This window comes from Equus caballus, chromosome 26, assembly GCF_041296265.1.
Source record: "Equus caballus isolate H_3958 breed thoroughbred chromosome 26, TB-T2T, whole genome shotgun sequence".
NCBI classification, from domain to species: domain Eukaryota; kingdom Metazoa; phylum Chordata; class Mammalia; order Perissodactyla; family Equidae; genus Equus; species Equus caballus.
Window position 1 is genome coordinate 44598031 of NC_091709.1, and position 115681 is coordinate 44713711.

The 115681-nt window shown below is 52.3% G+C and overlaps 1 protein-coding gene, 1 long non-coding RNA gene and 1 pseudogene across 2 annotated transcripts; 2 read left to right on the top strand and 1 right to left on the bottom strand.

The window, feature by feature from the left end:
- The first annotated feature begins 13482 nt into the window (after window positions 1-13482).
- On the top strand, window positions 13483-75908 carry UMODL1 (uromodulin like 1). The gene is made up of 22 exons (XM_023630219.2): window positions 13483-13558; window positions 17162-17404; window positions 24658-24819; window positions 25680-25801; window positions 28388-28574; window positions 30357-30497; window positions 40124-40378; window positions 42083-42195; window positions 43842-44061; window positions 49418-49555; window positions 50602-51171; window positions 52276-52533; window positions 54523-54635; window positions 57182-57395; window positions 58180-58317; window positions 59827-60146; window positions 64289-64434; window positions 64964-65200; window positions 65465-65624; window positions 67443-67527; window positions 73346-73544; window positions 74634-75908. Exons 1-21 carry the CDS (start codon window positions 13483-13485, stop codon window positions 73522-73524), a joined length of 4077 nt encoding a protein of 1358 aa, XP_023485987.2. The 3' UTR covers window positions 73525-73544; window positions 74634-75908.
- Window positions 62730-64235, bottom strand: LOC138920856 (ubiquitin carboxyl-terminal hydrolase 1 pseudogene; annotated as a pseudogene).
- A 12551-nt stretch (window positions 75909-88459) lies between the features above and the next one.
- On the top strand, window positions 88460-96678 carry LOC138920880 (uncharacterized). The gene is made up of 2 exons (XR_011432841.1): window positions 88460-88811; window positions 95539-96678. It is a non-coding gene; the product is annotated as an uncharacterized lncRNA (long non-coding RNA).
- The last annotated feature ends 19003 nt before the right edge of the window (window positions 96679-115681 follow it).

Genomic DNA, 115681 nt, shown 5'->3' on the forward strand with positions numbered 1-115681 from the left:
TTCTGCGGGCTGGTCTCCGGGATCCCTTAATATGCCTACTGGCTGACCCAAGGCCGTCTGGTCAACAAGCACTTATTGAGCACCCACTGTGTGGGCTGGGTACCAGGAGGAGGTAGTCTCAGATGTGATTTCTCCTGTTGCGTTACCCACTGTCTGTCAAGGCAGAGGGACCTTTACTCACACGGATGTAAGGGAGGAAGGGGCTGGAAACGCCAGAGGGCAGAGGGCAGGGGCAGGGCGGGCAGGAAGGCACGGGGAGGAATTAGTGCCAATTCGATCAATCTTTGTTTCCTTGCTGGTCCAGCCCTTACCTGATGGCCCTGGGGTCCTTCCCAAGCACCAACTCTCCAGGCTGGGCCCAACTGACCTTGTCCTCTGACCTGAGGCTGGCTTGGACCTTGGACCAGTTCCTGCCACTGAGCTCTGCCTCCGTTTATGGTCTGGTGTGGTGGTCGGCTCACCCTGGCCCTCGATGGCCCCTGGCATTTCTCTTCTAGGGTCAGGAGATTCTGGGCCCAGGGCCAGCCCTGCCACCCCTGGTGGACCTCTCTGAGGCCAGCCACCTGACCCCCTGCCCGGGCTCCCTGTCTGTGGTGTCCGTGTGCTTATGATCCATGCTGTCCTGGCCACCACATTGTCACCTGCTTGACTCAACCTGGACTGGCTACAGCTGGACCCCCTTGGAAGGCCTAACTTGGCCCAAGATGAGCATCCCGTCTACCACGAGTGGGGACAGCTGTCCCAGCACCAGCCAGCTTCCATGTGGGTCCAGTGTGGGTCCACCTCTAGCCCAGGCCCTCGCTGCCTGACTGTCTGTCCCCAGACGACCAGGGGCAAGGAGTCTTTTTGGCTAGCGGGTCCCAAGCATGGATGGTGACTGTAGTTGATAGCCCTTTCTAGCACACGAGGTCATCTTGTGGTCACTCTCGCATTTGATCTTCCTAAAGAGGAAGCGAGGACACCAACCTCGATGAAGCGGAGATCACGCGTAGGGTCTCTGAGCGAGCTGGCTCCCAGGGCCACTGTGCGGAGGGGCAGTGCTCCCTGTTTGCAGATGAGGACACAGCTCAGGGCCTTCCAAGGCTGCTCAGAAAGCCAGTGCCGATGTAGGGTGGGAGCCGCATCCACGAGGCCCGCAGGCTCATGGGAGGTTTTTCCTCCCCTTCTTCTGGTGGTTGGTGGATCCCTCTCACGCTATATCCTATTCCCCTCTTCACCCCTGTGCTGAAGCCACCCCCTCAGGAAGGGAGCCATGCTCCGAAGCTGTAATGTCAGACACAGAGGCTAGAGGTGTAGACATGGGGCTCCGTGGGTGTGGCCCTGGTGGGTGTGGGTGTGGTGTAGATGGGGGGTGGGTGGGGCAGCCCCCCCTCCTCTGGCGGGTTCACCCAGGGCCAGCTTTTCCTCGTCACAGCCCTCCAGATAAGGCGTTCCAGGGCTTAACAGCCCCCATTATCTGACCCAAATACCTCCTGCTGAAATTGAAGCCGACATCTTTAGACCTGGCTCTGAATGATACGGAGACCCTGTCACACACCCCCGAGGGGGTCAGCACCTTGTGCGCAGGTGCAGGAGGTGACCTGAGGCCCCCTTTCACTGGCGCTCTGCCTGGATGCCCACTTCAGGAGAGGTGCGGCCCTCGGATGCCACGCTGTCCTGGACTACGGCGGGAAGGATGGAGGGACACGACGGGGTGGCGCGGCATCTTGCTCTCTCTGAGCCTCAGGGTCTCTCCCCTCCACCAGTTCCCTGGAGGAACCAAGCTTCTGGCCCCAGAGCCTTTGCAGGCTGTGCCCTCTCCCTCGAGGTCCCGCTTTCACCCATGGACCCTGTTGTCATGATATAATTAGCCATGAAATTATATTTAATGTCAATCTTTTCCACTGCACTCTCTGTTAGATTTCGGGGCGGCCGTAACAAAGAACCACAAACCGGGGGCTTCAAACAACAGAAGTTTGTTCTCTCACAGTTCTGCAGGCCAGACGTCCAAAATCAAGGTGTCAGCAGGGCCGATCCTTTTGTGGTGGCCGCGATGCGTAGCATCCCCTGGCTGGCAGCTGTCATCACTCCAGTCTCTGCCTCCATCATCACATGGCTTTCTCCCTCTGTGTCTTTATCCAGATTTCCCTCTATGGGGACACCAGTCCTGTTGGATTAGGGTCCACCCTAAGCCAGCATAACCTCATCTTAACTAAATTACATCTGCAAAGATTTTATTCCACATGTACAGGGGGTAGGTCTTGAGCATACCTTTGTAGGGGGACACAACTTAACCCACAATAGACTCGAAGGCTTTCTGGGTCAGACCTGTCCACGGTTGGGTCCGCCCTGTCCACGGTTGGGTCCCCAGTGTGGCCTCAGAAGGCATGTGTGAATGTCTGTGGGATGAACAAATGGACAAGCAGAGAGCTGACCCAGCAAAGAGGTTGTAAATGAGAAGAGCTGGGTGTCCCAGGAAAGTCGGATTGGTGCCTACGATTTCTCTCTCCCTTCCTCTCCTTTCTGGTACATTTGGTTCTTCTCAAACGTGAGTTCTCTGTACCGCCATCTCCTCCCCTCCTCCACGCTTGCTTCCTGTTTCCTGCCTCTCCTCTGAGCTGTTTCAGAAGCTGAAACCGCCAGGGTTGGACATGCCCGCCAGAGAAAGCACACTGCTCCCCGAGCGAGAAGCAGCGACGTTGCCGTCTCCTGTGCTCTGACCCCACACACGACCCCAGCAGCTTCCTGTGTCACCCAGGGGCTGCTGGGGATGTGGGCCCTTGAAAACTGCTGGCAGGAGAGCTCATGGATGTCCTGCAGAGCCACCTTGCTCCCTCAGAGGTGTGGCAGCTTCGGCTCATGTCTTATTTCGTTTCTACTTGTCTACAGGGCAAAATCCTACACAGTGACACCTCAAGAGGCCGGCCCTGCCTCTGATCTTGGGGACTTTCTCCTCCGCCCAAGAGGCTCTGAGCTCATGTCTGACCCTGTCTCAGAAAACCAGCAAGATTGATAATGCCGTGTGGGTGCTGTCATCAAGGTCGTTGCTGGTCCTTGAATTACCCTGTCCCGGTCAGCGGGGGCTGACGTCACAAAATGTCACAGACTGTGGACTTAAACAACAGCCATTTCTTTTCTCATAGTTCTTGAGGCTGGAAGTCCAAATCCAGGTCCAGCAGGGTCGGTTTTTGCTGAAGACTCTTCTGAGCTTGCAGACGGCCCCTTCTCGCTGTGTCCTCACACGGCGGAGAAAGAGGGAGAGGGAGGGAGCTCTCATGCCCCTTAGAAGGACACTAATCTGATCAGATTAGGACCCCACCCCTGTGACCTCATTTAATCGTGATCACTTCCTTATTCCAAATACAGCCACGCTGGGGTGAGGCCTTCAACCTGTAAATTTTGAGAGGACCCGAACATTCAGTCCATAACATACATACTAGATTTTTCAGGATAAATCTTCTTTTCCCACGTGAAGCACAAAAAGAAATGCTTCTGTGTACAACCAGCTGTGGCCGTGACAGGCAGAGAGGCCGAGTGTGGGTTGGGGCCCTGGACACCCCGATGCTGGGTGCTGGATGTTCTGGCACTTCCCCCCTCGGCCCTGCTGAGGGTGCCGAGCTGAACCCCAGGACGATCCAGCCTGGATAAAGTCCTCAGGACAAAAACAGCGCTCTCTGATAACCACTCGCTGTGGATGGGACAAGAAACAGAGATTGTGGGAGAATTTCTAAGTGAAAGTGGGAAGCTTTGCAAAAAAGCGAGAGACGGCTGTGCAGGGCCAGTGAGCGTGACACCCTGTGAGCCGCCCCTGCAGGGGAACCACTCAGAGGTGGCTGAGGTCATACAGCCAAACCCCAAGCACCACTCCCTCCTACCAGAGGAGGCAAAGGTACTTTTTCGGTGGGATGAAGGCATTTTAGACCCATAAGATCAAAGGGAGGGACCTTCCTAGGGCTGCCGGCAGAGAAAGGATGTGGGCTGAGCTGTCAACAGAACTTCCAAGGGATCTGATTTATCGATCACCTTTGCAGAATTTCTCGAAGGCCTTCCTGGGGCTCTGCAAACTGCAGAAACCCCCAGCCTGGAAGGCATGGAAACCTGGCCGTGTTACTTTAGACTGATAGGTGCACGTCCTGAAAGGACCAATGTACGTGTCCACCCACAGATCCCACATGTACCAAGGACCTCTCATTGATGACCCCAAACAAACTCTGCCAGAACTTGGGGGGCTTGTGGGAGAAGAGGGGGGAGGGGCAGAGGACAAAGGGGGTCTTGGGAAGAGCGCCACTGGGGGTCCAATGAAAGGGAAGTGAGTCTCTGTCTCTGACCCACAGGATGTGTGAGTGTCCTGGGGCTACATAATAGCGCCCCACAGACGGCGTGGCTAACAACAAGTGAAGCACATTCTCTCACAGTTCTGGAGACCAGAAAGCAAGATGGCGGCAGGGTTGGTTCCTTCTGGAGGTGCAGAGGGAGAATCCTTCCTTGCCTCGTCCAATTTCCGGTGCTGCCGCCAGTCCTCAGTGCTCCTTGGCTGGTAGATGCATCACTCCAGTCTCTGCCTCTGTTTTCCCACGGCCTTTCCCTCTGTGTGTCTCCAATTTTCCTCTCTCACCTCTTACAAGGACACCCGTCACTGGAAGTAGGACCAGTCTAAATCTGGACGACCTCAACCCAAGATCCTTATGTTAATTACATCTGTCAAGACTATATCCAAGTAAGGTCGCATTCACGGGTACCAGGGGTTAGGGCATGGCCATATCTTTTTGGGGGGCACCACTGAACCCTTTACATGGATGACCTCAGTCAAGGGCACCTTATTTTCCATTTCCTCATTGGCGAACTGCCTGGGGTCTAGACTGAGTCAGGGGTTTCAACCTTATGGCCCCTTGAAATTCCCCCAGGTCCCTGAAAGAAAGGGGTTCCTGACCCTCCTCCAGAGGTCCTCAGGCCCTTTCCGGGGCTGGAGGTGGGCACTGGGATTTCTTAAAGTGCTTCCCAAAAGTTGACACACTCATCCTGGTTTTCGTGGGACTTTCCGAGTGCTGGTAGTGAAAGTCCCACATCTGGAGAAATGCCTCTGTCCTGGGAAAACTGGGTTGGTCCCTCTCTCCGTGGGGCAGGCAGCGGGCAAAGCCACGGACTCCACCCCCCTGGAGGGGCCCCTCTGCCTCTGAGGCTCCTGGGTAGGGGCACAGAGGGAGCCACCATGAACGTCACCCCAAGCTCCCACTTGCTTGCTCCTCCCCTCTGCCCCTCGTGGTGGCTTTGCCCAAAACAGAGAGTGTGTGCACAGCCCTCCTCTTGGCTCTATAACTGAAGCCAGACGTCCTTTCAGAGCAGCCTGGCGTGGAGCAGGACATACACCAGGCATAGGACACCAGGCAGCCTTTGCTCCTGCATTCCTCTTCTCCTCGAGTTTCTGGGCCCCTTCCTCTGTACCCCACATCCCTGATGGGGTCCAAGGGTGGCTCAGAATGTTCCACAGCATCTTGAGGGCACAGCCAAGGGCAGCCGCCAGCCACAGCCTGTCAGGCCGGGCTCAGCGATGAGCTCCATCACATTGGCTGAAGTCATGGTTTCTGGACCCCAATTCCTAGTGCCCGGGCCCCAGAGGAGGACAAGGAAAGGGAAGGGCAGACTATTGCACAAAAGGGGGACTGCAAACTGCAAGAACGAACCACCTAAGAGCCCTCTGGAGCGTTACCACAGGGGGCGTGAAGGCTGGCCCTTTTTGCAGATGGGGTCACTGTGTGTAACTGCTACGGAAATGGGGTCCAGGCCACCCTCCCAGGTGCCCCCTGCAGCACTGCAGGTGCATAGGGCAGCCTCATTCTCCAGGGCCTGGGACCTTCCCAAGGGCACTGTAAGGACCGTGTGACTCGATTCAGGGCCTGAAAAGAAAGCGCGTCCCCGGCAACGGGATTCGAGCTTTGGGGATCATTTGCTTCTCCCTGGAGACAGAGTGATGTGGGTCTTCGTTCCGTCTTCCTTCCTTCTATTTCGCAGGATGTAAGTGTGTGGGGGTGTCGGGTCTGGGGAGGGAGGCACCTCCTCCAGGCCAGCCCTCGCTTATTCGTCTCCCTCACAATTTCTTCCCTTATGATTCACTCTATTCCAAACTGACCATCATCCCTGCTCCGAGACAAACATCGCTCACAAAACTCGGCACACACAGAATCGGTGAAAAATCAGGCTCATGGCCACATCCATAAGAAAGAGAACACGGCACACCTCCATTCCCCAGCCTCTAATTTCAGAGCCTGGGTCAGCGATGATGTTGATTCTATGTGAGGACCAGATTTAAGGGATAGAACTGTGATTCCACGCTTTTGCCATCCCCATAAGCAGCTCCAGTGCAAGGCTGCCAGCCAAGGAGAAGAAGCCGGCGGGCGTGGGTGGGGCTGGGACCCCTGTCCCATTGGATGCAGCAGCCATGCAGGGGCAGACATTCTCCCGGGACATTCTAGACATCTATGCTCTATGGTCCTTCTGAGGGCATTTGTGCTCATCAATGACTCTTGAACAAGTCTTGGTTCGGAAAAGAACCATGAGCCGTACTCATGTTGGTTTTCATTTGGTTTAGTCTTCAGCATGTTTTCTGAAAGATCCTACTGACCCCTCAAAGCTAAAATTAGGAAATGCAAATGGGTGCAGGTGATGGTTAATGTCATGTTTACCTTGACTGGGCAATGGGGCACCCAGACATTTGGTCAAATGCTATTCTGGGTGCGTCTGTGAGGGTGTTTTCAGAGAAGACTAACATTTGAATTGGAGGACTGAGTAAAGCAGACTGCTCTCCCCAATGGGGGTGGGCCTTGACCAATCAGTTGAAGACTTGGGCAGAACAAAGGCTGGCCTTCCCTGAGTAAGAGAGAATTCCTCCTACCTGACTGCCTTTGGGCTGAGACACGAGCTTTTTCCTGCCTTTGGACTCAAACTGAAGCATCAGCTCTTCCTGGGTCTGGAGCCTGCAGGCCTTCAGACGGGAACTTCACCATCGACTCTCCTGCTGGAGCCACGCCATCGCTGTCCTCCGTCTCCAGCTTGCTGACGCCCCTCGAAGATCTTGGGACTCGTTGGCTCCCACAGTTGTGTGAACCAGTTCCTCATAATAAATCCTTCCTGTATATCTGTGTGTCTGTATATCTCCTGTTGCCTCTGTTTCTCTTGAGAACCCTGATGCATATAGTATATGTCTGAGAATTTAAAAATTACTTATTGTGTTTATTGGACTGACTGTTTCCTATTCTTAATTGCTAAAATCCTTGGTGGGGAGGGGCTGCATGTATTTTCTCTTTTCCTCTTAAAAATAAAAAGCCTGGGGGCCGGCTCCGTGGCCGAGTGGTTAAGTTCGCATGCTCCGCTGCAGCGGTCCAGGGTTCGGATCCTGGGCGCGGATATGGCACCGCTCATCAGGCTATGTTGAGGTGGCGTCCCACATCCTACAACTAGAAGGACCTGCAACTAAGATATACAACTGTGTATGGGGGGGCAGGGGTTTGGGGAGATAAAGCAGAAAAAAAAAAAAAGATTGGCATCAGTTGTTAGCCCAGGTGCCAATCTAAATAAATAAATAAATAAATAAAAGCCTGACTCAGGTTAGTAGTAAGTAACTTTAGTGGTTTGCTGTCGACTCCAACCCCAGACCTCGGTGGGAAGACGCCCTGCCCTGGGGTCACCGTGTCTTCCAGGAGCAATGGTGTTAATGCAGCTGACCAGAGGGGATGATGGGATGCGCCTGCAAGAACCTCGTCTGCCTTAGGCGTAACTGATTCAGAATGCTCCCGCAGAAAGGTTGCTAATGGGTCACACTGTAGACGTGTTTGTTGTTGTGCTTACTGTGATTTGGTTCAGATTATGTTGCTGTGGCTTCATTATTTCAAATCCACCCGATGACATCCATTATTGAAGAGTCCTGTGGCTCTGGAAGTGCTGTGTTTCAGCCTGGCCTGAGAGAGACCATCCAGTCATGAGATGTTGGTGCTGGTGGGGAACCAGGCTCGTCATCTTCCCACGGTGCGGAGTCCAGGGACTAAAGTCCAGAGGACTGAGGGTGGCCCAACTCACACACACGGGCAGAGTCCCGTCTAGAACCCGGGATGTCCCATCTCAGCCTAGCACCTGCTTGCTGGTCCACGCTGCCCTCCACTGCCGGGTTCTAAAGACCCTCACTTGGATGCATTTTTGTTTCTGCGCTTGTGTTAGCTTCTCTATGAGAACCACTAACTCTTTATCACAACGTTGTTTCTTAGGACCGACATCACGCTTGATCATCGTCTTCGTGCTCTGAGTAATAGATTGTACAGCTCCTCTGTAGTGCTCAGATGCCCGGAGCTGGAAGAGGCCTCGGAAGGCATCCGGTCCAATCTTATCCGGACAAGCCCCCCGCAGACTGCTGCACGCCATTTCTACCGCAAAGACAAATACACATTAGAAATAAGAGATATAATTCTCCCTGTGGAAAATCAGGGAAGAGACTCTCCTCTCCTCCTTTTTTTGAACACAAGCTTTAGAAAACTTGCAATTGTAACTGCTTTCTCCTCTCTTTGAAATGTATAGAAATCCTTTTGAAGACCAGATTGGCATTTCGTCTGCTTTATGACCCAAGAATGTCTTTCTCAAGGCCTGGGGGCATCTCTTTGCAATGCAGACACCAAAGGAGAGGGCCCCCCCTCCCAGTTTCTGTGGGAGGGTGGGAGTCTACCTTAGGGGGACACTTTGCTCTAATTTGCAAAACTATATTGTGTCATAAAGAAATGAGAAGTTTATTTTTCCTGTGGAAAAGCCCATAAACCGACCCATGTGGTCACCCGAATACAGGGTAGCGTACGATGAACTGTGTGTGACCAATGGTGCTAGCAGATCCTGTCACCTGGAGACTGGCTGTCTTTTGTCTCGAGAACCTGTACGGAGTGGGCGTGTCTGCTCGGTCATAGAAAAGGTACGATTTCTGTCTGTTTCTCTCTCTAATCTCTCTGAGGATTGCCTGTGGCGCACATCACGTTCTGGTGTGACGCTCACTCAAGAATAAAAGTGTTTTCTTTCTCTTCTACCTTTGTGGAGAGGCTTTTCTGGGGTGGGAGCAGATTTTGTGTTTCATTAAATTTTCCCAGTAAGGCCTTTTCTACATTTAATGACAATAGAAGAGGGATACCTTAGAAGCGCTCTATAGTTCCAGAAGGCTTTTCCACATGTTGTTTTATTTGGTTCTCACAAAACCAGGAGACATTAACACACTACTAAATTAGAAGGCACAATGATTCCCGTTCTGTAGATTGGGAAACTGAGGTTCAGAGAGGCGCAGTGCTGCCCATGGTAGCCCATCTGGTTGTTGGCAAAACGAGGAGGGACCCAGGCCATCTGGCTCCGAGACCAGGCTCTTCTCAGAAATCCATCGAGAGTGACTCAGGCTATAAGAAGGAGCTGGGATGTGCATGGTCATCTGCCTTCCCAGTCTTTGATGCACCTGTGACACAGCAGAGGTCTGGGCCTCTGCAGCCCCGCCCAGCAGCCCCCCCCCCCGCCACTCATGGATGCTGGTGCTCCTCTGGATGCCTGGGGCACCTGTGCAGGAAGGTCCCGCTTCTCCTCACTGTCCAGCCTGCTGTGGCTCGAATGCAAGGACGCAGAGTGTCCGGCACGCTCCTCGAGGCTTGGAGACGACGTCCTGAGAGTGCACTGTGCCCTCTCTTTCCATCCACCCTCGCTCAGAGGACAAGTTTCCACAGTGGAATGTGACAGAAGGGTGGAGAAAATCATCTATGCTGTGACTTTATAACATTGAGGATTTGCAGAGCTACACATAAAACGAAGAAAAGACAAGGATGAAAAGAGTGTGTGGTGGGGGAGGGATGGGTGTGGGGAGGGGTGATGAAGAACAACCACACCAAAGAAAAAGGAGCCCCTGAGGACCGTCCGCAGGAGCGTGGGGGCTGGCACGTGGAAGAGCGACGTGATTTTGTTGTCTAGTTCGAGGGAGGACCGGGACCCACGACGTGGTGTCTCCAGCCGGGAGATCGACTGGCATTCTCTGTCAGGAGGAATTTTCAGGCAGAGCTGTGCACCGCGGTGGGGGCTGCTTCACACGAGATCGCGTCCTGCGGTGTTCAGAAGGATGTCATCAGTGTCCTCAAGCTTCTGTGTGCATCCAAGCGACCCGAATCCCCGGGGGCCATCCTCTAGCAGCCTGAGAAGTTTGGGGTGAGGTCCCTGCATTTCCAAGAAGCCCCCTCCCCAAAGATTCCGATGTGGGTGGTCCTTGAGAAGCACTGGTTCGGGTAACTGCAGCTGTGGGAGAGCAGCCTGGATTGGCTCAGAAGCTGGACTGGGTTATTTAGGGTGTTCTCCAAATCTAACACTTTTATAGCATTATGAAGCTCCCTTCCAGCTCTTTGTCATGACCTTCATCACAGCCAGTGTTCCATGGGAATAACCCCGGCCCCGCTGGCCCCTTAGAGATAGACACTTCCCCATTCATCTCCAGCAGCATCCTCACCAGCTGGTGATGAACAGAGCAGTCATCAGACCCCACGCTGCCCTGTCCAGGGCCCCCCAGCCCCCACATGCCCCCACAGCCAGGACCATAGGTGGAGGTCTCACCATGGGTCCCCACTCCCCCAGGACAGCTCTCGGATGTGTGTTTCTGTCACCCATGCCTCTTCCTGTGCTATCCGCCCCCCCGACCTGAGGTCAGGTTAGGCAGGAGAGCGCACGGCCCCTCCCAGCCGGCTCCCCCTGACAGGTGGTCACTGGCGGGGCTGCGTGTTGAGCAGGATTCCAGGAAGGAGACTGTGAGCAATGAGCAAGGCCACATGTCATCGCTGCCCTAGACCTCTGTTGTGAGCCCTGCAACACTATCCCTTGGGACATGATCACCACGTCCCAGGACAGCACAGGGGACACATACGTTTTGGCCCATAGGGTAACGACAGATGCCATTTTGTAGTGGACTCTGTTGAACTCTGTTCACAGGACTCGGCACCTGAGCTGAGAAAGCCCCCTTAGCGGCCATCTAATTCAACCCCTCCTTGTGCAGATGGGGACAACGGGCAGAGCTCAGCTCGGACACGGGCACCGAAAGCAGAGATCACAGTTCACGTCCTCGGAGACACTGGTTCCACGGACAGGGACACATCCTCACCTGTGTGTTTGTGCATGTGTGTGAGTGTGCAGGAGTGTGTTCTGCATCTACATGTGCACATGCAGGAGTGGGGGTGTGCAAGTTTATGTGCATGTCAGCACATATAGGTGTGAATGAGTGTGCATATGTCAGCGTATGTGTGTGAGTGAGAACATATGTGTGTGAGTGTGGACATGTGTGAGTGTGTGAGAATGTGCCTGTATGTGTGTATCCCTATGTGAGTGTGTGCATGCATACGTGAGTGTGCATGTGAGAATGAGTGTGTGTCTGTGTACCCTTAAAGCGGGCACTGAACCCTGGTGGCTTCTCCTGTGTCCCCAGTTTGGACACCGTTTTGGGCAAGATGCTGGATTTTCTGCCGAGCCCTGTCCTCCTCCTAGGAGAGCAGACCCAGGGCTCATTGCTGGATGGACCTGTGGCTGGACACTCCCTGGAAGTGACGGACACATGGCTGGGGGGACGTCTCTCTCCCTGCTGGGGTACAGTGCATGGTTATTTTCCCCTCAAAGTGTTTGCATGGAGAAGTAAATGCGGAAAATCCCTATGGCCGTCACGCAGAAAAATATGCATAAATAACACCAGGCAGAAAAGACCTCAGTGGATTAAACTGAACAAACACACATGGTGGTTCTTCTTGTGCCTGCATGAAAGGGAGGGTCAGAGAGGACTGTCAACTTTGAGGGTTTTTAAAAATCATATGAGTTTTAATATTAAAAGAGAAAGCATGTTATAACAATCTTTTATGGGCGATTCCAATTTCAAGTTTTAAAATGTAGTACTATCCTTGATTTCACTTTCATATTCTATAGAAACATTCATACGTTGTGATAGCAAAAGTTCTAAGAGATGATACAATAGAAAATCATAATACAGATTCATCTTGCATTTTTAAATGTTCAGATTTACCTAAATTATAACACTTTTTGTATCCTGTTTGTGCTAATTAAATTTTGTTTTCTTGAATATCACATCATAGCTTTGAAACGTATTCTTTCCTATTGAAACTTTTTCCCCCTCGATTCCAGCACAGTTGATGACTCAATCCTGCACTATCGATTTTCTATAAAGGGCGCTGTCTTCCAGCAGGCTCGTGCCGAGCCCCTTAACGGTGCGATTATTTCCAGCTCCTTTTTCTGTATTCTTGTCCTGGCATCTGCCGTTTAGTCATTAGCCATGCGAATGCAGCAGTGAATCATTTTAGAGGTAATCTACCAAGAATAAAAGATGCCGCAACGTTGTTGGGGGCGTTAGGCTGGAAGGTCCCTTCTGGGAGAATTATCTGGTATTTTGAACACCAGGGAATTGTACTTCTGAACATACAGCCAGGGAGGAACTTTGTTACCCTATGTGAAAGTTTTCTCAGTCAAACCAATGAGAGCTTCATCTAATGTTAAAAATTGTCATGTTAAAAAAAGACAGATGCCTAAGAAGGCATCGTCAACTAGAAAGTGTTTGATACGAAATTTAAAAGTCCATTTTACAGGCAACATGACGGTGGCTGAAATAAACATAAACCAGCTCTCACTGTCACGTCCCACAGTCTCGTCTGCTATTCCTGTGGCCCTGTCTGGATCGGGCCCACTTTTATGTCGTTGAACACCGTCCTTGTCTTTATGGCGATGGAACTCCGTGAGGGAGGTTGTGACTTCGCATTGTGAAGTATTGTTTTCACGTTCCTAAAACTCTTCATGGCGAGCATGTCAACATCTGTGCGATGTTCCATCCAGATGCTCTGAATAATTTATTTCCCATTCTCCCGTGATGGCTCACTTCGATGCTTTTCCATTTTCAATCTTGACAGGTAATGAACACCTCTGAGACTGTGGCTTCCCGGCCCTCGGACCAATGATGCGAGGTGGGTGGGGGGGTCGCTGGTCAAGATGTCTGAACGTTTTTGCAGCTCTTGATCTGTATTGTCCAATAGTGTGCAGGATGCTTTTCTGAACCCGCCGTGCCTCTTTGACTTGCCGCTGTCCTCGCCCGACAGTTCGGGACGATAAGGTGAGAGAATACGCTGGACTTGACGGAAGGAGTCAGATTGCCGTCTGAAATGTGTTTCTTGCGTAACAACGAGATGGAAGCCGGCGATGTGGCCCGGCCGTTGGATGCTCACCTTTCCTGAAAGATGCCATCTGCTTGGAGCGAGAATGGGCTGTGACATGCAGCTGCCCCGAGGGATGCCACCATGGCAATGACGGGCGTTAACAAGCAGGCATAAGGGACCGCTCCCAGCCAGCGCTCCCTCTGAAGCCACTGCCACCATCGGCGGCACGGGGAACAGAAGGGCCCTTTCTCCGGGCCCAGGCTCCCTTGTGCTGCTGCTCAGGAGAGGCCCAGGGCTGCATCCGCACCACCCGACCATGCTCAGGACCCTTGGGCTGGCCCTGCTGGCTCTGGTCAGTGCCGTGGGCCCGAGCCAGGCCAGCGGCTTCACAGGTAAGGGGTCCGGGCTTGGCATGGGGGATGCTGGAGGAGCGGGGGGCTCCCTGGGAGCAGGTCTTGTGAGGAGAGCAGCCCTGCCGAGACCCCGGCAGACAAAGACACACCTGCTTTGAGAGGTGGCAACGTGTTCCTCCTTGGCCAAACTTTTCCATAAACCACAAAAGAGGTGGTGTGCCTCTGATCCCCTGGGGGTAGATGGGGTTCAAATGCAGATTCTGAGTCAGCGGGTCTGGCGTGGGGCCTGGAACTCTGCATTTCTGCTGCCAGTGTGGACGCTGCAGATCCACAGGCCACGCTGAGAGCAGAGCGCTGCCCGAACCTTGGCATATTAGAGTTTTCAACTTACAGATAAGGAGGTGGAGGCCCAGAGCAGTCAGGCACTCACCCAAGGCCACACAGCAGGCCAAGGGCAGAAATACCACCAGGGCGCTCCCTTTTGTTGGCCCTGATGGGGCGGCAGCTTCCCCTCACCCAGGGGCCCGGTTTCCTCTTTGGTAAATGAGGATGAAAGTGGCCGACAGAGGAGTGAGGAGCTGAGCAAGGACAACCTGTCAAAGCCTTCAAGAGGCACATGATTTCTGAAGAATTTCAGAGAATCGAAATGGCAAATCTTTTTAATCATTTCCCTCTTAAAATCTGCCTCATTCCATTGGGAATTTAAACAGATCCCTTCTGTTCCTCCAGTCAACCTCAGTTTTGTACTAGTTTCACGTTTTTTTGCCCATCAGCAGGATTTTGGTGTAACTGTGATTTCTTTTTACTTGGTTTTTCCTTTGGAACGGGTCATGCACAAACCACACAACTCAGTCCCAGAACGAACGGGAATATTGCGAGGCTGGAGGAGAGCACAGGAGGGATTTGACGAGCCTGCTCATGCATCGCACACACGAGGCCACGGGGAACAGAATCTCAGCCACGCGCCAGGGTTGCACACCTCCCTGTTCTCATGTGCCAGGGACGGTCCTGACAGGCACGATTTCACTGACTCCTCCACAAGCCCAGGGCACAGCTACCATTTTATAGATGACAGGACTGCAGCACTGAGGGGCGGGAAACGTGCTCAGAGTCACACAGCTGGCGTTTGTGAAGCTGGTGGGAACGGGTCTGTCTGACCCAGGACCCACGCTCCCTCCAGGGCCTTAAGTTTGCCCATCTCTGGGACTGGAGCTCAGGACCCCCGATGGCCATGCTGACGGCTCCTGAAAGCGTTTGTGGAATGGCAGGATCTGCTCAAAGCTTTCTCTCTGGGCTCTGCCAAGAAGCCAGGCTGGGAGATCAGCCAGCGGCCTCCAGGAGAACGTGGAAAACAAAACCGAACAAGCAAATCCCAAGAGCAGCTTCAGGGGAGATGCGAGCGTGTGTGGTGTGTGTGCAGGCGGGTTCTGCTAATGATCAGTGGGACTTGTCTCGATCAGATGGGGCCCGGGGCCTCTCCAGAGACAGGGAAGTCACGACCTTCATTAACATGGCTCGCATCTCATCTTAGGTTAAAGAGAGAAACGAAACCTGGACCCACTGCTCCAAATTCTCAGTGTGGGCGGTCCTTGGGCTGGTCTAGATCCCTCCACTAGGGACCACATTCACTGTGGCCATTTTCTCTGGCCTCTCATCCAAGTCACCTTTAAGGTCTGGGGCAGGTTACCCTGGCCTCAGAAACCTGCCCCGGCCCACATAACCAGGGGCCTCCCATTCCTTTCTGAGGCTTATGTAACCTACCACTTTGGTGAAGATGGGCCACAGGTTGTCCCCCACCCCCCAGAGGCCCTGCTGCCCCGCAATGGTGATGGGGAGGCGGCCAGGCATTCTTGTGGCTTACGAGCGGGCTCACTCTGGGGCGGTGGGATTCAGCACCGTGTCCCACCCAGAGTAAGGCCGCAGGATCTCCCGTCAGCCAGGGCTTGAGGGCTGGCTCTGCCCTGTTTCTTCCTGGGTGGCCGGAGGGTTCCCAGCCCCCTGAGTCTCACTTTCTGCACACTTGTGGGTTGCTGTGAGGCCAAAGGAGAGAATCTTCAGGGATGCTGTCCTGGTGTTGGGGATGAAGATTATTTCTGCTGCCATCTCTGAGGTCCTCCCCAGAAGTCCAGCTCCTCATTGTGGGGTATACACTGTAATATTGATCCTCTACCCATAGTCTGATAAAGCTTAGAACGCAGAGGTGAGTCTCTGAAGATGTAAAGTGTATTCGAACGATTCACTCATGCTACACTGAGGGCCCATGAGTGCAGAGAGCCCCAAGCTGGGTGCTAACATTGGGGGCCACCACATGGCCCCTGTGTTAGTCCCCAAGGCTGCCATACAAAGTACTACAGACTGTGGGGCTTAAACAGTAAAGATTTATTGTCTCTAAGTCTGGAGGGCAGAAATCCAAGATCAAGGTGTGGGCAGGGCTGGTTCCTTCTGTGTGCTGTGCCGGAGAATCTGTTCCGTCCTCTGTCCCAGTTTCTGGTGGTTTGCTGGCAATCTTGGCGCTCCTTGGCTTGTAGAAGCATCTCCCCATCTCTGCCTCCGTCTTCACGTGGCCTTCGCCTTGTGTGCATCCTGTCTCTGTGTCCAAAGTTGCCCTTTTGTAAGGGCACTGGTCACGTCAGATTAGGGGCTACCCCGCCCCGCTATAACCTCATCTTAACTGATTACATCTGCAAAAACGCTATTTGCAAATAAGGTCATTTTCTGAGGTCCTGGAGGTTAGGACCCCACCACGTGAATTTTGGGTGGGAGGGTGTGGACACAGTTCAGCCCATAGCAGTCCCTGCTTCGCGAGGCAACAGAGGCTCTCTGGGTAGACGGGACACCCCAGGACCACAAGGGGGTGGTCCAGGACAAAGAGACACAGGGCTGGTGAAGGTAACGGGTGCTATGGGGTCCCGAGAACTGAGAGATCCTGCCGATGAAGGGGCTGTGGGTGTCTCTGCACAGGAACCAGGCTCCAGCTGAGAGATGCATAGGGCCTGATGGGACCAGCTGGCTGTTGTCCTCCAGCGAGGCACTGTGCCCTCGTCTCCCGAGGACAGCAACAGTGGGGCTGAACTTTACCGTCTATGAACTTCTCATGTGTGCTTGAGATAATTGCTATTTATCTTCCATCCTGTTCCAAAAAAGGGAGTCATTGCTATCTGTGCCCAGCAAGTAGTAGGCCTTCAGTATATATTTACCGAGGGAATTGCTGCATATTCATTTCACCGCAACAAACCCGAGGCTCACGGGGACTAGGAGGTGTGCACAAGGTCCTCCAGCCGCAGAATCAGAGAGCACGGAGCAGGAAGCAGGGACACGAGCCTCCGTGTCTTCCCTCAGTGTACTGTCAGACCCCCGGGCTGGGGGAGCATGGGTCGGGCCCAGGGGCATCTCCACGGCCTGTAGCGGAAGATGTCTTAGCATGCAGGTCCCTGTCTACAGGTCATCCCTTCGAGTTTATGCCGCTGCATGAACTTCTCAGAGATGGGCTGGTGGACAGATGCTGAGGGGTCTGCCCAAGGGCGAGAGGGCTCCTTCCACACTCTTGCAGATGTGGAGGGCTTGTAGAGAACCCCTTGTATGGATCTGATTCTGGCACTTGTCCTTTCTTGGGTTCCTGCATCTTTCCTCCCTCCCTCGTAGAAAAAGGCCTCTCCTTGCTGAGCTACCAGCTGTGCAACTACAGCGTGACCCAAAATGTCCAGAAAGTGGAGGCCGTGCAGACGTCCCACCTGACCTACGTCCCCTGCGGCGGGTGGATCCCGTGGAGGCGGTGCCCCAAGACTGTTTACAGGACCCGCTACCTGGCGGTGGAGGTCCCCGAGCCAAGGAACGTGACCGACTGCTGCAAGGGCTACGAGCAACTGGGCCTCTACTGCGTCCTGCGTGAGTCCAGGGCGGCCGGGCGGGCTGGGGGCTCCCTCCCTCGTCCCCTCTCCTTGGGATTCCTGATGAGTCTCGGGACAGTCACTGTTCACGGCCATTAGCCCTGAACTTACTGGATCTTGCTGAAACACTGGCTCTCAACCATGAGCGTGTATTAGGATGGTCTGGAGGGCTCGTCCCAGCACAGATCCCTGACCCCACCTCCAGATTTCAGATCCAGTGGGTCAGGGGTGAAGTTCAAGTTCACAGATGGTGCTGATGCTGCTGGCCCGGGGGCCCCATTTTGAGAACCTCTGTATTGGAGCAGTGGCTTTCAGACCTGGCTGCATATCGAAGGCCCCTGGGCAGCTTTAAAAATTGGGGTGGGATTGGTGTGGGGCATAGCTTGGGCATTGGGAGTATTTTAGAGCTCCCTGAGGGATTCTAATATATGGCTGAGTTTGAGAACCAGCATTGCCTTCTCTTCTATGTTGGCAGCCAATCTTTTCTTTCTGAAAGCTGTAGTGGAATGCTTTCTTTAACCAAAATCCTAAGCTGAACTCTAGTATGTGAAAGAGATGGAAGGGGTCCCTTCGCTTTCTCCTAACTGCCCAGGGCCCCCGAGTCCTGTCACTTTCCCGGTGAGGTTTGGAAGATGCTGGGGGCAGTTACCAGGGCTGGCCAGTGTCTGAGGCCAGGTGGGCTGGGCTGTACGGGGCCTCAAGGCTCAGCCTTTTGACAAGAAGGGAACTTTCCAGAAGATTTCTTCCAGGGGAAAGTCACAGGCGGGTATGCGTCTGTGAGTGTGTGTGGGTGGTGGTGATTGTTAAATCTGAGTCAATACCAGATCCAAAATGAGTTTTGGAACAGTCAGAAGGTCCCCCTGCCCCCACCCCCCGTGGTGGAGGGGAAGTGGGAAAGGTGTGAGGGCTGTTGCCCCCAGGGTGCAGACAGCACCCACTCCAGGGTGCCGGGAGGCGTTCCCATGTGACCCGTGCCTGGATCCCAAGGCTCAGACAGCAGCAGGCTACGCTGTGGACACTGCACACGGGCAGCCTGCCCTCTGCCCACACCAGGGGCTCCAGGATGTAGTCTTGGATGGTCTGTGCAGATCCAGAGCCTCTCCCTTCAGGCCCCTCAAAGCCATCTCACAGAGGACAGGCATGGCTGACACTTTGCTCTGGCCCCCTTCAGAGGGTCAGGCGCAGAGACGTCCTCACGGCTCAGGGGCAAGCAGTTCACGGGAGTACACCTCTTCTGGGAGTGTTGAAATGACACCACTACTACCACCAATGAAAACCAGATTGGCCAGCTGACCTTAGGCCCTGGGGCTCCGTGCCCAGTGAACTCCCGCTGGTCCCCTAAAGGGGCACTTGCAGGGAGGGGCTGTCCCTGGCGGTCCTGCCCAGGCCCTGCTGGGTCTAAGGAGCCCCTTCTGGTGCTGACACCTGCTCCTGTCTGCTTTCTCCATCTCCCCGGGCCGCATGCACGAGGGGACGACCAGCTGAGCTGCTGTCCCTGGCCTGGAGCACCTCCCTTCCAGGGAGCTGGGGTCCCATTGCTGTGGGGGCCTTGGGGCCCATGGCATGTCAGAACCCAGTGGTGGAAAGAGGGGGCCACCTGCCCTGTCTATCTTCACCTGTGGAGGCCTGCTGGCTGTCGGGGGGATTAGTGAGGTCTTGTGTCCAGGGTGCCAAAGGAGGCCCCCAAGAGAGGCTGAGCCCCACCAGCCCCACCCACGCTGACTGGTCTCCTCTCTGTAAGGGCTGCCACCCTGCTGTGACAAACAAGTTAATTCCCACCAGAGGGAGGATGGGAGGGCTGGCAGCCCCTCTCCGACACCTGCTTATCTTTCTTCTCCTCAACAAACCAGCTGCAAGGAGTACCCCTCATGAGACATCAGCCCCACTATGAGAGTCTTGGTGCCTTTAATTAGGAGCTCACCAGTTGGGAGAGGGCCAGAACATTCTAGTCAGAGAGTTCTGTGGGCAGGGCTGCCCTGGAGACTGCAGGTAGGGGTGTGGCTGGTGAGGGAGGGTGAGGATGTCATGGGGACCTTGCTGGGAGCGGGAGAAGGAGGCCTCACCGTGAAGGCCTGGAGGCCCCTCGAGTCGGCTGAGTTGGGGTCAAGGGTCCACGGTCCCCTGGGCCTGAGAAGGGTCACTCTTGCAGCAGTGTGCAGAGGAGGCCAACAGGAGCCCAGAGGAAAGGGGAGGGAGGAAAAGGGGCCTTGGTGGGGTCGTCCTTTGTGACGGGCCAGCTCAGGAGATTCCTATCACCAGTGGACAGGAGAACCCCCCCACCTGCAGACCGGGACACAGAAGTGGCCAGGTGACTTTGAGATCGCACAGACTCGGGCCTGGGTCTCGCCGGCCCCCATCAGATTCAGTTTGCGGCATCTGGGGAAGGTGGCCTTGGTGGGATAGGGGAGGAATGGGGATAAAGAAGGTTACGGCACTGAGCACGCTGGCCTCTCCCCCGGGAATGCTCCTGCTTGGTGCCAGGGCCGGGCGTGGCACTGTGGCCGCTGCGGGGGCCTCGTGGCACCCCCAGTGGGGCAACAGCTCTCCTCCCGGCCTGTGGGGGCTGTGGGTGAACACCTCGTCCCCCCTCCGTGTTCAGACATCACGTTGGTGGCTGGAAACGGCCCGTGGTGGAAGTGTTTACCCCGAGGGGATTGGCAGCATGACCTTTTCCACACTTGCCTGGGTCCTTTGATCAAAGCTTGTTCCGAGATGCAAGATGCCTCGTGACAGGCTGGCTCTTTGGGACAGGAAGTGAGAGGTCTCTGTGAGTGATCTGCTGACACCCAAGGGCTGAATCACACAGAATGAGGCCGGCCCCAAGCCTGATGTGGTAGCCCCAGGGAGCAGCCTGCGAATTTGGGAAGGAGAGGAGGATGGAAGGTCCTCTTTCCTCCAGGGCAGGACCTCGGGGTGGCCCAAGGCTGGGGTGACAACCCAGGGCTCTAAGTTCAGAGGTCTCATCCCCAGAGCAGTGAAACCTCTGACTCGCTTCCTTCTTTCTCCTCCCACTCAGCAACCAAGTATCTAAAAAGGGAAGAGAGTTACAAGAGCACATGTGGTATTTCTTTCCGTCTAGATGACTTTCTCAATTTTTTTTAAGTCCAACATTTGGAATGCAATGATAAGTCAGAGATTATTTTATTTAAATGTATTTTTTAAAAATAGAATTGCAAAAATTGGATCCATGAACTGTGCAGAAAACTTGGAAACAGCAAAGAACAAAGAGAAATCACCCACATGCCTGCCGCCCAAGAATAACCGCGGTTCACGTTTTCTTCTAGTCTTCATTCAGGGCAGCTGTTTGCAAAAGCGTGATTACCCTCTTGGAGATTTTTTTGAGGCACGCTTTTACCACTTAGCCATTTATCTGGAACATCTTTCATGTCAATAAATATTATTCTACAGCAGGGTTTAACAGCCACATGGCATTACCTCATGTGGATGTATCGGCATTAAGCAATCCCCGACCACTTAGTGGTTTCCAGTTTTTCATTGTCATAAATAATGCCGTGATGAACATCATATGATACAAACACTGCAACACACAAGCTCGATATTATTCCCTCGGGATGAATTCCTAGGAGCGGAGCCGAGTGAGTGTCTCAGCTGATGCTCACCAACTGACACCCTGTTTTCTGCCCTCCCTGTCTTCTTCGCACACTCATCATCTTGGCAAGCTCTCTCTCGAGCAAGCCCAGGGCCCCCCCACGACCAGGAGACAGCCCCAAACTTCCCGTCTCCCCCTGCTAACGATCAGGGCCCCCTTGGGGAAGGAGGGCGCCTCTGAGGGAGGAGGCGGGGGCTGGAATGGTTATTCCAGAGCAGATCAGACTCCTCAGGCCCAGGGAGACCCCGGGGCCGTTGCTCAGACAGCGCTCCCTCCCTCGGCATTGTCTCACTGATCCGTGACTAACCCTGGGTTGCCAGGCACTGGGCAGGCTTGTTTCATTGTTTGTGTTGAGTTAGTGGAAGGAGAAGCAGACTCTTGACTTTCTACCAAGCTGGAATTGTTGACTGTTCTCTGGGGCTCTCGGCAAGCCGGCCAGCTCCGAGGCAGGCAGGGGATTCCCAGCAGCATCTGAATCAAGATGAACTTGAACTTGAAAGCACTTCTGTGGTGATCAGGAAACCGTTTTTGGAAGCCAATTCTTCCTGGTGGCCTACATTTTCTTTTCATTTCAATAAACCTTTTCGTTTAGATTCGTTTGAGATTTACAGACAAGCTGTAATTTCTGTACACCCTTACAGGCTTCCCCTAATGTCAGCATCCCACAGGGTGCGCGTGTCCCAGCTCAGTACCCAGCGTTGGTGCGCTACTATTAATTTGACTCCCCACTCTCTTTGGATTTGACTTTTTTTCCCCTAATGTCAGTTTTCTGCCCTCAGAGCCCACCTTACATTTAGTTCCATGTTTCCTTAGTCTTGAGGCCACTGGTTTTTACGATGCGAGAGAAAGCAAAGACCTTTCCTTCCTTGATGGGTGTCCCTACAGGGAAGCTGGCATTTCCGTCCCAGCGTGACTCTCCCGGGCTGCACTGCATGGCCATTTTTCATGCCCTCAAAGCCGGTCCCCGTGTGGCAACTGCCCCAGGACTTTAGATAATTGGAGTAGCCACCTGGATGACTGGGAAATGAAGAGGGAGCCAAGGATTGCACGGAAAGGAGAAAGTTATGGAGCCTGAACTTCCAGTCCAGGCTCAGCGGTGTGAATCAGACAAGACGGCGGGCGGCTTCCGTGATGAAATTGCTAATGCAGACTCTGCCCGTTTCTTCTTTGGCAGTTTTGGCTTTCTCTTCTCTTCCTTGGCTGACGCTCCCGCCCTTGTGATGTGTTCCCAGCACAAGGAGGGGCCACCACCTTCCTTCTGGCTGGGGAGCATTCTGAGGAGACATGGGGGACCCCAGAGGGCAGTCCCCAGGACTGCAGCCCCTCGGGGCTTCCCTTCCACTTGGCGACCCCACGAGTCCACCCAAAGGGCTAATCTTCCCCAGCTTCGGGGGGATGTTTCCAGAGCTTGGTTATCAGCTGGCCTCGTCTGACTTTCCTGGAGTTTCAGGGGCCTGGAACTGCACTTCTGAACATCTTACAGGGCACAAAGATTTAAATGAATCTGGACACAAGCCAGATGGGTTTGAGTGCCACCCCAGGGAGCACGGTGCCCTCATCCGGGGCGATTGGCAGGAAGGCTTCGAGCTCACCCAGCCCCTTCCTCACAGGCTGTCCCTGGGGTCTCGCCTTCCTCTGCCTCTCCCCCTGCTGCCCTCAGTCTCCCCGAGCTCCTGGCTTCTCGGCTTCCTTCCGGCCGTTGCTGCCCCCAGCCCAGCTCCACCCCTGGGTGTGCACAGACTTGCGGGCTCCCCCAGCCCTGCAGCCTGCCATGCTCTGCTGCCAGAGTGTCCGGGCAGCAGTGGCCCACGCTCCAGCCGCCTCTTGAGCAGTGTCTCCCCAGGGAGCAGCGCAACCCGGCTTTCCCGGGTTCAGTTTTTTCTCTTCTTCTGGCGCTCTTCTATGGCCCTGAATACCAGCACCTGGACTCCTGGCCCGTCCGTTTGGGGCCCACGGAGTCTCAGATAGTTTCGGCCCTTTCTTGGATCTCTCTTTTCTTCAGAAGCGAACCCATGCCTCCCCCAGCTCCCTGGCTGAAGTTCAGGGCACCAGGACACCGTGTCTCGCGTGGTGCGTCCAACCACGCCTGGCTGCTCGTTCCTCATCATCTTCCCTCCCGTAGGAGCTCGCCTGCATTTCTGCATGTCCTCCGGGAGCCGTGTCACACGGAGCTCGTTGTGAATGGTGCCCCCTGGAGCTGCGCAGCCCGTAGCCCTGCTGACTGACCTCAGTGGACCTGCCCCCAGTTGACCAGGGAGGGGTCAGGGCCACGCTGCTGGCCTCTCCAAGAGTGTGTCCAATAGGTGGGCCAAATGCCACATTTGCATGGCTAAACTCTGCTCCACCCGAGGCCGTTTTTCTGCAGCTTTCCCCAGCTCAGGAACGCTGCCAACGGATGCCCAGGCGGAAGCCTCGGAGGCTTCTTGAAGCTTCTCCCTCTTTTACATGCCCATCCCATCTGTCAGCACATCCTGAAGCTTCCAGCTAAATACACCCAGGATCTGAGGCTTCCCGCGCCTCCACCCATCACTCTGGTCCAGCCTCCACCATCTCTCACCTGGACCATCACAGTCAGCTCTCAGCTGGGCACCCACCCTCTCCAGCAGCCAGAGCATGCCGTGAATGCCCTAGGGAAGCAGGACAGGAGACGGGAAGGAGCGGAGGAAGAGGCATTGGCCGGCCGTGGGGAGGGAAAGGGGTTTGCAAAACTCCAGGCACCTGGGGCCTTTCGTACAGGGTGAGACAGCTCCAGCCCCGACGGGGCGCCTGAGGGTCAAGAGAGATGGGGACGCAGAGCTACTCAGAGTAATCTGAGGGTCTGGGCAGGGCACCCCTTCACCACCAGACTGCCCGAAACCCCCAGGACTCCCACCTGGACACAGTCTGGGTTTCTCTGCTGCCCCATCCACCAGCTCACCCACTTCGCCCACCCAGGCCACAGGGCCCCTCCTCTCCATTGGAGGGTGGGCACCCTCCTGCCTCGTGATGATATGACAGTGTCTGCAGGGCTGCCCTCTACCCCCAGGGCCACAGACTCGCCTCTCCAGGGCGGCCTTCCCTGCCTCCCCACCCTGGGCCCTGCTTTCCTCCCTGTGGCTCTCATCCTGTCTGACCTGTAGGTCTACTTGCACATGGCCTCTGTCTACTGGAATCTAAGTGTCCTGTAGGCAGGGACTTTGCCTCTGGTCCACTGCTGAGTCCCAAGCACCTAGTGCCATGTCTCATCCATATCCAGTACTCAGTAAATACTGAATGAATGAATGAATGAGTGAGTGAGTTGGTGAGTGAGTGAGCTATCAGGACACTGAGCATCAAGGGGCACTCTAAGGGCTGGTGGAGCCCCTGTACCTGGACTCCTAAGGCCTGGAGGAAAGGGGACACCCAGGACCCCAGCAGAAGCTTTCCTCCTTCGAGAAAAGATGGTCAGACTATATGAAAGTCAAAGCAAATGCCCTGGGGGGCTGCTTTGCAGGACCTGTGAGGCACCACCCAGGCCTGGACACGGCCCTCGGGCAGCCACACCGTGCGCCTCCCGGCTGCAGGCATGATTCAGGACCAGGAGGCAGCCGGAGGCCGCGCCTGCATATCTCACCGAGGTTTTTACTGCCAACATCATTAACTGCTGCTCAATTTTCCCCCAGCCCTGAATCGGTCCCGGGAGTTTGCATCGAGACCCGGGGTCTGCCCAACAGTGGGACTGGAAGCGCCTAGCTCGCTGTGCACCCTGGACGCCGACTGTCCCGGACTTCAGAAGTGCTGCCCCTCATCGAGGGGCCACCACTGCGTGTCTCCCATGCCTCCAGGTAGGGCTGAGGGCCTCTCTTGCCTGAGACCTGCAGCAAAGGAGATATCCAGTTAGCCAGCTGAGCATGGGACGGGGCCCGGCCCTGAGCGGCTGGAGGTCGGGGAGGAGTGGGTCAGCTGGCTTCACAGGGAGCCGTGTGCACGGGCAGATTCCACGCCTGGGTGATGTCTTCCTCAAAATCCAATCACAGAAACCTCAGGGAGAGAAGAGTGTTCACAGGTGCTCTGAAGAGGGAAGACATCCTGGTGTAGCAATGACCCAAATCTCCCACGTTTGTCTCCTGGGGCCTGGGCACTCCGGGCGGAGCTGGCTGGAACCTGAACTGTGTCGTACTGGGAGGCCAGAAGCCCCACAGGGACTCAAAATCCCTCTCATAGCACCTGTGGGCCAGGTCCGGGGCCTGGCCCTCAGTGCACGCCTGTCTGGTCTGGAAAGTTCTGCTCTTGACCGTGGGCTGCCCCCAGGAGAACGGGTTGGTCAAGGTTCAGAGCTAGGGAAAGACATATATGCCATATGCAATATATATTACAGGGGTTGCATATGCTCTATTAGTTTAGTATAAAGTAATAGTATAAGTGATCATTAATAACATATATTAATATATAATAAGTATAAAGGTATTGTATACATTATATATTAATTACACTGTTATGCTGTATGCATTACAGTATATACATTACATATCATGTATTATACACAGTATTGTCTGGTTTACATTATATACAATAACATACATTATATATAGGAATCTATATAAGAGGAACAAGGGGCAGGAGGTGGTGGCAGATTTCTTTATCAGGCCTCGGTTGGCCCACCCTGTCCCGGGCCTGTCACTCATGAGCGTGCACCCTCCTGCAGCTGCGGAGAGGAGCCCGGCCAGCTTCTGGTACAACGTGAGCGTCCTGGTGAAAATGGACTTCGAGGAGCTCCAGCAGGTGGACCCCAGGCTCCTGAACCACATGCGCCTTCTGCACTCCATGGTAGGTGAGGAGGACAGCGTGCCTGTGGGCTGCCCAGGCTGACACAGGCTGGGAACTGGGAGCCTGGGAGGAGTTCCACGAGTGACCCCAAAATGATGACTCTGAACCCAACATGAATTCTTAATTTAAAAAAAAGACAATGTTAAAGAGGTATGATTTACGAGCAACAAAACGCACCCGTGGAAGTGTGCGGTGTGATGCGTTTTGAGGTGCATAGCGTTGTAAGCCACATAGAGAGCACAGGACCCCCAACCTTTTAACAGCTTGTTGCTTAATCCAAATGGTGCCCCTGTGTAGACGGCCTCGGCCGCAGCGCTGCGCCCTCACTAACCTCGCTCGCCGATCCCCAAGGCTCTAGCTCCCGCTCTGCGGAATTCGGCAGGCGCCCCAGGAGGGGCTGGGGGGGGACCTCTGGATGGGGGTCCTCTGCCTCGGCCCTGTGGGTGTTTGCGGTTGCCTGGCTCTTTGCTGTGCCCCGCCTGTCATCAGAGGATTTGCCCAGCATTCCCAGCCTCTGCGCATAGGAAGCCAGAAACATGCTCAGCTGGACAACCAAAAATGGCCACATGTCCCCTGAGGGCAACACCACCCCTAGTGGAAGCCTCTGCTGTGGACACAACTCACCCTTTCTGACACCTCAGTGGGCCCTTCCCACCAGCTTGTCCCCACATGCTGGGGAGCCCAGCGGCGGACAGGGCATTGCTCGTCACCATACGGCGGCTTTCCCAGGCGGTGGGCTGACCTCAGGGCTGGCCACAGGCGAGGGCCCCATGCAGTCACCCCATGCTCAGAAGGGCCCCACACTTGGCTGAATGCTCTGCGGTTGCCTCTCGAAAGGCTTAATGCTTTTTGAATCAGGGGTCCCACATTTTCCTTCTGCACTGGGCCCCGCATGCTGTGCCAGCTGCTCCTGCCTGACCCTCAGACGCATAGATGTTTCCCACCGTGGTGCCGGACCCAGAGCTGGGCCCTCCTTCGTGTTTAGGCCTGCCGGCTGGGGCATGCCCAGAACAGACGGCACACACGCTCACCTTGCTCTGGGCCATCCAGTAAAGCGGCTAGAGAAGAATTCTGAAATGTCATCTTCACTCAGAAGCCTCCTTAGCTGCCCTGGCTGGAAGTGACTTTTGTCTTAGCTTGTTGGGGGACTCAGGTTGTCCAACTGGCCGGTAAGAACAAAGCTATGGAGCCAGACTGCCCAGATTCAAATCCCAGGGCTGCCACTCATCAGCTGTGTGGCTTTGGGCAAGTTACATAACCTTTCTGTGCCTTAGAGACCTCCTCCGTTATATAGGAATAATCAGAATCCTACCTGAGTCGGTGGCCGTGAGGTTTAAATAGTACATGAAAAGAGCTTAAAATGGTGCTGACCTGGGTAGGTTCCGAGTTGCTGTGGTTGTTGGTATTTGAAATATTATTATTGTCTCGTGTCTGCCGTTGTCTCTTCATGAGTGTCTGGGTTTTGTTTCTCCAGAAGGCAGACAGTTCCTTCCCAGCAGGAGGGGCCTGCCCACAGCTGGGCTCCTGGACTCAGGGATTCCGTGAGGCTGGGGTTGGTCTCTGTCCTCCTCCTGAATTACGGACGACCTGTTTCTCCTCCTGTGAAGGGGTTCGCGTCTGCCGAGGAGGACCCCTGCAAACCCCCTTTCTGGTTCCCCATGGAGACTTGGGGTTTGCCAGCCAAGCCTGCTCTGGGATGCTCTTCTGCCCAGGCGGTCAAGTAGACCTGCCTGGCTGCTCCAGGCAAATGATATCTTGAGACTTCGAGATATTCAGCTGGAGCAAAAAGAATGCATACGAAATGAGAGAAGGGATCATTAAACCTCAAAAAAGAACCAGATGTGTACAACGTGAGACCGTGGCTTCACCGTCTGTTTCTCTAATTCCAGATCTAATTCTCTGCGTCAGCTGTGAGGGTGGGGACGGGGGGACCCTGGGGTTGACCAGTGACTTTTCCTGGGCCTCTGTAACAAAGCACCACAGGCCGGGGCTCTTCACGACAGATGTTTATTGTCTTTAGTTCTGGAGTCTGCTGACCGCTGACCGTCTGCGGTCAAGGTGTGGGCAGGGCTGGTTCTCCCAGGGCAGTGAGTGAAGGGTCTGTTCCAAGCCTCTCTCTTTGGCTCATAGGCGTCTGTCTTCTCCCCGTGTCCTCGCATCATTTCCTTCTATCACTGTCTGTCTCTTGTACCCAAATTTCTTCTCTGTGCAAGGACACCAGTCATCCTGGACAAAGGCCCACCCTGATGACCTCATCTTGGCTAATTACATCTGCAATGACCCTATTTCCAGATAAGGGCACATTCTGAGCTACTGGGGGTGAGGACTTCAACACAGGAATTTTTTTTGGCGGGGTGGGGAGACAATTCAATTCATGACACCCGGTGTTGCAGAAGTATTTATAATCTGGTCTGCAGGACTATTGGGATGACGACAGACGTGAAAATATTGTAGCAGTTCTTTTCTGCAGAGCAGAGTGGTGTGTGTGTGTGTGTAATTGGTTTTAACTTCTCCGGGCCTCAGTTTCCCCGTCTGTCCCATGGGGACGCCCTCACATTGCATGACCCTCTGACTCTGGCTTCACAGGTCACCAGCGCCCTGTGGCCGATGGACTCTGCTGTCCACCACCTGCGGTCGGCTGGTGGGGACACCTCGACCACAGTGTCTTGGCTGCTGCTGGGCCTGCCGCGGCCGGTGCCGGTGGCCAATGTGTCCGCCATGTTGGACGGCATCGTGAAGCGGCTCTACGAAGTGATCAGCATCCAGGTGCAAGGTAGTGCTTCTCCTGGGTTCTCCCCTTGGGGTGGGGGCTGCAGGAGTAGGGCGACAATCCAGCAGGCGAGGGGTGGACTGCCCCATCTACAGCTCATTCTGGCCCAAACCAGGTTGAAACTCCAAGTTCTGAAGCAAAGATTTTGAGAAGTGATTTTGCTCTAACTTCACCATCCCCCCCACCTCCCTCCTGGGTCTCCTCCACGCCGTCTCCTGTCCCTGCCATCCAGGCAGGCGCTGGAGAATGGAGCCCAGAGCAACTCAAGGCCTTGTTTCTCCAACCCTTGGGTTCCCAAATTTCCCTCTTGCCTCTTTCCCACCCTCTCCAAGAACATTCTTGTACCTAGACAGCTCTGTCAGCAGAACTGTACCAAGTTGAACTTCGTAAAGCACACAGATGTGGCCTTGTTTCTAGAAGAAATTACCTGGTCTTTCTTCTTATTCTTCTCCTCCTCCCCCTCCTCCTCCTCTTCCTCCTTCTTCTCTTTCTTCTTCTTCTTCTTTTTTGTCCATGTCAGGTGTCAGCAAACTTCTTCTGAAAAGGGCCAGGCAGTAAACACTTTTGGCTGTGGGCCGCACGGCCTCTGTCTCAGCTGCTCGGCTCTGCCATGTGGTACAAGAGCGGCTGTGGACAGTGTGTGAGCAGAGGGCTGGCCCCCAGGAGAACTTTCTTTCCCACAGCTGGAGGCAGCTGCTCCCTGGGCAGGGAGGGGGATGGCTGCTTTGCTGGGGAAACTCCTCCTATGACACTGAAGGTCACACACAGTGATGTCGGGGTCTGGAGCCCGTGAAAGCTCTAGTGACTGCATTTAATTCCCTGCAAAATCCACAAATGGGCTTGAAGACCAAACTGCGTGGTGGCAGCAGGCGCAGAGCGTGCCTTGTCTGTTCTGCCAAGGCCGTTTGTCCAGAGAGCACAGGAGCTTGCCCCGAGGGGAACACGTTGGGTGTATGACTGAACACAGCGGGGGAAGGCACACTCAGGAAGGCGGGTCGGCTCAGTGGGAGGGCGCTGGAGAGAATCTGTTGGGGGACGAGGCCTTGAGGGGGCGGTTTGGGGGAGGGTCTAAGGAAGTGGGCTTTGTTCCAGATTGGATGCTGTCAGAAAGCAAGCGCAATTCTGTGATTGGGTATCTCAATGAATTTTATCTAGAGGGAGGGGACACTAGCATGAAGATAAGCTATAAGTGGCAGAGATCTAATAGTCACTCATTTCGGCCAAGAGAGGGGAGTAGTATTTTGTGGGTGACATGGTGGTCTTTTTTCTGTCTGGCTTAGATAAAAACATGAAGTGGCTTTGCTTTGTCTCACTTTCTCCTGGTCTTGGAGGAGCCTGGCCTGAGTGGCATTCTTTGAGCTTGTTTGTGTCTGATGGGAGAGTAACAGGGCCCCGCTAGGAACGTCAGGCCACTTCTGACATCGGGGCTGCCCTGTTCTCTTTCTCAGTCCGGAAAACTGCCCATCCTCAAGATGAATTCTTGAGTGGGATGTTTGGACTCCATCGTTTCATGACCCTTCGGACTCAGTGCAGCCCCAAAGCAGTTTGCTCTGGCAATAGCAGCTGCCCAAGTACTCATGACGGCTGCTAGCGAGGGTGCCACACGCCCTGGAACGGGGGCCGGCTGCTCAAAGGAAGGAGGCCAGTGTGTCTGCAGGCTCTCTAAGACAGGGCTTCAAGAGGGCCCTGAGGACCACTGCCCAGTCCTCAGCTCATGTGACACACGTTTGGAGGTTAATGAGAATGACCAAGAGGTTACGACTCAACTCTTCTCCTTTTCAATAGACACAAATGAATGTTTCTACGACGAACTCAATGCCTGCTCTGGAAGGGAGCTGTGTTTAAACGTGGAGGGCTCATACCAGTGCCTCTGTCACCCGGAGTCACCGACCTCGTCTCCCCAGAGGCTGAACCACACGTGTGAAGGTAAGCGAGTGGGCTCTCCCAGATGGCATAGGAATGGCTTAAGGAACTTCCCAGGCCAGAGGGTCCACAGAGATCCTCTCTTCTTGCAAAGAGGGTACCACTGGCTCATGGGCAGACAAGAGTCATTTAGTTCTTTTGAGCATCCTTGATCTCAAGGCATGCTATTCCTGTATTTTTTTTAAATGCACTTCACTTGCCTTTATCTCTGAACTCACAAGCTTTGTTTTTTCTTTTTTGAGGAAGATTGGCCCTGAGCTAAAATCTGTTGCCCATCTTCCTCTTTTTTCTTTCCTTTTTTCCCCCCTGTCCAAAGCCCCAGTGCATAGTTGTGTATCCTGGTTGTAAGTCCTTCTGCTTCTTCTATGTGGGATGCCACCGTAGCACGGCTTGATGAGCGGTGTGCTAGGTCTGTGCCCAGGATCCAAACCAGTGAACGCCAGGGCCACCAAAGTGGAGTATGCGAACTTAACCACTTGGCCACTGGGCTGACCCCTGCATTCATTTTTTGATTTAACCGATGTTGATTTCTGTGCCATTCACTGTGCTGGATGCTGGTAATGGAAACACGTATGAATAGATGGTACCTTTGCTCTTGGAAACTCGGTAGAGAACACGCCAGATGCCTGTCAGGCATGGTGTGTAAGGGGGATGCCTGAATAATTTATTGTCTAAATCTGGACCCCTTCGAGAGTGAAACGGAGGTGACTAATGCTAACACTGGGGCCACAGGAGTACCCTGGACTGTCCCTGGGGTTACCAGTTAATTAGACGCAGGAGAGGAAGGGGGACATATGGCAGTGTGCACGTGTGTTGGTTGGACAGTTGACTAGACAGTGATTCCTGAATGACTTGGGGGAGCCCAGGATTATTATTATTGTTATTTTTAAAGATTGGCACCTGAGCTAACATCTGTTGCCAAGCGTCTTTGTTTTCCTTCTTCTTCCTCTTCTCCCAAAGCCCCCCAGCATATAGTTGTATGTTCTAGCTGAAGCTCCCTCTGGTTGTGCCATGTGGGACGCTGCCCCAGCATGGCCTGATGAGTGGTACTAGGTCTGCACCCAGGATCCGAACCAGTGAAACCCCGGGCCGCCAAAGTAGAGCGTGTAAACTTAACCATTCGGCCATGGGGCTGGCCCTGTTTTTACTATTTTTGACAATAGTGGTTTAAACTGAGACGGAGTTGAAGTTGAGTGGAGACGCCGGGATGCTGACTCAGTCGGGTATTTGGTGCTGGAACTCAGGGGCTGGGTTGCCTACGTAAATCAGGAGTTGTCAGTGTCCAGGTGACATTTAAACTACGGGCAAGGCTGAGAGAAGGGCCCAGGGCCGAGGAACCCCAATATTTAGAATCAGTACAGGAGGAGGGGATTGCAAAGGAGACAGAGTGAGGCAGGAAGGAGAGCAGGAAAGACAGCAGCCAGGAGTCAAGAACAGGCAATCCTGTACAGACGTTTACTACGAAGAGGCTCAGAGAAGTCAAGCAGAACCTGGAGGAGGTGTGGATGCCCAGGTGGCTCTTTTTAAAAGACGGGTGATGTCAAAGCATATTTGTGTGCGATGGGAGAGATCCTGGCTAATTTCTGCAGCTCTGGGACCCAGTTCAAGCCTTCTCTCCCCTGGGAAGCTGCCCTTGGGCATCTCTTCTCCCCCGCCCTGCAGGGCTTCCCCAGCTGGAGATGATGGTCATGGCCATCTGCAGCTGCTCCCGTGGCCCGAGAGTGGCTCAGGGAAGGCACGGTGCCTGCAGCCTGCAGGGCTGTCTCCAGGCGGGTGGGGCCGCAGGTGCAGGCTCCTGGCTGGCAGCTGGGACGGGGAGCAGAAGAGGAAGGAGCAGGTGGAACCTTCAGCTTGCATGGATGGGGCGGCGAGGGTCAGGGTAGGGTTCATTCATTCATTCATTCACTCATGCGACACATTTTAACGAGCACCTCCTATGCTCCAGGTATTGCTGTAACCGGGATTCTTTACACAGCTAAAGGGACTCTGCAGATGGAGTTAGGCTAAAGATCTAGAGATGGGAGATGATCCTGGGTAATGCAGGTGGGCTCAAAGTCATCACAAGGGTCCTTCAAAGAGGGAGGCGGGAGGGTCAGAGTCAGAGAGAGAAGATGTGACCGGGGAAGCAGACACGGAAGAAGATGCCACACCACCATCTGAGAAGGTGGAGAAGGAACCGCCAGCCAGGGAAGACAGGCGCTCTAGAGACTAGAAAAGGAAGGAAATGGGTTCTCCCCTGGACCCTCCAGAAGGAATGCAGTCCTGCCAACACCTTGGTTTTAGACTTCTGGCCACCAGAACCGTGAGAGTAAATTTCTCCTGTTTTAAGCCACTAAATTTGTGATAATTGGTTACAGCAGCCACAGGCATCTAGTATAAAGAGTCAGGTCAAGACCCCCTCGGTGGCGCGAACAGGGAGGCTGGGGGGGATGGAGCAGAGAGGAGGGGGTCAGAGACGAGGGGCCAACAGGCAGGGCCCACATGTGCAGACGTGGTAAGGCCACGGGGATTTTTAACTTTCTACTCTAGAAAATTGCAGACAAATATGAACACAGAGAGAAGAGCGTAATGAGTAATAGGAAGATCCCTCCGGCCCGCCTGGCTTTATCGCCGTCCCCGCCGCTCTCCCCTCCCCCGGCACCGTTATTTTGAGATCCCCTTCATCATATCCCTTCATCAGTCAGTATTCCAGAATGCACCTCTAAGAGATAATAAGAAAGCGATGTTTTAAAAAACCCACAGCACCATATCATATCATCCTTAAAAAACCAAAACCATAGTTCCTCCATGTCCTCAAACATCCAGTCTGTTGAAATTTCTAGTTGTCACATCATTATCATAGATTTTTAACGTTTGTTTGACTCACAATTTACGTCACATCCAACAAGTCGTGAGGATGTCACTTAAGTTACTTAATTTTGGAATCTGGAGGTTCCGCCTCCATCTCTCCGTTTCCTCCTATAGTTCTTGGAGGGTCTGGCTCCCCTTTGCTCAGCAGACTTTCCCACGAGCTGGATCTGCTGATTAGCATCCGGTGGTCCCCATTGCAATGTCCCCTCTTCTGGGTTGTCTGTGAACCACAGTTGGCTCGGGGGCAGGCCCGTCCCTTTAATGGTGCCCGATCCCTTGAGTATCTGGTGAAGCCAATGGGTCTCCCCATGGAATGTTGCCAAGAGCACAGAACACACAGGACAACAGAGCAAATCGCCAGACTGAGATTCAGTCATCAAAACCTTACAACCCCCAATGGGTGACACAGCCATCGGTAGCCACACTGTCTCCTCCCACCCTCTCTGGTCAACTGCCCATCACTGGAGCTGGCAGCTCTGTGCCCCCCAGCCCTCACTCCCTCGCCTGTTGGGGAAGGGGAGATGTGTGAGGCATCACATCCCAAAGTTTTCTGAGGGGTCCAGCTCCAGTCGCCCACTCTGGCACCATCTGAATAGCATACCCCTCAGTGTCACCTTCCTCTCCCTGTGTCACCCTCTTCTGCCCACATTTCCCAAACAAGCCGCCTGCTTTGGAACCCTCATCTCAGAACCTGCTTCTGGGAGAACCCAGACTTGTAATCCACATGCACCTTCATTCATTTATCAAATCACAGCATTTAGCAATGGGAGTGATGAGCACAGATGACACTTTGAGATGCGCCACGTTGTGCTGTGATACGAGACCTTCTGTGGGTACCAAAGTCACAACCAAAGGAAAGGCTACATTTTACTTAGAGGTCAGTGAAAATAAAGATCGTTTTTCTCATCTCAAGTTTTGGACCCCTGACGTCTGCTCCGTCCCCTATCCAGATGAAGAACCCCTAACGTACAGGCACCCACAGATTCAGATTCAGATTTGACTGCTTTCTTCCCCAAACCTCCTTCCTACTGCATGAGTGGCGTTCTGCTCCTCCACGAGGCGTGTTGCCCTCTGTTCGTGGCCTCAGCAGCAGGTGGTGAGCAGTGAGGACGTTTGGGGGATGGTGCTGTGAGTGACCCGGGAGCTCTGGACGGCCCCCGGCAGTAGGCGGTGTGAGCTGACGCCCCTGTGCCAGGGGCACTCTGCTGCTGGGTGGAGAGTAGATGAGAGGAGTCGAGGCAGACTCCTTCCTCAGTGACAGACCTGGATTGAGTTTTGTGTGGAAATGTGCCCAGCTGAAAAGATTACCTTTTACCACCTGCCTTGCAGGTAGGATGGTCCTGTGACTCACCTTAGCCAATGAGATACAGCAGAAGTTTCCACGAGAGTCGGGACGACTGCTTAAGGGTTACAGGCCCTGCTGAGACCAGGCTGGGCACGGGCCTGTGATGGTTGAGGCTCCATTGGCCGTCTGAGCCTTGTGATGACCTTGAGGATTAGGCGCAGACACTAGGGTGGAGGAGCAAAGATGGTGAAGGAGCCTGGGCCTGAGGTACCACAGACATTCTCTACATGAGGGGCACACCTGACGGGGTGGAGCCGGTTGTGTGGGCTTGCCTATGATGTGTAGCAGCTGATCCCAAGCTAACTGACTTGGGGCAAGACAGGCACAGGGAGACAACTGTTCGGGCAGGTCTCTGGGAGCAGGCAGGGGTGGCGGGATGGTGGGCATGGTGGGGATGCTGCATCTGACAGGCAGACACCAGGCCCCCCAGGACAACTGCTTGCAGACTACAGGCAGGGGCTGGCAGGAGAGGAGGAGGCAGACAGGAGTCTGCCGGACTCAGCACGTTCTGTCACGCAGCTCAGCTGAGACGCAGATACAGCCTATTCCATTCGGCCGCGAACACGTTCTCTGGTTATTCCAGAATCCACTTTATCACTGAGACCACAAACGACAGCGGGAGGATAAGCCACCCCCGATCTCAGTACCCCAGCAAATTGTTTTATTTTTCCTTGTTCCCGTCCAGGTTTTTACCCGATTTAAATCCTGCTATACATGCAATTTTGTCCTCTGCCCTCTTTGCTCACCATTATGTCATATAAAGGTTTCCAAGAAGCAACCTGGTCTTCATAATTAGGACTTTCAATGGTTGAGTAATAACGGTATTCTGCAGCAATGACGTAATGCTCTCAGCTCTTTCCCTCCTGGGGGGCGTTTAGGTCGCGTCCAACAATTGTGCTGTGAAAACCGGAACTTTCACTAACGTTGCGAAGTGTTATGGAGAATATTGTTCTAACCGAGTTTGAACTACTAATTTAATGCACGTGTCCTTGCCCCTCTAAAGGAACATAACAGTGACGGCCCTCCATGAGTTCACAATAATAAAACAGCCAAAAACTTATTAGCACTTACCTCACCAGGCTCGGTTCTAAACACTTTATGGTACCACCTCATTTAATCCTTAGAGCCACCCAGGAGGCAGCTGCCCTTATTGTGCTCATTTTTCAGAAGAGAAAGTGGAGGCAAAGGAAGATAATATAGGTGCACAGGGTCCCAAAGCTGGTTCTGTATAGATGAACTGGGTCCAGGCTGTTAGTTACCCGCCCTGACCCTTGGCCTGAGCCACCTTCCCCAGCAGCTCGTGGCTGGGGGCACCACTGCGACTTTGGGCGATCTATTCCCATTCCTCAGCCATCACGCTGCATCCTCCAGAGGCTGCCATCTGTCACGGGGCTGTGCGGCCCAGGGGTCACGCCCCATCCTCCTTCAGCTGTGCATAGAATCAAGAGTTGATTAGATTTCTGGAGCAGTGGAACTTTTTCTCTGGTGATCCAGCACCCAACCAGGGTAATAAGTCTCAGGTTCTTATTTACTGACTCTTCTCACTACTGCGGGCGACGGGTGGAGGGCTGGTTCCCAGCACCACTGGAGGACCCGGAAGGGCCCAGGGGCAGTCATCGCCCACTGGAATGTTCTGCCTCCCCCAGGATGAAGCATGAGGGACAGGCCTTGTCCCCTGGGCACTGCCAATGAGTCATTGATCTTGGCAAATGGTCAGCACTGAACAAATATTTGTTATCGGTCAATGAAAAGGGAAGTTTCAGTGGTGGCTATTCCTAGGGTCTCTGGATGTTTAAAAAAAATGAGCCTACCAGCCCCACCTCTGGCAACAAAACGCTCCTCTACTGGCCTCATGACTTTGAGAGTCTGATAGAAGTATGCGCCATCCTCCAAGTGAACAGGCGCCCACAAGCTTTGCACAGAAGCCCCTGACAACCATCCCAGGTCTCCTGGACGGGGGCCTTCAGGGGGAGGGTCCAGGCCCATCAATGAGAATAGAAAGTTGGAATACGGTTGTGGAAAATACGCTGGTCCGTAATCTGAAAACACATTCACCCCTATTTACAGTTAGGAATGTTGTCAGCCCACTCTGCCACGAGGAGTTGCAAGATTCCTTCAAGATAAAGGGTGGCCGGACAGCTAAACATCCTCGGGAAAGCTGTGCCACCCTGATGTCACTTCTAATAGGGCAGGAAAGATAAATCAGTGTTTCCAGACTAGAAATTGAGAGTGAATTCCATGGCATCGTGCTAAGGGAAACAGCATGTGTTTTAAATTTAGAAGCTAATATAAATGAGCATCTGCTGGAATAGCAGAGAGCTAGAAGACGGTGGAAAATACAGCCCAAATTTCAGAGGCTTTTCTTGTGAAATTAGTCACCCAGTTAATGACACACAGGGCAGCTGGATTCTTGCACAAAACAAAACCAGTAAGAAATATTGCACGGTTCACTCTTAAAGTTCCAGGAACACACTCTGCTTTTAGGATGGAGTGGAAGTGTCTTCAGGGGTCATCCTAACTCTCTTCAACACGGTCCCCTTCCTGGCTGGAACCTAATAGCTCTTCAGCCCCATAAAGAAACATCTCCTGAACTTGTGGCTCGGCGAGGGCAGGGCCGGCAGGAAGTAGCCGCTCAAGTTCATTCCTCATCTCCAATCAGATTTTCAACAACTGAATGCTCAGAATCTTGGCTCGAATCCTCAGCACTTCTCCCTTTACAAGGGTCAGGTGTCAGGCTGACGAGCCCGAGGGGAGAAAAGGAGCAGCGCCTCGCCTGAAGAGCTTGTGGGGGAGCACAGCCTTCCTGCTCCACCAGTGTGGGGTCAGGGCTGCCCGAGAACCTGGGGCCCAGACTCACAGACACTGGGAGTCCCAGGTGCTTCAATGAGATAAAAGTCACGTCCTGGATTTAGCTCATGCTGCGGGATGGAGAGGGCCCCAGAGGAGCAGTGGCCGCGGGTCACACAGAGAGTCCAGAATTGAGTGTTACTTTCTAGGGCCACTTTAAGAGGAATGTTGAGAAGCTGAAGGGCAAGCAGAAGAAGGTGTCCTGGCTGACGAAGAGCTAAAATCCAGGTTAGGAGGAAGACAGAGAGTCAGTTTGCAGTTTCAAATGTCTCCAGCTCTGCCCTGCAGAAGAGGGATTAGCTGTCCTGTGTTAGAAGCCGGCTGGCTTTGCAGCAGCCCAGACGACTTTACGACCAATTGTGCTGTTCAGCCAGCAGCCGCCTTGAAATCTAGTTGAAGGGGAGTAGTAAGGTCGAGCCATTTCCTAGGGCTGCTGTAACAAACAGCACAAACTTGGTTTAAAAGAGCAGAAATCTATTCTCTCCCAGTCCTGGAGGGCCGAAGTTCGAACCTGTTATCGCTGGGCCCCAATCCAGGTGTCGGCAGGGCCCCGTTCCTTCCGAGCCTCAGGAGGAGAATGTGTGCTTGCCTCTCCTGCTTTCCAGTGGCTGCATGCATTCCTTGGTTTGTGGCCGCATCATCTGCATCTTCAAGGACAACATCTTCAGTTCTCTCTCTGCTCTGTCTTCCCTTTGCCTTCTCCTCCGTGTATGCGTGTGTGTCAAATCTTCTGAGTCTCTCTTATAAGGATATTTGTGATTCCGTTTAGGCCTAACCTGGATAATCCACAATATTCTCATCTCGAGATCCTTAACTTCATCATACCTACAAAGACCGTTTTTCCAAATAATTTCACATTTACAAATTCCAGGAATTAGGAGCCTCTTGCGGCCAAGGCAAAAAGGGAAATGGGTTGAATTGTATCGGTTTTTATGTTTTACTGGAAGAAAGCATACACATTTGCCTGGAAAGACAGAATTTTTTTCACGATACTAGAAAGCATATATCCTATGAATCCTTACATGAGGGGCTTTGGGAAACCTCAGACATTTTTTAATTCTTTTTTCTTTACTATGGCTTTGCAGAAGATTAAAAAAAATCTCATGGCTTGTTTCTTATACAACTCAAATTCTGATGGAAAAATTATGGTGCCGGGATGGAGGGCCACTCTACTTTTTTATGTAATTCGTGTTGCCCAGGTGCCTGCTGTGAGCCAGAATTTTTCTCCCAAAAAAGAGATTTAATTCTATTCAAGTATTAGAATATATATTGGTTGTTATGCTAGAGTCCTGCTCCCTGAGGCATAGATTTCAATGTGAAAACATAAACAGCCTCAGCCTGACTCCTGGCCCTGCTTCCCCGAGGGAGCCATTGTTTCCGAGTGATGAATTAGCCGACAGGAGAAGTGCTTGTAGGGAAGATCAAGTGAAGCAGGACAGCCCGGGCCCTCTGACATCGCGTCGAGGCAATATTTATAAACGCAGCACAGAAACACCACACCACGTGTTAATCTGCTCAGGCTGCCACAACAGAGTAGCACCGGCTGGACGGCTTAAACACCAGAAAGTTATCTTCTGGCAGCTCTGGAGGCTGCAAGTCTGAGAGCCAAGTGTGGGCGGGGCTGGGTCCCCGGAGGCCTCACCCCTTGGGGTGTAGAAGGTGTAGATGGCATCTTCTCCCTGTATCCTCACACGGCCGTCCCTCTGCGTGTGTCCGTGTCCTCGTCTCCTCTTCTTACAAGGACACCAGGCACATGGGCTGACGGCCCACCTGTGGAGTTCACCTTAATGTAATTACTTCTTTAAAGACCCATCTGCAAATGCAGACACACTCTCAGGGGCTGGGGTTAGGACTCCGACGTACAAATTTTGGGGGAACACAGTTCAGCCCATAACACATCGCAATGGCCACAGCTGCAAAACAACTCAGGTTGTTTCCATATCTTGACTATTGTAAATAACGCCGCAATGAACCTGGGAGTGCACAAGTCTCTTTGAAAGAGTGATTTCGTTTCCTCTGGATATCAACCCAGAAGAGGAATTCCCAGATCATATGGTAGTTCTGTTTTTAATTTTTTGAGGAACCTCTGGACTATTTTCTCTGGTGGCTGCACCAGTTTGCACTCCCTCCCACAGTGCATAAGGGTTCCCATCTCTCGCCAACACTTGCTATCTCTTGTCTTTTTGATAGCAGCCATTGTAACAGGTGTTAGAATCTCCCTGTGGTTTTGATTTGCATTTCCCTGATGATTAGTGGTGTTAGAGCACCTTTTCATGTGCCTGTTGGCCGTTTGTACGTCTTCTCTCAAGAAACATCTATTCAAGTTCTTCTCCCATTTTTGAGTCGGAGTATTTGGTTTTTTGCTCCTGAGTTGTGCTCGTTCCGTATATCTTTTGCCTAGTAGCTCCTTATCAGATCTGGGATTTGCAGATGTTTCCTCCCACTTGGGGGGTTGCCTTTTCATCTTGTAGATGGTTTCCTTTGCTGTGCAGAAGCGTTTTAATTTGTGTAGTTCCCCCTGTTGATTTGTGCTTTTGTTGCTTCTCTCTGACCTTTCCTGCATCTTCCTCACTCTGTGCCCTCACAGATTGCCCTCCCATCAGAGACCACATGACCCTCAACGTCACCAGCAGCAGCTTTCATGTATCTTGGAGTTTAAACTCCCCCCATAGCCACACCTTCCACGTGCAGGTTTACAAGGGGGAGGAGCTACTCAGGAGCGCCAGGACCCGGGGCACGACCCTGGAGGTGGCCGGGCTGGAGGCCGGGGTGCTCTATGGGGTGAAGACCAGCTACCAGAGGTGTGGGGCCCATGTCACTGCAGCGCTGACTGTCAGAACCGGTAAGCCCCCTCACCCAAAATCCACACGTTACCTGTGAGTTTGTCTTTCTGTCCCATTTCCGTTGGCCCCAGTGATTCCAACCACTGTTCTTCCCGTAATCAGGGCAGGGGTAGTCATTGACCTGGGCCCACCCTTCCCCAGGGGCCGTGGGAGCAGGACCACGGCGGTCGTGGCCCTCACGGGCCCCCCTGCCGCCAACATCCCCTCCTGTTGGGGGCTTCCTCTGACCCCTGAGCTGACGAGGGCTCTGTGGCATCCCGTCTTTCTGTAGCGTGAAGGACTCACAGAGCAGTCAAACAGAGGGAGGCAAAAAATGTAACAAAGCAGAAAAGGGCAGCGATTTGCATACATTGAAAGACCTTTGCCACACTTAATTCCACAGGGCGGAGTCTGTATAGCTTCCCCAAACCAAAGACCCCAGCATCACATAAAATCTTCACGAAGCGTGCCTCATTTCCCATACGGTACACTTGAAAAGCTAATGCAATGCCCGCTGTAAGGGCGCCACGAAGGACCTTTTTTTCCCAAAACAAACAAGACTCCGGCATGAACTGGGAATTCCAGCGTCCAGAAGGCAGTGCTGGCGTGTCCCCTGTGACTCTGCCACGTGGGCCAACTTTGGTCCTGCGCCATGATTCAGCCTCTCCTCTGCCTGGTCACGGCGGTACCTGGATGGTGTAGACGTCGGTCAGGTCGGGCACAGATGGTGGGAGTTCTCTCCTGGACTGGCCTCTGGATGGATGTGGAAGTGTCGGTGGAGGGCGGTGGAGCTCCAAGACATTCTGGTCCAGGGACCAGAGCAGGTTGGGTCCCCAGTCTGGGGGTTCAGAGCGTGCAGAAATTGCTGTGTGAAAGACCCTCTGGGGGTCTCTCTCGTGAGGGATGGAATGAACAGGCCTTCAATGACACGGTCTCTACCCTTTATGATCTGATTTGTTCAGAAATGTCACGTCACTGCAGGATGTTAGTTTTATTCCCTGTAATGAAGGATGTATGTTCCCAGGTCCCAGCTTCAGTCTTTCCAGCTTCGCTTATGCCCAAAGAAAAGGCCGCCTCCTTTATAGGATAACCAGCTCTACCTGTTGGCCTGGGACAGAGGGTCTTTTCGGTGTGAAAACCCCAAAAGTCTGGGCAAATCGGGATGAGAGGGTCACTCGAGGGTTGGGGGCCTGGGTGGGGCCAGCGTGAGGACCTGGCTGGGCCATGGCTGTGAACAGGGCAGAGGAACCAGTGGCCACACTGTGTGAGGGATTGCTGGATCGTGCTGGTTGAATCCCAGTCCTGTGGTGTGGACCATGTGTGACATTTGTACCTGGTTCCATGGATGTCCCTACCCTGACTGCCAAAGGGTGTGTCTGTGTCAAGAGTTTCCTTTCCCCTGGCGCAGAGGTAGTTGATTTCCCCCATTTGGCTACCCCAATCTGAGACTCATGCCTCAAACTATCTTTTAAAATATTTCCCCTACAAACAACAGGCTTCATGGAAACATTGACAGAAAAGCATGTGGCTTTCGATCACCGAAGTTCAGTGAACTTGGCTTCCAATTCCCCTGGGGGTGATGTGGCATGGCCTGGGTGGGTGATGCTCACATCATGGGTCTGAGGAGCCCCAAGCTTAGAGAATCCAAATCTTCTGTAATGGACTTCAAGCAAACCCACCAGGATAGCTTGAATAATAAGTTCACAAGTTATGGTCTGTCCCAGATGCCCAGGTATTCCAAGTCACGGTAAGGATCCTAGACCGCAACGTGACGGAGAAGCTGCTGGACCGCGGCAGCCCCGAGTACCAGGACTTTTCTCGACAACTGCTCCACGAGGTAAAGCCAGAGCACAGACACAGGGAACTTTTCTTGGGCGTCCTCAGCTAGAAACCCACAGCAGCCGGCCTCTCCTGCTGAGCTCCGCTCCGCGGCTGTGGCACAAGGGCATGGTACCACAGGCTTCAGGGGCCAGCCCAGATCCCGCAGTAATTGCTCAAATGTTTTCTCCTCCTTTTAGGGGGTGCTCAATCTAGATTTGGGGCCAAAACATCTTTGAAATACGTGCCTTTGATTCAGATGGGCTGTACCACTTGATGGTACAGCTGGGTTTTCTGTTTAACCTTCCACCTGGGGGATTGGGGGGATTTGGGGGGGTTCTGTCTTCCTACTTTGGAGCAGCTTCAAATTGAGGAAGCATTGGCCAGTGATCAGGGCATCCTTTCCTCCATGTGGCTGGAGGGAGACAGCAGCACGAAACCTGGGAGAACCAGGTCAGTGACAAATACTATCTATCCTTGGATGATGAATTGCAGAAAAAAGTGACCTGCTAAACCATCCAGAACTGTCAAGGGTCTAAGATTTTGCCCCTGTTGCAAACTAATAAGTTAGCCTGTTCCTGTTCCAGGGGTGCAGGCAGACGACACGAGCTGCCTGGATCAGCGACAAAGGACTTTGTTACCCACAGCACAGCAGGTGGCATGAGCATCACTTTTGTGCCAGTTTCCCTCTGGTCTCCGAGTCCCACGGGGGTGATGTGGAATGGCCTGGGTGGGTGATATGCAAGTCATGGGTGGGAGGAACCCCAAGCTTAGGGAACCTGAGTGTTTTGTAACAGACTGCAAACAAACCTGCCGAAAGCTTGCCCCAGAAAGAGACATTATCTTTATTATATCGGACGTGAACCAGTCTGCCCTTTGCTCCGGAGGGGGCCACTATCTTTCTCTCTCCTAAGGCTGTTCATCATACAAACATCTTGGAAAGATATTCTGGAACAAAAGGGTAGTTAGTCCTTCTACTTGCAAGAGGTGTAGACATGAGAGATCGAAGGTGGGTTGCCTCTCAGCGTCCACCTGCAGGAAGAATCAGTTTTTGAAATTTCTTAGAGAATTCCCTCTCCTTTCCGTGGTATTTTACTTGTGTGCGCAGGAATGGAGTGGCGGGAAGGCGGGGCTCATGTCTCCCTTGCTGGGGCGTGGGCGTTCCTGAGCACCTGGCTCTGCCTGTGGGTTTCCTGGGGGATAAAGCCCAGTAAGGGGGGTACAGCTCCAAACAGCCATGGGATTGTTCTTCCGTGGCCCCTCTTGGTTAATCAATTGATCCATCTGTCAATCCAATAGTCTGTCTGTCTCTCTCACACTCTCTCACACAAATCACCTTCACACCGATGTTCAGGGCACCGAGAGTAGGCAGTGCATCTAATGCCCGCTGACTGGGAGCCTGATTACAGTGATCACTGGGAGTTCTCACAAAGACTGACCAGGCCCCGCCCACCCAGGGGAGGCCCAGGTGGGGTGCAGTGAGCTGGAGGGTGTCTCTGGCTGCCGTGAACGGTTGGTTGCTGGGCACCTCCTCTTGGTCATGGCGGGGACACATGGATTCTGTGTCTCACTCATCAGTCACACCCAGGGCCCCACTTAACAGTTTTGAAGAAGTTGATGGAAAGCCCTGCTCTACCTGAGCGGCTGTCGCCTCTCCCCGGCTAGGTTGAAAACTCCTTTCCACCGGCGGTGTCTGACTTGCACAGAAGTGGGAAGCTGAGGGTGCAGATCGTGTCTCTCCAGGCTGGAAGCGTGGTTGTGAAGCTCAGGCTGACGGTGCAGGACCCCGAGTTCCCAGTGGGCGTCTCCACGCTGGCCACCATGCTCCCGCCTCTGTTGGCGAGCACGGTGTTCCAGATTGACCAGCAGGGGACGCTAGTGCAAGGTAGGTCCTCCCCTCGGCCCGAGTTGCCGCAGTGACGCCCTGCAAAGTCCAGGCAACGCTTTTTAGGGTCAACATTTACTTTATTCCAAAAGACAGAAAAAGTAAATGAAATTCAAATCCTTATTCTGTGTTCCTCCATGGAGACCGGGGGCCTAGGGCTGAGCCCCCCGCATCCCACACCTCCTGATTCCACATGGACCACCGGGCCCCAGGGGGGGCCTATTCCTTTGGATGGTGTTTCTCGCTGCCCCAGGCCCAGAGCTCAGGGTGGAAGCAGGCTGGAGGATCCGGAGGGGGAATAGGGCTGGGAGCTTACTCTCTGTGTCAGGGCCCAGGCACCGCCCGGCCACTGTGTGACTCGCTAACACGTGGACCTGCTTCATTAGCCCAAATATTATGTAATTTTAGTTGGTGTTACTTTAAGGCAGGAAGTCACAGATCCGGGGCAGGGGTGGGGGTGGGGGGAGGAGACAGAGAAAGAGAGATGGGGCATATGGGGAGAAGACGGGAAGGTGAGAGAGACAGAGATAAAGAGAGGCAGAGATAAAGAAAGGGAGAGAGACATCGAGACAGAGATAGAGACACGAGAGACGGAGAGAGAGATGTGGGAGGGAGAGGGAACGGAGAGAGAGAGAGACAGAGACAGAGACAGAGACAGAGACAGAGGGGGCTGACGTGGAAGGAAGGGATTAAGTTCCCTCGCGAGTTGAGGGCCCCTGCAGGCTCTGCATCAATGAGACTTGGGGCTCCATCTGTGGCACGGGCGTCCCTCTGACCCCCAGGGGAGCTGGGTCCGAGGGTGAGCTCTGTCGTCTCCTTTGAGCTCAGTCGAGCGTTGGTTTGCTGTCCCAGCCTACCCCCACCCGAGAATTCAGGGAAGCCCCTGGGGGTGTCACACGTGGAGTCACACTTGGAAAACATCTGCTTGCCTAGCCTGGGGGTCACCCCGTCACTTGCCTACTCAGGGATGGAGATGGCAGTGGCCCTCTGCACCTGGAAGGCCCCACCTGCCTGGGCTCAGGGGCTAAGTGCCAGGCAGGCACCGGGTGCCATGTGGGTGGGTCCTCAGCGTGCACCCCCAGGGCCCACCTGAGACCAAATCTGACAGTCTTCAGGTGGTCCAGCCAGCCCTTCTGCACGGCTTCCCAGCCACGGCCCTGTGCACCAGGAATTAGAATATTCCAGATCTTTGTCAAATGGTGCCATGTGTTGAATGGTAGCCCCCAAAAGATATGTCCTCCCAGAACTTCAGAATATGACCTTATTTGGAAGAAGGGTCTCTGTAGATAAAATTAAGGTAAAGATGTGAGATCATCCTGGATCAGAGTGGGCCCTACATCCAACAATGAGCATCCTAAGAAGAGACAGAAAAGGAGATGACGCGGAGACACGGGGCGGAAGGCCACGTGCAGATGGCGGCAGAGACTGGAGTGACGCAGCCACAAACCAGGCAACACCTGGAGCCCCCAGAAGCTGGAAGAGGAAGGAAATGTTCTTCTCCAGACCCCCAGAGGGAGTGTGGGCCTTTCAATGCCTTGATTTTGGACTCTAACTTCTAGAACTGTGAGAGAACGACGTCTGTTGTTTGGAACCAGCTTGAAAGCTTGTAGTAACGTTGTGGCAGCCTCAGAGAACTCACACCGAGGAGGAGGAGGCACCTGGTGCTGCTAGCTTCCCAGAGTTCTCAACGAATCCTTGTTAAGCATCCCCGTGAAGTTCCAGAAGCCCCATCAGAAGTTAAGGGCTCTGCAGTGTCCCCGACAGACAGTGGGACTGTTTGCTCAACACTTTGGAGCTGAGGGGCGACTGTGGGAAGGCCCCGCTGCACTGGGGACCCAGTGATGAGGAGGCCTCGGGCTGTTAATTGACGGGGGATGTGGCCCTGTCCCCTACAGAGTCTTGTGACCCAGGTACCACCGGCTTCTGACACCAGAGCTGCAGGACGGCCCCTGGGCCACAGCCCCCACGTGGGGAGGCAGCACATGCCCGAGTTGTGTGTAGGGAAGGAGGTTTCTCCTCCCCGAGAGCCCCTGGCCCCGTGGGCCGGGGAGCCAGAGAAGCACGTTCTCACCTTCCTGCAAAATCAATGCAGCGTGGCATGCAGAGAGCTCATTTTCTTTGTGGCTCATGCAGAAATGATATGGTTGGCATCCTCCCAGCATTCCTGGGTATCTGGGAGCGCTTGCTGCCCGTCAGTCAACATGTCCCAACAGCATGGCGGCGGGGGGGGGGGGGGGAGGTCGTGTCATGAATCATCTTCTCCCTGAGGCCCGTCCGTCGTGGGTCACTGGGTGGCCACGTGTCCTGGGTCTTCCTTCAGGAGGGTATGCCCCATGCACTGGGAGGCCGCATGCTAAGCTGCACTGTGGGCCTATGAGCTGCGTCCTCATGGGTCCGGCTCAGCTTGCCCCGCAGGAGGAGGTGTGACGTGGCGGGTAGTTCACAGCTCCGGTGAGCGGGGACAGCCTGACATCTCAGCTCTGACACTCACTTGCCGTGGGGCACTGTATAAGTCACTTCACCTCCCTGGGCCTCCGTATGCTCATCTGGGAAATGGGAAGATCATAACAACGTCCCACCCTTGAGGCGGTTGAGTAAGCGAAGGGATGTGGTTGCAGCTGTGGGATTTAGCGCTGTGCCTGGCACACACCTGACAGCACCTCCCACATTTCCAGTTAACCCTTTCCAGGCTCAGCTTTCAGATCTCGGATGAGTTCTCAGGCTGGGAAGGTCCTCCAGTGTCCCCGGGGCCCCCACTGGTCCTCCTCACAGGGCCTTCTATCCTTCGCCCTTCCCACCGTCCCCTTCCTCTCCTGCCCCCGCCTCCCTTCTTCCTTAAGATTTGCTCTCAGGAAGGACTGTTCTGCTCATTTGCTCTCCAGCGTCCATGGAGCCTCCGGGCATCAGTGGTCTGTGCAGATGTCAGTCAAACCAGGCTCTGAGCACGGCACTGGTCTGTGGGAGGGGTCCTCTCGGGTCTACTGGCAGCCCTGGGGTCACCACAGTGCCAGCTGGCAGCCGCCTCCTGCCGTGCTTCAGGCCTAACCAGGCTGCCCAAATTACTAGTCAACCACATGCTGCCGACGGCATCACAGCCATGCTTGCCCTCTCTTTCCCCTCTGCAGGCGGTGGGAAAAGGGACGTGAGCAGAGGGAGCCTGGCCGTGGGACTGTCACCAACCACCTGGCCTGCTGGCCGGGCTAATACACTGCACTGGCTTTCATTTTTAGATTCAATGTCACCGCCCTTTGTCCAGCTTCTGTCTGTGGTGCCGTTAGAAGCAGGTTCTCTGTGCCTGCCTTTCCCCTCCAGGGTGACTCTGCCACTGGCCTCTAGGAGAGGCCAGGGCTTCACTTCCGAAGGGCACCCGAGGCCCCACAGTCAGCTTGGGGCCTCCTGAGGAGGTGCCCCTTGCTGGGACCTGGCGGCCTGTTCTTGGGCCTCCCTGACTGGTTCCTAAGGCCAACTCAGGTGTGGGGCACCCGTGCCAGGAGTCACAGCTCTGCGGCACTGTCCCCCTCCTCTGGGAGGTGGGCGGCACACTTGTCCCAGCTGCAGGGCCAGCAGGAGCAGAGCGCAAGCAGTGTGCATGGGGCTCTGGCCTGCATCCTCGTCTGGCCAGCCCGGGAGGTGCGGAGGCCACCTGGCAGCCCTCGCTACTCACAGACCCGCCTCCTCCCTCTGAACTGGAGACCCTCTGGCCCCTGGCTTTAATACAGTGTGTGCTGGGGGGAGCCAGGGCTAGGTGAGTCACTGCAAGTAAAAATAGCCACCAGGTGCTCAGCGTTTTGAACCCAGGTCTCAGCCGGGACCTCCCCTCTCCTCAGGGCCCTGCTGCCCGGCCAGCCTGGGCTCCATCCCGGCCTCCAGCCCCCCAGCACCCCTTCAGCTGCCTGCAGGCTGGAGGTGGGCAGGGCTCCTGGAAGATCTGGGGCCAGACCAGCAGGGCCCTGTCTGTGAAGGAGCCTCGCGCAGGGTGGGGGTGGAGGTGGGCCCGGGAAGTAGGGTGTAACTTGCATCAGCTGATCAGCCTGCTGGTCTGGGGGAGCTGCTCCTGCAAAGGGCACATGAAGCAAGACTGAAAACCACAAAACAAGCCTGGAGCCCTCGGCTACAGAGCTGTCTCTGCATGAAGCTGAACTTGGCCCTCATTTTGACTTACATCCCGGCCAAGTCCGGCTCCGCTGGCCCACAGGGCATTGATCGGGCAGTTCCACCTGCAGCTCTGGGAGGCATAAGCTGCAGGACCTTGTGACCAAGCCTCGCAGCCCACCCCACTCGGGGAATCGAGCCCCCTTCTTGGCACCCCACCTTCCCCCCGAGCAGAGGCGAGTCTGTGCAGAGCCACCTGCTCCCCTGGGGTGGGGTGGGGCAGGTGGTGACCTGCAGAGCTTGGTCTGGGCTGGAGGATGGAGTTCTAGGGGCATGGGAACCCTGCCCCCACCCCAGCTCCTCCCAGCCTGAAATACAGCTCAGGACGTTTATACCTTAAGGTTTGTCATGCTTGCTGCGGGTAGCACTTTATCGATCAGTCATGTGTCATGATGCACGAGACGGTCAGATTTTTTTCTTGGAGGAGGTACAGGAGTGGGGGTGGCCGTCACCAGGGGGACCAGGAGAGGGGAGAGGACAGGGCTGGAGAAAGAGAAAGGAGCAGCGTCCTGATGACCTTGGTTTCCAGTTTGGCCTGATGCTAGGCCTGGCTGCCCGCTGATTGGAAGTTGGGGGGCTGTATTGGGTGTGGGCGGGTGAGCAAGGACCAGGGTCTTGGGGAGATTCACAGGGGTGAGGGGCTTACAACACTCTTCTGGACTCGGGGAGGACGGGCTCAGGGGCCATTCCTGTCCGTGTCCGAACACCCGGACACTCAAAGAGGACTGTGAAAGCGCGTGTCATACTTACCCCAACGCCTCCTGGCTCCGTTATTTTTCTTTGTTGAAAAGCTGAATATTTGGGGATGTTGGCACAGCAGAGACAAGGAAAGGCATCCTGATTTTGGGGTCTTGGAACAAAGAATAAACAGAGAGGAATATATTCACCCTTGTGTGTGCTAATACCCCCAAAAGGACCAACATTCCCTAATTTTGACCCCAAATCAGGCAGCCAATGGTGAAGGTCGGTGCAGGCAGGTCGTAGCTTGTTTCCTTGGTTCAGCTAGAGGCTTCTGGTCTGAGCTGCGTGCAGGGCCTCCTCCGGGCTGCTGGACTTGGGGTACTTCTCTGACTCCTGGCCTCGACCTCCAGCCGGTTGCTGCAACATGGGGCCAGGAAGCTGTCGGCTCTGGTGCTGCTCTGTGTGCCGAGCAGCCTCTGGCCGTTTTCTCACTGGCTTCTGCCCCGTCTCTCCCACCCGGCAGATTGGGACGAGTGCGCCGACAGCCTGGAGCACGACTGCTCGCCGGCCGCCCAGTGCATCAACCTTGAGGGCTCCTACACCTGCCGGTGCCGGACGGCCAGGGACGCCAACCCCTCCCGAGCGGGCCGGGCCTGTGAAGGTGCGTCCCCCCTCCCCCACCCCAACTCCGGGCCGCGCCTTCTCCCTGGGGACCTGGGGTGGGGCTGACTTCTCCATCAGCCATGATGGAGACTCTCTTAGGGGCCCATGAAAATGTTTTAATTTCTTTTAAAATCAAAAGAAAGAAATTAATAACAATGAGTATATAATAATGAATCCAGCCTTTACACAAGGGCAGTTTTAAAATACAAGTTTTCATTTTTTATGGTTGAGGGGGTTCCCCATAAGTCAGGATGCAGCCCCAGGAGAGGGTCCCTTCCGCAGGTGGCCTGGAGCCCAAGAGTGTGGGAAATCCAGGAGAGAAGGCCTGATGTGGGGCCTCTGGGCCCCAGTCCTGGCACGTCTCTGGCCCAAGTTTTTGGGGGGCCAGTTCTGATCGGTTGGTTGGGGCTGCCTGGAGGGCTGAGCTGAGAAGCAGGAGGAGGTAAGATACAGACTTCGAATCCTGTGACTGACTAGCGGTGTCCACCCTGAAAGCACGGTGGGCCGTGGAGACACTCAGCCACCTGTTTCCATAACAGCTATGGCCTTTGGGCTGGAAGCAGCAGCAGAGAATTATTCCCGGGGGGACCTCTTCTCTTTAACCACATTGTCCTGCTTCCTGATGTCCACTCAGCTTCTCCTCTCCCGTTCTTTTCCTTATTCATGCGATGTCCAGCAGGCTGATGATAGCGACCAGCACCAAGCCCCATACTGAGCTCAAATTTGGGGAAATTGCCCCGTTTTCCCCATTAATGCCCTGGTTCTGCAGCCCCCCAGGTAGAGCCCCACTCTCGGGGTCCAGCGTCCTCATTTATCTGATGGAGAGGGCCCGCCTCGCCCCGCCCCCACCCCGCCCCCCACGAGTGTGCCTGGGAGACTGCCAACCTGGGCCTGGCTAAACATTCATATTCACCCACAGAGACAGCCCAGCTCGCTACTTGGGGGCCACCTGGGGGGGCTCTTGCTTGTGGGTGGCACCTGGTGGGCTTTGCTCAGGCAATTCTGGACCAGACGCCCCATCTGAGAGTGGACGTGTCTCTGCAGGTGACGTGGTGAGCCCCACGGGGGGCATGCTGTCTCCAGCGACAGGGGTAACAGCCCCAGCTCTCGGCACAGAAACAACAGCCCTTGGTCTGGAGACCCCCACCTTGTCACCCAGCCCCAGGCCCCCGTGGGGCACCCCTGCAGCGAGCCAGGCCCAGACTCCAGGGACCCCACCCAGAAGAGCGGGCAGCAGTGTGGTCGAGCAGGACAGGAACAGCACAGGGCAAGGCGTGGAGGAGGTGTCCAGTGTGTCCACCGGCCTGGGGAAGGGCCAGTGGACAGCCAGCAGGGCTCCCGGGCCAACACACACCTCCCTTCCGGGGGCCACGGACAGCCTGCAGGACCCCTCTGGGTGGTTATGGAGAAACTCGACCATGGAGTCATCCTTCTGGGCCACTCCTACCGAGGGTCCCACTGGACATGTCGTGTGGGACACCAGCCTCCCCACTCGGGACACATCACCAGCACCTCTGGACCCCACTCAGCCACAGAACTCGGACCCTGGACCCTCTGGATCCCCAGACCTGCCCTTGGCTCCCAGCCCCACATCTCTGAAGACCCCGGCCTGTGGTGAGTGCCTGGAATGGGGCATCTTGGGGGACATGTGTCCTGAGGCCCAAGAACACTGGGAGCCACATGGTCCGTGTGAGGTCCAGGAGTCAAAGGCTCATACGGTTGTTGAGTCAAAGGCCTTTTAGACACACTTGGGCGGATTTCTCATTTCATGGCTGGACAAACCCGGGCGCAGAGCAGCTCTGTTGGTGGCCGGCTTCAGGTCTTGTTAGGACGAGAACTAGTCTCTGTGCTTTCTCTCCAGTCCTATCTTCCCCTCCTTCCTGAGCATCTCTGCCTGCCAACAGCTGGAGCAGGAAGTCGGGTACCGGGAGGGCCCTTTGGGGTGCACACGTTACATGGAGGTCTGGGGCGCATCCCCCAGCACTGTTGGGCACCCTAGCATTTCTGCACCTCTCCAGCAGTGTAGTACTCCCAGCCTGGGCAGGCCCCAAGCCCGAGCCCTGCCCCCCAGCAGTTCCACATCACATAATACGCATAGGGGTTTACCTATTGCCAAAGTCCCTGGGTGACGCCTCGGGAGACAGGTGGCAGTCCTGTGCAGGAAACGGGCCTGGCCGTGCGGCTCCCACAGAGGGAGGCCACACCAGCATCTCTGAGAGCTGGCCCAACCCTGGATTGCATGCAAATCAAATGAGCTGTCAAATGCAGCTCCATCGATGCATTTGCTCTGCTGGACCGTGCAGCTTCCAAGACTAAAGTCTTAAGGCCACGTGAGCCCGGGGTCACCTGTAACAACAGCTCTGTAGCCAGGAATGGCCACCCGTGTTGACCTTTCGGGGAGTCCACACAGAACCTGTTCAAAGGGCCTTCATTTCAGGAAGTCCAGGGACCTCAGGGGCAGAACAAAAACTAAACCAGAAGGGCCAGGGTTGCAGTCCAGGGACCAGGGCTCAGGAGGGCCGTCCAGGGACTCCATACTCATGTGTGCTGCTTACAGCAAGGGGACTTTGTAGGACTTCCCTGGGCTGGCGTCTCCTGAGGATGTGTCGTGTCCCCCCGTGGCGTATTTGATTTTAGCATTTGGTGAGGCTTCTCCTGTTCTCTCTCCTCGGAGCAGCTTGATTGATTTTAATCTCAGCATTTACGTCCACTTTCCAGTTCCCGTCCCCATCAGAGGGGTCATGGTCTCCAACGTGACCAGCACCGGCTTCCATCTGGCGTGGGCGGCAGATCTCGCCCTGCACCCCGCTTTCCAGCTCACCCTGACTTCCACGCGGAGCCCCACAGTGCACCTGGAGACCCGCGACGCAAGTCTGACGCTGTCGGGGCTGGAGCCCGGCGTCTTGCACCTGGTCGAGATTGTGGCCAAAGCATGTGAGACAGAAAGTGCCAGAGCTCGCCTCAAAGTGAGGACAGGTAAAGGGTTTAACGCTTACCATGGTTTGTTCTTAAATGGAAGAAAAAGTAGAAAAAAGATTGTTTGGTGGGTTAAGTTTAAAAGAGCCGGGTGTACTTGCAGGCACTGGGTTTTTCATCTTCTTCTCCGCGTAGGAACGCCTGGCTCTCTCCGTTCCATACTCAGCTGGCACACAGAGGCTGGACAGGAGGGGGCTCATTGCAGGGAAAGGTGTTGGGCAGACGGTGGGCAAAGAGGCAGTGGGGCCAAGTGCTTCAGACTCTGCCCAGAGGGGCTGCAGACACTCACTCACCTGTGTCCCCGTGGGCACACGGCAGGGAAAGGTGTGTGTGTGCTGGCCCACGGGGCGTCATCCATTCCCTCTGATTGTTCTCACTCTCAGTGAACCCGTGTTTGGCTCCAGGGAGGTCCACAATAGACAGCCGGACAGTCGTACAGTCAGATGCCGATGTGTGAATGGCCCCTAGGGCCTGGGGCCGCAGAGAAAAAGGGATGACGATAGAGCTGAGGATTCAAACGTAGACTTCGGTGAGGCGGAGCCAACCCTCATCGACACTCACATCGTCAGATAAAATTCCCCTTCCCTCCGCACTAGCACTTGTCAGCCGGATGTTTTCCTGGATGTCTAACTGACCCGCACAGCCGGGGGTGGACCTGAGGTTGCAGATAAGTCCTCAGATCTCGGGCATCTGTGCAAGAGCTGATAGCGGTGGTCCCCAAGCTGGGGTGCACGCCCCTTGGCGGATGCCTTTTAGGGTGGCTGTCAGAAAAGTGTACAACTTCTGTTTACATACTTTAAAGTAGTGATGAGCTGGAGACTGGGAAATTAGGGAGGAGATGGCATGCGATGATGCTACCGTGCAAGTTCACGGCGAGCTAGAGAAAGGGAGGCGGCTGTCGGCTGGTCGGCCCTGAGTCTGAGAGCCGGTGCTGGGCTTTTGGCGTCAGTCTGGCCTCTGAAGGCCTCACCCACTCCTGGAGGGAGGAGCTGCCTGTGGGCTTGTGACCTCGTGTCCCAGGGGGCTCCACTTCTCCTCTCACCTGTGCCCCCATCCTGCTCCTGACGGCTTTGAGATCGGGCTGCATGCTCCAGTTGTTGGGAGTCTGGACCTATGGCCTTGAGGCAGCAAGAGCAATGATCTCGAGGACACGGGTTTGGGGTCCATCCAGGCATGCATAGTGGGACGGCCTCGTGGTTTGTCTTGCACCTTGGCAACAAGCTCCTGGGAGCAGGACCCTCAGTCCCCAAGAGGACAACCTTGTCCTTCTCTTTCCCTTGTTGCCTAGAATGCCAGCAGGTGGCAGGTGTTTCACAACCATCTGGTGAAGGACCTAGGGAGATCTGAGATGGCTGCCATGCTGAAAGCCCCAATGTGGCCGGGTGATATTCCTGGACCACATTCTTGCACCATGTGCTCCCGGAAGCCCTAAAACACGGAGGGGAAAGATTTAGATGGAACAGACTGGTGCAAAAGCAGGGACTTCCCTTGACCTGTGGAGAGGCCGGGCTGTGGGGGAAGAAGAGCCGAGTGTATTAGGGCTTCTGGACACTGTCATGGGCCGTGGGCTCCAAGAGAGGCGCGGTGACCCTGTGTCCTGGTTTCACTGGGAAAGCCTCGTGTTCACCTGTGGCCCTGGAAGATTAACGAGTACCACCTCCTTTAACTCTCAAAGTTGTCCCGGCTTGCTGGCAGTTACCGGGACACCCTGGGCACAGACAATGGCACAGGGAGGGGTGGAGAGGTGCAGGCGCTGAGCTGGTTCCATGGCCTCCGGAAAGTTCTCGCTCTGTGCCCAGGCTGTGTCCTGGCGTCCTCTGGAGTCGGTGGGCTGTGTGTGCTGGGTGCTGCTCCTTCCTTCTGGAGTGCATGTCAGCCTCGGGGTGATGTTATTGCTGGTCGACGTGAACACACTGCTATTAAGATAGAGATGGTCGTCTGTCACCTGGTACATTCCCATTCCCAGCATGTTCGTTCTCCATCCCGCAGCGGCCCAGAAACTCAGCGGGACGGTCAGGATAGCCAATGTGGAGTATGTGGAATCCTTCCGCAACGTAAGCAGCCGGGAGTATCAAGACTTCCTGGAGCTCTTCTTCAGGACGGTAAGTGATGAACTCAGTCCTCGTTTCCTTCTGGGATGTGAAGGAGGGAGGAGGGGAGTATCCTCGTCGCAGCCAACAGGGACTTTGCCCTGAAGATGCTATGGGCTCCTCATTGCTGAGGAAGCCGAGCCTTCCAGCTCCGGCATCGTGCCTGTGTGTGCCCGGATCTGCCATCAGATAGACACACCGGTCGGTGGGAGGCACGTCTTCTCTGTGGCATCCTTGCTTCAGGCTGTTTCCAGTTCAGTGAAACTTTTTTATCGATATGGGACCCTGTGGAGCAGAAAGCCCCTCAGCTGCCTTAAAAAGAAAACTTTAACAAAAAATTGAGATCTATTTCACATGCGGCAAAACTCACACTTTTAAAGTGCACAATTCAGTTGTTTAGACTGTGTTCGCAAAATTGGGCAAGTGTAACCACCATTTAATTCTAGAACATTTTCATCGCCTCAAAGAGCAACCCCTTACCCATTAGTAGTCGCTCTCTATTCCTCCACCCCCGGCAGCCCTGGTGACCTCTAATGTGCTTTCTGTCTCCATGGATTTGCCCGTTCTGGAGATTTCATAGAAGTGAAATCCTACAGTATGCAGCTTTCTGTGTCTGGCTCATTTCACTGAGCATAACGTCTTCAAGGCTCATCCAGGTTGTAGCACGTGTCAGTACCTCATTCCTTTTGATGGCTCGATAATAGTCCACTGTATTGATAGGTCACGTTTTGTTTATCCATTTATTCATCGATAGGCATTTGGATTGCTTCCGCCTTTTGGCTATTGTGAATAATGCTGCTAGGATCCCAGCCTCAAAAAATTATTTTTCCTATTCTTTCCTGTGCTTCCCTCTGCCATCCCATTAGCATTCTTTGGGATGGTATATTGTTATGATTTAGCAAGGGCGTCAATATCAATATTCTTTTTGATGAAGGTTATATTACCCTTTGATGAATGGAGAATGAACTTGTCATAATTGAGTGATCTTGTTTGCATAGTGGATATATCATACATTTTAGCTTTTTTTCCTTATTCTGGGAGTTTAAGACACAGGATAGAGAGAGTTTGGCAGTGCCACCTAGAGGTGGAGTGATAACGATCTGTTGAACCCTATCAGCATTGCTCATGGACGAAAGCGACCATGCTGCCTCCAGGGACTGTCCCACTGGGGCTCCTCGGGATCTGGGCTCCTGCCTTATTTATTCCAGGGTCCCGGGCTCCCCACCCAGTGCGTGGATTCAAGAGTTGTTGGTGGTTTGATTGACGTGTGTATCACCATCTTCTTTAGGTGAAATGTTAGCCATCATATTAAGCAATCAGTCCACATAGCTGTAGTGGCCACATGAGGCAGCTCCATTTCCACCCCAAGTTTCCTGATTAATCTTTCCTCTTCAAACCTTTTCCTCTTTTGCCTCTTTTTGGGGACAGTTTTTGTTTGTTTGTTTGCCTAGAATTCAGAACAGCAAATAATTGTGCAATCTATCACATGCGTAGGACTGTAAGACAAACTTGGGGCGGTAGAGGGTTAATGTGGCACCTTGTTCCTTGTCGCTCTCTACCGAGGAGCCCGGCACTTTGCTTTGTGGTTGGTTTGAAATGCAACCCAAAGTGACTTTAATACAAGACTGTGGTGGATCCCTCTCTGGAAGTGCCAGAGAGAAGCAGAGCCAGAGAGAAAGGCAGAAAGAAAGGACCCAACTGTTAAAACGGCAATGATGTCAGCCATGTGACAGCAGGCAGCTCGGGGGTCTCTGGGCGTCTGCGGCCTCTGATGGGTACCAAGAGATTGGGTCCTGTTGGCTGTCCCAAAGCAGGGAAGTGAAGCCGTGAGCCTGTGCCTTGGGCCACCACACTTCACGCAGTTCAGATGAGGATGAGGTTTTCTCCGTGAGGGCAACCCCTGGAGGCACACTTTTCCATAGGAGATTTGCGTTATATGGACTTAAAGCTCATTATAAGATAGAATGTCTTTCCAGGCATTTTGGCCATGATAAGCCAGAATAGAAGAACATAACGTGCAATACAGGATTCTGTCCAAAGTGATAGGATGAAAAACAAGACATTTATAGGCAGGAATTTCCTGTCCCACTGGGGATGCTCATGGGGAAGCAGTTTTCAGAAAGGCGGGGCGGGAGAATGCAGGGGAAAGTTCTGCAGTATCAGGAGCAGAAGGATTGTTCTAGAAAAAATGAAGCAGAGGAGGTGGTGTCCCTCTCCATGACCACTCGTTCAGCCCCCGCCCTCCTGGGCTCTGAGCTGAGTGTGGCAGATTGTAAATGCTGTTATGAGCCCCCTGCCAAGTTATAAGCCCCCAGCCCCATACAGACAGGCTGGTTCACAGGGGAACTGGGTTCTCAGATCTCAGAGCCCACGGGCATTTGCACAGGCTGGGGGACTTGGCAGACGGGAACGGGCCCAGAGCTGACCCGTGGCTTTGACCTTTTTGCCCAGGCTAGCCTTGTTGCTGGCCGGAATCCCGGCGGAGCCCCCTTAGGGCACTGATCCCCTGTTTCCTCTCTCGGCGGCCGGCTCCTCTCATGTGCTCGGTTTCTCTAAAGGTGCGGAGCTCCTTGCCGGCCACCATGCGCAGGCATCTGGACTCTGGTGGGGTGCAGGTGGAAGTGACCAGCATCACCAATGGCAGCGTCGTGGTGGAGTTCAATCTGCTGCTCCTCGCAGACGTGGACGTCCGGGAGGTGTCTGCTGCGTTCCTCACCGCCTTTCAGAACGCCTCTGTGCTGGAGGTGGTCAGAGGGGACACCTTCATATGGGGTAGGCGGGGGCCCAGCCCCGAGGGAGACTCACGGTGTTTCAGGACAAGAGGCAGCCAGAACTCAGCTCCTGCCTTCTGTCTCCTTCCATGTGCCTCCTCCTAAGGGCTGCCCCTGCGGGGGATGAAATTGTGGAACAGAGGAGACCCTCATCTCTCTTGTCGCTGCTATGGGTTTTTCAAGGTTTATAGGATGAAAACATCTTCCAGTGAAGCTGCAAGATTCCCAGGGGTGCTCCTCCGTTTTCTGGGGCCGTGTCCTACCCCGCCCCTCCTTTGCTGCCCGTTTCGATGGTTTGGGGACAGATATGTTCCTCTCTGCAGCCAGACTTCCTCCCAAGCTCAGTTTCCAAGGAGATCCCGGTACAAATAATTGACAAAGAGAGAGAAAAGGCAATTTAGACTGTTTTCTCCTATTGTCTGAGTCAGCTCAGGCTGCCATAACTGAACACCGTAGCCTAGGGGGGTTCAGCAACAGACATTTAGCTCTCTCTGCTCTGGAGGCTGAAGTCTGAGATCAAGGTGCTAGCCAACTCGGTTTCTGGTGAGGCCTCCTCCATGTAGACACCAGCTTCACCCTGTCCCGTCCGTTGGGACGCTGTGCTGCCTCCTGAGCTCTCCAGTGCTGCCAGTCTCTGTTGTCATTCGATGATTTTCAGCTCTGCCTCCCCGGACGCTTCCCCACAGGCTGTCCGCCGACAGCCGCCCGCTGCGCCTCTGTCCCCCAGAGCCCACAGCCTGTAGCCCACGGCGACCTTCTCCCGTTCTGTTCTCCATGTTGTGCAGATTACGATGAGTGTGACGCGGGGGAGGACGACTGTGTACCGGGCACGTCCTGTCGCAACACCCTCGGGTCTTTCACCTGCAGCTGCTCGGGAGGTGCTCCCGACTTCCCTGTGGAATATTCTGGAAGACCTTGTGAAGGTAATCTTCTCCTAGGCCCTTTTCTGGAATACTGTTCTTTTAAGGACGTTCATTCACAAAGTGTTTCATGAGGTCAGCATATTTTTATGTCCTGGGTTTCCTAATGTGTGTGTGTGCACGTGTGTGTGCACTTGTATGTGTGTGCGTACGTGTGTATGTGCATACATGCTCGAGTGTGTGCTCGTGTGTGCATGTCCCTTCACATTCTTCCACGGGTCTCCAGCCTTCTGGTGGGGCCTCGTATCTCCAAGTGCATCTTCCGATGCCCAAGATGAGAAAACACCCAGCTGTGCACTCTCAGATGCCAAAAGACAGGCTTAGAGAACATGCAGCCCGTGTGACAGGCAACAAGGGGGAAACGTTTCTACATGGCCCCTCTTGCCACTCAGCACTTTCCCGTTCAGTGGGCCCTTAGTGGATTCAGCATTGACCCTGAGATGACCCTGCCAGCGAGGGATCTTCGGTCAAGTGGAGGGAAACAGACGTTCATGCCAGTAAACACAGTGTCACAGGACTAGGAATGGAATGTGCTCTGCCGAGGCGGAAGCAGGAGGCCCAGAGGACACCATGTTGTCTCAGCCCTGTGAATGTGGTCAGGGAGGGCCTCCTGGAAGAGGAGCCTTGGAACTGGTCTTAAAGGACAGCTGAGACAGAATGGTGCAGAGGGGCCTGCGGTGGGGCAGGGTGTGGGGTGGGTGTCACAGCAAGAATAGAGTTGTAGAAGGCAGGCACAGTCCAGGTGTGCAGTCTCAGCTGGCTGCAGAGTGGGGGCCTGGAGGAGATAGTGGGGGAGAGCGGGAGGCAGGCCGCCATGAGAGGTGGGTGAGGCTGGTTGCGAAGTCTGTGCATACCACAGGAGGGATGTGGATAGGCTGCATCCTGGAGTGGGAGAGCCGGGGGAGGAGGCAGGGCCTGGGTAAGCCCACCTCAAGAGAACAGAAGGCGGATGCCATGTTGGGGGGTGATGGAGCTGGGCTGTAGAGCGGAGGCCGAGAGAGGGGCTGAGACAGGCCCGGGGTCTGCTTCGTGCAGACTGGGGAGCGAGCCCTGGGAGACGGGCAGCGGTTGTACAGAGCCTCCTTGTTCCTTGAGAGGTTGAACTGAGCCTGCTCTAGGGGCAGCAGGCAGCGGGAGCGGGAGCTGGGACTCAAGGCTTCTGAGAGGACACACCACTGGCCCATCTCAGAGAACAGACTCAGGACCCCAGGGTAGACTTGTCTCAAGTCCATGGCTGCACACACCCGGTGTCGGCCTGGGAGAGGCTGGGAGGGCAGAGGCCTCTGTGTCCCCCAGCCCATGGGGGCCCACGACGAGCCGAGCCAGGCCAGCTGCCTGGGCTGCAGGAAGGTGCGGCCCATGTGTGTGCATGGCTGTGGTTTGAATGTGTGACCCAGGTGTGTGCTCCTGCACGGTGCACAGCTGTGCTCGTCTGCTCCTGGCCCCCTGGCCCTCTCATGGCGGTCCCTAAACACAGACCCACCTCTGCCTTTGTCTCCTCGTACCTTGCAGATGACCCTCCTGGCAACACCACCCAGGTCCCCGGCCCAGAGCAGCCCCCCACCCCAGCAGGAACTGGGGCAGCCTCTGTGCCTGGCGCCAGCGTGAGCCCCCAGGGCCTGCCCCAGCGGCTGAACCTGACTGGAGCTGTCAGGGTGCTCTGCGAGATCGAGAAGGTGGCCATTGCCGTCCAGAGGCGCTTCCTGCAGCAGGAGTCCATCCCGGAGTCGTCCCTGTACCTGGGACACCCGTCCTGCAACGTGAGCGACGGCAACAGCACGCACGTGCTCCTCGTGGCCGGGTGGAGCGAGTGCGGGACCGTCGTGCAGAGCGTAAGGCCAGGCTGCCAGCTCCGAATGCGCACGGGGCACCGGGCGGCATAGAGCTGTCAGGATCTCCACATGGGAGGGTCCACCTCTGGCCCAGGGGATCAGGGAAGACTCTAAATGGGGGACCCAGCAAAGGGGTCAGGATAGAGCCGCGTTCTCACTGTGGACCAGGCTGCACCCTGGAACAAGGAGGGAGCTGCGAGCCCCGCCCTGCAGGGATTCTGGTGCAAAGGGCCTGGGGTAGGTCTCAGAGTTGGGGTCTCAAAACTCCTCTCAGTGACTCTGTGTACATGCAGGATGAGAGTCAGTGGGAGAGGTGAAGGGGCAGGAAAGCCCGGAGCCCATGTGCAGCAGTGAGTGTGTGCGAGAATGTGCACGTGTGCAGGCGAGTATGTCATGTGAATGTGTGTGTATGTGTGCATGCAGGTGAGTGTGTGCGTGTGAATGTGTGTATGAATGGGCGTGTGTGTGTGTGTGTGTGAATCTGTGTGTGTGAATGGTTGTGTGTGTATGTGAGTGTGCATGCACATTGGTGGGGAAGTGCGGTGGCATTATGGGAAGTACCTGGCCAGAGGGATCGTGGTCCTCTCAAAAACTCTCTTCATTCCAGGGTCTTTCCTCTGTGGCACGGAGGGAAGGCCAGTCAGGGGATTGACTGTCCCGGCCTGCAGGCATTCACATCCCACATGCAGAGAGGGGCTCTGGCGCTTTCCCCGACTCCCAGCCCACCTTGAGCATCTCCAGTTTGCAGCATCCCCCCATGGGGTGGGCTGAGCCAGCTCCAAGTCCTGCTTCTTCACTGGTTGTCTCTAGTCACAGTTACTGCTCCCATATCCCCTTTCCTCCCTGCTCCCCACACTCGGCCCATGGAGGCCCAGGCTCTGTTTTCAGGGTCATGCTAGACAGACAGGCAGCCGGAGAGAAAACCAGCACCTTCCATAAGTTCCGCCAGCGCTGGCACTGGGAGAGGTTGTCCCCTGGAGAAATAGGAAGGGCAGTTGGGTTCACCAGGAAGGACTTATTGGTTCTCTGTGCGGGAGGGGGCCTTCTTTCTGGAAGGACCGTGAGTGTAGCCAGGGGACATGTGGCAGTGGCCGGATTAGGGAGAGCAGAAAGCCAGGGGGAGGAGTTACGAGGTAGAGGGTGTCTGAGTGGGTCTGGCTGGGTGGGGCAGTGCGGCCCCGGGGTGGGAGGGCGGCAGGAAGCGGCAGGGTCCAGTGTAGGGGGTGCGCTGGGGGAGGGTTTCAGCAGAAGGCCTGGCCGTGGACTGGGGCAGGGAGGCTGTCCTCATCAGGGGAGCTGTGCCGCTGGCAGGGACTCAGGGGCCTGGACCTCCACCCCTGTGGTCCTCAGGTCCAAGTTAGCGGGCCGCAGCGCTCCTAGGACCTAAATGAAAGATGCTAAGAATGAGACGGCAGCTCCTGGCCGCGGTGCTCAGGCGTGGTCAGCTAGGCTGTTCCCGAGGGTGAGTCAGCGTCTCCTACGGGGCCGGCGAGGGAACCCAGAGACGAGGTTGCAGACGTCAGCTCTCTCGCTTTGTTTTTCTGAGCTCGACAAACACCTGGTTTAGCAATTAAATTCAGTGGGGTTCAGAGCGAGTTCAGAGCAAAGGGTAACTCGTCTCTTCTGAGTCATCCAAGCCCTAGAGTCCACGGGATCCCTTAGGGTTTTTGACACTTGTCAGAAACTAAGATTCCCCTCAAGACTTATTTATACAAATACAACAGATTACGTACAGGTGGCAGGTTCTGCCCCTCTCTCTTTCTTTTTTGTTAAGTAGTTTACATTTTATTGACCTCCTGGTTTTTTTAAAAAAGTTATATTTAGGGTCACACCTCTAGTATATAAATTTAAGGTCACACCTCTGCACATAGTTTGATATACTAGATAGAGATGGTGCAGAGTATGCTAAGAGCAGATACAAACTGGTCCACACCCCAAAATATTCACAGGGGTAAATATAAGTATAAAATTCTTGTGAAAGTAGGAGGGGACTGCGTAGCTTTTCTGAGACAATTTTCAAAGTGACTCAAGGCACAGAATGGACACCATTGTGAACACACACGTTCTAGACTTTGTGCCTCGAAGACGCCTCATCAGCGATCTGGCTTCATGCCTGTTATGAAACTTCAGGCACCGAATGAGATTCTGCTTCTTAGCCAAAAAAACCCACAGGACCTGCAAGCATCGTGTAGATAATTACTCCAAAATATGGACATACAAATACAAGCCCTTTACTTTAAGAAGCAAACACAGAAGAGAGGTGTAAATTCAAAAGTGTGGAAATGCTTCCATTTTGGATAATTCAGTTAAGAATCTACACAAGTTTGTTCCCAGAAGCTAATGCTAAGGAAAATGAATTCTAAAAATTAACATGCTTTCAATTGTTCAAATTTCACTATTTATATGAGAACCTAGAGAGACCAATGATGTCCAGTAGCTAAAGACTCTGTGATATAGTGCACTTTACCAGCGTTTGTCCAGGTCTGTTTAATACACGTACAAGGAAGATACGCTCACTCCATAACATCTCATAGAGAAGCAAGGAAAGAGTCGATGCGGAAGCTGCAGAAGGGGACAGAGGTTTCAGAATGTCCTTCTCAGGGACTTCCCCTTCAGCGTCATCAGAAAGCAGGCACTTCTCACACCCCCGAAGCTTTGCCCTGCGTGTGGCGTTTTGTTCTCAAACCCGCTAATGTCAATGCCTGTTTGGCCACTGGCGTCCTCGTTTCCATTAGATCCATGGGTCCCGTGAGTATTGTTAGTCTCGGAAATTCTATTTTAGGCCAACGCTGTACTGGCAGCTTTATCCAGATCGGACACTTTGTCGCATAGTTCATAAGCTGCTATGCTCTTTCGTCCTATAAGAAGTCCAATAGCGTCTCCTTTTTTCGTTATGGTTCAGAACTTTACTCGGCTGTGTATTTCCACCCACTCTAACTGACCCTTCTTCGTTGGCGTAATTTTCCTCTTATTCGATGGTCTGGCTTACCTATTTCACACCAATTCCCCTTCTCTAGCTCTAAACTGCTGAGGTCGGGATTATAACGGAAGAGGTGCAGTGCCCGCTGCCAATTGTAACGCCACTGTGCATCACAACCACGGCGTCCATATTTGCCCCCAGCGGGCCCTTCGCTCTGTTCTGGTGACAATTTAGGAGATGTCAGTAAAAGGGTGTTAATCTTGGCAAGTCCACCACTGTGACAGTCACACTCCAGGCCCCCAGCCCCCAAAACGCTTCAAACGCATAGTGATGGCTTCAGAGCTTTTGTCGAACAAACGGCTTTATTTGGCTTCAGTGTGATGACGGCAATTTTCACAGAAATTTTTATCTTCCCCTACAGCCCTCTCCACTGAAGCAAGTCTCGAAATTGCCCATCTCAGGGTCTTCATCTCTTTTTCTGAGTAGGAGTCCCTCCTACTCGGGAAAGCCCATCTTCCTGTTCTGGGACACTGCTGTCTGACAACCCTCCCTTCTTTCTACTGGACTTTCACATTCTGAGCAACGGGTCCCTAATCCCCGCTAACCTGGGAGTCAGTTCCCCACAGCTCAGAACCAATCTACTCCACACCTCTTTACGGGCTTAACTCCATGAACGTTGACGGGCCCGACACAGTTCCCTGGAGCCCCAGGTCCACCACCTTAGTTGTGTTTGCACTGTCACGCTCCCCAAGTCCTGTTCAAGATCACATCCTTTTTCTTGAGGTTGTCCTCTGGATCCTTGGCATGTTGCTACTTTCCCCAGACCACAGAATTTAGAAAGAATGTGGGGCTGCTTAGTTGCAGACTTTAACCAATTCATTTTCGCTCTTGACTTCTTTGGTGAGAGAGGGTCCTGCACAGTCACGTTCAGAAACGCACTGGGGATTATCAGGGGAGAAGCTGATCCATTAATTTGGGTATCGGCTGATGGAGTTAGTCTCTGGTTCTCCTCTGATGAAGAGAAGAAGAAATGCGCTGAAGCAGGTGTCAGGACTTGGTTCTCTTTGGCAATTTGTGTTAGGGAAAAATTGCCCGGGTTTTTATGTTTTGGGGGTTAAGCTTTAGAAAAGAACCCCGCCCCCGCACTCAGAGCTGTGGTCCGTAGCCATGGCGGGGGGCCTGCTGCGGCCCAGGAGCTTGCTCACACCCCATTTGTGTTCAGAACATGACGAATACGGTGGTGAGGACCACGCTGAGGAACGACCTGTCCCCAGAGGGCATCATCCACCACCTGAAGATCCTGAGCCCCATCCACTGTGCCTTCCAGAATGACCTCTTGACCTCATCAGGCTACACCCCAGAGTGGGGGTGAGTGAGAAGCCTCTCTCCATCTCTCCAGCTCGGGTTCCTCTCTAGAACCTTCACTCTGGGGGTTCTTTAGGGTTTCGATCACTCAAGGACACTTTCGAGAGACTGAATATACAAATTGACAAGGACTCAATTAACCGCCAATATCCCTAATTTTCACCCCTGCTTCTAATTTAGGACCAACCAGAGAAAGCCAGCTGTGCTCCCTAACCAATCACGCAGGACACCCCGCTTCTAGCGAGCCGCTGGGGGCGTCCCCATGGCGATGCCTCCATCAGGGTGCACCTGAGCCTCCCTTTTCCACTGTGAAGATGCCCCCTCCCCTGCCCGCCTTTGAGTCCCCACCAAGCGCACAAGCGACAGGGCTGCCCCCCACTACAGCCAGCTGGGAGTAAACAGCTCTGCCCTTTCTCCCGTGGGGCAGGGGGTCCTCCTTTATTTCCACACTGCCTTGGAGTTGCTTTGAGGGGAGGAACAGGAACACGAGGGGTCACAGAAGCAACCTCCCTGCAGCCCGCTCCTCTTGCAGGGTTTATACCATCATCGAGGACCTCCACGGAGCTGGAAACTTTGTCACCGAAATGCAATTGTTCATCGGAGACTCTCCAATCCCTCAAAATTATAGCGTGTCTGCCAGCGATGACGTCAAGATCGAAGTGGGGCTCTACAAACAGAAGAGCGACCTCAAGGTGGTCCTGACCGAGTGCTGGGCCACGCCGTCCAGCAACGCCAGGGACCCCATCATGTTTGGCTTCATCAACAACAGGTAAGGGCTCTGCTGGGCCCTGGGCACTGCTGCTCCCCTTGCTGGGCAGCCTGCTCTGGGCTTCTGACTCGCAGACCCACATGGATGTGGACCTGGGGTTCAGGTAACACCCCCAGGGGACTCTCCTTTTGGGAATGGGAGAGCTGGCCTCCTTGCCTCCCAAGGAGCTCCGTGTGCTGTCAGATATATTGTCAGGAAACTCATTCGGGAAGAAGGATGGGAGGCCGGTTTACAGCTGGTGAGCCCCCTTCCCTCTCTTCCCAGCTGCCCCATCCCCAATACGCACACGGACGTGATCGAGAACGGGAACTCCACGAAGGCCCAGTTTAAGCTGAAAATCTTCTCCTTCGTCAACAACGCCATCGTCTATCTGCACTGCAAGCTGCGCATTTGCATGGAGTCCCCTGGAACCACGTGCAAAATAGTAGGTGTTTGGTGTTCTAAATAGTAGGTGTTTGGTGTTCTAAACTTCAATCTGGGTTCACGTTCCTTGTCGCTAAGAGGGCGGTTGCTCCTTTATCAGAAGCCCACAGCTTGGGCCGCTCGGGGTCCCAGTCTCTGGGAGGAGGCACTGGCCTTGCAGACTTGGTCCCTAAAAGACATGGAATGAGGTTTCGACAGCAGACAGCCCCTGAGCAGAGGACGGATATAGTCGGATGGCTGACCTAAGTCCTTCTTGAGGCTGTCCCGTCCACTGGCCGTCACATGGCCTTGCCATGATGCTCAAGAGGTGATTTAACGCATATTTAGGTGGAAGAATGTTACTTTAATTTAATATTATATTATAGCAACATCGATGGAACACTGCTGAATCCCGGCCACTGTGATATTTAACAAAGCTTTTTTTCTTTCCCGTGTTCGTCCTTCATCGTGGGATCGTGAATAATTTTGCATTCTCATTTCCTTACACCTTGAATTTGAAACGTGCTTTGCAGTCCTGAGGTTTGAAAGCTGTTCTTCAAATCACGGACAAGTACGTGAAGTGACTGTCGTCACATGTTGTCTGTGGCCGAGGACGCTGGCGAGAGCTCTGCTGGCCTCTGGTTCCTACGGCACATTACTCTCTCCTTTCGGGGATGGGCTTTTCCTGTCCTGCCAGACTCCTCGGTTTTCCTGGTGACCAGCCTCTGAGTGTCAGTAGGACAAGCAAAGGGGAGGAAGCCCCCCGACCGCCGATTTTGTTGATGTCACTTTTTCTCAAAGAGTAGGTCTTCTGGAACAACGGGACAAAAGGACCACAGACTCCCAGTGACTGCCGGCTAAGTGTGCACGTGGGCCTGAACCTGGTCCCATTGGACCCTCAGAAATGCTAGGAGGGTTAACAGCCACAAGAAACTCTGCATGGAGCTGCCAGGCCCCGATTCCTTGCAACAAGGCTTTGCGTGTTTCTTTCCACGTTCCTTTAGGAGGGGTATCGTACAGTTTCCCGGGGCTGCTGTAACAAAGGGCCACGGACCAGGTGGCTTACACAACAGGAGTTTATTCTCTCAGTTCTGGAGGCTGGAAGTCCAAGATCGGGGTGTCGGCAGAGTTGGCCCCTTCTGAGAGCTGGGAGGGAGAATCTGCTCCAGGCCCCTCTCCTCGGCTCATAGATGGCCATCTTCTCCCTATATGTCCTCACATTATCTTCCCTCTGCGCATGTCTGCGTCTGTGTTCAAATGTCCCCTTTGTAAAGGACACAGTCCTACTGGATTAGAACCCACCCTAATGACCTCATCTTAACTCCATCATCTGCAATGACCCTATCTCCAGAGAAGGTCACATCCACAGGGCCTTCACCATCTTTTTGGTGGGACAGAATTAACCCAGAGCAGGTATGTAGGAAGCAGATTCCATCATGTCCCTGAACCTTTCTGTAAAGCAAAGGGGTTGAAAGGAGCAAACGGCAGCAGTGGGCTGTGGAGAGCGCAGGTGACTCTGAGCTGTGCCTGAGATGTGACACCTGAATGGCCACGGGGCCAGAGCCAGCAGCTAGAGATGGCTCAAGGGGCTGCCACATCTCACTGCTCTTGTGAACCTCACTTTCTGCAACCCTCCTGCCGCCCGGCCCTCCCTCCACCTCCTGGGCCGTCCCGCCTGCGCAGAGCCCTGTGGTCCTGCCCCTCCAGCTCTCCTTCTCCCCCCGTCGGAGCTCATGCAACTGGATAACTCGTAGGACTCAGAATAGCATCCCTGATAGGAGCGCATTTCTCATAAAGATTGTCCAACTAATGTGAAGTTTCTCTCCTTTCAAAACAACAGACTTGCAACGATTTTCGGTCGCTGAGAAGTGCTGAGTCATCTGGGACACACCTGATGTCCTGGGGACCCCTCATTCGTACTACAGGTGAGTTGGTGACGTGATTTAGACAACTAAGGAAGAGATGCAACCAATTCCATTTCGCCAGCATGTGAACCCAGAAGCCACACAGAACCCTAAGGAGTTTCCTACGAGACTCGTAGGAGTAGAAATATTGTCAGTTAACACTCGTTGAGAGCCCCGACTTTCCAGCATTGCATTAGGTTTTTGACACACAGAATGTGATTTGCTGCTCCCAGCAGCCCTATGAAGTAGGACCTGTGGTCATCCCCGTGTTGCAGATGAAAAGGCCGAGGCTTCAGCAAGTCAGCACATGTTTAAATAACTGAATACCTGGGCTGCGTCATATGAAGCCAGTCAAGGTTCCTGACACTGGATAAACACCTTGAGTGGGTTGTTACAAGGAAGGAAGTCAGGCCCTAGCCAGGTCAAATACCGTATGTGCACGCGTGTGCATGTGTGGGCCAGCGTGCATGCATGTGCCAGCGTGCACGCACACGAGAAAGCAGTTTTATTCTGGGCTCGGCTAAATGAGCAGATGCAAAAAATGGTGTTGCTGTTCTCGCTCAGTATTAAACTTCCATCACCCAATTACGCTTCATGTATTTTCAAAGCTCGCTATCAATTTTCTGGGAAAACATCTGATTTTCTTTGAAATCTATCCAATTGTTTTGGTAAAAACAATGGTTTGGGGAAATTGTGTCTTCTGGGTATTAAGACAGAAAGTACTAGCTGTACCCCAATATCTATCTTCCTCTCCTTCCATAGTGATAGAACCCCCAGTTTTGAGCTGGCACCTGGCCGCTGGGAGTAAAAACTAATTCCCATCAAACCTGGCAGCTAAGTGTGGCCGTATGAGTAAGTTCCGGCCAACGAGATGCAAATGAGAATGTCAAGGAGCAACTTTGTAAGCAGTGCCCTCCTTAAAGGCGTCTGGTGCCCATCCTCTGCCTGTTTCTTCTTTGTCATTCTCCCCGTCCTGCTGTCTGACGTGCAGGGGAGATGGCTGCAGCCTGCCGCCATCTTGGACCTTGAGGACCGTGGTGCAGGAGCTGGAAGGAGCCCCATTCCGAGGACACTGTGGAGCAAAGCTGGGGGGCCAGGCCCGGGCTCTGACTGCCACTCTTTATGCCACAAAGAAAGACACTCCCATTTTCTTTGTCACTGCTATTTTGTGTTTTTCTCTTTCTTGTAGCTAAACCTAATCCTAGTTGATTTTCCTTTTTTGGATGTTTTTCTTCCTACCTTTGATGGCCCTCTGTATTTTCCTGTACAAGAACTTCTGGGTTTGGGATGCAGGCTATGAGCTGGGATGTGGGTGCGGATCAGGACTGGGGAAGGAAGCTGGGAAGCAGGAGGGGGAAGGGCTCCTTGGCCACTGATTTTCAACTGCCGGTTCTCATCCAAACGTTTGGGAATTTAAAAAGTCACAGGTCCCAGGCCATGCCACGCCTACCGACTCAGAGTCTCTGGAGCTGGGTTCTAGGTGCTGGTGTGGGCACTGGTCCTCAGGAGACTGCTGGCCTCAGTCCTAGGACAACACGCTTTCCCTGCCACCTCCATTTTTCTTAAATTGCTGAGGAGAACTTGACCTGGGGCCCTAATATGAAATAGAATAGATGTGAATTGCATTCTCATTTATAGAAATGGAAGCTTCTATTTGTTCATAGATATTAGAGATAATGTCAAACCAGAGTGGAAGAAGCACTGGACTCGGAATTAGGACACCTGAGTTTGAATGTAGGCTCTCATCCTTATAAGCTGTGTGGTCTTGGAAAAATTTACTGACTCTTCTGAGCCCTATCCATCCATCCATCCACCATTCCTCCATACATCCACTCATCTATCCATTCTTCCACCCCGCACCCCATCCATCCATCCATCCATCCACACAGCCATCATTCCTCCATCCACCCACTCATCCATCCATCCCCCCACCCACTCACTTATTCATTATTTCATCTGTCTACGATGTCAAGCACTCTGCTTTTTCTCTGCAACATGGGAGTTATAACAACTGCCCAGCATACCTTACAAGGTTGTCATGAATGTCCAATGAGTTTACAGTAAACGAAAATCCTTGCAAGGCTAAGATTTGTGATGCTGGAACTAGGCTGCCTACATTCAAAACCTGGTTCTGACTTTGGGTCTGCTACATTGTGCCTCATTTCCCTCATCTGCAAAATAATAATAATAATTCCTACTTCCTACAGTGCCTTGAACATGGAAACGACTGGATATGTGTTAGCTGTTATCCTTTGTAACTGGCAGAGCACTATGCTAATGGAGCCGTTGTAGAGAACACCAAATATATTAAGGATATGGATGGTCGGCCTCGATAACAGGGTTATAATTATTCATTTTGTTCATCATTCACTCTCATTGTGTTCTTAGCTTTGGTTTATTCCATAGATGTGTCATACAAAAATACAGAAAAATCATTTGGAAACATGGAATCTCCCAGTTGTTGGGGACTTGACTATATTTTAGTAGTGTATATTAACGGAAATACTGTTGGAGACTGCAGAGGGGGAAGAGGCTGGCAGACAAGTCCCTTCAGGATCTCGTCTCTGCCCCCTCCCACCGCGCACCCACGCTCTGCCTCCTCCCACAATGTATCTACGCTCCACCCCCTGCCGTGGTGCAGCCGTGACCCGCCCTCTGCCACTGTCCACCCACACTCTGTCCCCCGCCACCGTTCATGCATGCTCTGCCCCCTCCCACCTTTCACCCACGCTCCGCCCCCTGCCATCACATCGCCTCCACTTCAGGGAAGAGCGAGAGCCCTCAGAGATTTCAGGGAATGGTCCAAGCTCCCGCAGCTGATACCTGGACAGGCCGGGCCTCTCAGAGCAGTTCTGGGCTTTCCCTAATCCCCTTCCTGTGTCTCTACGGGCTACACTCGCTTGGTTTTCAGGTTCAGTCCACTCCAGCCCTCACACCCCCTGCGTTAGTTTTCTGGGGCTGGGGACACAGGAAACTAAGTACCACAGCCTGGTGGCTTAAGATGCCAGGATGCACTCCCTCACGATCTGGAAGCCGGAGGTCCAAGATCAGAGCTCCCGCAGGGCTGGTTCCTTCTGAGGCTGCCAGGGAGTATCTGGCCCATCCTCTCGCTCCCCACTTCTGGTGGCTGCTGCCCTGGTGTCCTTGGTTTGCAGCTGCATCACTCCGGTCTCTGCCCCTATCATCTCACGGCTGTCTTCTTATAAGGACATCAGTCATATTGGACTAGGGGCCTCTCCTGCTTCAGTATGACCTCATCTTAATCTAATTAATTACATGAGCAATGGCCCTATTTCCAAATGAGGTCACATTCTGTGGTGCTGGAGGTGAGGACTTCAACATACCGTTTTGGGAGAAGGGGGGCACAATTCAGCCCATAACACTGTGTATCTGCAATTTTAAGGAAATTTAGTATCAATCCATTTGGTAGCATCTTTGTGCCACCAACAAATTGTACATCGGCATCGTAATTTTCGCATTTAATTTTTGGAAATCTTCCATGGCCACTTGCTTTACTAGATAACTCATTTCTCACTAGAGTTTCTTGTGTGAAGAGTTAGAGATAGTTCGAGGCCAATGTCTGTGGGATGCTCAAATATCCTGGCAGGAAGGGTCTGGAACAATTATTGGGGCCGCTCAGAAGTGAGGAGCCTGGGGGTTGCCCAGATGGCAGCTGAGCTGGGACTCAGACCCCTGGAAGGGGCCATTGCCCTGCTCCTGGGTTATACCCACACTAGCAGGTCCTCTGTCACATCTCACAGGCTGTGTCCCCTTCACAAAAGCAGTGACATGTCAACATCTTTGCAAAAGGACTATGTGTGCGTCCCCCCAGGTGATCATGGCCACCGCCCCGCGTGTGGGTACAGCCTGCTCCAGCTATCCTGGAGGAGGGCCAGTTGATTTTCATTTAAACTTCTGACCCATCATGGACTGACAGGTGGTCTGACTGTGCATGACCTGCACACAGTTCATGCCACATGAGCGGTCTCCCCTGGACAGGTAGATACGCTTGCTGTTCAAGGAGACACCCCCACTGATGGTTCGGGTCATGTGGGGACCCACGCTCAGTCCCCATTTGTGACTAAGGCACCAGGACCGGTAACTGTTCCTGAACCAGTCAGTGGACAGCACTGGCCTGTGGACCCCACTCGGCAGCCCTGAGACAGTGGGTCACTTAGGAGCAGTTGGCTGCAGGTAACAGAGACTCAGCTGGAGAGACGGCGACCAAACGGGTTCATTTGTCCCAGAAGCTGGCGGTCCCCGGCTGGCTGTGGGCTGCACTGTGCCGGGGAGGGGCGGACTCTTCTGTCTTTCTGCTTCAGCATCCTCAGTGGGGGCAGCCCCGCTTGTGCTCACAAGATGTCGGCTCACCTGAGGCACAGGAGGAGAGGACGGGCTGCTACAGCGCCCCCCGGAGGCTGGGTTTGGGGCCAGTCGTGAAGGAGTTGTCAGGGAGGCTGGCTGCCCAGAGTCTGGGGGCCTCGGGTTCCTTGGGAGGCTGTGGCTGCTCCAGTGTCCCCATCCCAGTGTGTCCCTCTGGAGGAAGGGGCTGCCAGGTCCTAGTCGGCTCGCTGTCCAGGCAGCCCGGAGGGAGCCCCCGGTGGCCTGTTCGCTGGACCGCTCAGCTGACTGCCACGCCCCAGGAGACCCAGAGCTGCATCCACTTTGTGCAACTGCCTCGAGAAACAGGATCTTGAGCGCCCCTTGTGGCCCAGGAAGGCTCTGTCCTAACCAGACCTTCCTGATAAGCGGAGGTGGACACCCTGAGCTGCAGGGAGACCGGAGGGAGACGCGCGTGCTGCGGGATGCGCCTCGCCTCCTGCTCAGATGCCCCGCGGTGTGTCACGCTCACACACGCTGTGCTCTGCGGCACCGCCTTCTTCACAGGGGTGCACAGGTCTCCCTCCTGGGGCATGGGGGCTGACTGGTGGCCTCCTTTCTCAGGCAGCCCGGTTTTCGCCTGCGGGAAATTGAGGTGAAATTCACCTAACACAAGTTCACTATTTAAAAATAAACAATTTGGTGGCATTTAGCACGTCCACAATGTTGTACAACCACCCCAGCCCTGAAACTGTCGGTCTGCTTTCTGTCTCTGGTTTTTCCTTTTCTGGATAGTTCTATAAACAGGATCATGCTATGTGTGGTCCCATGTGCTGGCTTCTTTCACTCAGCATGATGTTTTCAAGGTTCCTCCGTGTCATAGTGTACATCAGAACTCCGATCCTTTCTGTGGCTGAGTAATACTCCATTATAGTGATAAACCACCATTTGTTTATCCGTCATCCGCTGATGCACTCTCGAGTTGCTTCCTTCCATCTTTTGGCTGTTGTGAATAGTACTGCTATGAACATGGTGTACGTGTATTTATTTGAGTCCATACTTCCAACTCTTGGGTACACACCGTCCTGTGTTTTTATTGCCCTCCCCGGGTCCTCCGTGGTGTAGATCGTACAGGCCCAGCGTATCTTCACGCGGGGAGTCCGGCTGGCTCCCCGCCTCCCCCCGAGGGCCTGTTGCTCACACACGGCCTCCCTCTCTTGGCCAGAATGCTGGGCAGGCTGAGCTGTCCTGGCTGCTGCCTCATCACCTACGGGAACCCACAGGTACACAGGCACACCTGCGGGGCCTCACCACAGGGATCAATCACATCCAGGTAACAGTGTTATGGAGCCGCCATCTGTGGAGAGCTTGCTGTACAGCAGGCTCTGTCCTGAGCCCTCCGTTCTGCCCTCACATCAATGTCCCCGTGCTGGGACCACAGGCCGTCCCAGGCCCACGGAGACGCGTTCCTCCTGGTCTGGGCAGACCTCCCACCTTGCCCCTGTCTCGTCCCCTGCAGGTGAGTCTCCAGGTGTGGAACCAGGCCTGGGAGCCGGGTACCTGGTCCTCATCGTGGTGGCCGTCTTTGCCTTGGTGACGGGGGCAGCCGCCCTGCTAGTCGTGCGCTACCAGAGGATGACCGGCAAGTACAACTTCAGGACCCAGTCGGACTTCAGCTACCAGGTGTTCTCTGAATAGGAGGGCCCGCTGCCCTGAAGGTGGGTGAGGAGCGAGATGCATCTGATGCACGTGTCCCACCTTTGCCACCGATGGTGACGGCACAGTGTGCCTGAGGCTCTGGCCAAGGGCAGATTTGCGGGCGTCAGCATTCTGGACCCCCTGGTGGAGATGCATCCTCCCCTCCTGGAAATCGACAGACAAGGAGCAATGGGAGAGGGGACATGGATGATTAGTGGGTTAGTGACAGGGTTCTCTCTATTTACACAACCATGGGCCCCAGGGGACCAGTGGCAGTGCAGCAGGGCTGAGAGCAGAGCCCAGGCGCCCCCTCACATCCCAGATCTGCCCCCTACTTGTGGGCGGTCCTGGGCAGGCCCTGAGCCCCTGGGACCTCAGTTTCCTTTGTAAGAGGGGTGTGTGACCACCGCACAGAGAGGAAGCGCACGGAGGGCCCTGACACAGCATCTGGCACCTTCAGTGCGGAATCATCCCCATGATCATTCTGGGTCCCCTGCCCCCGCCACCAATCACTGGTGTCCTGGACACTGTAATGGGCACAGGTCACCGCCCTGCTCTACCCAGAGCCTGTGATTTTCAATATTCGACCTTCGAGTGTAAAGACATTCCTCTGAAGGGGCACGTGGGCTGCTTCCCGGGCCTGAGCATAGGTTACCACGGACGTGCAGAGTGCAGCGTTGCTCATAGAAACCTGACAGTGCGGTGGGAAATGCCAAGATGGTTGTTTTTGTAAAGGTTTGAGGTTTAAAAGAAGGAGGAAAGAAATGATCATGGGCCACATGGGGCAGCTTTCGTAATTGCTGCCTCCAAACGCTGTCAGAGGGGGTCAGGGAGTGACAGAGCAGCCTGAGATCCCATCTGGGCCCCAGGCTGCATGGAGGCATCCTGGGCTCCGCCCCTCACCTCCACCCTCCCCTGAGCTTCTTGCTTCCTCCTCTGTGCCTCCCACCTGCTAAGAAGTTCCCTCACCTGCCCACCGTGGTTCCCAGTCCTCTGTGCCCTCTGGGAGATGCTGCCTTTTAATTTGGGGCACAATCTCTCACTATCCAGCAGCGTAGAAGGCTGCCCTCAGGGTTGGGGGTAACCCTTCACTACCCATACTCCCGCAGGTTTTTCCACATGAACATCTCCTTTCCTGCTTGTAAACTGACCCAGACGACCGCCTTCCCCATGCAAGTAGTCATGAATCGAGCTCAGTTCTTAATTCATCAAGCACTGACGGGAGCTGCCTCTGTCCCGCATCCAGAGCTCAGATGAGCCCCAGAGATGGCGGAAACACAGCCTCTGCCTGGCCCCAGGAGGTCTGTCGTCTGTGTACGTCCCAGAGAAGCAACGTCCCCAGGCGGGTGAGAGGAGCTGTTGGAGAAGTGGGCAGTGTGCTGGGGATGCCCAGAGCTCCAGACATGGGGATCTTCAAACCAAGCACAGATGCGGCTCTGCCATTGCCCAGATCACTGCCACCACCCCAGAGCTCCCAGACCCTTTGCCATCCTAACTGGTCCAAGTGGCCCTTTCTCATCCATCCATCCACCCACTTACCCATCCATGCACCCAGCCACCCATCCATCCATCCTTCCATCCTTCCATCCATCCATCCATCCATCCACCCACCCATCTATCTATCCATTCATTCATTTGACACTCTTTGTCAAATAGATAATATTTCATATTTTCAAAAATATTTGACAGTGCACATGAAGTTCCTTTAAAAGTAAGTCAGTCATTAAATATATTGTTAATGTTATTTTCAGGAGACATGTATACTCTTTAACTTTTCTCCTGCATTACCAGGATATTGTTTTTATTTACACAGCAGTGACTCAAAAGGCACTTGATTAATATGAAAATCTTTATGAAAAGTAGAAATAACATAATATATAGAAAGATATATAAATCACTATTTTATATTTTTCCAAACATTTTTACAGCCATTGAAAAAATAATCTTACCAGGGAGAGTGCTAGTTACCCGTTACACAATGGGAAACCAGAGAAGGAATGGCTGAGCTATTTGTGTAAAGTCACAAAATGAATTAATGAGGAAATGAGTCTAGAACCTAATATTTTAGTCTAGAATTTTCTCCATCACACCATGCTAACAGATAATGCTTTTCACTTTATTTAAAACAAATTGAATCGCATTTGACAGCTAACACCTGAAAGTATAGTCTTTTTCCTTAATGAACTTAGAATTATAATATGGTCTTAATTTTTAATTCATAAGATTAGCTTGTTGAATAAAGTTAATTGCCACTAATACAGAGCATTTGGGAAATGTGAGTATTTTGATTTATTGGATATCCTCAGAGTCAGTAAAGAATTACAATATGTAGTGCTGTGGATAACCGATTGAACAAGTAGAATAAACTGCATATGACGTTGAAACTTGACTGTGCTGGCTGCCCTGCTTGGTTCAGTTCTCATCACATGTGCCCCCAGCATCCACTGACGGCGGGGTGCTGTGCTGTGCATCCTGGGCAGACCAAGACCGCGTCTCTGGCTCTTCTTGAGCTGCGTCCCTTTGTTCTGACATCAGCTCAAGACCTTTCCTGAAGAAGAGACAATAACCACTCACTAAACCCAGGTTCTGAGCCCCATGACTGTGCGGCTCTTTGGGATTGAGATCAAGTAGTTGACATACATTTTAAAACGTCATCTCTAAAACCTCATCTACGGTTTTCATGTAACCTCCATGAATACTGCGTCCATTCATTTGTGTTTTCTGTAATAATGAAAATTTGGTCTCCCCTCTTCTTCCTCCCCTACCTGTCTCTTCTGTGACAAATATTTCCTGAGCACACAGCATGTACCTGGCCCTGGGTTCAGTGCCACTGATGAAATGGGGAGCAAGGTAGCCTGAGCCCTGCCCTTGTAGAGCACGTGGTCTTGTGGGCAGAGAGACACTCAGATCAATAGATGATGGGGGCCATGATGAGTGCTGAGAGGGACAAGCGCTATGTGCTCTGAGGTACTCCTGACCTGTTCCATCCATCCACTCATCTAACCATCCACCCATTCTCCTCTCCACACACCCACCCATCTACTCGACCATCCATCCATCCATCTGCTCACCCATTCATCCAGCCAGCCAGTCATCCATCCATCCATCCACTCATCCAGCCATCCATCCACTCAACCATCCATCCACCCATCCATCCATCCATCCACCCAAGCATCTCTCCATCCACCCAATCATTCATTCATCCATCCATCTAACCAAGGAATGTATACGGAGGTCCACTTCTTACGCGGTGTTAGGAAGACAGAAAGAATGAAGTAGAGTTCTTGTCCTCAAGATTTAAAAATCCACCTGGACAAAAGCCCTTGTGCATACTACATGCAGTGAAGTCAGAGGGCTAAGGAGGGAGGGGGGAGGGAGAGAGACAGAAGAGTGCACACGTGGGCAAGTGGGCTTGCATGTGCATGTATGTACACACCACTGCTCCTGGAGGGTTCTGGATGCTGCTGTGTCAGGCTGCTGTGTAGGAATATACTCAGTCTGGGCATTGCTTGTAGTTTAAATTCTCTAACCCTGGACTCTTTCTGCTGGCATGGCTCAAGGAATTAAATCCAAAGCACATTGAAACAAAAGGAGGAAGAGAGGGACCCAAGGTGGCCCTGGACATCTGTAGAGGTTGTTCACTGCTCTCCGAGGCAGATGTCACCAGTAGAGGTGTGCAGTGCACAACTTGTGAGGCCAGACTCCATGGCCTTGGCAACCCTCCGGAAGATCCCTTTGCAGACTCAGTGGGCTCTCAGTGCCCCTGAGAGTGGAGGGGAGGGGACTGTGTACGAGCTATGCACACACCCTGCAGATATTATCTTACTCAATCCTCACACCAAGCCTCCTGCATATGCTCGCTCTCAGTTTCCAGCTGAGGAAATGGAGATGTTGGGTAACTGTCCCAAAGTCAAACAGCCAGTAAGTGGAGGAGCTGGAAATTTAAACCCAAGCCTGTCTGTTGGTGAAGTCCATGCTCGCGCTCTGCCTCCCGCAGCAGGCTGTGGTGGGGCAATGAACACGACCGTGAACCCTCACTGTCGCAACAACCCTAGGAGTTAGAAATCGCTGATCCCATTTTGCAGATAAACGAACTGAGGCCAAAAGTTTAAGTTACTGGACCAAACGGTGCAGAGTGGAAACCCAGATCTCCTCCTTCCCAGTTCAGGCTCTTCCTGCTGCTCCGGGGACGACCTGGTTGGTTTCCTGGTGGGAAACGGGACGGAGGGCCTTTGAGGACCTCAGAACTCAGGGTACCTCTGAGACCGGGCGAGACCACCCGGGGCGCTCTCCAAGGCTGGGGGGCCTTGGTCAGCTGAGGTCCCGGGTCAGTGGAAGTCCTCACGTTCAGACGCCACCGGGGCCCCGAGTCTTCCTGGCCCGGCATCCCAGGCTCTGGTCCTCTCTGTGGTCCAGGGTCTGATGGAGGCGAGTCATCACCTGTGCTCTCTGGACAAGGCTGCACCTCCCCAAATTCACCACTAGATGGCGCCGCAGACCACGGCGGGAGGTCCCTCTTTTTCCACCGGAACCAGGGCCCTGCTTCTCCGGCTTCTTTCGAGGGGTCTGAGCCTCTTGCTTGCAGACAAAGGGGGAATCTGAAATCCTTCCGCGGGGCTTGGGGTCTCAGGGGGTGTCTGCTGGGGTGGCACCTGGGGACCCTAGAAACAGCTCGGCAAACTTCCCCAGGCTTTCAAGGTGGACAGGCCGGCACCTTCAGAGCAAGGAGTTACTAGTGTGCTGGCCAGCGAGGCTTGTGGGCAAAGCCCTGGGGTGGGGGTCTGCTGTCCCCCCGCCCCTCACCACCACCACCAGAAAAGAGACGCCTTCTTTCCCCTCCCCCTCCGTTCCTGGGAGGAAAAGGGCAGCCACAGCAGGAAACAGCGTCCATGTGCAGTGGGACCCCCTGGAACGGGCCAGTGGGGCGGGCTTCCCTGAGCCAGGTGGTCCGCGCGAGCAGAGCTCGAGGGCTGGCCGGCTAGAGGGCAGCGTTCACCGCGCAGAGCGGAGTGCTTCCGGCCCGTGCATCCTTCCGCGTCTTCTCGGGGCTAAGTGCTCGGGCAGCTTTATGATCAGGCAGGGAGGGGGGCGTGCGGAGCGTGAAGGGGAACCGTAGCCCCGCAGGGTGGCCCCGGGACTCCGGACGTGGAGCCTTGGTTGGGTGGAGAAGGGTCACTCCCATCACGAGGGATTGCAGATTCTTGATTCGGGAGACCCCAGACGCCAAAGTGATTCTGATGGAAAGAAAGTGACAGTCAGGGTTCTGCTTGGGGGTTCCTTAACCCAGGAAACATCTAGAGTTTGCACCCCACCCACAAGGTAGTGTGTGATTGCGGGAGTCAGGGTGGTGTGGAGGTTAAAGGCCCGGCTCTGCTATGCAGGGCATGTCGTCTATTCTCTATTCTCGGAGCCTCAGTTTCCTCACTTGTGAAGTGGGGACCAAGTAGCATTGGTTGGGGAGCTTTGGGCTACAAGTAATGGAAACATCGACTTCAGCAGGCTTTAATGATGAAGACGATTTATGGCCTCTTGCAAATGAAAAGTCCAGGGCAGGGAGGACTGCAGGTAAGGCCCGCTCCTGCAGCTCTCAAGGACCCAAGTTTTGTCCATCTTTTTGCTCTCCTTCCATGGTCTCAGCTGCAACCACAAGTCCCCTCTTGGTCCCCAAATAACTGTGAGCAGTAGTCAGGACTCAGTGCTCCTTCACACATGTCTAGCAGAAGAAAGAAGGTGACTTCCCCAATTATTGATCAAAGGGGCTGGGATCATCTCTTGATTGAAACGTCCTAGGTCATGTCCCCAGCCCTGAGCCAATCACTCTGGCTAGGAGGATGTCCTGAGCTGACCGCTGAGGCCTGCCCTGGAGCCTCCTCCATCCAGGGGGATGGCGTCATGGTGGTGGGTGTCAGGCAGCTGGAGCCACAGGACTCCAATGCCCCCAGGAAAGGGTCGGCTCTGTGTTTCTGTTTCACACTGCCCAGGCCTGGTCCTGGGCAGAGACGAGAGACCTCGAGATGATCCGAATGAGAGTGTATTGATGTCTGCCTTTCTGCCTCACTCTGGGGATGGCCCGGCTCCAGGTCCATGGGCTCCATCTCCCAGGACATTTTCTGGGAGCCGGGGAGAAATAACCCAGGCTTGTCAAATAATTCTTCGAGAATGCTCTTAGAGGGCAAGCGGTGCCTGCTTATGGGATTGTTCCTTCAGGAAGGGCTCTGATTCCCGCTTAGAAGCCCTCCCCAGGGATGAAGGCGGGGGTCCTGACAGTGGCTAAGGGGCATGTGCCGAGGGGCTCTGGGGGAGCTGGGCCGGTCTGCTCGAGTTCTCTTTTGAGCTTTGCCTTTGGCGGCTGAGAGAGACGCAGAGGAAGTCGGGTACCCTTTGGGGTCGGGGCCCCGGCACTCTCATCAGAGGTGGGCCATGACGATGCTTGCAGAAGGCTCACTGTGAGCCCCGAGGGCTGGATGCACACGCCCACTTCTCCGTGTGGTCGTCTTGGGAGGCAAGTGTCAGTGTCCCCAGACTGCGGGAGAAAAAGAGAGACCCCCCAAGACCTTAATAACTTCCTCCACTTAAACAGTAAGTGCCGGAGCTGGACCTCAGCCCAGGGCTGTCCACAGCCATGGCCATGGCACCGTTTCCTAAAGCCTGGAGGGCAAAGTGTGAGTCGCATGGGCATTATTGGCTGCTCGGGGAGAAAAGGGTTTATTATGTTGGAACAAATGTGAGAAAGCCTGACTACCCAAGGCTACCCGGGTGTGCTGTGGCATCTCAGCTGCTTAACTCCGTGGTGGACCCGGCCTCCAGCCCAGGCCTGGCCGTGTGGTAACCTTGACCGTCACTCTCTGCCTCTGGAAGGAAGTTTCACTGATGCAGGACAGCAGTGGGGAATATTAAAGACGCAAAATGCAGGGGCAAGTGCGATGTCTGGTCCCTCAGGAGGGGCTGGATACAGGTCAGCCTCCACAGGGTGGGCCTGGGGGTGTCAGGGGGTTACCACCCTACAGGGCCTGGGACAGCAGGATGGAACCCTCCCAACAACAATGCCCGGGAATCTCTCTGAGATGACCGTCAGGGCCACCCCTGCTGGGGCTTCATCTCCTGGGACCCCAGTCACTTGGCCCCAGTGGGGAGCCCTGGTTGGGGAGATGGCCCGCCCAGGGAGGAAGCCAGCCCTGGAGCCCTGGCTGAAGACGGAGGGGCACCTCGCTGCTCACACTGTCCATGAAGCTGCATCACCGTGGTGGCTGGCGTGGCCTTGGCTCCCACTGTCCCCCACTGTGCTCTGGAGCTGCCTCAGTCCCCTGGGCTGGCCAGCCGGCCCTCCCTCAGCTCACCAAGCACCCACGAGCCAATCGGCCTTACTCAGAGCAGGTCAGCTCTTTGCCGTGGGCAGGCCTCGCTCCTGCTTCTTTCCTCCTCTCGCTTGACTGGAGCCACGACCATCCGATGGCCTCCAGTCCGTCTCCCCGACTGCAGCAGCCCTCTCTGTGTCTGAATCCAGTCTCTGACATAGGCCCCTCCATCCTCTTGGGGGCCTGGCCAGCTCATGGCAAGAGATCAGATCACCAGGAGCCCCCTTCTCTTTCCGAGGAAGGCTTGTGGAATCCTTTAGATTCACAGGGGCTGGCACATGCTCCCTGCGCACATGCAGGAGCCCTCTGCATCCTCCGGGAGCACCCCCCTGCATCCTGCAGGAGCCTTCCTGGCAGCTTGCTCATTACAGAAGCTGACCCTCTTGTTTCCTCCTCGAGGTGGCAGGACCAGGGACTCTCTCTGGATAGCCCCAGGTGCCCGGATGACTGGGCAGATGACCCAGCTTTTCAGGTCCACAAATTGCTCTCACCCACTTCCCACCGCACACCTGGAAGGAGGCAGGGAAAAGACAACAATGCCTCTGAGCCTGCAGGGCGCTCTCCACAGGTGCCTCCCTTACCTGCTGACCACAGCCAGGCCCGTGGGAAGGGGATGAGATGGAGACTGAGGGAGGAGGCAGCTCAGCCCCAGGCTTGAGGTCGCTGCCCTGGGCTTGCCCACCCTGCGCTCTGGCTCCTGGAGTTTGCTGGCCCTGCACCGTCGTGGGGCTGACCCATGCTCATCAGGCTTTGATGTCCAGGAGCCTACTGTGCACAGAACACCTTCACAGCTGCCTGAAATTTAACATAAAATTTACAGAGGTTAATTTTTTTTGAGGAAAATCAGCCCTGAGCTAACACCTGCCACCAATCCTCCTCTCGTTTTGCTGAGGCAGGAAGACTAGCCCTGAGCTAACATCCGTGCCCATCTTCCTCTACTTTATATGTGGGTCACTGTCACAGCATGGCTTGACAAGTCGTGCATAGGTCCACACCCAGGATGCAAACCGATGAACCCTGGGCCGCTGAAGCGGAGCGTGTAAACTTAACCACCGCACCAGCAGGCCGGCCCCTAGGTTAATTATTTTTAAGACAATTTATTTTCCTTAAGTAACTTCAACTTATGAATCGTATTTATTTTGCATCCATCTGGGAACTTCTAACAGTCACTTTCAAGGGACCCTTTTAAGTTTGGTGAACTCAAGTCACAAAAACCCTCGTAATTGATCAATCCTGTTAATTAAGCTCTGTCAGGCAGTTAAACAATATTTACAGATTTAATCTACTTGATTCCTTCCTAAGGGCTTCAACCTCGTCACCCGCACTTTAGAGAACGCTAGTGAAGCTGATATGTCTGAACTCAGAAACACGGTGCTCTCGGGGCCTCGTGGAGGTTCCGATTCTGTTTCCCTGGCGGGTGCGTTTCTCTTATGCCTTCAGCTTAGATTCACCAGCCCAGAAGGAGCGGCACATTTTAAACTAGAATCAGCTGTTCAGAAGGACCAGCTGAAAAAGCTATGCTGTGGGAGCCTCTTTCTCTTAAACGTTGCAAACACTTCAAAACACACACACAGACCAGGCTGAACTACCCAGATCCCAGCTCCCCCCACGGCCTCCCCAGAAATCCCTTCGTTAGCATGAACTGTCAGGCGGGGCCCACAGCCCCAGGTGTGGGGAGACACCTTGTCACATTGGATATTCCCAGGACGCAGCAAGAACTCGCCCTTTTTTGGAAGGTGCAGGGTTTGGACACCCCGACCCCACTGAGTTAACCCTTTGCTGCACGAGGACTGTGGTCCAGAAAGGGGTGAGTGTGTGTGGGGGTCCTGAGGACCCCTCTGAGTACCCCTCCCCGCCTGAGAACTTGAGGCTGGGCGCAGGGCTGGGAGCTTGGCTTTGCTGGAGGCGCGGTGGGATGAAGTCTTTCGTGGGTCTGAGTCTGGCATTGGGGGGAGGGGCTGGGGCTCCTGGGGCAAGAGTCTGGCCAAGCCTCCTCATCTGTAAGATGGCTGGAATGTGCAATGATGCAGGAGCATGACTTGATCCAAGAAGGGTCTTTGCAAACTGTCACAAGCATTAGAACCAGTGTGTGTGTGTGTGTGTGTGTCGGGGGAGGGGGGGCGGCGTGTACAGGGTATTGCAGATTCCAGGGCCCGACCTGCAGGACTCTGAGTCAATAAACTGGAGGTAGCCTCTTTTTTTTTTTTTTGGTGAGGAAGATTGGCCTTGAGCTTACATCTGAACATCTGTGCCAATCTTCCTCTATTTTATGTGGGATACTGCCATAGCATGGCTAGAACAGCAGTGGTAGGTCTGTGCCCGGGATCTGAATCTGCAAACCCTGGGCTGCTGAAGTAGACCATGTGAACTTAACCACTATGCCACCAGGCCGGCCCCTAGCCTCATTTTTTAATCCACATTTTTTCCAAGCTTCAGATGACCCTCCCACAGGGCTCCAAGCATGGCTGGAATCTTCTTGGCAGATTTCGAAATGCGAGCCGGACCCTCATGACTCCAGGCAGCTCAGGCTGGCATGCGTTGTAGATGCTGGTGAGGACTGGAATCGGAGGTCCCACCCTGAGGCCCTGATCCTTGGACTGGTCTTTGTGGGGCGCCGTGGAGCAAATCGTGGAGCTGCAGATGAAGTAAATACTTGAGCACCTGCTCTGTGCAAAGCAAAGGTAGACATTCTGGGGAGAGAACGAGGAATAAGACACAGCCTTGCCTCTGAGGATTAATTACTGAGTAGGGAGGATGGGCAAGCAGAAGCCAGAGCTCAGGTCAGAACAGGAAACTGCCAAGGACAGGGGCTGCTGGGGGCCGAGCCCTGGAGCCTGTCTCCAGCATAAGCAGGTAGGGGCCGCGTGTCCTGGGGCCTGGCCCTGCTGGGGACCCTCGGCTTGGCAGACCCTCCCTGCCCAATTCTGACCCAAGACTCTTCAAGCCGGAACTTTCTCTCTCCCCTGACATCCCACGCACTCTCAGGACAATTTGAGAAACGGCAGTTTGAGGTTTCTCTCCTGGCCGCCTTGTAATTAGGATCCCACAACACAGTAAAGCTACCTTCCCCGAGGCCGAGCTGCCAGGAGATGCTTCTCTTGTCTTCCGCAGCGAGCCCCTGCACCCTCCACAAGGCTGAAGAAATGAGAGGCTGCGGGGTCCCTGTGGTTCTCGATGACACGGACACTGTACATGGGGTCCCATGAACACACCTCAAACCCTGTCCAAACGTCAGACAGTCCAGCAGCTGGCCGGTCCTTGGCCTCTCCAAATAGCGCCTCATCTTCCCCTGAGGCCTAAACTTCCCTGGGGAGGACCGTTCCCCAGCCTGGCCGGTGCGGGGCAGCCCCAGCTCCCAGCTCCTCATACTCGGATAGTGGGCTTGTCCTCCGCCCCCTCTCCCGGCCGGGCTCTGGGGGGTGCTGATTAGACTGCAGAGGGGGGAGGCGGGCAGGAGGCAGGAAGGGGAGCCCGGTACCCAGCTCCCGACTCTGCCCTCAGTCTGCCTTGAGGCAGCAAGTCCATTCTGTGGATTTTTCCGGACTCCGAGGCCCACACCTATGAACCTGGAAGGACTTCCGATGTCCAGCTTGGCTGGATGGTGAAAGATGATGTCTGCTGAGGGCACACGGGGGGAACCTCTGAGATGGGAAGGGTCGTCCTGCTTTCTGATCTGTATGCCCGATTCTCTCAGCAGATGTGTTTGTGAGAATGCGATTGCTGGTCGTTGTCGGTGTGCCAGCCTCTGACGGCTCTTAGCTCTTACACCTGCCTGCCTCCCTCCACCCTCTCTCAGGTGAGAACCCTCGCCAGGCTGGCAGCAGGTGCCTCCCCATGAGCGGTCAACTGGAAGCCCCGGAGGTGGACTCCGAAGGCGGGGGGTGGGGGCCTGACACTTCCAGTCCAGCTGTGGCCGAGAAAAGGGGCATTTGCTGCTTTGCTAATCTGTTTGAAGGACGGACGTACCATCCAGAGATGGCTTTCTCCCAAGTCACTGAAGGACAAAGATGGACAAGCACACCACTGGCCTGGCTGGCCCCGGGCCATGCTGTGGGCAGGAATTAGGCAGCAGCATCTGTTGGGGAACAATGCACAGCAGCCCTTGTCCTGAGGACGTGGGCAAGCTCTCAACTAACTGCCGTTTCTGGAAAAAGAGAACCCAGTCTTCCCAGAGAAGCTGGCTTCACAAGGATGCACCCTGTCCTGCCTCTCGTCTTCTGCAGCGGTAAAGATAATCGTGGCTCTCGTGTGCAGAACATCACCTGCATTAAGCCCTTGGCATTCATGACCCTATTGAAACCTCACCACAACGTGCTGAGATCAATCCTGCCATCCTCAGTTCTCTTTAGTGACGCTAAGTGACTGCCTGAGGCCCTGGCTGGCTCAGCCCAGGCACCCAGCTGGCACCCACGTGGCCATTTCCAGTGGTGGCAGAACAGAAAATGGAGACATGGAAGTCGTGTGCTGGCTTCCTGTGGCTGCTGTAACCAATTACCACAAACTTCATCATTGAAAACAACACAGATTTATCACCTTACACCTCTGGAGGCCGGAAGTCTGACGGGAGTCTCACTGGGCTCAAATCAAGGTGTGGGCAGGGCTGTCCCTCCTGGAGGGTCAGGGGCCGACTCCGTTCCTCGCCTTTCCCAGCTTCCAGAGGCCGCCCTCCTTTCTTGGCTCGTGGTCCTTCCTCCATCTTCAAAGGCAGAAGGCGGGGGGTGGGGGTCGAGTCTTTCTCACTTTGCATCACTCTGAGCTTCTCTTCTGCTTCCCTCTGCTACATTTAAGGATCTGGTGATTACTTTGGGCCCACCCGGATAATCCAGAATAATCTCCCTATTTTAAGGCCAGCTGGTTAACAACTTTAATTCCATCTGCTTCCTTAATCCCTTTGCCGTGTAAGATAATACATTCACAGCTTCCAGGATTAGGGCCGGGACGGGGTTTCAGCTCGGTGGGGCACGTTCACAGCTGTGCCCCCCGTGGCGGGTTTTCACTCCGTAACTCAGACTGGCCACCCCTCCGAGGTCCAGTCTTTACCTGCAGGGGTGTGCTGGGGCCAGCTCATACTGGCTTTTGAGAGCCAAGTGTTAAACAGCTGTTAGTAATAAATTGTATAAACATACAATTAAATGAATTATATTAAAACAGAGGTAACAAGTGCTCAAAACTCACCACTTTCTACCTATTTTACTCCACGTTACCATCATCTACACTCTTGTGGTTTCTTACCTCTTTTGAATCCGAATGGCAGAAATCCTAACACGGCCCACAGCAAGTGTCTTTCCAACTCTGGGTTCAGCAACGTCCTGGTGGCGGCTGAAATTGTCCTTGGCGGAGTGCTTACATCACAGGAATCAGCAGGTGCCTACAAATCAGGGCTTGCTTTCTTTTGTTATTGGTCGTTTAGACTTAAGATTCAGTGGCGGGGAAAACACTAGTAATGCAACTTAACCTAAAAGTGTGTCATGTTCGTATCGCCGAACAGCACAGAAAATTGTCAGATCATAATTGAACTGCAACTGTAGGTTGGCTACAAATATAAGAGTTTGGCAAAACGCAATGAAACCATTCAGGGTGAGTCGATTGGCTATATGGGATTTACAATAAAAAGTACCATCTATTGTTATTTGTAAACTGCATGCTATCCTCCCTTTCTGTCAATAAAATGGAGAATAAGCTGATGTACTGACGTGCACACATCCGTCTTTTTGTAGAAAGCTGCTTGTTAAAGGCTCTCCAGCACACCACTGCCTGCCCCTCCCCCAGCCTCACCTCCCAGCACCTTGTGCTCTGTGCTCCCGTCCTCTGAACCACTCACATCTTCCAGAATCCTCCCTGCTGGTACACATGCTGTTTGCTCAGTATGGCGTGACCCCACCCCACTCCACCCCTGTCCCATCACCCAGCGGATCCTGCCTGTCCTTCAGGCACAGCCCGGGAGCCATCTTCCCGGGAGGCTGGCCTGGGCCCAGGTTGGGTTCTCATTGCTCCCTCATTCTCGCCATCTCGGCTCACAGTGCACCCCACAGAATCAGGCTCGCCTCCCTGGCTTTACCACTGGCCCCGGCTGTGCACGGAGTCTGGTGCAATTCCCCCAAAGTCGGTGCTCAGCAAACCTCCACGTGGTGGAATGGGTAGAATACTCACGTAGGGAGTTGGTGTTGTTCTTGGCTGGGTCCGGCCCTTCCACCTGTCTTTCCTGGGACGCAAAGGAGGAGAGGAGAGAAGAGAGCGCTGGGGTCGACACAGTCCTGAGGAGAGCCGCCTCCCAGCAGGTGGGCTCTTCCAGGCCCCCATGGTGGGGGGATTGGGGAGTGTCACATATCAGCCCCTGTGTCTGGAGGGGGGGCCTTTTGCCTCAACACCTGGCGTCCCTGACAAAGAGTTTGTTTCTGTGGATACCCTGGGGATGGGAGCCCAGGTAGATTAGGGTCCCCCCCAGAGGGATCCCAGTAGCTGAGATCCTGCACCACATGTGCTCGGAGGAGAAATAGGAGCGAGGGTAATGCGGTTAACAGGGAGAAGGCCCTGGGGGGAGCCCTTGGCACAGATGTGGAGGCTGCTGTCCGTGTGGGCCCCCCTTCTCCACCCTTACCAGGGCTCAGCGGCAAAGGCAGGAGGCACTGATGGGGGGCGAGGCGGGCCTCCCTGGCTTCACGCTGTGGAGCAGCTCCTGGTGGGTGGGACGATGGGGAGATGAGATGGGATGCCAGGAGAGGTGCCAAGACGGGCAGCAGTGATGGTGGCAGCGCTGGCCGGCACCTTGCAGTGTGAGGCCTGGGCTGGGCCCTTTCCTTACACACAAGCCCACGTGGGCACCACTCAGAATTGCCCCACTTTACGGGTGGGGGACTGAGGTTGGCACCTCTGGATGTCAACACCAGGACAGCCTCTTAGACCAGGCTCTGAGACCACCACCGAATTCTCCCCAACTGTGCTCTTAAACACTTAGTGCTGTTTTCAGGTCACTCGCCCTCCTTGAGGCTGTGGAGCTCCCACAGGGGAGCCTGTGCCCTCTGTCCCCGCTCGCCTGGGGCTCCACCCCTGGCCCTCTCTGACCCCCGGGGGCAGCCACCCATCCTGGTGCCTCTACATGGAGTCGAGAGTCAGCGGAAACCGCCAGGAGCACCCAGGAAAACTCGCTGGCCTAGGACATGGGAAGGAGAGATAGAGAGGGACGGACCAAGCTCAGAAGGACTGGAGGCCAGTCACAGGCCACAGCCAGCGGGGGCTCGGCCGGCCCAGCGCCACCGCTCGAGTGCCTGCAGGAGCCCCCCGCACTCCTTCACCCGTCTCCTGGGTGTGGTGGGGTTACTGTGGCCCAAGGAGCCACGTTCTCTTAGAATCTGAAGGAATTCAGGACAGTCAGCTGAAGGCCAGAAGAGTTCTCGGAGTAGCTGGGCCGGGAACATCGCCAGAGCTGGCAGTGACTTTGCAAACATACCTAGAATTGCTTCAGTCGGAGAAGTGACAGGCTCGAGGTGGGAACGACTCCCGGGCAAGGGTCACCCGGGTGGTTGTTTATCTTACCTCAGCGTTACACACCAACACACACACGTGCAGGCACACGTAGACGCACAAACACGTAGCCTCTCACACGCCCAGACACACAGAGACACTCACACACAAGCAGACAGACACCCCTGCACACTCACACAGGCACACAGACACATAGACACACAGGTATGTGGACACACACACAAGCACACAAACACCCCCAGTGGCCATGGCAGGCGCTGTGGTTTAGCGGCCGCCCTCCTGGTGCAGGTGGCTCCTGTTTGTATTAAGACTGCCAAACCCAAGCGAGTTTTCAAAGTACTCACGGTTATAATCTCCTCACTTCAGCAGTCTCTTGAGGGAGACTCTGATATTCCCGGTTTATTTTTCAGATGAAGAAATAGGCTCGAGGAACCCCCTGAGAGGCAACGGGTAAGAAGAAGAGATGGAGGGAGGGGCGGAGCTGGGGGGGGGGGAGAGGGCAGGGAAGAGGAGCAGGGGCGGAGGGGAGAGGAGCAGGGGTAGAGGAGAGGGGAGAGGAGCAGGGGCAGAGGAGAGAGGAGCAGGGGTAGAGGGGAGAGGAGCAGGGGCAGGATGTGGCACTGGGAGGCTGCAGAGACGCCAGGGAAGGTGGGAGTGGAGGAGCAGCTGGGCTTCTGCACGTGGTGTTGGACGAGGCGAGCTGGTGGGTAGGACTGACCGGGCCAGGTGGAGGGGCTGCTTCTTAGGGAGCCTGGCAGTGACAGGCAAAGCCAAGCCAGTCGCCAAAGATGCTCCTGGTTTAAAGGCAGATTTGCTCAGCAGGAGCAGGAGCAGGTTTGCAGGCCCGTGAGAAGGCAGGGAGGGTGCAAGAGGCACCGAGGGAGTGGCTGCTGGAGTAATGGGGCAGGGTGGGCAATTCCAGGGCGGACGGCATGAGCAGGGGGTACTGCCAGCCTTGGAATGGAGAGGAAGTAGGAGAAGGAAGAGAAAGGAGTGGGAAGATGTGGATTCAGTGCGGACAGTGTGGGGCCAGGTGGAGGGTGGAGACTGGGTATGGAGCCTGTGCTGGTGGCTCGCTTCCCACGGCAGTAGGAGGGGAGGCCATGAGCTCAGAGCTGGGGGCTGGCAGTATGATGGGCAGTTAGTGATTGGGGCCGATGACCATTTAAAAACACTTCATATTTTGAAATAAGTGTGGATGCACTTGCAATTCTGAGAAATAATTCAGAGAGATCTGACATACCCCACCCTTTCCCCCAGTGCTAGCATCTCGCGTGACTCCAAGACTCATTGGTACTTGGGCTCCCTCAGCACCTCCCCAACATGGCCCCTCCTGGCTTCTACACCATCTTTCATCCAACTAGAAAACCCGGCCTACTGACCTGCACACCCCCTGGGAAGACCCCTAACAGCCTATACTAGTTTGCTGTGGCCTCCAGGTACTAGGATGCAGCTAGCAATCAGCCAAGCCGGTCAGGTGTCTTTGGTTTGGATGTGGCTGCAAAGCCAAGAGGATAGGATACAGGAACTCACAGACCTGGTGGAACAGCCAAAGAACAAGCTTCAGAAAGGGCGGTTTCCAGGCAGCTTTAGGGGTCCAGGGAGGAATTGCCCCCCACCCTCCATCACCCTGATCAAGGCCACGGGTCAGAGAGTTCCACTGGCCCAGCTGTGTCTGGTCCCCACCATTGGCCAGGAGATGGAGCTCCTCAGTGGACAGGCCCCTAATCCTGCACAAAATGGTCAGTGGTCAAGGGCAGGCCTCCAGAGTCAGAGAGCTGTGACCAGAAGAAGGGGAAAGAAACTGATTAGTTTGGCTCCCCAGGCCTCGGTTTAGCGTCGGGGAGAATTACAGGTGAAACCAGAGGCCAGAGCCTCCCACAATGCTCAAATGAGAACCTTGGGGTGAAGAGGGGGTGGACACACATGTTTTTGAGACTGTCCCACGATGGACATTGTCTGATGTTGTACTGATAAGCAGAGAGTGCTGGAAACATGTACAAATCCAAAAACAAAAGGAATCCTAGCTCCCGGAGATCATAGTTAAAATCGCGTCTACGTTGAGTCCGTGTCTTGCTGTCATAAAACGGAGTCACTATTAGCAAGAAGCTTCCGGTGACATTCTATTTAAACTATGAGAGTTCATTTTATGTAACACAACCTGGAGACTGTGATGTTTGTTTTACTTATTTGTGCTGAGAAATTATATTTACTCACATTTTGTTCATTATAGCAAATTGGATTTACTCACCAACCTTATTATATTTAACCTACAAACGACCTTGTTTTAACAACCCAAGCAGCATTGTAAAAGAATGGTTTTAGATTTTCTTTCAATAAGGAAAACACCTGTTTTTCTTATTACGTAGAAAAAAATGCGGTAAGAATGTAAACAGTGATTAGAACTGATACACTGTTAAAATGCACGGCAAGACTTCCGGTTCCAAAATGGTGGTCTAAGTCAGCATTCCCCTTCTCCCCGAGGAAGACCTGCACAGAACAAGAGGGATGAGGACAGAAGTATGAACTCTGTCTGCAAGGAAAAGAGGCTGCACGTGAGACTTCAAGCCATAACACAGGTGGAGGGGATAGCAAAGCAGTGGCAAGAGATCGTGCAGCTGCAAATGTTCGAAAAGGCCATTAGATAACTCATGGCCAAGGCGAGCTCTCTTGAGTGGACAGGGGAGGTGAGGTCCACGTGCAGCCACAGGGAGCTTTCCCAAACCTGACCTGGGTCTGAGAAGCAGAGCATGTGGGACTAAATGAGGAATTACCTGGCAAATCACACTCTAGGAAGCTGTGTGCATGCCACATCTTCTTATAAACAGAGAAAGCATAATCTACTCAAATACGAGAGAGCTAAGATCAAACGCATGTCAGGTCATTGAATGTAAACGCTGTAAACTTAACAGTTAGAAGCCCAGTTGTATACCCTATCCAGGAGGTAATCCTACACTGGTGGGACTGTGGAAGGTTAAAAATCCAAAGGATGCGCAAAGGTCCAGTGGTTAATGTCAGGCGAGGCTGACTTTTAGGTAGAAAAGCACTAAGCAAGACCAAGAAGGGCTCTTTAGAATAACAAAGAATGAAATTCACAACAAACACATCCCAGTCATGAATACTTACATACCAGATCTGTTTCAACACGAGCAGAGTGAAAATTACAGGAGAGACAATGAAGGATATGTGGGATCACAGTACTAACAGGAGACTTTTCAGAAAATCATGGTCGTGGTTTATTTGTTAACTGTTTTTTGTATTTTCCCTAATATTTTACTATGAAAAAGTTTCAAATACCCAGAGAAGTTGAAAGAATTCTACAATGAAACATTCCTATACCCACCCTCTAGATCAGGGGTCAGCTGACCCTCACTCATTACCTGTTTCTGCATGGCCTGCAAGCTGATCGTGGCTTTATGCTTTTAAACGGTTGAAGATCAAGAGAACAAAAATATTTTGTGGCACATGAAAATTATGTGACATTCACATTTCAGCGTCCACAGATAAAGCTATGTGGGCTCACGCATTCATTTACATATTGTCCATGGCTGGTTTCTTGCACGAATGGACAAGCTGAGCGGAAGGGACAGAGACGCTGTGGCCCATAAAGTCTGAACTATTTACTATCTGGCCCTTTACAGAAAAAGTTTACCGACCCCTGCCTAGATTCTAAAGTTAACATTTTTCTATAACTGCTCTGTCACACGTTTGTCCATCCCTCCATCCACCCATTAATCCACATGTTTTTGGGGATGCATTTTAAAGTTGTAGACATCAGTACACTTCACTCTTTAAATACTTCAGCACGCATATCGTTAATTAGAGTTCATTCTTAGTTTATGGGGTTTTTTAAAGGTAAAATTTACTACCAGCAAAATGCATAAAATTTAAGTCTAATCCAAACATTTTTCAAGATAAAATTCCTCCATGGCCTTTCCCAGGCCCCATCACCCACGGAAGCAGCCAGAGTTCTGATGTTTTCCCACCATAGACTAGTGTTGCCAGGTCTGGACCTTCATATAAATGGAATCGCACAGCATGTGCACTTGTGCGTCGGGGTGCTTTCGCTTGGCGTAATATTTGGAGAAGCCGCCTGCTGGATGTAACGGTCGTGCAGGTCGTCTTACTGAAGAGCGTCATTCCGTTGTATGAACCTGCCGCCGTTTGTTTATTTATTCTCCTGATGATGGCTGCCCAAGCTGATGCCAATATGTGGGCTTTATGGATAAAGCTTCTGGAACAATCCCTCTGATGCTTTCTCTTCTCTTCGGTAAAAAGCTAACAGGGGAAGGTTGGCTCATGGGTGGATGTATGTTTAGTTCTGTAAGACACTGTCAGACATGCTTCCAGAGTGGTTGTACCATTTTACCTCCCGATGTTTGACAGTCCAGCTGTTCCAAGTCTTTACTAACAATTGGTGTGGTCATTCCTTTTAATTTTAGCCATTCTGGTGGGTGTGCAATGATATCTTGTGACTTATTTGGATTTTCCCAACTACTAACGATGTTGGGCATCTTTTCATGTGCCGTTTTGACCTTCATACATCTTCCTTTGTCAAGTAAAAAATTAGATGAATTTTTGCCAGGTAAATATTTGTGTAACGATAGTTACTTGTTCATGGGTGAATATTATAAGACTGAGGATTCAGTATTGTGGATGTTTTTTGATGCTGATGTAATCAGTTAAAAATAAACAGCTGTTTAAAAATTTACCTTTATTGAGGTATGATTTCCCTAGCCAACAATACAGCCATTTTAAGTGTACACCCAATAAATACGACATGAGGTAAGTTTAAGGCTCATTTTTTTTCTCATAGGGACATCCTGTTGTTCCAGCACCATTCGCTAGAAAGACTATCCCCTCCCCCATTGACTTACCTTGGCATCTTTGTTGAAAATTAATTGATCATATATCTGAGGGTATATTGCTGGATTCTCCATTCTGTGCCACGAATCTATATGCCTGTTTTTACATCAATACCACAATGTCTTGATCACAGTAGCTTTTTAGTAAGTCTTCAAATCAAGTAGTATAAGTCCTCTAATTTTATTCATTTTCCTAAAAACTTCTGGCTGTTCTAGGTCCTTTGCATTTCCTTATGAAATTTTATAATCAGCTTGTCAATTTCTACAAAAAAAGACTGCTAGGATTTTTTGGAAGAATTTACACAGAATTAATATTATTTCTTCCCAGTAGAATTCACCAAAGAAGCCATCTGGGATTAGAGTTTTCTTTAAAAAATGTTTTTAACTACAAATTCAATTTCATTAATAGATATAGAGATATTCAGGTTATTTATTTTTTTGAGTGAGCTTGGGTCATTTATGTTTTCCAAGAAATTTGTTCAGGTAATTTCTTGTCAAATGTATTTGTGTAAGTTGTTCATAATATTCCTTTATTATTCTTTTAGTGTTTATAGTATCTATATTGATGTCCTTGTAATTCCTAAAATTGGTGATTTACGTCTTTTTTCATTTTTGAATTTCTGATTTTTCTGGCTAGAGATTTATCAGTTGTACTGATCTCTTCAGAGAACTTGGTTTTGCTTTCATTGAATTTTCTACCCTTTTTCTATTTTCTGTTTCATTGATTTCCACCTGTTATTTCCTTCCTTCTTAATTTGGAGTTAATTCACTCTTTCTAGCTTCTTGACTTGTAAACTTAAATCATTGATTTGAGGTCTTTTTCTTTTCTTCTATAGCATTGAAAGCTACAAATTTCCTTTTAAGCACTACTTTAGCTGCATTCCATAAATTTTGATATTTTGTGATTTCATTTTCATTCAGTCCAAAATATTCTCTAATTTCTTTTGTGATTTCTTCTTTGCCCCATGGGTTATTTAGAAGTATGTTATTTAATTTCCAAACTTTAGGAGATTTTCCACATACTTTTCTGTTATTGATTTCCAGTTTAATTCTTTTATGGTCAAAAAACAGACATTACATCATTTGAACCGCTTGCACTTATTATGATTTGGTTTATGGCCCAGGATATGGCCTCTCTGGGTGAGCGTTCCATGTAGACTTGAAGAGAATGTACTTTGTAGCTGTTGGGTGGAGTGTCTGCAACTGTACACGAGGCAAGTTGGTTAATACTGTGCTCCTGAGTAAAGGCAATATTGTTACTAATTTTCTATCTACTTGTTCTAGCAATGATTGAGGGAGGAACACTTAAATCTCTGACTAAAATTCTCGATTTGTCTATTACTCCTTTTAAGTCTGTCAGCTTTTCCTTTACGTATTTTTGAAACTCTGTAATTAGGTGCGTTTATGTTAAGAATTGTGACAGCCTCATGATGAACTTATTCCTTTATCATTCTGAAATTTTCCTCTCCATCCTGGTGATAGTCCTTGTTCTGAAGTCGACTTTGTCTGACATTAATATGGCTGGTCCAGCTATTCTCATGCCTAGTACGTGCACAGTACATCTTTTTCCATCCCTCTCCATTGAATCTACCTGTGTCATTGTATTTAAAACAGGTTTCTTGTAGACAATCTCTGTTCAGATTCTGCTTTCTGGCCCCCTTTGACAATCTCTGCCTTTTAATTGGAGTGCGTAGCCCATTTATGTTTGAGATAATTTGGGATATAGTTGGGTTTAAATCTATCATCTTGTTCTTTTTTTCCTCCCATATGTCAATCAATTGAGCAGTGAGTATTTTTTTTTATTGTGGTAAAATCTACATAAGATACATTTTAAATTGAGTACTTTTTGGTATTGCATTTTATCTCCACTTTGGCTTGTCGGTCGCACTTCATTGTTGCGTTGTGGTCGCTGCATTGTTGTTTAGTGTTATGCACTGTTGTATCTCTAACTCCTCACAATCTACCTTCATCACCTCACGCCTCCTCACCTAAGAGAGTGAGACATTCATTGCAGCTGCCACTGCATACTTTCGTTTTCCCCATCCCTTCCTTTGTAATACTGTTTTCCTACATTTCACTTGTACACACGCTAGGAATCCCACAACACGTGGTCCTCATTTTTTTAAAGCAGGTCTTTTAAAATCACAATTTAAAGGAAAAATAACTTTCCAATAAAAATATCGTGAACATAAAATGCCAGAATAACACACAAGGGCACTGCTTCTTCCTCTTGCTTCCAGAGTGGATCATTTGTCCTGTGATTATAGCGTTTTTTATGCTGTTATTATTTATTTGTCTTTCTCTCGCATTAGACAATAAAGTCCTTGAAAGCTGAAACAATATCTATTCATCCTGTAACCTCAGCACTGTGCCTGGGGCTCAGAGGAGTTCAAATGTTGGGCCACTCACTCGTTTCCTGACTACCCAACGCACTGACTGACCCACTGACGGCTGAAAATGCAAACACTGAACACACATGGAATGCGCTCGAGGAGGCCGACCGGAGGTGCACACGGCCTCCTGATCCCTTTTATACGTACCTTCTCCCCTCGGTCCTCACTCTTGCCGTCAACCTCCCATTCAAATTTGACAGGCAGGAAGAGGAAAACATGGACTTCCAAAGCTCCCTTCAAAGATGCGCGACCTTAAAAGGTGACAGATCAGGACTCAGGGTGGAATCTGACTTTGGCTACCATCCAGGAGCTGCTGGGCGTGCCCCACTGGGTACGTCACGGTTTCTGGAGGCTGCAGATGTGTTTGTGTTGGGAACAAATGCGACTGTGGGTGGAGTCTGCGAGTGAAGTGTGGATCACTTCTGGATTGTGCTCTAGAGCCTGGAAAGCGGTCTAGAGCCCTGGGCCTGCTGCTAGAGTCTTTGTGGACCTGACTGCTCCGGATCTCACTGGGGAAACAGAGGCAGCTAAGCAGCAGCATCAAATGCAAAGAATTCTCTGTAACTGAACTGGAGCACTGACTGCTTAGCAATGCAGGTGGCATCATCGTCTGGGCTGTGGAGATATCTGCCCCCAGCCTTGAAGTGAAGTACTGAGCGCTAGCTAAAGCGGTTGGGCGGCTCAGGAGGAGTTAAAACCAGCTCACAACGGGCGGCAGTGAGTTCCGAAAATGAAGATGTGGAAACATTTCTCTTCTAGCATTTTGAATTCAGAACAATCAGAGCATTATGGATTTTACTCTGCTTTGCTGACCTTTCTCTAATGTTCTAATGCTTGAAATGTTGAGAGGATTATAAAAATGTTCACAATGCGCTTTAAAAAAAAGTCTCTACATAAATAAAGAAAAAAACAAAGATAATATTTCCCCCTTGCAGCTAGTTTTACCCTGCTGTTTTAGGGGAGAACTTATTTCAAGAGGGATCTTTAATGCATATGTAAAGTTTTTTTTAAAGCTAAAGAATTTTCTTTTAAATGTAAAATTAAAATTAAGTTCAACGATCTTCCTGTTTCATCTTTTATTTATTTAGCACTTTGCATTAAGCACTTCTCCATGGACAAGGAGGGTAGCATGCGCCCGTCACTGTGGTAGAAGGCAGACGGTGTTTCATGCCCCAAGTTGGGCGTGGGACAGTCCCCGCCAGTGATCACCCACGCTCTCTAGATCTATATTTGTCTTTCTCACGTGCTTATGGATTAGCCATTAGTCTCCCCATTCACTGCACCACAGGACTGGAAAGGCCTTTGATGATAATATATTGTGGTGGTTTTTAAACTTTTATTTTTAGCCAAGGAGCCCACTGTTTGGGATTCAGATGCAAGAGGAACTGCCTGGTGGCAAAAGGGATCTCTGGCCCCTCCCCACCGGCCCACGGCCTGGCCCAAGCCCTGGGCTAAGCCCTGGCCTGTGGCCAGTTTGAAAACCACTGACCTAGCCCAATCTCTTCACTTATGCATGGGGAAGTGGTGGCCCAGAGAGGCTCAGTGACTTATCCAAAGTCCCACAGCCCCCAGTGGCAGAGCTGGCCTGGATATGGGGTTTTGTGACTCCTAGACCAGTGCTGCCACATTCTCAGAGCTGTGTCCCTCTGTGGCAGCCAGAGGTGTGGGTGGCGAGATGAAGGGCTGCCTTAGGCAGTGACTGGTATCTCTGGGCACCTGGACAATGGCCTGGAGAGCTGCAGAGGTGGTGACTGGCTGAGTTGGTGGCTGGGACTCCCAGCGTCTAGGGGACCTATCTGAGTCTGAAGGCTAGGCCAGAGTTCAACAACAAAAGCCCATTCTGGATCCATTTGGGCCCCAGCCAGCATGGAGAGCTGCCGGGTGTGTCTGGCAGGGGCACAGGGACCTCTAAGCTAGAGACTGCATGGAGAGGTTAATGAATCCAGGAGACCCCCCAAGGGGAATCAGAGTAGGTTTCGTTCCTCAGGAAATGTCCCATATGGCTCATGGGGAAGAGAGGCAGTGCATCTGCTCCAGAAGAACTTTCGAGATCATCATCTAAGACACCATGCGACTCTGCCACATGTAATAGTGCCAACATCTCCCTTGCATTTAAAATGGCAGTCTACTGCTGGAGCCTAGAGTTTTCCAGAACTATTCAGCCTGATTCAACAATTCAAAAACTGCTCCAAGAAAGTGAGCCAGGTGTTGCTTTAGAAGTTCCATTAACTCGTCCAAAACGATAAGGTACCATTTAGTAAATTACTATTCTCTAGTACTTAATGACATCCTCGCACCTGGTAAAGCTGATTTCATCTCATAACACTCTCTAAAGTGAGTGTGTGTGTATGTGTGTGTGTGTGTGTGTGAGAGAGAGAGAGAGAGAGAGTTTGGGGAACTAACATATAAATGCAAAGGTTTGTCTGTACCTCTAAAATGTAGATCATTCCTCTCTCAATGGCCTGAATTAACAACCAATTCTATTTCTATTTTAGGCAATTATTAGCTGTAATTTCCTTAAAATGCCACTTTAAAAACCATTATCATAAAAGGCTATGTAAGTCAGGAGTCTCTCTGAGCTGGAACCACCTCAAACTAGCCTAAGCAAAATAGGGCATTTACAGTTCACAGAAGCGGGAAGCCCAGGGCACACAGGAGCGCAGGCAGGGCTGTAGCAATGCCACCTCTCAAAGGCACGCTCAAGGTCAGCCTGGGAAGAAGACCGGCAGAGCCTGGCTCACACGAGCGTGCTGGCTCACACGAACGTGCACATCTTTCCCACAGCCCCGGGAGCTGAGACCCAGGATGGACTCTGATTGGCCCAGCCCGAGTCCCATGAGCATGCCCAAACCAATCACCGTGGCCGGAGGCAGAGGGCTCTGATTGGTCAGCGCTGGACCACGTGGTTAGCAAGGAGTCAGCCCTACCTGGGCCATGTGCAAAAGACTCCTCTCAGGGCCAGGGGCTGGTTAACTGAAGAAAAGCAGGGAAGTTGCCGGATACACAAAACCCAGCAAAAGTAGACCCTGTTTTTCGGACTCCAGGTTTATCTTTTAAATTACCTCAACGCTGATAGGCCCACAAACGGCACATATTCCGCCACCGCAGTCCTTTCGGGAGCAAGGCTGGGTGTCAGTGCAGACATGTATAAATATACATTGTGTTTCATTTGCAAACCTTGTTTCTTCGTATAGAGTCCGCTCATTCCAGCAATCTACTTCAACCTTGACCTCAAGAATTCAGAGATTTCGCAGCTTCTCTGGGTGGGGAGCTGTTAGCTCTGGAATGTCTTTGCAGTGTGCGAGTCCTTCCACCCGCTGTCCTTGGCTACTTTATTTCCCTAACACTTCGACCTCAACCTGCCAGGGCGGCCTTCTGCAGGGGACGCTACGTGGGTATTCTTGCTCTTCCTGGCAGTGTTCTTAGAACTGTCTCCGTATTTTCCCAGTAGTTCTCAAGTACTCAGTTGCACACCTTCACCCCAGGCCGCCTGCCTGCTGCAGAAACCTCATGATCACCCCCAAAACCCCCTCACAACTTCTCAGACCCTTTTGGCGACTTGTGCCTTCTCTTAGCTGCCATTGAGATATTTTAACCTGGTGGGTTTTATAAGAAATGACCTCAAATCACAGTATTGAAGTTGGCTTTGTAAAGCAGTGTCGAACGGCTCTAGACCTTCAAAGCTGGGGGACCCCATCCTGGGTCATTTGGCAATACCACGCAGTGGCTTCAGCCTTCCACATGGTGGGTGTGGAATACTTGTGAATTTAACTCCAATACACACCCGACATACTATCACTTCTTTCTAGAAGCCATCCTGCGGCTCCATCTCACAGAAAATACTTTCTTCTTTGGGCTTCTACAAAATGTTGATGCCCGATGAAATGCTGGTTAAAAGTTTGTTACGTTTCGGATACCTGCGGGCATGTGTGTGTTTGTGTGTTCAAGTGTGTGCCCACATTGGTAGAACTTAGCTGTGAATGAGCCTGTAAAACACCAGGCTGGGAACCAAGAATTCCACAGCTCTTGGCTCCTCGCAGCGCCTGGCTCGCAGGATGACTTAGATCATAGCAGGTGCTCAATAAATGAATTCAAGACCTATTTATGAACGCGTCTTCTCCTTCCTGTGCTCCGCTCCCCAGCTGTGTACATCACCCTGATGCTCAGAGTCCCCCACAAATCAGCCAGCTCCTATGCCCCCTCAGCCCCCAGAACCCTTTAGGGGTTTGCCGACTGCCACATAGTCACAGCGGGGTCACGATGGAACTACTTTCATGTTTCTTTCTGGAACCTCAACATCTGAATGTACAAAACCCAATACTGAAGTATCAATGTGTAATGTGTCTTTTGGAAGAGCTCAGAGTTAGTGGTGCCTTCCCCTCCCGGGGGCGCTAGGCTCCCCCTAAGTTGAGAAGGGTCACCAGTTGGCTGGGGAGACCCTCCTGAGCCTCCTAAGAACTCACAGTGAAACAGGAGAAATGCCAGGTTATGTGCCTTATCTGTAAAATAAAGAGCCCGGGGTAATCATCCCCACGTTCCTTCCAGCTGAAGAGCCCGACTCAGGCGCTCTGGGGATGTGTGCAGGCTTGGGGAGGACAATTCCGCCCTGACACAGGGCCATTCACCCTAAATCCAATTCGACTTGGAGACATGGATTTCCTCCAGCAAGATACCCTTGGTTTTCTTTTAGAAAACAGGCCATTTTTAAGTGGGTAAAACATTCTTGCAAACATTTTCACATGATTGCACTGGGTGCTTTGCGTTAGCATGAAAGCTAAAAATACACCCACTGTTTTTTTCTCTACTTGCAATTTTGACAACGCTTGCATCGACACACTCAAGAAACTGACACTTGATGGTTATATCTTCTATTTGGATTAAACACTTTGGAAGGTGTTTTTTTTCTTTTGAAGTTGTGAGATAATCATTAGAGTGAAAACAACTTAACTTCTTAAAATGACCAAGTGCCATCCGAGATTGATCACCGCATACGATGATTCTCTTCAGTCGAGAGGTGGGTGTCCTGATGAACAGAACTGGGTACTGCCACGTGCCGACCACGTGACCTGAACCGTGTGCCTCGTTCCTTGAGCTTTGAAAGGGCCAGGTCATAGCAGATGGAAATCTTCACATTCACCAAATGCTGCCAAACTACCTCACTAGCGCCTGTACCATTTTCCACACGCACCTAAAATGTGGGAGAAGTCCTGTTTCTCCACACGCACGGGTACCCTTGTCACCAGCAGACTGACAATGTTTTCAGTCCAACGGGTGTGAAATGTTATTCATTGTTTTAATTTCCAGTTCCTTGTTGACTGACAGACTTGAGCATCTTTTCAAGTGTTCACTGGATGCTAGAGTTTCTCCTGTGAATTTCCTGTTTATCTACTTTGCACATTTTAAATGTCAGGTTGTGTTTTTTTCGTTTTTGCTGTTAATTTGTAGCACTTCTTTCTACAGTTGAGATACTAAGTCTTTGGGGTTGAGTTGCACATAGATATTTTTTATTATCAAACATAGGCTAGCATCTTAAGATGAATTGTATACTGTGCTCTCTTTTTCTATTCTTTGAAACAATTTGTATAAGATGAAGATGATCTGTTTCTTGAAGATTTTATGAAATTCACCTGAACGTCTGTCTGGGGTGCCTAGGGAGGTGCGAGAATTCTGACTACTGATTCAGTTTATGTAAGTGTTATAGGTGTATTCAGCCTTTTGTTTTCTTCTTGACTCAGTTTTGGTGATTTTTACTTTTCTAAAGATTATCCATTTCATTGCTGTTTTCAGATTCATTGGATAAAGTTATTCATAGTCTGTCTTAAATGTGTTTTTAATTTTCACTCCAATTAAACCCCACTTTTCATTCTGATTCGTCATAAATTGTTCTCTTCTCCCTTCCTCCCCCTCCGCTCCCTCCCTGCCTCACGCCCTCCCTCCCACACCCCCTCCCTCTTCTATACCGTCCTGGCTAGAGGTTTGACTGTTTTCCTAGTTTGTACAGAGAACCCACTCTTAAGCTTGTTGATTCTTTGCTGTTGCTTCTAGGGGTGGTATTTAAATGTTACAAAATCGTGTGTTCTTGTTAGCCATGTATTCAGATGGAGGGCATCTCGTAGTTTCTATTGTAATTTCCTAACTCAAGACTCATTTAGGGAGCAACTCTGTGGTATAGTGGTTGGGTTTGCGCGCTCTGCTTTGGTGGCCTGGGGTTCACCCATTCAGATCCTGGGCGTGGAGCTACACGTGGCTCATCAAGCCATGCTGTGGCGGCATCCCACATAGAAGAACTAGAGTGACTTACAACTAGGATATACAACGATGTACTGGGGGGCTTTGGGGAGGGAAAAAAAAGGGAGGGAGAAGGTTTGCGCCAGATGTTAGCACAGGGCTGATCTTCCTAAAAGTAAAAATAGTAAATTTGATATAAATCTTTACAAAAAAGAGTCATTTAGGAGAGCATTGAAATTTTCTAAACATACTTTTGAAGTGTTTGTATTGTTGACTCGTAATTTAATTGCACTGAGGTCTGAGAATGTGATCTGGAAGATGGCAATTTTTAAAATTTGTTGAAACTTGAAAAAAAACCTTTGCTTATGGTCATTAACTAGTTCCATGTGTCCTTGAAAGAATGCACATCTTCTATCTTTTGGCTAAATGCTGGCCATTGCTCTGGGCAATGGCGGCCTTGATCTGGCTGGGACCTATTGAGGAGGGTGTGGAATTCTCCCAGACTTCTCTGTCCAAGGAATGAAGGATCGGCCCCTGCTTCCCATCTTTCACTCCATGGGTGAAGTTACCCCACGGGGTGTTAGCTCCTGTCTTTCTGCTCAGGGCTGAGTGCGGAGTGGGATCCAGCCTACATCCTGCTTCCAAGGCATCAGAGAAGTGGGGGGCAGGACACGAGCGATGTGGGGCTGGGCAGGCGTCAGCTGGAAGGGAATGGAGCTTCCTGCACCTGTTTGCTGAGGCCACAGCTGGCACCAGACGGAAGCCAGGTGGATCTGAACCGCATACAGGCATCTGCGACAATGTGTTTTCTAATGTATTAATGTCTGTTCTGCATTTATTACTGCCTTCCTCCTATTTTTCTTGTGCTTTTTTGCTTGTTTTTTTTTTTCTAACTTCTTACATTGGGAACATTTCGTTATTATTTTAGCCTCCCCTCCTTTCTACTCTAAGCTTTTAGGGTTTTAAATATCTCTTTAAGAAACATTTTAGCTGCATCCCTCCAGATTTAAGATGTAACAGTTTTAATATGGCTGTATAAAATATTTTCTAATTTCAACGTAGTTTCTTTTATGACTCTTGAGTGAGTTAGAAGTGCATTTATTAATTCCCAAACATGTGTCTTCCTCTCCTAAGTTGTCTTGGTGGTTAGTTACTCACTTAATGATGGACAGAGACTGTGATGTTAGTGAAACCAAATCTGAAGTTTTTTGAGGCTTGCTCTGTGCCCCAGATTTAGGTAAATTTTTGTAAATGTTGTGTGTGTGCCTGAAAAATACCTGTGCTCTCGCATGTCACAGATGCTGTTAGTGTCCATCTATGGCCCCAGAGCCTATCATTTGGGGGTGTTCTTTCCAACTTCCAACCCCCAGTGTCTGCATCTCCATGTCTGAAGGCTCTTCCGGAACTACAGAAGGCAAGGCAGGCCAGAAGCGCCTGGGAATCCACACCCCCACGGAAGCCAGCAAAGGAAGCCAGTGAGGATGGGAGCTGGGGAAGGGACCCTCCGTGATACGGAGCTTGAGTGTCCTATTGTCCTGCAAGTGGGACGTTCACCCGGGGACTGGACAGGCTTGATTTATTGTTCATGCTTTGCTTACATTTTATTTTATCTGATATTAATATACATACTTTGGAAAATATTTTCCTATTACTTCTCTCTCTGTCTCTGTCTCTTTACTTTTCAGTATAAAAATTTCTAAGCATAAAAGTAGAGAGAATAGTATTACAAACCACTATGTGCCCTCGATTCAGCTTCAAGAACCAGCAACAAACCTGTTTCTATCTCTGGAGATTTTTTCCAAAGGAGCAACCTATTCACTCATTCATTCATTCATTCTATTAATTGGTTTCTAACTCAGTAATTTCTACTTATATCTATATTAGTTTGTTGTTTTTACTTTATGCCAGATATAAAAGGGTTTCATTTTTTTTTTTTAAAGATTGGCCCTGAGCTAACATCTGTTGCCAATCTTCTTCTTTTTTTTTCTTCCTCTCCACAAAGACCCCCGGTACATAATTGTATATTTTTACTTGTGGGTCCTTCTAGTTGTGGCATGTGGAACGCCACCTCAGCATGGCCTGATGAGTGGTGCTAGGTCCACGACCAGGATCTGAACCGATGAAACCTTGGGCCACCAAAGTTCAGCACATGAACTTAACCACTCGGCCACAGGGCCGGCCCAGGGTTTTATTTTTTCTTTCAATAATTCTTTTCTTCTTTTCCAAGATTTCTAAGTGGCTCTTTTATATATATATGTTTGTTGTTGTTGTTTCTCTAATAATTTCTTTTTCTGTTTTAAAAATTTAAGGGTTTTCTTCATTTATTTGCCAGATATGCCATATATGCCAGAATCGCCTATAAAATTAATTTTATTTGAAGCGAACTCCTATTCCAGATGTTGGTCTTGTTGGCTCGTCATTGGGCATCAGCTTTCTTCATGTGTTTTAGATTTTTACTTGCAGGGTCATTTTGGGTGAGAACTTTTGTTTCTGGTTCTCTGTGCCTTGTACCCCGTTCACTGATCAATGGTTCTATGCCCAACTCAGACCCCCACGCCCACCCAGGCTGGCCTCTTGTCTCTCCCCATGGTTGGGGGCTGTTGTCCAGTAGTCCCATGGGGGTGGCCATGCGTGGCGTCCATCACCCTCTCGTGTCCTCTCCTGGAAGCCCCGACCCACATAGCTGTCCACAGCTGCCCTGTGTCAGCTGCATCTCACCAGCAGGGCTGGGCTGACCCCTCCCCGGCTTCAGGCAAGGATGCTAGCTCAGTCCCTCCCTCACTCCTGACCTTCAGCTCCTGCTTGCAGTCCCAGATCTCCGCAGGGCTGTGGCTCCGCCCTTCTGCGCCCTACCCAGGCCACCAGAGTTTCAGACTCGGCTCTGGCTAATTTCACTTTTCAGATTTTATGTTTGGGTCAACACGAGCCTCCTGCACCTTCTTGCCTGTAAATCCCCACCTCCCTTTCCACTAAAGAGATTCTGGGAAATGAAGCGCTTGCCCAGAACCACATGTTGCTTAGCCAAGGGACAAGGGGCAGAACTTCCCATCTCCACTTCCAGAGCTCTCTTCGCTCTGCCGTGTGACTCCACGGCACTAAAAACAGGCTTTAAAATCACCGTGAAGTAAGTGGACAATCGCAAAAACTTCTATAAACTATCACGAAACTGCTTAGCAATAAACTGCTCAAAGCCAACCTTTTCTGTATTAGAAAAGGTAAAAATGTGTGTGTGTGTAAGTGTAGAAAAGTAACGAGAAGCTCCCTGAGATAACATGTCAGGGGCCTACTGGAAAATTGGGCCTAAGATTTTTTTTAAAAAAAATCTTAATGGCTGTAAGTTGGGGAAATAATTTTGTAAAATCATAAGCAATTCTTGTGCACGAAAGTCAAGAATTCCTTTGGTCAACGATTTCATTGTTCTGACCTCCCATGTGTATATAAGTGACATACATTTGGCTGGTGTCAGGGAGAAGAGGAGAAGGTCAAGGCAGATGACCAAGCTGCTGGGACCTCAAGTTCAGGGTGTGCAGAGCTGGCTTCCACAAACTGGCAAGAGACAATTGTCAAACCCAGTCATTATTCAAAATCAAAGAATTTTAAAACCAAAGGTAATAGATACACAAACCACATCACTTCCTAATTATTTTAACACATTTCACTATTATTTATGATATTGAGGCTATTTATGCCAGTTGTCCCTGTATGGTGGAAATACTCCATGATGGTCTGTCCCGCACAGCTCTTCCTGACACCGTGTTCAGTGACATCGTGTTGGCAGCTGGAAATAGGTCAAAGGTGGGAATATTTACACCTTGGATATTTGGCAAACTCTACAAGTCAGAGCTTTCCCCCTCCCCAACAGCCACTGTTAAACACTGATCAGACCACCACAGCTTAAAGCTGTAGCTTTTTGGTTTTCCAGGTTAATGAGGCCTCGTCCCTCATGTCTGTGTCGTTTTGGTTGGAATAGGAGCTTAGCAATGTAGGCAACTACTCTTTTCTTGGAAGGTGAGTGTCTCAGGGTCTTAGGTAAACGGATGGACAAAAATCGTCCTTCAAAAAATACCCATTACAGACCCAGCCCCCACGGCCTAGTGGTCAAGTTCATCATGCTCTGCTTTGGCAGCCTGGGTTCACTTCCCAGGCATGGACCTACACTACTCACCTGTAAGTGGCCATGCTGTGACAGTGGCTCACGTAGAAAAAGAGGAAGATTGGCAGCAGATGTTAGCTCAGGGGGAATCTTCCTCAGCAAAAAAACAAAAGCAAAAAACCCACTACAAACAGAGGAGAAATAATTGGAAAAATTGATGTAAAAGGAAAATTGTTAGTCAATTTCTTAGAAACAAACTGCTAAGGTAAGGAAAAATACCATGGCTCGTAGAGAAAGAATACGATATTATTGACCATTCTGAGAACCAAGGTAGGATGTAAGGGACATTCACACTGACTGAGGAAACAAAGAAAGAAAAAGGTAGCTAGGGTTGCCTTTACTAACAAAAAACATTAGCAGCAAATTTCCTGTTCATACATGCGGGAATTGCTGAATAAATTACGGTGTTTACAGTTCAATGGGAGATCACGGGACAAATAAAATAATGGGGAAAATCTCTATGTCTTGCCACGGGATGCTTTCATGTTGGGGAAAAGGCATGTGGCTGGTATCATTCCCTATTTATTTAAAAGAAAACAAACTCCCTGACATAAACCATACACACACACATATGCTTATTTTATGCCTAACGAGAAAGCTCTTGTCTCGCTCAGCTCTGGCTGCTTTAACAAATTCCCAGGCTGCGTGGCTTAAACAGCGGAAGTTTCCTTCTCACGGTTTTGGGGTCCACACCCGGTCTGACCATCAGAATGCTCTTTCTTGGTTTTTGCAATATGGATAGACTGAGAATTTTCCAAATCTTTAAGTTCTGGTTCCGTTTAGCTCAACAATTCCTTCTTTGATTCATTTCTCTCTTCTCGCGTTTTACTCTAAACTGTCAGGAGGGAGCAAGCTGCACCTTCCACACTTGGCTTAGAAGTCTCCTCAGCTAAATATCCAAGATCGTAGCTTACAAGTTCTGCCTTCCACAGACACTAGAACGTGGACGCAATTCAGCCAAGCTCTTTGCCTCTTTATAACAAGGTTCGCCCTTCCTCCAGTTTCCAGTAACATATTCCTCATCTCCATCTGAGACCTCACCAAAATGGCCCCTACCGTCCATATTTCTACCAACGCTCTGTACGTGATGATTCGCGTTCTCTAAGAAGACGCAGGCTCTCTCCAGCTCTTTTTTCTTTCTGAGCTCTCACCAGAATCACCTTTAGCAGCCCCTTCACGGCAGTATTGGCTTATTCTAGCATCACCGTCAAAACTCTTCCAGCCTTTATCCTTTACCCAGTTCAAAGCTGCTTGCACATTTTTAAGTATTAGTTACAGCAGCATTTCACGTCTCAGAACCAATTTCTGCCTTAGTTAGCTCCAGCTGCTATCACAGAATAGCTGAGGCTGAGTGTTTTACCAGTGACAGTGGTTCCTCACAGCTCTGGAGGTTGGGACGTCCCAGATCAGGATGCCTGCATCCCTGGGTTCTGGTGAGAGCCCTCCTGTGTTGACAGATGGCCATCTCCTTGCTGGGTCCTCGCATGGTGGAGGGAGAGGGAGAGAGAAGAAGCGAGCTCTCTGGAGTCTCTTCCTATAAGGGCGATAATCCCCTGATGGAGGCTTCACCCTCACGACCTGATCAGCTCCCAGAGGCCCCACCTCCTACACCATCACATTGCGGGTTAGGGTTTCACCATATGAGTTTCGGGGGACACAATTCAGTTCATAGCAGATATTTAACAAACTTGTAACACGTGTGTCTTGTCCGTATGTTGGAGGTTAAAGAAAGCTATAAGTATTTTTTCATATATCTTTATTTTGTTATAATAAGCATGTACAATTTATCTTATTTTTAAAAAGAGATTTTCCTTTTCCTTTCACTTTCCGAAAAGTTCAGTCCTAAAGGTATGAAGTGTGCCAGCAGGGCAGGCATCTACCCTGATGGGGGGATGGGGCAGTGCCAGAGTTCAGAGGCAGGTGCTGTGGCCCGAGCAGAGGAAGGGTCGTCCACACGGAGGGGAGATGTGGCATGGGGTGTCGGAGCAGAGTGAAGTGTGCAAGTGCACCGTGGGGGGCTGACATCCGGTGCAGGTGCCTGCGCAGGACGAGGAGGGTGCCCCACACAGCACTTCACGGTGCGGTTTATGTCCCGGCCAGTCCATCCTGCTCTCTGTGCCTCCAGTCTTCAGGATTAGTTTAAGGCTTGGAAGGAGAGGTTCTCGGCACACACTCAGTTTGTGTCTAGACCACTAAGAAAGACGTCCGGAGAGTTCTGTGTGTGTAAGAGCATGCAGGAGGAAGCCTGTGCTGCAGCGGCCCTGGACTCAGAGGGAACAAGACCGAGATCCGGCTGCCCCACCGGCTGTGCGCCCTGGACAAGCTTCAGCTCCTCTAGGCCTCAGTTTCCTCATCTGTAAAATGCAGATATTAAGGGTGGCCAACACATCCTGGTTTTAGCACTGAAAGTCCCACGTCCCAGGAACTCCTCTCCCCTCCTCCCCATCCCGGGAAAACCGGGACAGTTGGTCACCCTAAATAATGCCCCCACCTCTAGGTCGTCCTAAAGAGTAAAGTGCACGAAGTAATCAAACAGCCGAGCAAGGCGCAAGCTCGTGGCAGGCACCTGATAAAAGGTGATTGTTGACTTCATAGGAGTGGAAACAGTGTACAGATGTCTTCTCCTTGGGAGAAGGTATGAGATATGACAATCTAGTGTACAAAACAGATCGGGGATTATAAACAAGCCAGTGTAAGTGGCTGATCAGAAGTGCATATTTGCACTTTACTTAACTCTGCAGGCCAGTGACAAGCTGAGGGGCGGCTGGACGCCGGCTGGCAGGGCCCGCTCCTGCCCCCTCCCCTCATGTGAGCCCCTCTGAGTCTGCTTCAAGTATGTGTGTGTGTGTGTGTGTGTGTGATTTATGTCATAGAGTTTGTTTTCTTTTAAATAAATAGGGAATGATACCAGCCACATGACTTTTCTCCAACATGAAAGCATCCCGTGGCAAGACATAGAGATCTTCCCCATTATTTTATTTGTCCCATGATCTCCCATTGAACTGTAAACACCACAATTTATTCAGCAATGCCCTGATGTATGAACAGGAAATTTGCTGCTAATGTTTTTTGCTAGCAGCAAAAAATGCAGCAGCTGCTCATCCGCATAAATTCAGGGGTGCCGACATCCCAGGAGGGTGAACCATGCACCATCTGAGGTCAGAGCGTGCCAGGTGTTAGAGGGTGCAGGCCTGAGTGCTGTCTCCTCCTCTCCAGGTTGTGGGGAGCGTGAGCAGAAACAAGGCTGAGAGGAGAAACTGGGGTATTTTCTGCTATCAAATCTCACAACCGAGGCCATGAGAACCCGGGCGCCTGGAGGAGCAGGGCCCCAGTGCTTAAGGAGTAGGCTCTCGAACGCTGGGCAAACCTGCCACCAGGAGAAGCTGTGGCCGCAGCTGAGAATTCAGACCAAAGAGGGGAAGTCACATAAAAACCAACAAGAAGGTGCCTGGCCTTTACTCATTTTAAAATCCATCATCTATCCATCTAACATCTATCAATCTATCATCCATCAATCTATTATCTATCGTGTATCCATCTATCTACCTATCTATCTATCTATCTACCTACCTACCTATCCATCCATCCATCCATCCATCTATCCATCTATCATCTATCCATCTACCTATCCATCTATCTATCCATCTTTCTATCTATCTATCTATCCATCCATTTATCTATCCATTTGTCTATCTACCTATCCATCCATCTGTCTATCTATCTATCTACCTACCTACCTACCTATCCGCCTATCTACCTATCATTTATCTATTTGTCTATCTATCAGTCTTTCATCCATTCATTCATAAAGATTTCCTAAATGTGGTTTCTTCATGTGAGTTGAGCTCACTTATATTAATAACAAGATCTGTTTTTTATTTAAAAACAGGAGAGGTTTGCAGTGGATTTCAGTGGAGATCTGTCCTCTGCAGGGGTCAGGGAACTAGCCAGCACTTCCCACATGCAGCTCCAGGCCCAGCACACGTGGCTCTGCTGGAGAACCGAGTCATAGGTCATGTGAACGCTTTTAGGTCAACAGTCCGCCATCTTGGTCCTGAGCTGGGCTGTGCCAAAGCAAACTCTTTCAATGGGGCATCACGAATATTGAAATCTCCATTATCTGAAGGTCCTCCACTATCCCAGGGTTCACAGTGGGCACTTGAGCCCTGTGGATACCTGCTTGCATCCTAGGAACCACCTCGGGAGAAGTTCAAAGATACATTGAAACCTATTGAGAGGGTAGCTGTGGATGAAAAATGTTTTAAAATGACAATAATAGAATTTTAGCATTTTATAGAGAAAGCATCTTTCAAACTATGTTGTAAATCAATCAATAAAATACTATTTTGCTTCCCCAAATATATTAATATATGACTTTGAAGAGATAAAACGTATGATAAAATTACAGTGAAATTCAGGTGCAATGCTCAGTGGCTACAAATGTATGATGTGGCTGCATTTTTCCGGACACTGAAGTAAGAAACACACAACTTTCAATAGCAGAGGTTTCAGCAATCCAGGATGCACTTCATTTTACGTACAAAAAAGCAATACCTTTCCCCCGGAACCTGACCACTTCCTTCTCCCCTACACTGCATAGACATCATTCCGTATAGAACGTTTTCAGATTTATGTGCCCAGCTGTAGAATCCTTGACAAAGAATGCTTTTATTATGGACTTCTGAAAATTTTCCAAGTGTCCACTTGCACATAAGAGCACGTCTTTCTCTGGGGAATTCTAAAAATATGGCAGGTACTGACTTTCCCAGTGAGGGGTGGCCATACCCACTGTCCCTACCCCTTCCCTTGGCAGACATCACTAATCGATCAGAGCCCTGGGTCTTGCTGAGTCTGGACTCTGCCTGACAGGGATGAAGGCAATGACAGGCTTACTGATTGATCCAACTCAGCCCACGAGATGAACCCTAACTGCCCCTCTCTGGGGTAGAGGCTTTGTCCTGATGGGGAGCTCTGCTGACTTCACTCCATCTGCCCCTGCTCATGTGGGAGGTTGCAAACGTCAGCACAGCGCTCAAGGCTGCCCCTTCAGAAATTACTATACCAACTGGTATCCTTTATGTTCGAAAGGCTTCCTCGGTCTGGGACTCAGCTGTTCCCATCTCTTCCTCCCCCGCTTCACCTCCCTGGCCCAGGAGTTGCCATCATAGCCCCCGACCAGCCCCTGGGTAATGCTGGGCCATGGTGGCCCCCGCATATTAACCCACACTGGGACCCAGGTGGGTGCCCCAGGACCTGTGTCGCTGAAGACTGATCTTGTACAGGGGGAAGACGGAGCCATACCCCACCTCCTGGAGGAAGGAGGCTGAATTTGGGATATTTTCTGACAAATGCAGCGTTGTAGAGCTCTCTATACTGGGTTCCACAATTTAGTGCCGTGAAGAATTGCAGTAATGCAATTTATCCACAAATGAAACAAAAACAGGCTTTTACAGGCTGGCCTGGGAACCTAACCCCTGCGTCTGTGGGAAAATGCATTCTAAATTCTAAACAATAAGCTGGAGAAAGGGCTGGCACGCCCTGCACAGGGGCTGCCAACTCTCCGGATGTGGCGTGTCCTCCGAGCACCGGAGCTGGGCACTGAGGTGGAGCCGATGCTGCTGCGGCCATGAGCCGTGCATCCTTCACTCCGAGTGGTGCGGGGGCTGAGTGAGGGAGCCGAGCTTAAAAGTCCTTTATCCAGTGCTCCGTCCGGGTTTTGTAAAGAGATTTTAATAGTCAGAGTCTTTAAGTTGGGATTTCTATGATTCCAAAAGATAAAGCCTTTGGAAGTTGATGCCCTAATAACAAGGGCACACTTGCGTCCTGGGTCCTGTGTGACTTATAGAGCACGCCCGGGTGATGGCAAGGCTGAAACCGAATCGCACTGTTTATTCCCCCGGCTGCCCTCCAGCTCTGCTCTGTTGCAATAGGACTGCTTACTGTCTTGATGGAATTTTCTTAGATCCTCAGCGGTCAAGGTTGGTTCTCTCAGGTTCTAGACGTTAGGTGATGTTTCTGTGGCCCTGTCCACAAGCTGCTCCACCCTCGATGCCACCTTGCATAACTCTCTCCACTCAGCTTGCCTTTCCACTGTCATCGCCGGGAGACCTGATTGTGACAGACACCTGTCCACATTTGATGGTGACCGTGTGGAGATTTGCAGCACATTAGATGAGGAACACTTACGTAGACCCCCAGCCTCCTGGCATTTCTGCCTTCAAAGTCCTCTGAGCTCAGAGGACGTACTTGCCAGGTTCGCTGCTGTCTCTCTTCTTGGCTTCGGGGTTGCACAAACAGTCATTCTGATAGCCACTGGGACTGTCCCAGCCATGTGAGCAGGACCTAGGCTGTCTTATGAGCAGATTTGAGGAATGGCCAACAGCTTTGTGATTTATATCGAATTGCATGTATATATGTATGTATGTATTTCAATCCCAACTGTGTTAGATATTCTTATGTGGTTTTCAAGTTTCCATGTTCTGAAATTGTTCAATAGATAGGGGTGGCTGTCAGAATCTGCCGCTGTCATCTGGGCACATCTTCGAATCCCTCTTCCCGTGTTGGGGAAGAAAATGCTCTGCTCCCGACATTCTAGGTCTTTTGCTTTGGTGGCTGCTCTGCTTCTCAAGGCCATTTAACCTTTGCCATATCAAGAAAATATTTGGGGACAGTTTTTTGGAAGAGCAAATGAGGCAGTGACTTGAGCTCATGCTTGACTTCTCATTTCTTATCCTGTGCTCCATCAGGAAAAGAAGACCCACCACATGTCCTTATGGGTCTCAAACCATCCTTATCTCCTCGAGGGTCTGAGCCTGTATGCCACAATCTTGCCCCATAGTGGCCTCGGAGCACACAGCCACGTAGGACAGGCACGGAGGGCCCAGGCGGCTGGACAGACTTAGACCAACAGGCCAGGTTAGGAAAGAAGATCAGCCACTTCCAGCAGGGGCAAAAAGCTACCAGGTGTGTGAATGGGGGACTGGCGAAGGGTTGTGAGAGAGATGTGGGGGGCACATGGCCCTCTGCCTGGGCCACCTCCAGGCTTACTCACTCCTTTTCCTGTCATGTCTTTGCCGTCCAGCCATCCAGCCCCTGCACCCAAGACACGTCCAACGTGACCAGGTCGCCTGTCCCTTGCCTTGTCCAGGAACCAGGTGAGACTTCATGGTGACACCATATCCACAGGAAGATAGAAGTGCTGCAGGCGCTTCGAGAAGCTGGTTACAAATGCACAGTCCTTGACCCACTGATCAGCTGTGGGGTGGAGTGTCTGACAAGTTCCCTGGTCGTTCCTATGCACAGTCAAGCTTAGGCATAGCGCATCAGTTCTCAATTTTCTATTCCTATTTGAATCATCTGGGAAGCTGTTCAAACTCCTGATGCCCAGAACTTTCCCCATCAAAATCTCTGGAAGGTCCTGGCTTGCAGTCTTCAATATAGGGCATAAGGAGGGGTGTGGAGTAAGTTCATCAGGCAAGGGCAGAGGGAGAGCGTCAGGAGCTGGAGACCCGCCTGGAGCCAGGTCACCAGGGAAAGGCTGGAAAGGAGGGTGGCTGGCTTGAAAAGATGGCCATTAGCACAGGTGGGGCTGGAAAGGCATGTGTCCATCATCCCTGATTGCTGAGATGACGAAGCAAAGGGAAGAAGGTGAAATCTAGCCTCAGCAGTTTCTCTCTGTGCTCCCCCAGCCCTGTGAAGCCCCGATGTTTGCGTGATTCTGTCGTGGGCTCGCAGGTGCCTGTGCTCAGCTGTCGCACTGGAAGGAACTCCGGTACACCCAGAGCAGGGCAGTCGGAGACCATATCCGGGGGGGGGTGGGTGAAGGGGCCAGGATTGTTCAGGTTGGAGGCCTGAAGGGCAGTGTGGGGACAGCGGGGTGCTGGTGCACGGCCAGGAGGGACTCAGGGTGGTGGGGGATGAGGTTGGCTGGGTAAGGTGGGGCCAGAAAGGCTCCAGGGACATTAGACATCGCAAAGCACACCCTAGCCGGCCCCGGGTCCAGAGGGCCCAGCTGCACAGCTCTCACAGCCTGGGTTCTAGGTCTATCCTTGGTTGGCATCGAGTTTTCCCATTGAGTCCCCTCCCAGGCGCTCCAGCTGGCTGCCCCAGCAGCGCCTGCAGTTTCTCATATGGTTAAGAGTTGCCCACTGGATACAATTGAAGTAGTGAAGTGTCTACATTGTGTCAAACTCTACATTGTGCAGCAATTGAGACTGATAAGAAACACTCTCAAGTTCTTCCATGGAGGTATTTACCATGGGAATCTCAGTGCAACATGGTCTGCAACCAACCACAAACCTTCACAGACTCTCTGAAATCCTCCATCCACAGAAGCAGACAAAAACCCCAGGGAGCCGGTGATGGTATTCGTAAGTTACCTTTGCTTTTGAGAGAATAGAGTTTGTAACGCACAACATGCGATTTTAATGAAATCGCCATTAAGGTCAATGTTACGACGTTTTTTAAAAAATAAAGAACGTTTTAGTCAAATTGTGGGTTGTAATTGGGTGAGTTGGCAAGCCTCAATGTGGATGGGCCAATTCAAGGAAAATGATGAAAACGATTAGTTATAGACCTGGTATTGCCCAAGAAAGCTTCCCAAATTGTTCCTAGGAATGGAAAGATGCCTCCTGACGTCCAGCGGCAACATTGTTTGGGTTATGGCATTGGGGTTATTACTAAGGGTGGATTGCAAGCTTCATCTCCTACTTGGTTCCTGAGAGGGCAGAAACAGGGCCCCAAAACACACCAACCCAAACAGCCACAAGCTGTAGGTGAGACATTACGTGACAGTAGGGGTGACAGAAGTGAGGAGACAGGCTTCATTTCATCTCCTCTGTCGAAATGGCTCTCATGGTTAGAGGTCAAACTTCAAAGAATGACCCAGAGAATAGAGAGCAGTCATGACTTCAACATCACTGTGATAAATACGTTAAAAATAGAGTAAAAGATAGACAAAATGGATGCAGAAAGGGAGCGTTTCAGTGGAGAACTGGAATCTACAAAAATCATCAAAGGGACATTCTAGAAGCACAAATAAATAAAAGGAGGTGTTTCAGAGGGTTTTAACTGAAGCTTGGATGCAGCAGTACACAGAAAAGTAAGTCTGAAGAAGGTCAATAGAAAATATTCAAAATGAATCACAGAGAGGAAAAAACAGTAAAAATGGTAAAAAAAAAAAAAAAAAAAAAAAGTAAGACATGTAGGAAGGACATGATCAATATCAACACAGACGTAACAGGATTCCCGGAAAAAGACAAGAGAGAGGAAGGGAGAGGGAGATAAGCAATATTTTAAGAAATAATAGCCAAATATTTTCTAAGTTGTGAAAGATAGCAAGAAAAAAAATGCAATCTGTGGAGACAGACCTGACTGTTTTGGATCTGAGATTCAGTACTTGCTGTGTGACCTCAGGCAAGTTTCAAAACCTCTCTGTGCCTTAGTTCCCCATTGTGGATAATTTAGGGACTGGGCCACAGCCTTGTGATGAGGATTAAGTGAGTGAAGGGATAGAAAGCTCAAAGCACTGTGCCGCGCACCTGCTTCAGCCTCTGTGGCTCATAGTCCCGAAGCTGCGAGATCTCAGGTGCTTCACCAGCTTCTCGGCCCCCACTTGCAGCAGCAATCACGGGCTAGACCCATCATGACATGATGTTATACAAGTTATTCTAGACTTTCCAC

Excerpts from the sequence above, each read along its gene's own strand:
- UMODL1 (XM_023630219.2), top strand. The coding sequence starts at position 13,483 with ATGCTCAGGACCCTTGGGCTGGCCCTGCTGGCTCTGGTCAGTGCCGTG. Across the intron at positions 60,147-64,288 it reads GCGGGACCGTCGTGCAGAGC|AACATGACGAATACGGTGGT; the intron begins GTAAGGCCAGGC and ends ATTTGTGTTCAG. Across the intron at positions 65,625-67,442 it reads CTGGAACCACGTGCAAAATA|ACTTGCAACGATTTTCGGTC; the intron begins GTAGGTGTTTGG and ends TCAAAACAACAG.